The sequence below is a fragment of the Arvicanthis niloticus genome, chromosome 26 (genome assembly GCF_011762505.2).
Source record: "Arvicanthis niloticus isolate mArvNil1 chromosome 26, mArvNil1.pat.X, whole genome shotgun sequence".
Taxonomy (NCBI): domain Eukaryota; kingdom Metazoa; phylum Chordata; class Mammalia; order Rodentia; family Muridae; genus Arvicanthis; species Arvicanthis niloticus.
The window spans coordinates 33110901-33218279 of record NC_133434.1 but is presented as its reverse complement, the minus strand read 5'-3'; the positions used below and the strand labels follow the sequence as shown (position 1 = coordinate 33218279).

Below are 107379 nucleotides of genomic sequence, written 5' to 3'. Positions count from 1 at the left end.
ATTTCGTCTTTGTCCAAACCTTCCATCCGGGCTCTATTATAAACGTCAGTGTTTTCCCAACTCCTGGAGTGAGAACAGCCTGAGATGACATATGTCCAAGGCCTGCCCAGAACAGAGCAAGACAGAACTGGCTCCATCTACCTCTTACCTGCTGTCAGAGACAATAGTAAGCGAAAGAGCAAAGTCTCTATGTCCAGTTCTTCCCGCCTTGGTTCTGGCCAGAGCAGAGCCCGGGGCCACCTGGTTAAAGATTGGCCAAGGTGCGTGAGAAGCTCAGGCCAACTTCAGTCCACTTGTGGTCAGGTTGGACAGTGACCATTAGATGTCAATCAACAGACCTGTCCTGAAACTTTCCAGGAAGCTGAGCCCTGTAGAACTTGGATCGCAGAACAGAGATGTCTGCCTGGTGACTCTTAAGGGTTTCCATGTGCCAGGATCTGTCAGGGGTCTCCAGAGGAATAGCAGGGCCAGAATGAACATGCATTACAAAGTACAGTTAGTTGGCTTGTACAATACAGGCTCAGTAGACACTCACCAGCAAGAAGTAAAGGTGGATCTGGGTGTGGTGGTGGCCTTTAATCCTAGCACTTGGGAGGTAGAGGCAGGAGGATCTCTGTGAGACGGAGGCCAGTTTGGTTCACAGAGTGAGACCATGCCTGAAAACAAACAAATGAATCTCACAAAACCAAAAACAACCAAACAAAAGGAGTGCAGTGGAGCAGGAAAAGCAGTGACTTCTCTTACCTGCCATGTTTTTCTCTCTATTCTCATGCATTCCTTTTCTTAAAAACAACAACAACACCTACTTTTATTTTTATTCTGTGGTGGGTGTTTTGCCTGTATGCACATCTGTGTACCGCAAGTTTGCCTAGTGCTCTAAGAGGCCGGAGGATTCCCCTTGGAGCTGGACAGTTGTGAGCTACCATGTGGGTGCTGGGAATCAAGCCTGGGCCTTCTAGAAGACCAGTCAATGACCTTAACCACTGAGCCATCTCTCCAGGCCCCCGAGACCTCTTTGTGTCTGGGCTGCTGTTGGGGAGTGCTACCTGTCTACTCTGAGGGCCAGCCTTCTCTCTTCAGTTAATCCTTTCTGCAAACACCCCCACAGATCTATCCAGAAACGTGTTTCTTAGTCGATTGAAGATCGAATCTTGTTAATAATCAAAATTAACCATCAATATGTGCCCACTTGCGTAATATTGGCATGACCGTGAAGGTCCGACCATTTTCTGATTGAATTAGAGGTGTGCTGTCAATAGCTCACAGCTGGGGAGCTCATAGGCCCTAATGGGATGGCTACCCCTTTTGCTGAAAGGGGTGTGGTTAAACTGCCTTCTAAATTTGGTTTTGTTTGTGACCACTGTTAGTGCTCCTCTCAGCTTTGATGAGAGAAGGCTCTTTTTGAGCGGTAACAGTCAATGCAGACTCATGACCGCTTGGATGCCGAGAACAAGCGGCTGTTGAATGCTCAGCCCTAAGTGGAACAGCTGTCTCGACCCTTTGAAGGCTTACAGAGGAGAAGGTGGGAAGCCTGTGAGAGCTGAGGATGGGGTGGGTGCTGTAAAATGCTCTTTTCCAGGTACGACATGCCTGTTGTCCCCACGAACTCACATCGGCTGTGATTCACTGATAAGACGAGGCCAGGCAATGCTCAGTCATGAGTAGGAGGGGCGATCACGGGGTGGAGGGGCGGGGCATTCTTTTCCAATATTGACAGCTAATGGTTCCTGGAAGGGGGGGGGGTGCACATTTTCTTCAGTGGCGTAACCACTGTAAGTTTCCCTTTCTCCTGTAAATAATCCCTCACGTGTGCTCATGTAAGAAACCCTAGTTAAACTCGTTGGGGTGTGGATCACCCCCATACACATCCACGGACTCAGAAGGAAGACGGGCAGGAATAGGAAGGGCGTTAGTGGGAGTGAAGGCTGACAAGAGAGAGTAGTAGTGATGTACATACTCAAATACATAAACACACCTCTGACAAGGTCATAGCTGAAACCTGTTATCGTGTATAACTAATATATATTACTACAAGATTACCTATCATGCCCAGGAAGCCTTCCACCAGGCTCGAGGTTCTGGAGGGAGGTCCGTGCCCCCTCAGACTGGAGCCATGTCTCTCTACAAGGAATCCTAGAGCAAAGTTACTGCCCACTCCAGGACTGAACTCCTTAAATGGGCTGTTTCTGAGTACGGGGATTCTCTACTCTGTCTCCGTATCCCAGTTTGAGATGTTCTGGCCTGATCAGTCATGAAATCCTGGGGCCTCACAGTCTCATTCTGAGGTTGCCTGGGACCAAGGTGTGCTCTAAGAGATGAGCTGAGTCTTATTCTAGTCAGAATCACTTGAGGCGTTTGCCTTGGGCTTGAAGACAGGCATGCCATAGACTAGTAGAGCTCCAGAAAGGGACTCCCTTCCTGCATGGATTTTTATCATAGGTTAGACCTGCTTTTATTTCCTAAACATTATCATTATTGCTTTCTTTTCAAAAGGATTTACATTATTTTAAAACTGTGTGTAATTGTGCGTGTGTATCTGCATTTGTGTGCATGTGTGTACTCACAGAGGTCAAAAGCACCTGGCCCCCTGGAGACAGAGTTACAAGCAGTTGTGAGCCTCCTGAAGTAGATAGTGGGAGATGAAACTCCAGGGGAGCAGCATCTGCTCTAACCACTGGGCTATCTCTCTGGAGCTTAGAGTGAAGCTGACCAGAAGCTAAGCAGCATACTACCTGGAGAGGGGTGGTTGTGAGTCACAGCACCCACCCCTTCCTCAGCTCTCACAGGCTTCCCACCTCCTCTTCCTAGGCCTTCAAAGGGTTGAGACAGATGTTCCACTTAGGGCTAAGCGTTCAATAGCCGCTTGTTCTCAGCACTTTGACCAGTTATTAGGAGCTCCAATATTATTTTTAAATATTTTTCAAAGCCACAGACTACCATGATTATGACTGTCTAGACTGTTGGGTGATACCGTTGGAATATCCTCCTTGGAAATAAGTCTGGCTCCTTCTTATTTCAGCTTAGAGAGTCATAACTTGTGGGGCATATTTGTTTTGAACTTTATGAGTCATAGAGAAAGCGAAAATTCACCTAGGGAGCAAGAGTGCAAGTGGAGCCTGACGTGGTGGTGCACACCTTCAATCCCAGGTCTCAGGAGGCAGAGGCAGGTTAATCTCTGTGAGTTTGGTGCCAACCTGGTCTACATAGTGAGCTCCAGGCCAGTAAAGGGCTACATAGTAAGACTCTGTCTCAAGCCAAAACTCAAAGACAGTGCAAACATCCTTGGGCCTTGTGCATGCTGCACCAAGCATCCTTTCCTTCCTCCAGCCTCGTCTTGAGCACTCCACCAACATTTGCCTTCCTTGTTCTCCAACACTTGGAGCCCAGAGAACCCTTAACCCCATCATAGCCAGCTGGCCCCTCTATGCATGAAGCCATGTCATTAGAATTACAACAGTGATGAAAGAGTCTAGAGAGGTCTCAGGTTAGTTTAGCTGCGTTGGCTCAGAGCTAGAAGTGTCTGACCCCGAACCTCTGTACACTTCACAGTCCTGTCTCTGATTTCCACAGGAAACTGGCTTTGCTCTCACAGAGGAAATACCACAGACATCTTCACGTCTTGTTATTTTTCTTTCATTGTTATTTATTATTTTAGATTTCTAGTTTCATCTTATTTTAAGTTGTGTGTATCTGTGTGGGAGTGTTTGTAGGTGTGTGTAAGCACTTACGGAGATCAGGGACATTGGATCCCCCAGAGCTGGAGTTACAGACGGTTGGGAGCTGCCCAACATGGGTGCTGAGAACCAAAGTTGGTCCTCTGCCAGGGCTATACATGTTCTTAACCAGCTTTATTTATTACTTTTATTTTTTAAGATGAGTTTTCTCTAGATATTCCGAGTTGGCTTGAAACTTGCCGTGTAGATCATGGTGGCTTTGATATCTCATCTCTTTTCATCACACAATATTTTATTGTGTCATTTGCCATTTTATTAAGATTGTGGTAAAACGCATGATAATTTACCATTTAAGTATTCAGTTCACTGGGGATAAGTACATCCATAATATGGTACAGTGGTCAGCCACCCACTTTCTAGAATTCTTTCACAATCCTAGACATAAACTGTATTCCTTAAATACCAAGTCTTAAATAAACAAAACAAAACAAAACAAAAACCAAGATGCCAACAGCTCCTCATTCTTACCTCCTCTGAACATGTGGAAACCTCTCATTTTTGTTCTGCGAAGTGACCTAGTTAGTGCTGAATAGTTCTTTCTATGACCTTAACACTTGTATGAGTTGCCTTTCTCGGGGCTATGACCGAATGCCTCATGGGAAACAACGTAAGGGAGGAAGGCTTTATTTTGGGTTACAGTTTGAGGAGATGCACTCTATTCTGACTGGGAAGGCATGGAGGAGAAGTGGAGTGGTCAGATCATATGCCACACACTGAACCGTTTACACAGTTGCTGAGCCACTGTATATTTTTACCAGTAATGTATGAAGGTTATTATACTTTTTCCACATACTCCCCCAATACTTGTTGTGTTCCACTTCAAAAATTATTGACATCCTATTTATAATGGTTGGTTTTTGTCAACTTAATACAAACTAGAGTCACTTGGAAATAAGGAACTTCAACTGAAGAATTATCTCCATTAGATTAGCCAATGGGCATGTCTGTGGGACATTTTCTTGCTTAATGATTGATGTGGGAGGCCCAGTCCACTGTGGGCAGTGCCACTCCCAGCCAAGTGGTTCTGGGTTGTATAAGAAAGCAAGCCATGGGGAGCAAGCCAGTAAGCAGTGTTCCTCCATGGCCTCTGCTTCAGTTTCTGCCTCCAGGTTCTTGTACCTTGAATTCTTGCCTTGGCTTCCCTTCCTGACTACAACTGTACATTGCAGAGTGTGCCATGGTTTCTCATTGTGACCTTTTAAAGTATTTACTTATTAGGCAGAGTCTTTCTATGTAGCTGTAGCTGGCCTAAAACTTTAAAAAAAAAAAAAAAAATCCTTCCGCCTCAACCTTCCAAGTGCTGGGATTAAAGGCATGTGCCACCACATCTAGCTAAAATTGATTGTGTGGGAAGAGGGTTTTGCTATGTTGCCCAAGGTTATGTTGAACTCTTTCCTGGGCTCAAGTGACCCTTCTGTCAGTCTCCTGAGTGACTGGGTTCACAGGTGTGTGCCACCACACTCCCCTTATTGTGGTTTTCATCTACATTTCCATAGTGATTTGTATTATTGAGTGTCTTTTCCTATGCTTATTGGCTAGTTATATAAATTTTAAAGATTTGTTTATTTTTATATGTATGGGTGTTTAGCCATACATATATAAAAATACAGGCTTGATTTCTTCCTCTCTGTCCCTTTCAAGTGTCATGTATATCTGTGTGTCATATACCTGCCTGGTACCTCTGGAGGTCAGAAGAGGACATCACATCCCTTGGAACCAGAGTTATAGACAGTTGTGAGCCACCATGTGGTTGCTAGGAATTGAACCTGGGGCCCGTGGAAGACCAGTCAGTGCTCTTAACCACGGAGTCATCTCTCCAGCCCCAACTGTATATCTTTTTTTAAGAGAACTGTTGACTCTAGTTCCTTGTCTACCACACAACTTTGAATTATTGAAAGTCTTTCCACACCCTTGACATTAACCTCTCATTAGACATATGGTTTGCAATTATCTTCCATTCTATGAAGTGTATTTCTACCTTCTCCCCATGTGTGTGTGTGTGTGTGTTGTGTGTGTGTGTTTGGTGTGTTATGTGTATGTGCACATGTATGTAGAGGTGTGCGTGCTCAAATAATGCACATGTATTCCGAGCCCAGGGGAGCGTGTGAGGTTTCTTCCTCTATCACTCTCTGCCTTGTTCCTCTAAGACAGGGTTTCTCACTGAACCTGGAGCTGGCTGTTTGGCTAGGCTAGCCAGTAAGCTCCCAGACTTGTCTCTGTCCCATAACTTTGGGTTTACAGGCAGGTATAGCCATGTCCCTGTTTTACATGGGTGCCTTAGGTCATCATGCTTGTACAGTAATTGCTTTTACCTACAGAGTCATTCCCTCAGGTCCCTCACTCTCCAGTGAACTCAAATACAACTGAAGATGCTATTCTCCCCTGACCATGAGGACAGGATATAGGAGCGACCAATCCACCACAGGCTTGATTCCTTCCTCTCTGTCCCTTTCAAGTGTCCAAAGATTTAACTCCTAGAAGAACAGCATAAGGAGAAAGCACTAAACTAAGTGTCTACTGTGACTATGAGGAAACAGAATGAGGCCTGTTTTTGAGTCCCAGGATTTAACACGACAACATAAATGAACCTGGAAAGAACTGTGTTAAGTGAAAAGAGCCAGTCACAGACCATAACTCATTGGATTTATATGAAACAGCCAGAGTAGGAAAATCTATTGAGTCAAAAACTAGATTAACATGTGGTGCAGCAAGCAAGACAGGACAGGAAGAATCTTAAATCATAAATCCTAATGGGTATGGGTTTAGGAAGAACATGAGAGACAATATTGTAAAATTGATTGGAGATGAATTAAATGAGGAAAGAATTGTATCTCAAAAAAGCTGTAATTTAAAAAGAAAGGAAAAGAAACAAGGGTGATGGCCCCACTGATGCCTCGGCCATCTTCACTTGGAAAAGCGTGGCCATGCCTGGATGTGTTCACAGGTCCTGGGCTTCATGGTCAACCCATAGTTGGGTGTCAGGTCCACCTTTATGCCCGGTGGCACACTGAACTCCAGCTGCTGCAGGAGGATGGCTAGGAAGAGGAAGACTTCCCACTTGGCCGGGATCTCCCCGATACACCGGCGCTTTCCCAAGCCGAAGAGCATCACCTTCTCACTCTGGGTCTTGTCGATGGCCGAGTTGTTATTGGTAAGAAACCGCTCTGGGCGGAACACAAAGGGGTCTTTCCACTGCTTCCTGTGGGAGGAACAGATGGGACCTGAGCTGTGTGGACTGCGTGGGGAAGGGACCAATTTCGCCATTTATTTCCTTTTGTTATTGTTCCTTTTGTGTTGGTTTTGAGACTGGATCGCTTGCATCGAAAGTTGGTCTTAAACACCATCCATAACACCAGGGTCACCCTTCAGGGAGTACAAGACACAAGACATGCTACCACAGCCGGTGCTTGGGGTAGAACCCAGGCCTTTGTGCATGGTAGGTGAATACACTCTACTAAAGAGATGCACCTCCAGTCATATTAACGATTTTTTTTTTTGTTGTTGTTTTTTGTTTTTTTGTTTTTCGAAACAGGGTTTCTCTGTCTGTAGCACCACTGCCTGGCCACGATTTTTTTTTTTTTTTTTTTTTTTTTTTTTTTTTTTTTTTTTTTTTTGGTTTCTCTGTGTATCCCTGGCTGTCCTGGAACTCACTTTGTAGACCAGGCTGGCCTCGAACTCAGAAATCCGCCTGCCTCTGCCTCCCAAGTGCTGGAATTAAAGGCATGCGCCACCACTGCCCGGCTACGATTTTTTAAAAGATAAAATTCTCTCTAAAATAATCAACTTTAAAGATAGTGGGTTTGGGGTAAATCTAAGGGAGAGAGGAGGTGGGAAGAAAGACTGAGGGAAGGAGAGGGAGGGGAAACTACAGTGGGGATATAATATATAAGAGAAGAATAAAAGGATAGTGGATTGTGATTATTTTTTATTTTTAAATTTTTATCTATTTTCTTGTGTGTGCATGTGGAGGACAAACGACAACTTATAAGGGTTGGTTCTCTCCTTCTTGTATGTGGGGTCTGAGGATTGAGCTTGGGGTGGTAGGTGTGGCAGCACACGCCTTTACCTAATGAACCATTTCCATGGTCCAAGATAGTGGTTTTAATATTTGTTAAGTTCCTTTTTTTTTTCTTTTGGTGTCGTTCTGGAAATTGGACCTAGGGCCTTCTGCATCACATATACTATCAGCGAGCTATTGAAAGAAGGAAGACATGTTTCTCTCCCTCCCTTTCCTAACAGGCCAGTAGCACGGAAACTCAGCACTCAGACTGTGCTCATTCTTCTGACTAAAAGTTGACAATACAAATACAGATGGCGTTCTCACATTCAACGTGCCCTGGCTTAGATGGATCTCCTACCTACAATTTAGAGTGGACTTTTCCAAGGAAGTCATTAGACAATTCCCATAAATCATTTCCAGTCTCATCAGACTGGAACCTTGGGGCATGAGGAAACTTCCTAGTTAATTTCCCCTTCCTTCCTTTCTTCTATCTTTCCTTCTCCCTCTACCTTTCTCCCTCTCTTTCTTTCTTCCTTCCTTCCATTCCCTCCCTCCCTCTCCTTCCTTTCTTTCTTTCTTTCTTTCTTTCTTTCTTTCTTTCTTTCTTTCTTTCTTTCTTAATTTCTTTCAACAGATATGGAACCTACATTAGCCTAAAACTCACCAAGAAGCCCACACTAGCCTTGAACTCATTGTAATTCTCCTGCCTCAGCTTCTTCAATTGGATGGATTACAGGCATTTGCCACTCACACCACATACCTAGTTAAGTTCTCTGTATATCGAAGTTTGTGAAACGGTCTAAATTTTGTCACTTAGAGTAGGCTATCTAGCAATGAGGCATTCCTTTTATAAACACTTCCTGAAGGGACAGACAGCCTTCCTCTTACAGAGCCTGCCACTTCCCCCATGAGGGCTATGTACTCACTCATCATGGTTGACCTGCCACTGGTTTATGTAGATACAGCACTCCTTGGGAATGTGGAAGCCATTCAGTGAGGTGTCCCTCGTTGTGCTGAGGAAAGAGGAGAGTTCTGTCCAGCTCAGGGCTTGGAAAAGTTCCTTCCTCCACTTCATCCCAGTGTCTGACTACCACAGTCTCCAAACCCAGTCCCGGGAGATCATGTGAGGGTCAGGGGATATGGGGCAATTATCTTTCCTTTTGTTTACTAGACTCGCTTTGTGCTCAGATGTGCACTGGGGCAATCTGAAGCTAAGAAACCACCCATCGGGGCTTGCCCTGAGGAATCTGCAGCCTTTTGTACCAGAAATATCTAGGCTCGGGTGTGAGCCGAGCTAAATGTTCGCTCTTACAATCAGGGAACATGGGCTGAAAGATCTATGAATCATCGGGAGATTAGTGAGCCAAAATGGAGGAGTGCACAAGTCAGGATTGGCGTTGGGCAAGAGTAGAATTTTGGAGTCAGATACGTTGGGTAGAAGTCTTTCCAGGGAGATGGTCAAGCTTAAGCAAAATTGGCAGGTGGCTGGATCACCCTTGTGAGGGACAATGAGGAGGGCCTGGCTGGAGATGTCCATAGGGAGTGAATACAAGTGGAAGTGAGTGACAGCTAGGGCCACAGGGGACTGGACTGGGTGGGGTAGACCAGAGGCTGAGGTCAGGAGCTGAGGACACAATCCAGGAATCAGATGGATCCTGAGTTGGGGCCAGAGCTGGGAAGTTGGGTAGAGAAAAGTATGAAAACCTGGGGGCCACAGAATGGGGGCAATACCTGTGGGGGATAGTTAAGGGGACAAAGGATGTGTATCGGTATATCTCCAGGATGAAGGCCTCCAGATATGGCAGCTGGGGTCTGTCAGAAAGCCGTGGTTGTCGATCCCTGCCAATCACTGTGTCTGTAAAACACAAGCAGACTTGGTGGGATGTTCTGTCTGCTCCACGCACTTGGGTCTCTGTTGTGCTAGTATCACTCTGTCTATGTTAGACTATGTTTACTTATGTTTCTGAGACCCCCACAATCCCACCAACCAACAACATATCTGGACAAGTGGGGGATACCATATGCCTAGGACTTACACATAGTGGACACATACACATGTATTTGTAGGTCAAGTGACCCAGAGCCTCAAGGCTTCTCTGACTTTAGGGTTGGGAACAATACATACCCAGCTCTTCATGTATCTTCCTCTGCACCTTGGGCTCTGTCACAAGTATCAAAAGGCTCCAGGTGATGGCTGTGGTAACTGTGTCAAATCCTGGGTGCAGGGAGTATTGTGAAGAACAAAAGACAATGGACAGAAGGAAATGTTTTCTGTTGTTGTTTTTCCAAGCATTAGCATAAATGGAGCGCTCTCTCTCTCTCTCTCTCTCTCTCTCTCTCTCTCTCTCTCTCTCTCTCTCTCTGGCTCCCATCCTGTGTACCCTGAGGGAAGGACTGAGTCCTCAACAGAATCTTAGAAACTGAGCTTGGTAGCTTATATAATCCCAACACTACGGAGTTAGAGGCAGGGGAATTGCCATAAGTTTGGGGCCAACCTGGGATACAGAGGTAAGATATAGTTTCAAACATAACAAGTCAAAACCAACCGAATTTGAAACCAAAACAAATAAAACCCCTGTAGACACTTGTTTCTTAGTCAGCAGCTGGGATTATAAGCCTGTGGGTAAACCCAGACTTCCAAAGGAGAGGGACTTAGTGGAGTTACTCCTAAGAGTTGGTGGGTATCGTGAGGTCACACCTTGATCCTAGAGCGGGTGTCTGTCCTGTGTCACCTGACATGGTGATGAGTGAGCTGATAGGTTGGGTATGGATGAATAGCAGTTGGTGGATGGAGGGGCAGGGATGTGGCTCCTACCAGCTCCAAAGATGTCATTAACAATGTTGACAATCTTCTCCTCAGGAATGAGACCGCCGTTGTCTTTGCTGTTCTCGCTGTGCTTGAACAGGGCACTTGTGATATCCTGGATACTGTCCTAGGAGGACACAAGTTTAGGGGAACTTTAGCACTTCCAGGGCCAAATGCCCAACCTTGCCCATCCCATTCGATATGTCCCAGGGGCCTGGGAACTGCTTTGGCCTCCAGGCCCTGGGCTGGAGCTCAGATTTTTGAATTTACATCAGCCCTGAATAGAGCATAGTCATTTCATGTGCCCCTGACCCTTCTTTCCCATAACCCCAGGGCTCAGAGGAGCCCTCAGGTTTCAGAGGAGGAAGAGGTAGGGTGAACACAGGGAAGAACAGCGACATGAAGCCGGAGCTTACTTAACCTTTGTTGAAGCTCGTTTTCCTGCAGAACAATAAATAGCCTTTAAATTAGTGACCCTCCCACCCCCATATTGCAAAGCTCTGCCAAGGCTCCATTCACACGCCTTTGCTTTCTGGGGCTTGGAACAGTCCCCAGACACAAGCTGTGAGGAAGAAGGAAAGGCTTCAGGTCATAGAGTTGCTAAGTAGCCCAGAGCTTTCCGAGGTCTTGGCAGCACATGGCAGTCTGAGTATCTGGGAGTAGGATTGGGGGTGGGGGGCATTCTCTGACGGTGGTACTGAGGTACAGCCCGCCTCCCAGGCTCACCTTGTTGAAGTCTTGATAGTGCTGCTGCACGGTTTTCTGCAGAAACAGCACAAAGTTATCATTGAAGTTCTTAAACCTCTTGAGGGCCGGGTTGGGCAGGTAGCGCAGGATCGGGAAGAAGTCCACGGCATTCCCTGAGGTGACATTCTCCACGAAGTCGTTGCTGTTCCTCACGATGTTCAGCATCTCCTCACTCTTCTGGGGGAAGTTCTTCCCAAAGCACATGGCCCCGATGACGTTCGCCACCGACTCCACCACTTGGTGGACGGGTTCGAAGCGGCCAACCTCTGCTGTCTGCTTCTGGAGCTTGCTGACTAGATTGTTAGCCTCCCTGCTCACGTGCTCCTCCAAGTAGCAAGAGGATGCTGACGTCGGGTCTGAGGCTATGGAGAAGCTCTTCAGCGCATCCTGGGCCAGGCGCCGACGGGCAGCCCACACTGGTCCAGAGTCTGGGTTGAAAGTCATGCTCTTTCCGTTAGTGATCAGAGTGAAGCTGTAGAGGTCTGGCCGGCCCTTGAAGTCATCTCCCTGCCTTACCAGGGCCTGCTTGATGGTGTTCAGGCCGCTCAGTACCACCACAGGAGTGGAGCCTATGCGGATCTGAAGGACGTCCCCATACTGCTGACTCAGCTTCGTCAGTGCCAGGTGTGGGTTCTTCCCCAGGGTCAGAATGTGCCCAATGAAGGGCAAGCCCCAGGGCCCGGGTGGACTCTTCAGACCTTTGGGAACCTGGGTCCTTGTGGCTCTGACCATCCAGAACACTAAACAGAAGATGACAGTGGCCAGGAGCAACTCTGGGGCTAAGGAGATGTGCTGGAAGAATTCCATCTGTACCACTACAGGGGAAATGGGAAGAGAGAGGGGTTCAGGAGGGATCCTGAGCCTTCCGTTTATTCTTTAGCTCACTCACTCAGTAGGTGCCGACATACATTCTATGCTTGACTTTCAGCCACACATGAGAAAAGTGAAGATACCTGTCATGTGTCTCATTCTTGCAGGGATTCCTCTTTACCCCATCACAAAAGCCAAGGGCTGGAAAGGAGCCTCGCATTGACAACTTTAGTGTCTGGATTTCCCTCCCGAGCTGTTCTGTCTACCTCTCTCATTTCCAATTCCGAGACTGGCGTGGATGCAAGTGATCACGCCAAAACAATCACGCTAAAGGCAGCTCCTCAACAGTCCCAATAACAGAGTGTTTGCTGCACTTTCTGCCAGAGGGTCCAACACATTGCTGGTACCTGCTACACACTCAAAGAACAGAAAATGCCTCCTTGCTCAAGCGATAGAAGGCCACTGTCCCTGGGATGATATACATGACCTGTGATATCCTCCTTTCCCAGTAACACTCTATAAATACACAGCAGAGGTACCTCCTCCAAAACCGAGTCTTCATTTACCTCCATGCTTAGACTGAAGTAGGCTGCAGCCAGGTCCGGGGCTGCCCAATGCCAGGTGGGTATTCTCTCCCTACCTCTTCACTCCAGGCAACTGTCCTTAGAAAAAGCCTGGCTGAAACTGGTTAATTAAAGTTAGTGGGCTAGTGAGGTGGCTCAGTGGTTAAAGCACTTGCTGGCAAGTTTGATGACCTAATTTTGATCCCTGGAATCCATGTGGTGGAAAGAAAGAACTGACTCCTGAAAGTTGTCTCTGAGCTCTACACATAAGCTGTGGTGTTCTAACAGACAGACAGACAGACAGACATATACATATAAACACACACGCACACACACGAGTGGGAGGCTTTTTTAAAAGAGAAGCTAAGGTGGGTCCCCGTTTCTTCATTTCTAATAGCATTTAGGAAATAGAAACAGATCTCATCATCTGAAAAGACACACAGATAGACCTACCTAAAGGGCAGGGGCTGGAGACTGGCAGAGTTGTGGGAGTCAGTCTAAGACTGGGTTCCAAAGAGGGGCCTTTTATAACACCAACTCCTCTGGACTGGCCTAGCTGTGTGCCCTGGTCACTTGATATCAAAGCTGGATACTGTACAAAGCTAAAAGGATCAATTCTTGGCTTCAATCCATTAACCCTCAGCTCCACCTTCCACTTGGGGCTCAGGAATAGCTCTTTGGGTCAGAAGTGGTTCTGGGTCCATGAAGATAAATATCCATGGAGATAAAAAAAAATATGACATTTGGAGGCCAGGGTATATTTCCTTGAAAGCCTACACTTCTTTCAAAGACAGGGCAGAGTTCGGGGTGTAAAACTTAGGTCGATGGACAAAAATGAGAAAGGGACATGTTCAGCACCCAGGCCAACCAGGGGCAGCTCATGCTCCCCACAGAGGCAGATAGGGAGGTACATAACACTAGTGTTTTGTCTTGATGTAACAATCTACCTGATAAAAGCAAGATGAGGTAGGAAGGAGTAAAGGGTCATTTTGGTTCACACTTTTGGAGTATAGTCCATCGTGGCAGAGGAGTTGCAACAGCAGGAATGTGAGGTGGCTGGTCACTTGGCACCTGCAGTTAGGAAGGAGAGAGGATGGGAGGGAAGACTGCTGGCACTAGAGTCTTTGTTGTTGTTGTTGTTAACCAGGGACTGCAGCCTAGGGATGGTATAGCCCACACTTCGGAAGGGCTTTCCCTCCTCAGTTAACCTTTCAGGAAAGTATGCTCCAAGGACCATCTTCTAGGTGATTGTAAATCCCATCAAGATGATACTGGTGATTAACCATCACATGTATGGTCTAGCTACCTCGTCACACTCCACAACTGTGTGTGTGTGTGTGTGTGTGTGTGTGTGTGTGTGTGTGTGTAATTGAACCTACATCCACAAACATATTGATGAGGACTCTGCCACTGAACTATTTAGTCTTAACTCCTCTCCCAACTTTTATTTTCTTTAGGATTTTGTATTCTAAAGGGAGGCTCTCTCGACAGCCTCCCTCCTGTGGAAGATGGTAAGGAATTAAAAGCCAATAGAGACAATTCATGGGGACTGGAGAGAGAGGTTAAGAGTACTGGCTGCTCTTCCAGAGGCTTCAATTCCCAGCACCCACATGCCAGCTCACAACTGTAATTCCCATTCCAGGGGATCTGACACCCTCACACAGACATATGTGCAGTCAAAATACCAATGTACATAAAATAAAAGAAATAATTTAAAATTTTTATAGCATGGATTCCTCCTTATGACAACTGGCTTGGACTCTTCTGATCAACACTATTGAAGGGAAAAAATCCAAATAAACCAGACGAGTTCCAGAACCAAGAAACTAAAGAATTAAAAGTAAATGCAGGGCTGGGTATGATGGCACACATTTCTAATCCCAGCATTTGGGAAGCAAAGGCAGCTGGATTTCTGAGTTCAAGACCAGCATAGTCTACATAGTAAATTCCAGGCCAGCCAGGACTACATTGTAAGACCCTCAAAAAAAAAAAAAAAAAACCAACCAAACAACAACAACAACAACAACAAAACAAATGCAATATGTGAACTTGATTGGATTCTATTTTTAACAAAAAGAAAAATTCAAACCTATAGAAGGCATTTTGGGAGGCTCAAGGACATGGCCTGGATGCGGACATGGAGATTAAATGACATTCTCAAATGAACACCAATTTTCTCAGATCTAACATACAGTCATACTTACATGATATCTTAGTTACTGTTCTAGTTCTGTAAAGAGACACAATGACCAAGGCAAGTTGTGAGTTTGCTTACAGTTTTAGAGAGTTAGTTCATTATCCGTCATAGCAGAGAGCAGACAGGGATTGAGAAGTATCTGACAGCTTCACATCCTGATCTCCTCCAACAAGGCCACACCTCCTAATTCTTCCCAAGAAGTTCCACTAACAGGACAAGACATTCAAATGAATGAGCTATGGGGGCCCATTCTCATTTAAACCACATGTAGGAAGATATTCTTGTTCTTAGGAGGTCAATGCTGTATGCCTTAGGGGTGAAGTTTCATGATGCCTGCAACCTTCTTTCAAATGGTTCTGTTAAAAAAAAAAAAAACCTTACATTTTGGGACTGTTGAGAAGGCTCAGTGAGTAAAGGTGCTTGTCACCAAGCCTGATGACCTAAGTTGGATCCCCAGGACCCACGTGGTGGAGTTGTCCTCTGATCTCCACATGTGTGTCTTGGCACATTTACATCTTAACAAATGTGTACTTTCTTGACCCATCTCTCTCTCTTTCTGTCCCTGTCTTTCTCACACACAATAGATAAATACAATTTTAAAGCATATATATATATGTGTGTGTGTATATGTTTGTATATATATATATATATATATATATATATATATATATATATATATATATATATATATGCCAGGTGGTGTCAGTGATTGTGGTGGTGGCAGCAGGCAGGTGGTGGGAACTCAGTTACTCAGTTCAGGAGGCAGAAGTGGATCTCTGTGAGTTCAAGGCCAGCCTGGTCTACAGATCAAGTTCTAGGATTACAGAGAGAAACTTTATATACACAGACACACGCATACACACAGGCATACACACACACACACACACACACACACATACACACACACACACTAAGCTTCAGGATTAACTTCTGCAAGTGTTAAGGATGAAGAGTCCAACAGAGAGTTACAAAGCTGTTTTGAAGTCAGCTGAGAAGGAAGGAACACAGTAGTTTCCTATCTGAGTCTTTACTGGGTTCAGCTCACTCAATTAAAAAGGGTCAACCTGAAAATTAGGCTAAGTTTTATACAAACTCATTTTCTTCTTATTGACTAAAGTTTATGGCTTATTCTATTTAGATGCCTCTCCTCCATTTTTTTTTATGAGACAAAAATCTGTCTATATATTCTTGGCTGTTCTGAATTCACTATGTAGACCAGGCTGGCCTCCAATTTATAGAGATCTGCTGTCTCTGCCTTGAGAGTGCTGGGATTAGATGTATGTGTGTCACTATGTATTCCTACAGCTACAGATGTGCTTAAACAAACATTTAAAAGGTATGTGTCACTTCATACACCCAGGTGTGCTTTGAAAAAAAAAAAAGGATAACAAACCAAACAACCCACCTGGTGTCACAGGACCAGGCCAGAGCATGAGCCCAAGATGACTACCAGTCTGGTGCCTTGACAGCCCAGGCAGCTGACCACACCCAAGACAATCTCCATCTGGTGGTACTCGGCCTGGGCAGGGTATAGCACTCCTGAGACAATTCCTGAGGCACCCAGATACCCAGAGGCCCCAGGACACCACTAAGAGGAGCAAGTGAGAGATGGGGAGATGGAAGAGAAAGAGAAGCAGAAGGACATGGGCACAATGAAGAGAGGCAGAACTAGAGACTTAAGGGTAGTGAGGAGCAGCCGGATGTGATGCCACCAAAGCCATGGTGACATCCTGGCCTATGTTACCACAGAGGGCTGTGTCTGGGTCAGTGGCCCTGCAGCAGCAAGGTCTGTTACCTTCCGAGGCCAGGCGGATGTCCCTGGTCTGGGCTGCCAGCAGGGGCCATGTTGATGCCTGAGGGCTGTGCAGAACTGGCCCCATCCCTTGCCTAGGTATTGTGGGAGAGCTGGCCTGGAGGGTGTGAGCAGGAGAGGTGTCCGTGCCCCTCACCAGATGCAATATTCGGAAGAGCAGCCTCTGGACCCAGGAAGCACAGTAGAGCTGCCCCTCGTTTGGGGAGTTGTGGGTGAGCCAGCTCCCCAGTGTGTGAATAAAGGAGATCTAGCCCCGTGATTCATGGGTCATGCAGTGGTCATGCATGGATGAGGGAGAGATGCCTTCCTTTGCCTCTTGTTCCTCACCACCGATGGCAGGTGGGAGGGAGAGCTGGCTCTGCCTCTTGCTGGCTGCAGCACCGGATGAATTAGCCAGGGCAGTGTTGGAGAGCTCGCTCCAGTGGTGTGGGTACAGGAGAGCTGCCGGACTGACACCCGGGATACCTTCCAGGCCCACATCCAGTGGGTCTCCGAGTTGGCCCACTCCACCATCTACCCCATCTATGAACTGCTGGAGCACGCGAAGGAGCTGCTCCTACACATCCAGAACTAGAACCACCCCAATGACTCACTACAACTTCCACCACAAGATTTTGTTTTTCTTTTGGGAGGAAAGGTGGAAGGGCATACGGTGGGTACAAGGGAACAGGGAGATGAGTAGGATTGGGGTGTATGAGGTGAAATTCATAAAGAATCAATACAAAGTTAAGCAAACAAAAATTATTTTTAGTTTATTATAGGCATGTGTGAGTGTTTTGCCTTCATTTTGTTTGTGGATCACATGGGTACAGCACCCATGGGGGCCAGAAGGGGGCATCAAATTCCCTTGGGACTGGAATTATAGATGACAATGAACCACCATGTGAGTGGAGGTGGGGAACGAGGGTCCTCTGGAAGCACAGCCAGTGCTCTTAACCACTGAGCCATCTATCTGTCCAGCTCCTAGATGCCATTCATTTTTATTTAATGTTCTTATTTGTTTCAGGATCTCTTTTGGGATAACAGGTGATATTTAGACGTCTAAACTCTTGGCTGTAACCGGGGTTCTCAGGTTTTGACGGTTTTGATAATTCTCAGGAGTCTGGGCCAAGAGTTTGCAGTATATCTCTCTGCCAGACTTGGTTGTGGGTGGGTTTTCTTTTGGCAAGCCTGAGGTTGGGGGTTGTTGGTAAAAGGATCTCAAAGGTGAAACCATTCTAATGTGACTAAGCATTGTCTTCGTGACTTTGGTTGGTTGACTGAACAGAACCTGGCAAATCTCTCCAGAATGAACAGTGTTAGACTGAGAAGTGATTCCAGCCATTTTAAGTCAGCTCTCCTGTCTTTCCATTCGGTATCCTTTGAAAGAAGTCACTGAGCACAGGCTACACCCAGGAAGTGGGGAGCAGCTACATACATATTTGGACACTTATCTATGACAGATAGCTTTTGTTTTTAAAAGTAAACTACAGGCCGGGCAGGGATCTAGCTCAGTTAGTAGAAGACTTACCCACCATGCACTGGGACCTGGTTTGATCCTTACTTAACATTTTGTCAATGGATGCATGAGGGTAAGCCCAGCACTTGGGAGGGGCAGCCAGGAAGATTAGAAGTTCAAGATCATTCCCGGATACATAGGGAATTTGAGGCCAGCCTGGGCTACATGAGAGTGTATCTCAAAAATAAAATCCTACAATAAAGAAAAGTGCACGTATCATAACTAGCTCAGTAACTTGTCTTGTTTCGCTTTGAGACAGTCTCACTATAGGTAGTGCAGTATCTATGCATAACTCCAGGATTTTGAATATGACTGGGGAAGCAAAGGAATGAAGAAAAGGCAGACAGACAATACACACACAGAGAGACACATGCACACAGAGGGAGGGAGAGAGGGAGGGAGGGGGGAGAGAAAGAAAGAAACAGATGGGGGAAGGGAGGGGGAGAGAGAGAGAGAACAAGAGAGCAAGCACAAGAGAGCTGGGCTCTCAAATGGAGAAACTGGAACACCCTATAAGTTCAGTGTGTTTATTATATAGAGTTGAATGGAGAGGTAGGAATTTTGCAATAGCTGAACAAGGAGGAGGGGTTATCAAGAACAGATAAACAAGGAAGTGAAGTTATCAATGGTACACAGCTGGATCAAGGAGACAGGTTTAGCTAATCTCAGTAGTAGTCATTTCTACTTGGGAGGAGTCTTCATATTGTAGATATCTAGAGGGAGAAAGCTATGGCGAACCTTTTCTGCACACATCAACATTGCACACAGAGCAGAAGAAAAGGCTTTGCCTCTGAGGCTCAGGGGAGAAGGCTTTTCCGTGTTCTCCATGGGTCTGAGGCTCTGGGGTGCTCGGCATGGCTGCACCACGCCAATAGCCCGTATTCAGTCAGGACTTCATTCACTCAGGGCTTAGTTTGCTCCCTATAATCTAGTCCAGGCTAGCCTAGAATTCAAGAGCCTCCTACCTGGGGTCCATGAACACTGGGGTTATAGGCACATAGCTCTAATGCCTGGCTTCAGTGCATCTTTTGGTCTGGTAACTTCTAGGTCAGAAGGTAGAATGAAACCAGACCCCAGAATCCCCTGCACGTCCCGCCCCCCTCCCCAAAGTAGCTATAATGCTGACTTCTAATTCTATGGTTTAACTTGGTCCGGCTTTTGAAAAATATATTCCTTCATTATTTATCTTATGCTATATGCACTTGCTGGCACAAGTGTGTGTACACCACACTACATTCAGGAGCTCCCAGAGACCGTATCTTCTGGAACTGGAGTTGTAGATCCCTGATGTTCATGTGGGCCCTGGGAACTGAACTCGGGTCCTCTGCAAGAGCAGTAAACACTTGTCTTCAGACACGCCAGAAGAGGAGGGCATTGCATCCCTTTACAGATGATTGTGAGCCACCATGTGGCTGCTGGGAATTGAACTCAGGACTTCTGGAAGAGGAGTCAGTGCTCTTAACTGATGAGCCATCTCTCCAGCCCTTAGCTCCAACTTTTACATATGAATTTTATTTTGTTTTTGAGGCAGAGTCTCGCTGCATAGCTCTGGCTGGCCCAGAAGTTGCTATATAGACCAGGTTGGCCTTAATGAACAGACCTGTCTGCTTCTTTCTCCTAAGTGCGGGGATTAAAGATATATACCACTATGCCTGGCACCACCTTGTTGAGACAGGGTCTCTCTACATAGTCCTGGGTATCCTGAACTCACTATGTAGTCTAGGCTAGCCTGGGATTCACAGAGATTCAACTACCTCTATTTCTCAAGTGCTGAGGTTAAAGATGTGATCCATCACATCCAGCCACCTTTATGATTAAAAAAAACAATTATTCAAATATTTAAAATTTGTATTTTATGTGTGTCTTAATCAGGGTTTAATTGCTGTGATGAAACACCATGACTGAAAATCAAGTTTGATAGGAAAGGGTTTATTCGGCTTACACTCCCAGATTACAATCCATCATTGGAGGAAGTCAGAACAGGAACTCAAGCAGGGCTGGAACCTGGAGGCAGGAGCTGATGCAGAGGCCATGGAGGGGTGCTGCTGACTGGTTTGCTCCCTTGGCTTGATCAGCCTGCTTTCTTATAGAACCCAGGACCACCAGCCCAAGGATGGCACCGCCTACACTGGGCTGTGTCCTCCCCCATTGATCATCTTGAGAATATTTCCTACAGCTGGATCTCATGGAGGCATTTCCTTAGTTGAGGCTCCTTTCTCTTTAATGACTCTAGTTTGTGTCAAGTTGACACACAAACCCAGCCAGTACCGTGTGTATGAATATTTTGCCTGCATATGTCTGGAGACCAGAAAGGTTGTTAGAGCCTCTAAGACCGGAATTACTGGTGATTTAGAGCCTTCAGGTAGGTGCTGGGTATTGAACCTGGGTCCTCTGGAAGAATAACCAGTACTCTTAGCCACTGAGCAAACCTTCAGATCTTTAAATTTTATGTTATGTGTATGGATGTTTTGTTTGCATGTATGTATGTATGTGTACCACATATTTACCTGGTGTGCATGGCTGCCCGCAGAGCCATCAAAGCCACTGGAACTGGAGCTAAAGATGGGTGTGGGCTGCTGTGTGGGCGCTGGGAATTAACGCTGAGTTTTCCAGCCACGGAATAGTTGTTTCTTGGGGTTTGTTTGGTTTTTGTTATTGTTATTGTTGTTGTTTTTTGGAGAAAGAGTCTCACCACAGTGACTGCATACAGTCCTGGCTGTTATCCAAGCCACGGAGATCTGCCTGTCTCCACCTTCTGAGCGCTGGGACTAAAGGTGTGCACCTGGCCCTACCTTTATTTTCTGAGGGAGTCTCTTAGTGAACCTGAACCTTAGTGGTTTGGCTAGACTAGGTGGCAGTGAACTTCAGGGATCCATCTGTCTCCTCCCCCTCAGTGTTTGAGTTACAGGTACATATGCCTCTGTTCCCAGCCTTTAAAATGTGTTTCTAGACTTTATTTAAAAGTGTCTCTGTGGGGCTGGAGAGATGGCTCAGTGGTTAAGAGCACTGATTGCTCTTCCAAAGGTCCTGAGTTCAATTCCCAGCAACCACATGGTGGCTCACAACCATCTGTAATGGGGTCTGGTGCCTCTTCTGGTGTGTCTGAAGAGAGCAATGGTGGTGTAGTTATATGCATTAAACAAATAAATAAATCTTAAAAAAAAAGTGTCTCTGTGGCTAGGCAACGGTGGTGCACACCTTTAATCCCAGCACTTGGGAGGCAGAGGCAGGTGGATTTCTGAGTTCGAGGCCAGCCTGGTCTACAGAGTGAGTTCCAGGACAGCCAGACTTACACAGAGAAACCCTGTCTTGAAACCCACCCCCCCACAAAAGAGTGTCTGTGTGTATGGTGTGAGTATTCATGTGTATGAACATGGGCATGCTTTTGTCATAGGTCAAAGTCCAACTCAGGTTTCAGTTCTCAGTCTCCATCTTTTATGAGACAGGGTCTGTTATTATTCACCACTGCTCATGAGTGGACTTCTGACCCTTGAGGTTCCAGGATTTTTCTGACTCTAATACTCTTCTTGTAGTAGAGCTTGGGAATTAGACACCTGCTGCAGAGTCTAGCTTTATGTGGGTTTCTGGGATCTGACCCTGGGTCTCTATGCCTGTGTGGCAGTCACTTTACCCACTGAGCCATCTTCTCCCCAGTCCGCACATGGCTCTTTGCATTGGTTCAAGGGATCTGAATTTAGAATTAAGGGGCTGCATCCAACACTACGCTGAGCACCACAAAGCAAGAGACAGGGAATACTTCCACAGTCTTTCTCTGTATGTTCAACTCCACCTGCCTTTCTGACCCAACTCCTGCTCCTTGTTTTATACCCTGCTCAGCTATCACCAAACTAGCCAGGACCCTCTGAATTCTTAGTCCGCTCATCACCTGCCTTCCTTCAGGACTGTGAGTAACTTGGAGTTTGCTGTGATTTGAGATATCTGAGTGTCCTCCAAAGACCCATATGTTTGAGGTTTGATTCCCTGATCGATGCTATTGGGAAGGGGTGAAATCTTTGAAGTGTGCCCTTCTTGGAGGCTTGGGACCACCAAAGGGACCACCTTTGAAGGGGATTGTAAGACCTTAGATTTTCAATTCTTTTTTTTTTTTTCTTTTTACCTCCTAGTTTTAGAATGAGCAATTCTGCTCTGCCATGGTCTCCCCTCCACAGGTCCAAAACAACAGGGCCTGCTGATTGTGGATTTAAATTTCTAAAGTCTTTCCCTCTCCAAGCTGATAAACTCAAGTATTTGTTGTAAGAATGGGAAGTCGGCTAACAAAGAAGTTGACACAGCCTCAACTTTTCTCTATACCTATAGTCTCCAATACAGGGACCAGGATACAGCACACACTCAGAAAAAGGTTAGATAAATTAATTATTACTCACAAGCAAGTATATATGAACCTGCACAAGAGCTTGCTGAAGGCTCTTCTTAGGGAATGTCCTGCTTTGGTCTTACAGATGAATAAGAATAGTTAATGTTCAGCTGGAGAGATGGCTCAGTGGTTAAGAGCACCCACTGCTCTTCCAGAGGTCCTGAGTTCAACTCCCAGCAACTACATAGTGGCTCACAACCATCTGTAATGGGATCTGATGCCCTCTTCTGGGGTATGTCTGAAGACAGCTACAATGTATTCATATAAATGAAATAAAAAAGGATTAAAAAAAATAGTTAATGTTCTCTGAGCATCTTCTATGCCCAGGATCTCCTACCAGTTAACACAGGACATCTCTGCTTCAACTGCTATCACTACCTGAGCCTCGTTTCTCACTTGACTCATTGGAGACCTGGAGATGGTAAGTGGTTTACCCTTAGCCAGATACAGGGCATGGGCAGAGGAGAGGGCAAATCAGAAAGTTACTGTGAGTGAAGAGCTAGGGGAAGTCACTCTCCAAAGAAGGTGGGTAAGGTAGGGTTGAGGCTGTGGAGTGGAAAGGTAGTACTGGTTAGATCACTCAAGATTTGTATTTAGGGCTGTGGCTATAGCTCACTGGGTAGACAGTTTGCCTGGCAGGCATGGAGGTTCTGTCTCCTGCACTGCATAAAACCAGACATAAGCCTGTTCCCTCAACACTTGGGAGATGGAGGAAGGAGAATCCACAGATCAAGGCCATCTTTGTTTACACAGGGGATCTCAGACCATCCTAAGCTGCATGATGTCTTGGGAATTAAACTCAGATTGTCAGGCTATCCTTCCTGCCCCCCAAAAGAGTTTTCTATTTCTGCTGTCTGTTTGATACAGCTGTAAAATGCACTAGCAGAGCTGGTATGTTGAGTATTTTATTCTCCTGAATTTCAAGCGTGCTTGAGATTCACGGCTCGAGTGCTCCATACTACCACCGAAGTGAACTTGCTAGATTCCCCTCGGAGCTGCTCATTAACTTCATAAGGCATTTAAAACAAGTCTCCTCAGCTCAGCCTGTGATCCTGTCTGTCTTCCCACACCATCTTCCACTTAGTGTAAGTTTCCCACCAGCCAGAGGAGACATCAGAGGATTCCTTCAGCTGCTGCCTCTGCATTCTCATGTGTGGTGCCCACTACTCAGAATACACGACCCCTCCTCTCCCAACCCCTACTCCACCCTCAAGAAAATGCATTGTTCTCCATTAAAGATGCTTGTTTATATCTCTCCATTATGAAGCACTGGGGACAAGGTACCTCTATTCCTCCAGTCAACCAGCTCTTCCAACATGTAACTCCAAGCCACCTCCTTTGGATATGTTTTCTCCTCCTCTCCCTCCTCCTCCTCCCCTCCTCCTCTTCTTCCCTTCCTCCTCTACTCCTCTTCTTCTTTCTCCCCTTTTACTCCTCTTCCTCTTCCCCCTCCTCCTCCTCCCCTTTTTCTCCTTCCATTCTTCTTCCTCCCTTTCATGAAACTAAAATCATAGTGTCTTAGTGATTTGGCTTCTTCTCTTCTCCCTCTTTTTCTTTCTTTCTTTCTTTTTCTTTTTTTTTTTTTTTTTGTTTGTTTGTTTGTTTTTGTTTTTTTCGAGACAGAGTTTCTCTGTGTAGCCCTGGCTGTCCTGGAACTCACTCTGTAGACCAGGCTGGCCTCGAACTCAGAAATCCGCCTGCCTCTGCCTCCCAAGTGCTGGGATTAAAGGTGTGTGCCACCACTGGCCCCCCTTTTTAAGATTTATTTATTTTATGTATATGAGCACACTGTAGCTGTCTTCAGAGACACCAGAAGAGAGCATCCATTATAGATGGTTGTGAGCCACCATGTGGTTGCTGGGAATTGAACTCAGGACCTCTGGAAGAGCAGTTGGTGCTCTTAACCACTGAGCCATCTATCCAGTCCCCTTCTCCCTCTTTAAAATACAGTGTCACCCACCATGTCATCAATATCTTTCCCAAGTTTCCCACTATTCTAAGCTCTCCAGAGTCCCTACATCATCTGTTTTAGCTTCCTCAGGATTCTGTAACATCTCTGGGCTTGCCTCTGGCTTTCTTTGGGGTATGGTTCCTGTCTTCCCTATGGTGAAAGACATTTTTTTGTAGGGTATTGCTTGTTTCCTGGCTTCCACTACCTAGCCCTCAGCAGTGCTGACCCAAAGCCCGGGGCTGTTGAGTCTGCCAGGTTGACAAGCAAACTCTCTGCCTCTCTCCAGCCCAGAGCCCTCTTCCCTCCCAGTGTGCTCCTGGTATCAGTTACTAGGGAAGCCAAAGAGCTTCTCACGCATAGGCTTATAAACTTTGGCCTCAGTTGGGTGTTTAGCCCTGTGCCAAGGTCTCCAAACTTTCTGCCTGTCAATTATCGAGGGATTAGTGAGGCCCATTCCTTCCATTGTGACCCTTAGCCCAGACAAGTCTTGGTGATAGTGAGTCCATAATCCCGGTGCACAGGGGCTGGGGGCTGGGGGCCCTTGCTTAGAGCCTACGCTTATTGACTAGGGCTTCCCTTAGCAGGGAGAGTCATTGCCTGGAAACAAGAGGTCAGGATCTTAGGCTCAGATTCCAACTGCCAGAGGTCATAGGGCATTTTCTTTCTGGGATCAATCTCTCCAGCAGAGAAGAAAGAGAGGAACTGATTTTATTAGCTAATAAAGTTTTTGGTAAAGAACATGAGCAAAACAGAAGGGCTTCCTGCATTCCTGGCTGCAAGCCTCAGAGCTGGGCCTTCCGTGATTAACAGATTTTCTTGACTTTCTGGAGCTAAGGCATTGGTAGGGACCATGGAACTAGGAGGAAGAGTGGCTCTAGGGCAGGCTGAGGGACCTGCAAGTGTCTTGCTTCCACTGCCTGGCCAGGGGTTATTTCTATTCAAGCTCTTTCAATTCTCTGGTTCTTGCTCCAATGTAGGTACCATGAAGCTTCTCAAGCTGAGTCCCCGAGATGCAGTGAATGGAATGGAGGACTGTAAAGATTCAGATTCAGAGAAGGCTCACCTCACCTCCTATGTGGCCTGCTTGTTCTGGTGCTCAGTTTATTTCCCTCCTCCTCCTCTTCTTCCTCTTCTTCCTTCTCTTTCTCCTCCTCCTCCTCCTCCTCCTCCTCCTCCTCTTCCTCCTCCTCTTCCTCCTCCTCCTCTTCTTCTTCTTCTTCTTCTTCTTCTTCTTCTTCTTCTTCTTCTCTCTCTTTCTCCCTCCTCTTCCTCCTCCTCCTCCTTTTTCTTCTTCTGCTTTTGCTATATCTGCTGTGCGATCCTGGCTAGTCTACTGTTAACTATGTAGCCTAGGCTGACCTTGAGCTCATGAAAATCCTCTTGCTTCAGCTTCCCAAGTATTAGAGTTATAGGTATGTATCACCATGCCTAGCACCTCTCACCTAATTTTTATCGTTACATACTTGGAGCTCAATAAATACTACTGCTGCCACATACCCCACCTATAATGCGGTTTGACAATCATTTCTACCTCACAGGGACCTTATGTCTGATTATCTTTCACATGTATATTTTCTGTGTTGGGAAATAGAGGAAGAAGAGGCAGATTGTAAAGGCCAGGTGTCCTGAGAATGACTGCAAAGATGCCAAGAAGGCCCACCTCACCTCCTGTGCTCTCCACTCTCTGGAGCTAAGGCAGTGGTAGGGACAAAGGGCGTCAGAGGAAGAGTGACACCAAGTGAAATCTAATGTGCTGTGGAGAGGATCCAGGAAAGAATACAAGGGGGCGGCATGTTTTATTTAGACTCAGAATTGAGACTACTAGAACCCTAGATGGACACACCTGGTAGATTCTGCAAGAGGCTCTGGTTCCTATCTTCAGGTACTTAAGGGATTTCAGCCAACATGATGACAGAAAGGATTTCACATTCTGAGAGGCACAGTGGGGAGGAAGAAGTTGAAAGGGTCAAAAAGCAAAGGGAATCGATAGGGGTCTGGATGAGAGTGTGGACGTGGGGCTTCACGGACGTCAAAACAGATAGAAGTGTTTTGCTCTCCAGTCTGCCTCCAGCACATAAGCCTGACTGAGCTTGACGTCCACACTACTGACGCTCATCTTCCTTCCTGGGATACTTCTTGAATAGGTACACATGTCAGGAGAATGCCACCCCCTTCCCACAACCTCTCCACATAACTAGAACATCTGGAAACACTGTGCCTATGAGGTGGTTCCTCTAATCAGGAGATACCTGGCAGGTTTGATTGGACACTTTTGCCTCTGCTCAGTGCTATCTCAGAGAGCACTCCCCTGGCCAACGCATTTGCAGTTGTAAACTGTCCCCTACTTATCATTTGTCTTTCTATTGCCCTTTTTGCACTATGCCTGTCTCTGTGTTTTGTTACTTATCACCTGTCTTCCCCCAGAAGAGGGTAAGCTCTGTCAAAGGAGTGGGAGGTGAGGGGGTGGATGAGTTCCCCCTCCCCCTACCGGCCTTGGTCACAGAGCAGATGGAAATGTTCTTTCTGGGCTCATGAGAGCTCATGGGGAGGGTAGGTGAAGGTGTTAGTTAGGAACAGGTTGAGTTAGACACGCAAGTTCAGGTGTTCTCCTTATTCTAATCTCACTCTGGGAGCAGCCTGCAGGGCCAGAGAGTGCCTGCAAAACAGCCAGCTGGGCATGCAGGGTGGTGCTGCGTGTCCTGCCACTAAAAGTGTGGACACACGCTGTCAGGCCTTTGCTCTCAGGCAGAAGCCGAGCATCGCACGCAAACCCGGCCCTTTGCACCGCTGGCGCTGTCTAGTCGCGCCCTTGCAAAGTTTAAGACTATTTCTATCTCTCAAACCCCACCCCAACGCCCCGGGAAAGCTGGCCCTTTAAGAGCCTCACCCACGGTTCCCCTCCCCCAGCTAGCGTGACAGCACTGGGACCCGCGCCCAGTGAGCTGGGTAGCTGGGTGGTTGCGCGGGCCTCCAGGCTCTTCTCACGCAACTCCCGGGCACCTTGTCCCCAGCCAAGTGGGGCGGGGACAGGCAGCCCGACCTCTGCCCCCAGAGGATAGAGCAGGCTCACGCACGCTAGCCCCAGGAACTCGTGTGCGTGCCAAGCATCCCCCTTTGTGGCCTCAGACCCCCTCCTGCTGTCCCACGTGGATACTCCTCCACCCTTCTCTCTCCCATACGTAGATAACTCTGCACCCGCCGCCCGATTTCTCGATTTCTCCGCGTCGCCTGCTTCAGTATGCAAAACACTAGCAAGCCCTGGGAGCCTATTAGGAGCTTGCAAGAGGAGTCTCCCAGGCTTGCAGCCTGCCTAAGGTGACCCTTAGAGGTGCCATCTGCAAGCCTGCCATCCATCCCCACCCCTAGATGAAGCAGCGCGAACTTCGGACGATACCCAATTTGTGGGGGACAGAGGCAGTCCAATGGCGCCACTGGCCTTCCTGTTCTGTGACCTCTGGGCTGGGGTCGTTGCACTTCTCACGCGAGCCTGGACTCAGTAATCCAGGGAAGCAAAGTTACCACCCAGCTGCTCTCCCTCTACCAGCCTTTCCTGGCACCCATTAGCTTGCAGTGGACAAGAGGATCTTCCACACCCAATGTTTTAGGGACGCAAAAAATAGTGGAAAGGAATCTCTATGATACGGGATGGAGACCCCAATACGTTTTAGGCTACCCCAGAGTTTTTCCTCAAACCCTTCCCTCAGTGGGATTCTGTGCTGTTCATGGAGAGCCCTGAAAGTGAGGGTGACCCCAGCCTTTACTCTTTTTGTTGTTGTTGTGCCTGTACCGACATAAGGTGTCCCTGTATGGCTTCTTGCCTATCTCACCCCCCCCCACTTGCCTAGAGCACTCCCTAAGGTTGTCCCTCCCTCAGTCCCACCACTGGGCTCAGATAAGGAGGCGTGGCCAACAGAGTCCTATAAAGGTGGTGGTGCCTTCACCCTAACCCTGAAGGTGGTAGTTCTTGGAGCTTTCCCGATCCTCCCTGGGGTTGTAGAGAACACTCTTCAGTTCAGTCCCTCCTCATAGCCAAAGGTGAGTGCCTGGGGGCTCCTGGATTGCCCCTCCTTCCCAAGAAAAGGACAATTTTAGTGAAGAGTTACTGGGTAGGAGACTTTTTTTTTTTTTCTTTTTGTAATCAAGTAAATTCCTTAAGGGAGAAACTGAGGCCAGAGAAATAAGAGGACTTGCCTTGCCTAAGGTCCAGTACCTAGTATCAGATATTTAGATAGAAATGAGATGCCCTTCCACTTCAGGTCCCCCCCCCCCCCCATTGACCTCCTGGGACTTCTTCCCTGTACATTTAACCCTTTCCTCAGGACTGCCAATGGGGGTGAGGGTTCCTCTCTGGGTGGGTAGGGTGGAGAGTGGAGATGCCCTGAGCTTTCCTAAGCATTCTCTGTCTTATTTAAAAACTATTGCCACAGCCTCTATCCTTCCAAAGGGTAGCTTGTCAGAGCTGTTTCTGACTTGGGCTAGAGAGGCTTCCTATTTCACTGACTGTGTCTTCCATCCTTGCAGGGACACCATCAGCTCCATCCACCGAGAGCTTCAGGGAACTGGAAACACCAGTTACATTTCCCTCAGCTCATCTACCTTACAAAGGCTAGAGGCCCTTAGGGGAGCCCATTATGTTGAAGTGTGTTTTACATTCAGCTCCTCCAGGAAGCCCCTCTCCCATCAAGCTGGCTGTAGTATTTGGGGTAGGAGTTGTACATTTTCCTGTCGTATGTGGTTCAGATCTTCTCTTCCTAGGATATGCACCCTCTGAATTGAGCCTTCTTGTTTGTTTGTTTGTTTGTTTTTGTTTTCTGAGACAGGGTTTCTCTGTGTAGCCTGGCTGTCCTGGAACTCACTCTGTAGACCAGGCTGGCTTCTTTTTTTGTTTTGTTTTGTTTGTTTGTTGGTTGGTTGGTTTTTTGAGACAGGGTCAGGCTGGCTTCAAACTCAGAGTTCCTCCTGCCTCTGTCTCCCGAGTGCAGGGATTAAAGATATGGGCCAGCACCTCCTAGCTGAATTGGGCAATCTTGTCTTACCCTCTTTCCCAGTTATGTAATCGAAGCCTCAAAGTTAAAATGACTCGCCCAAGACTACCTGCACTGTACTTCACAGCAAAGTGACTCTCCTGACTGGGCAGAGACTTAGAGCAGTCTGTAAATTTGCTTACCTTTTCTAGAATACGCCTAAAGAGAAAGTGTTCTCTTAGTGAAAACTAAGTTCAGATCTGTTCCTGGTTTTCCTGACCCCAGTCAGTGGTTTTCTTTCTTTTTTTTTTTTTTAAAGACTTATTTATTTTATAGATGTGAGTGCACTGTCGCTGTCTTCAGACACACCAGAAGAGAGCATTGGATCCCATTACAGATGGTTGTGAGCCACCATGTGGTTGCTGGGAATTGAACTCAGGACCTCTGGAAGAGCAGTCAGTGCTCTTAACCACTGAGCCATCTTCCCAGCCCATGTCAGTGGTTTTCTTATAGCCCTAGCCTGATAGGAGTCTTCCTTTTCATTTCTCATGACCCGCAAAAGAAGGGAAAGACCCGGACTATTCATTCATGAGAACTGAGCACAACAAAAAGCTTGGCCTGGATTACTATTACTTGGAGTCGTATCTAGCTAATCTCCCTCAGCTTTTAAAGTGTGGCTCAGTTTGAACTTAGGGAGCTAGGGCTGAGAGCAAAATGGCTTGGGCATTGGTTTTCCTGTACCCTCTCCCATTCCTGTCCTCTTCTGGGGTTTTGTGGGATTCTTTACATCCTGAGATAAACAGTAAAGAACTGAGAACTCAAATTCTTTGGTTTTCGAAAGGAGGCACCTGTGATAGCGGCTGTACATTCTATGGGACTTCCCCTAGGAGCTGTGAGCCCTGGCTCTGTCACTGTTGCTGGGTGACTTTGGGCATTTGGAAGTTGATTTCCCTGCGACTAGAGTGTGCAATGAAGCTGAAGAAACAAATGATCTCTGATTTCCCGATAGGATGGCTTCCCCAAAGGTGATAGGTAGGACCCAAAGAGACTCAATTGTGCATTTATTGGAATGTGTTACGTGGAAAAACCAAAGCTGTATTTAGACACAGACATTGTCTAGGATAATGCTACTTAGTGGATGCAAAACTGATTTTAGGAAACACAGAGTAAAGCGGGGCTAATGGAAACCACAGAAATCGGAAACCACTGTTTGAAACCACGCAGTTAATAGGGGTTTTCTTACCGGGCGGTGGCGCACGCCTTTAATCCCAGCACTTGGGAGGCAGAGGCAGGCGGATTTCTGAGTTCGAGGCCAGCCTGGTCTACTGAGTGACTTCCAAACCCTGTCTTGAAAAACCAAAAAAATAAAAAATAAAAAATAAAATAAAATAAAATAAAATAGGGGTTTTCTAGAAGTAGGCTACTTGGGTTGAGAGTTTACCCATCATTCCCTAGCTGCTTAACTTTGGAAATGTTACTTACCCTCTGTGAATCTTACTACAGCCTTCCTCATCTGCTTATGACTGAGACTGAAAAAAAAAAACAAGATGTGTGTGTGTGTGTGTGTGTGTGTGTGTATGTGTGTGTGTGTGTGTGTGTGTGAAGAGTATGATTAAAATATATTGTGTGGAAAATAAAACAAAATCACATTGAGCTTCCCAGGTACTGAGACGTCTCCATGAGTGCTTAGTCTACCTGACCTCAGTCTTTCTGTGTGTGGGGTAAGAAAGAGTGGCACACAGTGGCAGCTCAACAATCTCTGTCCTGCTCCGTGCCCAGTAAACGCTCCAGGAGGAAGGCGTCTCTTTTCCTTGACCAGCATGGCGACACTGTAGGATATTCATTCCCTCACCCTCAGCCTGATGCTTTCTTCCTTTTGCTTCACCTCTCAGCAGCCACCTAGATCATGCCTTCTATGTACGGACTCCTAGCCTTCATGTCAGCCACAGAGTTGCTCCTGGCCACTGTCATCTTCTGTTTAGTGTTCTGGATGGTCAGAACCACATGGACCCAGGTTCCCAAAGGTCTGAAGAGTCCACCCGGGCCCTGGGGCTTGCCCTTCATTGGGCACATTCTGACCCTGGGGAAGAACCCACATCTGGCACTGACGAAGCTGAGTCAGCAGTATGGGGACGTCCTTCAGATCCGCATAGGCTCCACTCCTGTGGTGGTGCTGAGTGGCCTGAACACCATCAAGCAGGCCCTGGTAAGGCAGGGAGATGACTTCAAGGGCCGGCCAGACTTCTACAGCTTCACTCTGATCACTAACGGAAAGAGCATGACTTTCAACCCAGACTCTGGACCAGTGTGGGCTGCCCGTCGGCGCCTGGCCCAGAATGCCCTGAAGAGCTTCTCCATAGCCTCAGACCCGACGTCAGCATCCTCTTGCTACTTGGAGGAGCACGTGAGCAGGGAGGCTGAATACCTAATCAGCAAGTTCCAGAAGCTGATGGCAGAGATTGGCCACTTTGACCCTTACAAGTATTTGGTAGTGTCAGTGGCCAATGTCATCTGTGCCATGTGCTTTGGCCAACGTTATGACCATGATAACCAAGAGCTGCTTAGCATAGTCAGTCTAAGCAATGAGTTCGGGGAGGTTACTGGTTCTGGATACCCAGCTGACTTTATTCCTGTCCTCCGTTACCTGCCCAACTCTTCCCTTGATGCCTTCAAGGACTTGAATAAGAAGTTCTACAGCTTCATGAAGAAGTTGATCAACGAGCACCTCCAGACGTTTGAGAAGGTAGAGGCTGGGGAGAAGCAGGCGGTGATGGGAAGCAGTTAGGATCCAGGGCCAGAACATCACAGGCAAGCTTAAAGCTGGTAGCAGAGCGTACGCTGTCCTCAGCAGGCAATAAAACTTTTCTTGGTTGGTCCTTCTGTATATCCACAGGACAGGAGCTACTGATAGGAGGAGCCCTGGGCCAGTTCTTACTGGACAAGAAAGAATCTGTCTCCTGGCTTTATGGTAGAAAAAGTTAAAGAACTCATTAAATAACTATCAGTGTCAGAGTCCCTTGAGTTGGGTCATCAGTTCTTTAATGTAGAAAGAGACTTGGAGAGGCAAGGGGAAACTGAAACAGCTGCCTCAGAATGTCAGCTCTTGAACAAAGATGTTAATGACAGTGAGGGATCAGGCCTAGATGGAGAGGTAGGTCTGGGACATTTCTCACCTTGTGCTCCTTTGTCTCCCAGGGCCACATCCGGGACATCACAGACAGTCTCATTGAGCATTGTCAGGACAGGAGGCTGGATGAGAATGCCAATGTTCAGCTGTCAGATGATAAGGTCATTACGATTGTTTTGGACCTCTTTGGAGCTGGTATGAGTACTTCAGTGTATCATTTCTGTGCTTGGGTGCCCCTAGTTGCCACATACCTAACCACTGCCTCTGTTCCACCCTGTTCAGGATTTGACACAATCACAACTGCTATCTCTTGGGGCCTCATGTACCTGGTAACCAAGCCTATGGTACAGAGGAAGATCCAGGAGGAGCTAGGTAGGTGGTGTCTCCATTCCAAGGACTCTAAGTGGAGGACCCTGATAAAGTCTTGGCAACCCCTTAATCCTTTTGAACTTCTGTATTCTGTAGACACAGTGATTGGCAGGGATCGGCAGCCCCGGCTTTCTGACAGACCTCAGCTGCCATATCTGGAGGCTTTCATCCTGGAGACCTTCCGGCATTCATCCTTCCTCCCTTTCACCATCCCCCACAGGTCAGGCCATAGATTCATTGATATTTGATACTAGGTCTTAGTTTCGTGTACACGGCCCATTAGAATTCATGGGAAGGATATGGCATGGGCCGGAGTGTGAATTTGCCCTGTGGTCCTGATTCTGACTGAGTGTCCTCTTTCCCCAGCACCACAAGAGATACAAATCTGAATGGCTTCTATATCCCCAAGGGGTGCTGTGTCTTTGTCAACCAGTGGCAGGTTAACCATGACCAGTAAGTTGACAGAGGCAGTGGAAACTTCTGGGTGGGATGAATCCATCCTCTCCTGGGCTTAAGACACCCTTGTCCCTTGGGGATTGATCTACTTGATGCTTATAATCTTCTGAACATTGACTTCAGCTGTCTCCCTCTTCGTGCAGGGAACTGTGGGGCGACCCAAACGAGTTCCGACCTGAAAGGTTTCTCACCCCCAGTGGCACTCTGGATAAGCACTTGAGTGAGAAGGTCATTCTCTTTGGTTTGGGCAAACGGAAATGCATTGGGGAGACCATTGGCCGACTGGAGGTCTTTCTCTTCCTGGCCATCTTGCTGCAGCAAGTAGAATTTAATGTGTCACCAGGCGAGAAGGTGGATATGACTCCTACCTATGGGCTGACTCTGAAGCATGCCCGCTGTGAGCACTTCCAAGCACAGATGCGGTCTTCTGGTCCTCAGCGTCTCCAGGCTTAGACTGTCCTGGATGCTCACCAGACCAGGTGGATGTTCCTGGGGTTCAGCTTCAGCCAGAAACACAGATCCTGGGACATTGTACCTGCCTCCTACTTTGGACTTGTTTCTCTATATGCTGATCACAGACATTGGGCATATGAGAGGCCCACAGGAACCTCAGATCCTTCTCAATTTCAACATCAACTAGAAGGCTTGAAAAGGTTAGGAGATACCTGGGCCTCAGAAAACTCCTGAAGAGCTCTCTGGGTGCTCCAGTAGCTGGCTGGTTTGAAAAATACTTACAGCAGGTCATGCCAGGATCTGTCTGGTTACTTTGACAACTGGGGGCTGCCCAGAATGGAGAGAGAAGACAGCTCAAAATACTGGCACAGAGGTGCTCTTGCTATCTGCTGAGGCTAAACAGCCTTCCCACATGGGTTTATGACACTGTGTGTCGGGGGTGGGGTGGGTGGCCTTTGTCCACCCTACATAGAAATAAACAGGGTGCCCCTGTTCTTGCAAAGCCCATGTTCCTGTTCAGGAAGGACTGAAACTTGTGTCTAGAAAGACCCAAGAACAGAGGGATAGACTCTCTGGGCAGTAAGACCAGGTTTAGAGTAAAGGAATGACTTTTGAGACAGAGTCTTGTGTAGCCCAGGCTGCCTCTGAGCTTGCTACCAAGGGTGGCCTTGAACTCCTTTTTTTTTTTTTTTCTGTTCTTACTACCCTACCAAGTGCTAGGATACAGTCATGGACCACTACACCAGTTCTTCTTCCTTCTTCTTTACTGTATAAAATGTTTTTCTTAGAAAATGTTTGTACATAAGAGCTTCTTATTGTGGCCTGTATTTTGCTTATGCATTTGTATTTGTCACATCTTAAGAGATTTAGGTAATTTGCTAGCGTAACAGAGAAAACCCTAACTCAAGTATCCAGAAATATATAGGAAAAACCTACCTGAGCTAAATAAAAATATTGCCTTGAAGTACTATGTGCAGAGAAGTTTTGAACCTGAAGCTGAGCCACATTCACACCCTTAAGCTCCACCTTATGCTGTGTTTTCCTGTGGGGAGGAGAGCGCTGGCAATGGGTGAGCTGGAGGGAATGCTCGCAGGTGCGGTATCAGTGGGGCCTCCTTCTCCAATGGGTCACACTTTGATAGACAGAATCTCTGGAACTCTGAACAAAAGACTGCTTTTGGAAGCCCCCAAAGCTGGTGGAAGGGTCTGATACATAAGCAGCCCATCTAATTCACAATAACCAGGGCTTTATTAGCCCTTCATAGGGGATATGAACTCTAGAGCTGAGGATGTGGTTAGGTGGGGAGGGATGTTGGAAGAAGTCTCTAGGTCTTTGGGGGATATTTGAACAGAGCCTTTCTTGAAGAATGAGAACCCCCCTTCTTCTTTGTGAATTTCACATCATGTACCCCAATTTCACTCATCTCTCCATCAGTTTGTATCTGCTCTCCACCCTTGTAACCTCTACCCAAAATGAAATATGTCTGTGTGTTTATATATACATATATACACATATACATACACACACACACACACATATATATATATATATATATATATATATATATATATATATATCAAACAGAATCTCATCATGGTAGCTGCAGTGTGTCACAGTATGTCATATAATATACTCTTTTGTTCATACTTCTTTGCTTGCAAATGTTCATTGCAATGAGTCATTCATTCATTGGTCTGATTCGAGGCCTCTGGCTTCTGCTACACTATCAATACTGGATCCTCACTGGGACTCCTCTCAGATAGCTTGTTGTTGCCCTGGGTCATGGAGATCCTGCAGCTTTGGATCTGCAGGACCAGCCCCTTCACGTGCTCCAGTAGTTTATAGATGGGGTAGACCTGAAGTGGACCAACTCAAAGTCCTAAATCTGGGTCTGGGTGGTAGCTAAGTTGGTCAACCTGTCAGCTCTCCCACAACCACACCACCAGGTTGAGCTCTTGCCAGCACTGCCCCCTGGCTAGCTCACCCAGTGCCTCAGGGAGTGAGGCAGGGTCAGCTCTCCTGGAGAAATAGTCTCTTTAGTGGCTCACACTCTATCACCATCCCTTATGAATGTCAGAACAGCAGTGTCAGGTTAGAGGTGGGCCGGAGCCACAGAGCCAGAAGCTCCTGTAACATGCTAAGAGGACGTGCGTCTTGGGATATGACCCTTCCTAGTATCACCCTGCTCAAGCTCCCTCTTGAACAGCTTGTAGTAGACAGCAGTTTCCATACTTATGCTTTCTGACTAGAGTAGATAGTTTCCATCCACCAAGAGTTTCAGGCCATCATAAAGTGCAAATCCAAATCAGAGGGAACCAGGGTGCCCAGTTACCATGCTCGTGGTTTTGTTAAAACCAAACAAAGCAAAACACAGTTGTCTGGAAATGTAGCTCAGTTGATGGCTGTCTAGCGAACCCAGAGCCATGAGTTCCTGTGGTAGCACACACCTGTAATTCTAGCAAGCAGGAGATAAAGGCAGGATGGTCAAAGGTTAAAAGTCACTCTCAGCTACAGAAAGTTTACAGCCAGCCTGGGATATATGAAATCCTGTCTTTGAAACAGAAAACAAATTTGGATTATATGCTATAATATAGAGTAGCCTGTAAAATATCCAGAATAGGAAAATGAAATAGAGCCAAAAATTAAGGAAGACAAGGCAAAGGGAGTTGGGAGGTGCAGGGATTCTTCTAAACATAAGGGAACGTATTTGAAAACCAAGAGTGACGATTGTATAACTTTATGTACACTAAAAACAAAACAAGCAGCAGCAGACCAGGAAGGCCTACAGGCTCAGCAGTCAAGGATTCTTCCTCCTCCTCCAGAGGACCCAAGTTCCATGTCCAGTACCCTTGTGGAGCAGCTCACAATTGTCTGTAACTTCAGTTCCAGAGAAACTGACACCCTCTTCTGGCAACTGTGGGCACTCCCACCCACCCCAACATATGTGTATACCCCCTCAAGTATCCACACACCCACAAAAATTAAATCTTCATTAAAAATACCACAATAACAAACTATGCAGGTTAAATGGTAGGGAAAAATACCATTTTAAAACTATGGAATCTGGACAGCATATATAAAACAATTTATGAGCTGGGCATTCGTAGTACATACTTTTAAACCTAGCACTCAGGAAGCTGAGACAGGCAGATCTCGGAGTTTGAGGCCAGCCTGGTCTACAGAATGAATTCTAGCTCAGTCAGCACTACACAGTGAAAACCTGTTTCACTGTGTACTATCTTGCCTGGCTAATATCCTAAATCTTAGAGGCAATGGCCAATTCACAGAAATGAGCATTCTAACTTCCTAATGCCCAGATTGAGATCCAAGGCTTCTTATGAAAACAATTGGCCACAAATCTGGGACAGAAGATGTGTTAATAAAAGACAAGCCTGGAACACTTGGTCATGACAGATGGTAAAGATACTACAAAAACTCCAGGAATAGATCACTCTGGACAATCTTGAAGAAGTTTTAACTCCTGAAGATAGGACAGTTTGACTATTGATAATAATTTCTACTGAGTACGGTGACATATGCTTTTAATCTCAGAATGCAGGCAGGAGGATTGCTTTGAGTTTGAGCATAGCAACAAACTGACTAAAAATTTTTTCTACATGAATTAAAACCCTTCAAGTGTGTCTGAAGCCATGAGCTCATAAACATTTCTAATTTTATTTTTAGATTTATTTTATGTGTATTGAATGTTTTGCATGCTTGTATATATATGCACCATAAGCTTGCTGGTTCTCTCAGTGGTCAAAAACAAGTGTTAGATCTTCTGGAACTGGAGTTATGGACAGTTGTGGAAAAGCAACAAGCACTTTTAACTTCTGAGCCATTTCTCCAGCTTCTCTTATTTCTCCTTCCTTTCTCTCTCTCTCTCTCTCTCTCTCTCTCTCTCTCTCTCTCTCTCTCTCCTTTCCTCTCCCTTCTCCCTCACCCTCTCTTCTCTCTCTCTTTCTTGGTGTGCTAGCTCTCAGGAAATGCTTCCCAAAAGATTTAACCATGCTCAGTGGTAGTGCATGCCTTTAATCCCAGCACTTGGGAGGCAGAGGCCAGCCTGATTTACAGAGCAGGTTCCAGAGCTACATAGAGAAACCTTGTCTTGAAAAACCAAGAAGAAAAAAAGAAACAGGTTTCATTTCAACAATGTTGTTCTTTTCTTAAGCACCACTAATTTCTCACCTCCAGTCCAACAGTACTGAGCAAAGCAAAAGTTTCACTTTTGTAGTTCTTGTTAATCACAGTGATTTCTTCAGCCCCACCTAACCAGAACCACAGAACCTTAATTCAAAATAACAAATGGTCCCAATAGTCTTTAAATTTTCCTCTGAAACTTCACAGGCCAGGTAATCTGGAATGCTTTCAACATTCTTATCTTCCCATCTCCTACAGAAGAGCTCACTGAGCTCTCATGGACATTCTAGCCCAAAGTTCCAAAGTCCTTCCAAAACATGATCTTAGCTGTGAAAACACCCCACTCCTGGTACCAATTTATCTTAGTTTGGATTTTTATTGCTGTGACAAAACACCATGACCAAAAATCAATTTGGGGAGGAAGAGGTTTATTCAGCTTACACTTCCATATCACTATTCATCATGAAAGGATCTTGACGTCAGAAGCTGGTACAGAGGCCACTGAAGAGTGCTGGTTACTGGCTTGCTCCTCATGCTTGCTCAGCCCTTTTTCTCATTGAACCCAAGACTATCAGGAGAGTCCCATTCACAATAGCCTAGGTCCTCCCACATCAGTCACAAATTAAGAGAAATGCTTTACAGGCTTACACACAGCCAGATCTTATAGAGGCATTTTCTCAATTGAGGTTTTCTCTTTTCAGATAACTCTAGCTTGTGTCAAGTAGACAAACTAGCCAGCATATTTCCTTCCTTTCTTTCTCTCTTCCCTTTCTCTTTCTTACTCCACTCAGATTTCACACACAGAAAACATCTTGCTTAATTTAGCTGCTTTGCTTGCCCATCAACCTCTTAACACCCCAACCTCTCAAATTTCCCGGGAGCCCCGCCCCTTGGCAACGCCCCGTGTCAACGGAAGTGACATCACTTCGGGTTGGCCGAGACGCGGGGGCGTTTCCGGTGGAGGTGGCGGCTGCTTCTGTGTCTGTGGAGGTGGGCGTGAAGCCCCTCGGTGGTGTTTTGGCGAGTGAGGTGGTCTCGGTGTGTTGTGCGGCGCAGGCGGGGACAACCGGCGGGGAGGTGAGCACGAGGGAGGCCGCGTGTTCGCGCGTGCTCGTTGGCTGGCGCTTCCGGGTGGTCAGCTCGGTTTGCTTTTTTAGGCTGCGGGCTTCCAGGCCTTGTAGATCTTTATATTGGCGGGCAGGAACTGCGGTGTGTGCGTGTGTCCGTGTGTGCGCGCAAGAACAGTGTGTGTGCAAGAACTCTTGTGTGCGTTTGTGTGCGTGCGAGTGTGTGCGCGCGCGCCCGTGTAGGAACTAGGGTACTTACTGAGTTAGGTGTAGCCTTAGGATTCGGGTTGGAGGCGATAACGGCTTGGTCTGTCTCAGGCCAGCTTTGGTTGCTCCTGTGACTTCTCAAAAAGCCCCTGCTCTTTCTTTGCCTTCACTTCCTTTGACCAGTGAGGTTAATAGCCACTCAGTCGTGCGAGTGTCACATGGTGGATGTAGCTTGTGACGGACTGGGATGTGGAAATAGATATATTGATGCCCTGCCAAGTGCGCACACTTAACTGCCCTCGATGCGCTGCTGTAGTTATTTTTTTTCCTGTGTTTTGACTGCAGTTATTAGTAATATTTGATCTGTGCTTTAGTGTTGGGAGGACTAGTCCTCATCTACTTAAGTAGTTGCTTTTCTCCCGGTTGCAGAACTGAGAGGAACCTTAATCTTGCCACTATATAAATGACTATCCCTGAGCAGTTTGTATCTCATCTGGAACCCTCAGGTGGAACCCAGTTGTTTTTGTTTTTTGGGGTTTTTTTTTTTTTTTTTTTTTTGTTTTGTTTTGTTTTGTTTTAGAGAGAATGATGTATCCGTTTGGGGGGAGGGGCACACAATTGCCAATTGTTGATTTCTCTGAAGTAAGTAAAAGTAGTTGCAAAGAATGACTTTTTTTTTGGTAACAGGCTCTTAGTATGTTGTTCCAGACATAGTGAGAGCCTGTAGAATTGTCTGTGTAGATCAAACTGGCCTGGAACTCACAACCGTCCTCCTGCCTCTGCCTCCCAGTGCTGGGATTAAAGGCCTTGACTTTTTTTGACTACCAAGGATGATTAGTTTTGGTGTTACTGAGACATTCGCCCACTTGGATCCCCTATTACTCAGTAATACTCTTGCTTTAGTCTCTGGAGTACTGAGATTACAGGCAAACCCCAGAATACCTGACTCTGCTTGGCAGTTTCTAATAAAGTCAAATGCAGTTTCAGCTCTTGATTTTCTGTGTCATATGATCAAGAACATGTGTAAAAGTGTTCTTTAAAATAGAACTCAGAACTTGAAATAATAATTCACCTGTTTATAGTAGACTGGCTAAATTCATCGAGGTGTGCTTAAACAATACACTACGGACATGGTAATTAACTTCTCCCACGTGCTCCAGCTGAATTTCACAGGTGTACTGTTGATTCAGGGAAACCAGACAAGCGAACCTGCATGGTTCCACTTTTGTGAAGTTTGAAAACAGCATAACTTGGTCTTTCATGATGTCAGAAGAGCAGCTTCTTTATGGAGACACAGTGAGCCCCTTGTGATATTTAGGTCGCAGCTGCATTGGGGATTACTGCAAACATTTTTGAGCACAAGATGTCATGGTGTTTTTTGAGATAGGATTTCTCTGTATACCCTGGCTATCCTGGAACTCACTTTGTAAACCAGGCTGGCCTCAAACTCAGAAATCCTCCTGCTTCTGCCTCCCAAGTGCTGGGGTTAAAGGCATGTGTCACTGCTGCCCGGCTGGTATGTACTTGTAATCACTGTACTCAGGAGGCTGAGGCAGGGGGATCTTGAGTTTGAGCTTGTCTGGGCTACATAGGCCATGTCTTGGGTGGTGGTTGTTGTTGTTATTCTTTGTTTTTGTTTTTTAAATGTGGAGTAACACACTTTTATATAGATTATAACTTGATGGAAAAGTACAAAATAAAAGGTCTCAAGATTTGTCCGGTGCTAAAAAAAAGTCAGCCAGGCATAGTGACATTAATCCCAGTAGCTGGGAGACACAGGCAAGTAGATCTCTTTAGTTTGAGGCAGACTGGTCTACAGAATGAGTTCCAGAGTTCCAGGACAGCCAGAGTTGGGGGACAGAAGACTCCCCCAGTCCCCCCAAAATGTCCTTTTGTAGCTCCTGACCATCCTCCTGCTTCACAAGACCCAGCTTTTTTTTTTTTTTTTTTTTAAAAAAACATGGAACCCTTAGACTTGTAATGGATGAAAAATAGTTGGCGTGTGTGTAAAGGAAAAAATTTCTCTTTTTTTTTGGTTGTTTTCAGTGTTGGGGAATAGATCCGGAATTTTGTGCACACATTCTAGGAAAGCATTCTCCCACTGAGCTGTGTCCTAGGAAAGTTTGGTTTGTTTATTTTGCTTTCGTTGAGCCTGGTTTTTCCGTGTAGTTGAGGCTAGGCTAGAACTTGCTTTCTAGGACAGACAGACTGGATTCAGACTTGCTGTAATCCTCCTGCTTCTGCCTTTCAAGTGTTGGGATTGCAGGCATGTATCGCCACACAGAAGTGGGGGTTCATAGGATAACCCATTTGATAAATTTTCAGTATAATTGTCAATATATTTTACAGGGGAATTTTCAATAAAAATGAACAGTTACACATTAATATAGATGCAAGTAAAAAAATGCACTTATCAACTAAAAGCCACATTTTCAAAGTGTTAACATTTCAATTCAGTAGTTAGCACAGTATAAATTTGAATGTAAAATATCAGGGCCTTTGTTTGTTTGTTTGTTTGTTTTTTGTTTTTCGAGACAGGGTTTCTCTGTGTAGCCCTGGCTGTCCTGGCGCTCACTCTGTAGACCAGGCTGGCCTCAGAAATCCGCCTGCCCCTGCCTCCCAAGTGCTGGGATTAAAGGCATGCGCCACCACTGCCCAGCTTATCAGGGCCTTAAAAATACATATTAACTGGAAAAACAAAAGAAGCTGCTCTTCATTTGGTTAAGTTTTAGGTTTTTTGTTTGTTTGTTTGTTTGTTTGCTAGTTTTTTAGTTTTTATAACAGCTTTTGATAATGCTTTATCTAATATCTAAAGCAAGTGCCCAAATAAGATTATGGAGAATAAATGATAGGCAAGAAAATTTATGCTACCCTGACATAAAATAGGGAAAATCTGACAAGGAATGAAATAAACCTATAGTAGGTGTCTTTGTTGTTTGTTTGTTTTTTAGTTTCTTTGTGTAGCCCTGGTGTTCTGGAACTTACTTTGTAGACCAGGCTGGTCTCAAACTCTTGCCTCTGCTTCCTGAGTGGTGGGTGATGGGATTAAAGTCGTGGGACACAACCTCCTGGCCAATAGGTGTTTTTTATACATAGTAATTTGTTTAATTTTATATATAGTGATTTATTTAATTAAAACTTTTATTTAGAGGTTGGAGAGATGGCTCAGTGGTCAAGAGCAGTTAAGAGCACTGATTGCTTCTCCAGAGGTCCTGAATTCAATTCCCAGCCACCACATGGTAATGGGATTTGATGCACTCTTTTAGTGTGTGTCTGAAGACAGCTGCAGTGTACTCATATAAATAAAAAAAACCAAATCTTTGAAAACAATTTTTATTTTTATTTTATTTATTTTTTTCTTTTCTTTTTCTTTTTATATTTTATTTACATTTAAGATGCCATCCACTTTCCCCATTTCCCCTCCCTAGAAAACCCCTGTCCCATGCCCCCCCTTTCCTTTTTGCTTTTATACAATTTTTTTAAAATGTTAATCAAAGGATTTATAAGTTTGGTAATGCTCAATCAGAAGCGTAACCCAATACCCAACCTAGATATAAAAACTATCTTTGACTGGTGGAGACCTGTGAACATCTGCCTCCATGCCCCCTCTCTCTTTCTCTCTCTCATCACCTAGCTTCTCCTCTCCTTCATCTTCTCTCCTTACTCCATCTCTTCCTCTCAATACTCCTTCCCACTTAGCTCCTCCTACATATCACTCTTCCTGTTAAAGTAAAACTTTTCTCTCAAAATACAGTTAGAGCATACTTATTCCTAATTGTACCAGTGAGGTACAAGATAGTCCTAATACCCAGTCCATCATTCTGTTGACTAACCAGAACCTCTGTCATCTCTTCTAACTAAAACACTTACTTTTGATCCTGGCTTTTTTTTTTTTTTTTTTTTTTTTTTTTTTTTTTTTTTTTTTTTGCTTTAGAATGAATGTCAGCTGAAAACTATCTACTCAGATCTTTTCTCTCAAAGTAAATAGCCAGGATTGGCTATGAGACTATGGGTCTTCAACCCCGTCAGAAATCCAGAATGACTGAGTTAACTGAAGTTATGGGACACACTAAACGTAGCTTCTAAAACTTAGCCAATTTATAGAGACCGCTGAACACCTGAAAAGCCCCTATACTACCGAACGTTCGAGCATCAAATCTTCAGCCTTCTGGCCCAGAGTCATCTGACAGACCTTAGTGATGCAGGATTATTAAGGGCTGATTACTCTGTCTAGGCAGATATAATCAGTCAACTATTCTGCATGTGTGTCCTCTTCTGGACAGTAATTTGTCTGTAGATGGAAAGAGGCAATTCTTGCCTAGTGGCTGTCACCACACAACTGGCATAACTCCAAGGATGCTCAATTTCTTCTTAGAATCCACAACAGGAAGCTGTCAGGAGCAGACAGGTCTCTAATCAGAATGGACATTAATATATAAATATTTGTAGCATCAATTCTATGGACTTCTGACGTTTTGAAAACCAACTATCCATGTAAGGTAACCTGGACTGTTGTCTGTTCACTCCTCTCAGCTATTTCTAAATAAAATATGGGAAACCTCCTAACAATAAACTCAAAGCCATAAATTTGCTGTAGTCCCTTAACTCATAGGTTAACCGTCCCAAATCATTTAAAAAAGTTAAAGAAGGACTGGGTCTAGGCCTTGTGTTCCTAAATGTGTTATACAGGTGCAATGCCTATGATAGTAACAATATTCATCTCACTTTTATATTAATAAGAAGCTTGTACCAATGAAAACCTTAAATTTGAAATCAAAGTAAATTTTGTACCATTTAAGAAATTATAACTTCATCTTGATAATAATTATACAGATTTCTACCAATAGGTTATGGCTATGCAATAAGTCCTAGCTAATCCTCCCTGTTCCAACAAAACCACTACTTTTCCCTAGAAAGACAGACCATTATTAACCACATTAGTCCCCAAGCCCAGGGAATAGGGGCACTGACTCTTCTTTAACTTCTTCAAGCTGATTACGGGCATTGAGATATTAAAAGAGGGGTGGGGGGAAGAGTAAGTTGATAAGCCTCTGATGCTGTGTCTTCACTGAGTCCAGATGGAATTCCAGGACATTGGAACAATTTTTATTTGATTATGTGTACAAGTGTTTACCTGAATGTGTTTCTGTGCATCATGTGTGTGCAGTGCCTGAGGAGGCCAGAAGAGGGCATCAGGTTCTCTGGAAATGGAGTCACCAGCATGTGTGTTCTGGGAGTTAACTGGGATCCTATAGAAGAGCAACCAGTGTTTTTAACTGCTGAGCCATCTCTCCAGCCCCTTTTGTTCAGCTTTTTAATTATTTTAAAGTTTTACTAGTGCTAAGAATTAAACCTTGCTTGCTTGGTAAATACCACTCCACTGCTCAAACACTTTTTCTCTCCTTTGAAAGACTTTGCGCTGTTACCTGTAATGCCCATTCTAAACAATTGCATGGTCTCTGGTTTTTGTTGTTGTTTTTTGTTTTTTGTTTTTTTTTTTCTTGGTAGCCCTAGCTGTCCTGGAACTTGCTCTGTAGACCAGGCTGGCCTCAATCTCACAGACATCCACTTGTTCTGTCTCCTGCGTGCTGGGATTAAAGGAGTGTGCCACTACAGCCTGGTATCTACATGATTTTTGCATATGTATATCAATGTTGCTTGTTAATATGCATGTCCCTGCTGAAGGTTTTTGGGTTTTTTAGATGGCGTCTCACTGTAGTATGTGCCACTTAGAACTCTGTGTAGACAGCCTGGCCTCAACTTTGATCAACTTGACTGACCGCCCCTTGCCTACCAACAGTGGGAATAAAGGTGTTTTAAGCTGGGCATGGTGGTATGTACTTTTAACTCCAGCATCAAGAGGCAGAGATCCACAAATCTCTGTAAGTTTGAGGTCTACATAGCAAGTTCTAATTCCGCCAGTTACATGGTAAGGCCTCATCTCAGAAAACTAAAACAAATATAATACAGGTGTGTGCGGGTGGTCACACCTCACTTCTTACCAAAGATTCATTTTTCATGTGTTTGTTTTCATGCTTTATCACCTCAGTGACAGAGCGTTATCAAACAGCACTGAGTACGGAGCCTGACGTGCTTGCTTCCTTCTCTTCACAGCGACTTCACAGTTGAGACACGGCTATGGATTGGCTAGGCAGTATTGTGTCTATCAACTGTGGAGATAGCCTGGGCGTCTACCAGGGAAGAGTATCAGCAGTGGATCAGGTCAGCCAGACCATTTCTCTTACTCGGCCCTTCCACAATGGGGTGAAGTGTCTTGTACCAGAAGTCACCTTCCGGTAAGTGTCCCGACTGACATTCGTCAGAATCCAGCCTAATGGGCTGGGTGCTGGAATCAAGGTGATTGACAGTATTTTCTTGCCTGGGCTGATTGGAGTTGAGTCTTGTCAGGAAGGAGAGTTCATAGTCTTACAGGCATTAAAGTTCTGCAGTTCTTCTCAGTGAAGACTGCTATAATACAGTCTCAAGGTAATGACTTAGGGCTGTGACACTACCTCTGTTAGGCATGCAGTTTTATTTGAATTTAGCATAACTTTTTAAAAAGATTTCTTTATTTAGTGAGTCGACTGTCGCTGTCTTCAGACACACTAGAAGAGGGCATAGGATCCCATTACAGATGGTTGTGAGCCATCATGTGGTTGCTGGGAATTGAACTCAGGACCTCTGGAAGAGGTTAAGACCTCTTAACCACTGAGCTATCCATCTCTCGAGCCCCAGCATAACTTTTATAGTTTCAGGTTTTTTAGTATTGTATTATATATGCTTTCCTTTAGCAGAAGTGTCTGTCTTTGTAGATTTGTGTGATTTATCCTCAGAAGCACACTGGAGCCAGTAACTGACATCCTTGATGATGGGTAGTTCTTTTCTTTTCTTAGTGTTTGCCAGTAGCTCTCACTAACTTGGATCTTCACACTGCTGCCACTGTCACTTTGAGAGTTAGACTCCCATATTTATGAACCAGAAATGACGGTCAGTGAGACCTTAATTTTCTGAGCAGTTCCTTCAGATTTAGCCTGTACAACCTTTTGGTTGAATACCTATTTTTTTTCCTTTTTTTTAAGTGTTAAGTTCTTAGATTATTTTTAATTACATGTATGTTCAGTTGCTCAATGAGGTCAGAAGACTGTTGGATGTCCTGGGGCTGGAGTTGTAGGCCAGTGTGGTTGCTGAGAATCCACCTTGAGTCCTCTGTAAGACCAGCAGGTGTTCTTAAGCATTGCAGCATCGCTGTAGCTCCAGCTGTCCCTGCTAGTAATGGCTTGTTTTTGTGGCCTCTGGAAGTAGCCCTTGTTAACTGGGCTGGCCCCTTCATGTGTGCCTGAGCTGACTGGGCTAGCCCCTTCATGTGTACCTGAGCTGACTGGGCTAGCCCCTTCATGTGTGCCTGAGCTGACTGGGCTGGCCCCTTCATGTGTGCCTGATCTGACTGGGCTAGCCCCTTCATGTGTGCCTGAGCTGACTGGGCTGGCCCCTTCATGTGTACCTGAGTTGCACTGTCTCCCTCCTTACTCCATTTCTTCTGTGTTGTCCTCTTGGTATTCTGCAGAGGGCCACAGTCATGTGACCCTGGCCCATTCCCTTTACATCTATGCTCTCATTCAGATGAAGACACTTTACCTTTACTCAGTTTTGTGGCTCTATTCTCCTAGTTCCTTCTTTATGATATTTGTCATCTGTATTACCTCTTGCCAGGCTTACACAGGACTTAACTGCCAAGATCAGAAGCACCCCCTTCTCTTTTTTTGCCAGGAGGGGGGAATTCAAAAATTAGTTTATTCTGGTTAATCTTTGGATCAGGGCTTTTAAATTTTTTTACTTAAACACCTTTTTTTCTCAGACTCTTGAGACAAGATTTCAGTGTGCAGCCCAGGCCAGCCTGGAGCCCACAGAGCTCTGCTCGCCTCTGCTTCTCTAGATATTTTAGATATTTTAAAGTAATTGTAGCATATAGGCATGGAAAGTAGATATATAAACAAAATATCTACTGCTATTCAACCATATAGAAATTTATTTAAAATAATCTTTGGTATACATAGAATTTTACCACTTATTAAATATGAAGTATATTTGGATACTAATGAGGTGGATGTGCTTACTTATTTTTACGTAAACAATGCAAGCTTGAGCTGGCAGTGGTGGCGCACGCCTTTAATCCCAGCACTCAGGAGCAGAGGCAGGCGGATTTCTATGAGTTCAAGGCCAGTCTGATCTACAGAGAGAGAGTTCCAGGATAGCCAGGGCTAGAGAGAGAAACCCTGTCTCAAAAAACCAAGAACAACTAAGAAAAGAATTCAATCTGAGCTTGGCTGAGTATTTGACACCGTAGTACACAGTATCTTTGTAATACTTTGATTTCGTAGTTGTCAGTGCTAAGAGTGCTAACTTATACATAAAGCATAAAATGGTAGACGTGTATTTGGGGCCATTTCAGAAATTGTTGAAAATTCTGTCCTAATCTTAAACCAAAATTCATTTTATTTTTCTTTGAAATATTTACTTACTTAATTATTTTAATGTGTATAAGTGTGTACCTTCGTGTCTGTGTACACACTGTGTGCATGTAGGTCAGGAAAGACATTGGATCCCCTGGAAGTAGAGTGACAGACAGCTCTGAGCTGCCTTGTAGGTGTTGGAAATAAAACCCAGGTCCTCTGCAGGAGCCATAGGTGCTGTTAACTACTGACCTATCTCTCCAGCCCAACTATGTATTTGGTTTTTCGAGACAGGGTTTCTTTGTGCAATCCAGGCTGCCCTGGAACACAGAGATCCACCTGCCTCTGCCTCCCTAGAGCTGCTACCACCGCTGCCTTTTTTTTTTTTTTTTTTTTTTTTTTTTTTTTTTAATGAAACTTAGTAACTCAAACAGCAGCTTTTAGAGTCAAACTTCTAACACTTTCCAATCTGGAGATTAGCTAGTTATTTACATACTAAGAAATACCAGTAGGAAAATATTGAAAATCTTGTTTTCATAATAAAACTATGTTTGTACAAGACCAAAAACCTTGTATATAGAATAGAAACTACAATTTATAATGTACAGTAGTCTTAAATTTGAGCTGAGGTATTTGAGGCAGTGGTTCTGCATTGGATGGCCTAACAGGATGCACAATACCGACTGAGTGTGCAGAAACACACTGGATTCATTCTGAGTTTTGAACTCACTTTTGGTCATTGTGTGGTCAGAAGTCTTCCACTATCACCAAGTTTTTTCAAAACCCCAAGTTCGAGTGTGTGATTCCATTGGGTGCCTCAGCTCACAGTTGAAGCTCGGTTCTAGGGAATCTTGTGTCTTTTTAAATATATTTTAGTAGGAAATCAGATCTTTGTCCTTTGAAACTCAGTGCCTGAGCTATAGATACTTTGTCTCTTAGTCTTTCCCAGTTGGATACTCTATAAAATACCTAAAATTGAAGACCTACAGCTGAACAGGTTTATTTGCAGGTTTCCTTCCCTGGAGGGCTGGTCAGACACCTCTCACCAAAGATAGAAATTTAAAACTTGGACTGGTGACATGGCTCAGCAAGTCAGCTTGCTAACAAGCCCAGCAGCCTGAGTTCAGTCCCCAGAACCAACTCCAGCACATTGTCACACTGTGCACACTGTGACACTTTGTCCCCTCCATCTCTTCCCTTCCCCCCCATGCAATGAATGAAGAATATCTTTAAAAACTTCTTAATGTGAGTATCTGTCTGCATTACCTAACTGTGTCCACATGTGTGCCTGGTGCCTAGGTAGTCCAGAGGAGGGAATTGGATCTCATGGAACTGGAATTACAGACAGTTAGGTGTCCTCTAGAAGAACACCCAGCCTTCTTAACCTTTGAACCATCTCTCCAGCCCAAGGGAAATTTTCTTTTTAAAAAACAGGGTCTCAAAAGTGTAGTCTTGCCTGGCCTGGAGCTCACTCTGTAGACCAGGCTGGCCTTGGACTCACAGAGATCCGTTAGCATGTGCCACCATGCCCAGGGTCAAAGAAAACAAAATCTTAAAAAGAAAATTTAAGAATCATAATAAAAATTTCCCCCAAATATGATAAACTTGACAGGATTCTTTTATTAGCGTTTAAAAGAAAATCCCCATTAGGAGCTGCCCAGCGCAGAAAAGAGATGGAAGAGAGTCTGTGTTGTCCTGGCCGCCTCGTAACTCTTTATGGAAACCATGCTGGCTTCACAATTGTTGTGATCCTGCTTCTGCCTCTCAGATGTAGGGCTCTAGGTAGGAGCTGCAATGGCCTGTTGTTTCTCCCTCCTTTCTGTTGCTATGGAAAAGTCCATTGTGCTTATGATCTGGCCCCTGGTTATCACCTTACCTTCCCGATGGCCCTCAACAAGCATTTTTCCCTGTGGACATCAAGTTTTCTTAGTTTCTGACTCTCTGGCTGAGATGTCTTTCTCCCTACTGTTCTCTGTACATGTCTTTTCCAGTGCTCAGACTGAGTTACTCATAAGTAAGTACTGTCTTTATATCTTGCTCGTAACCACATAGTAAGGGCATTATATATGCCTGCTGAAGGAGTGGGTGGATGAAGGAATTTTAAAAAGCCACCAGCATTCTGGAAGTCTAAGAAGGCTATAGAGTTGTTATGAACAACTGGTTCTCTAAAGTAATGTATGAGTTGAACATTGGTGGCTGAGCACCGTCTGTAAATGTTCTGCTGCCTTTCTTAGTTTTTACTTCTGTTAACCTAAGTTAACAGAACAGTTAACAGTTTTATAGAGTGCAGGTGATTTCTCTTAATCCTAGTTTCATCCTTACCACTTTCCTATTGCTTTTATAATTTTGAGACTTGGATTTTTGTGTGTTTCAGGGCAGGTGATATTACAGAATTAAAAATTTTGGAGATACCAGGTCCTGGAGACAACCAGCAATTTGGAGACCTTCATCAGACTGAATTAGCCCCTTCTGGTGTTGGGTACCAAATGAGTATCAGTCAGAATGGAGCAGGCAAGGTGGTCAGGAAGCCAGCCTCTTCCAGTAGTGCCCCTCAGAGCATCCCTAAGAGGACAGATGTGAAGAACCAGGATGTCGCCATTTCTCCTCAGCAGCAGCAGTGCTCAAAGAGTTATGTGGACAGGCACATGGAGTCTTTGAGTCAGTCCAAAAGCTTCCGTCGTCGGCACAACTCCTGTAAGTACAGTCAAGTTGCTGTCTCTCCAGTGTTTCAGGCTGTAACCACTTACCTACTGTTGCTCTTTCTGTGAATCCTTAGTTACTCAGATAAAGGCGGTACTGCCAGAGTGTCATGGAGGTACTGTGGTTTCTGTCATTCTAGGGCCAGTCCCTCAAGATACCAAGGAAAAGGAAATGAGTTATCAGGAGCATACCCAGGCTTCTTTCCCACTTTGTCACTTTCCTTCATTCTGGAAAGGTCTCGGATCTGCACCATATTGATCTGATAACTGGTGGTGGTTGTGATGTCTGAATTGACTCTACTTGGGCTGTTCCAGCTAATTCTTGAGTAGACTTCTGTTCTTAGAGAGGAAGGGCCAATGTAGGCCTCACTGTTACCTTTCATTTCTAAAAAGCTGATTATTTTGTTTGTTTTGTTTGTGAGGTACTATAAACTGAACCTAGATCTTTGCATACCTGGCAAGCATTCTGCCACCAAGCTCTGTCCCTATCCTAAATTGAGTATTTTATTTTCCTTTCTTTTAAAGATTTATTTCATGTATGTGAGTACACTGTAGCTGTCTTCAGACACACTAGAAGAGGGCATCGGATTCCATTACAGATGGTTGTGAGCCACCATGTGGTTGCTAGGAATTGAACTCAAGATCTCTGGAAGAGCAGTCAGTGCTCTTAACCACTGAGCCATCTCTCCAGCTCCTTTTATTTCTTTTTTAAAGCACATTTATTTATGTGTATGTGTGCTGGTATGTGCATGTGGAAGTCAGAGCACAAATTGTGGGAGTTGGTTCTCTCCTTCCATTGTGTGGGTCCTGGGATTGACCTGAGGTGGTCAGGATTGGTGGCAAGCACCTTTACTTTCTGAACAGTATCACCAGCTCCCAGACTGATCATTTAAATTTTGTTGTTTGATGTCCCCACTTGAGGCCATTAAGGAAAGCACTTGCTGGTATATATTACTCTCTGGTTTTGCTTGCTAGTAACAGATATAGAACCATAGATGAGTCACTAGAACCTGTAATGTTTTTAAACATGTGTACTAGAGTAATGTAATTTTGAGACATAACAGATTTGTTCACATCTGTTATGTTCCTTAAGTACATAAGAATGTTCTTTTAAAAATTACTTCTAGGGAGGCTGGGTAGTCAGCCTGTTGGTTAAGAGTACTTGTTCTTATAGAAGATCCCATTTTAATTCTCAGCGTGCCAATGACAGTTTACAACTTTCTGTAACTCTAGTCCCAGGGGAATCTGATACTGTGTTCTGATTTCCAAAGGTACCAGGCAAACATGTGGTGCACATATGTATATGTAGGCAAAACACTCTTACATATAAAGTAATAAAATAGATACAAGTTTTAAAATTACTTCTAGGGCTGAAGAGAAAGCTCAGTAATTAAGAGCACTTTGGCTGTTTTTACAGAGGACCAGAGTTCAATTCTCAGTGCCCAAGTCAAGTGGCTCATAATTGTCTGTAACTCCAGCTCCAAAGGTCCTCTTCTGTCTTTTGGATACCTGGATATATGCATAGACACACAGACACATACATATAAATAAAAATAAATATTTAAATGATAAACTATCTCAGTTAGGGTTACAATTGTTGCAGTGTAACACCATAACCAAAGCAACCTGGGAGGAAAGGATTTGTTTAGTGCACTTGTACATTGTAGCTCATTGTTCAGGAAGTCAGGACAGGAACTTGAACAGGGAGGCAGGAGCTGATGCAGAGGCCACAGAGGGGTGCTGCTTATTGGCTTGCTCCTCATGGCCTGCTCAGCCTGTCCTCCCATAGAATCCTGGACCACCAGCCCAGAGATGACACTACCCACAGTGAGGTGATTCCCTCCCTCACCCCAATCAATTACTAACATAAGAAAATGCGCTATAGGCTTGCCCACAGCCTGCTCCCATGGAGGCATTTTCCCAATTGAGGTGCCCTTCTCTCAGGTGACTCCAGCCTGTGTCAGGTTGGCTATCCAGCACACTGTTCTTACTTTTCTTGCATTTTATACCTAAAAGCAAATATATTAGGAGTTTTAAGTGTGTATTCACTAACACATACAAACTCAAACTAGAGTCATACTCAAGCCAAGGCATTCCCTACGAAAAGGCAGAATTTAGAAGGAGCTCTTTCTGGAGCCCACATGGGAGAGCTGATCATGAAAAGTTCCACATGCTGCTTACTGTCCTTTTGGCTCCTCATTATTGGTCCCAGTAGCCCTGTCATAAGGTTTTGGGGTGCTGTTTCAGTTCTGGCTTGTGGTGTGACATTTGTGTCAATCCTAACACTTTAAGTTTTAGAAATGCCTTCTTTGGACTGAAGTGATGGCTCCTCAGTTAAGAGTGCTGACTGGCCGGGTGGTGGTGGCGCACGCCTTTAATCCCAGCACTTGGGAGGCAGAGGCAGGCGGATTTCTGAGTTCGAGGCCAGCCTGGTCTACAGAGTGAGTTCCAGGACAGCCAAGGCTACACAGAGAAACCCTGTCTCGAAAAAGTAAAAAAAAAAAAAAAAGCGCTGACTGGTCTCCAAAGAACCTGCCTTCAATTCCCAGTACCCACATGGCAGTTCTCGTGAATCTCCAGGATCTGATACCCTCACACAGACAGACACGTGCAAATGAGCACCAGCACACATAACGTAAAAATAAATCATTTAAAACAAAAACAAGAAAAAGAAATGCCTACTTTAAATGAAAAAAAAAAGCAATAATAAAAGTATTTCTAGGCAACTTAAATTCCTGTAAAGCAACTGTGTGAATTAGTGATGGCCTAAACCAGAGGACTGAAATTCATGCAGTAGTACTTGCGTATCCTAAGAAACACTGAGAATGCTTAGATAGAGAGTCACTCAAGCCACTTAGGTTTTAGTCTTTTTTGAGTGAAGTACATATTTTATTCAGGTTGTCCATGTTTTACCTTAATGTTTTATCTTAGATGTTATTCAACATCTATTACATTTAGAAATTATTAATCTTTAACTGACCGTGTATTTGTCTGTTTATTTATTTTAGGGTGTGTGTGTGTGTGTGTGTGTGTGTGTGTGTGTGTGTGTGTATACAGGCATCCAAGGAAGTCAGAGAAGGACAAGGACATTGGGTCATTTAGAGCTGGAGTTAGAGTAGGTTGTGATCTGCCAGTGTCTTCTAGAAGAGCAGTTTAGGGGCTGGAGAGATGGCTCAGTGGTTAAGAGCACTGACTACTCTTCCAGAGGTCCTGAGTTCAAGTCCCAGCAACCACATGGTGGCTCACAACCATCTGCAAAGGGATCATATGTCCTCCCTCTTCTGATGTGTCTGAAAACAGCTACAGTGTACTTACAAATATAAAAATGAATAAATCAATCTTTATTAAAAAAAAAAAAAAGAGCAGTTTATACTCTTAACCATGGAGCCATCGCTTGAGTCACAGGCTTTCCTATTTTTGTTGACAGATACTTTTGATAGGTACTGATTAGGGATTTTGTAGAAAGCCCCTCAGTTGATATTTTTCCTGTGATTAGACTAATTTAGTATATTTTGGTAGAAAATATACTAAATTTTGATAGAAAAACACAAAGAGTAAAATACCATTTTATTATACTGTATCAAGGGTCTGTGCAAAGACTGTAATTTATGACTTTGGTCACCTGACTAAAATAGCATGTTGAGTTTCTCCTTTGTAAAATAATTCTGTGTAGCCTAGATCCAAAGAGTGAACAATTACTGTTGGTACAGTGTCTCCGTAAATTATCTGCAAGTATCAGTACCAGAGACCCCTACTGTATGTATTTATTTATGCCTTTCTTCTTTTGAGTCAGGGTCTCACTCTGTAGCCCTTGGCTGTCTAGGAACTCATGTAGACAAGGCTGGATTAGAACTCACAGAGATCTGTGAGTCTCTGCCTTCTGAGTGGTGAGATTAAAGGTGTGTCAACGTACCTGTCTTAGTGACTCATTGATAGTAGTAGAGTTTTGACTCAGGTATTTATTTTGCCCTTGGCTCATTATTTGTGTGTGCCTGTTGTGTGCCCTGTGCATTTGTGTATGCAGATCTGTCTGTGTGTGCACTTGTAGAGACAAGAGGTTGACACTGGGTATTTTCTTCTGTCACACTTTCCACCTTACTTTGTATTTTGAGACAGTTTCTTACTCAAACTGGGATTTCAGTGTGTGTGTGTGTGTCTGTGTGTGTGTCTGTCTGTCTGTCTGTCTGTCGGTGGGTGGGTATATGGCAGGGATCTGAATTATGAAAGTCCTGACACTGAGGTGTCTCCACAGCCCTCCTGTATTATTATCTGTTGGTGTTGGAGATTAAACTCAAGACATTGCAGGGTCAGCAGGTGCTGTGTCATGAGCCGTGTTCCTAGCTACTTGTGTACCACTTGGTGCCATATTATTTCAGCTTAGGCTATAGGAACACTTTTTTCTTTTTTTTTTTTAATCAAGTTCTATATCCCTGTGACATACGACTGACACAGGGAAATAGTTTTTAATTCTCTGCTACTTTCTTTATGACACTAAAGATAACTTGAGGTTCATCTTGTGCATTTTCTGCCTTAGCCTGGAATGAATCAGGCTCCTTGCCTCCTTTTTTGGGGTATTAAAACCCAGTAGGCTTACTCATTGCTAATTACTGTCATCTTTACAGCTGACAGCAGACGTGTCTGTATTTATAAATGTGTATAAATATTTATGTCTGGAACCATGTTTACTATGCTAAATGTGAGTCTAAACTGACATCTCCAACATTATTCCATTATCTCATTGTGTCTATTAGTTTTGTGAACTTGACAAAAACTGTAGTCACGCAGCAAAAAGGAAACTCAGTTAAGGAATTGCCTCCACGTAGACATTCTGTGGGACGTTTTCTTGATTAATGATTGATGTGGGAGGCCCAGCCCACTGTGGGTGACGTCACTCCTTCGCCAGCTGTCCTGGGTTGTATTTCAAAGCAAGCTGAGCAAGTGATGGAGAGAAGCCAGTGAGCAGCACTCCTCCATGGCCCCTGCTTCATTCAGTTCCTGCCTGCAGGTTCACTCTGCTTGAGTTCCTTCCTTGGCTTCCCTCAGTGATGAACTCTGTGATTGGGAAGTATAAGCCAAATAACCCTTTCCTCTCCATGTTATTTTTGGTCATGGTGTTTTTCAGAGCAACAGGAAACACACTAATACATTCATGGATTAGTGTCTTAAAGGTGTATTTATTTTCATTTATGTGTTTGCTTTCGTGAATTTTGTGTACCACATGGCACAGAGGTTCAAAGAGGGTGTCAGATCCTTTGGAAGTAGAGTTACAAGCAGTTGTGAGCCTCCATGTGGGTGCTGGCTCTTTACAGCTGAGAGCCATCTCTCCAAATGATGCATTATGGATCACTTTTACCTTCTTTCACTTACTGTAATCTCTCATGCCAACAATGAGAAACTTGATTCCTACCATTTGTCACCTGTTTATTACTTCCAGAGTATGTGTAGTGATACAGCGTGAACATTGCTAATCTGAAGATCTAATGTTTACAGTGCTCTAAAATCTGACACTTGAATAGTGACATGATGCCACAACTGGAAAATTCCATACCTATTCACATGTCACAGGTTGCCATCAAGATCAGATATACTGAATATTACATAAAATCACCTTCAGACTGGGTGAAGAAGGCATTTATGAATTTTGTGTTCAGTTTTGGGTCTTATTCCTAGGATAGCTTATGTATACGCAGATATTCCTAGAATCCCAAACACTTCTGGACCCAAACATTTCAGATGGAGAATACTCAGTTATATCAGAATTACTAATTTGTACTCCCCAGCCTTGTAGGAGACGGTCACAGAGAATCTAAGTGTATGTGTGATTCCTCTTGCTTTTCATTGTACAGATCACATTTATTTTCTGGGTTATTCAGGTTTTTTGACCCATGTTGTTGACTTGTTTCTTATATTCATAATACAGATGGGTTGCCATTTTTTATTCCATCTTGGGATACCTCAAACCTACTGAATAATTTGAATATTTTTGCTATAATGTTTTATGGGTTTTTGACAAGTGTATGGTCGTATGTTTGTCATTCCATTTTCATATAGCACAGTTTCAGTGTCCTAATCAGTCTTCTGTGCTTTACCTGTGTAGCTGCCCCTCCCGTTCTCCACTTTCTCCTGGTGGTCCTTTAGTTTTCACTTTTCAGAATGTCAGATTAAGTCACACAATATCTTAACTGTTTGATGCGATGAAACACCATGACCAAAAAGCTGGAGAGAAAAGGGTTTATTTGTCTTACACTTCCATATTGCAATTCATTATTGAAGGAAGTCAGGACAGGAACTCAAACAGGGCAGGATCCTGGAAGTGGGAGTTGATGCAGAGGCCAGGGAAGGATCAGCCATCTGGTCCAGGGAGGGAAGTCACTTAAGGTTTATTAAGTGTATAGGTCTCTGTGTGGGTAAAAACCATATTTGTCATGCTGCTGCTGTGACTCAGTCACTAGAGTGCATGCATGCCATGAAAACCTGGACTCGATCTCCAGGGCCACAGAAACTGGACTTTGGCACTATGCCTATAATCTCGGCAATTGAGAGGTGGAAGTAGGAGGACTAGAAGTTCAGGGGCATTGTGTCTTGGGTGCAAATGTGCACAAACATACACTAATAAATTTAAAATTTAAAATTTAAAAAACCTCTTTTTAAAATCCCATGTCAGCTGAAAATAATGACTCTTAGGGACTGATAAAGACACTCTTCTGAAATTACATTATAATCCTGAATGTGGCAGTCATTCCTTGGCTGTGTGCTGTAGAATGGTTAAGGCTCTTGCTCATAGAACGTGAAAGGGCTTTGAGCTCATTTTTACATAAGCAGAGGTTGTCTATCGGATAAGACATTTTGGGGGCTCTTAGTGCCTGTAATTCCAGCTCCAAAGGATCTAATGATTTCTGCTGGCCTCTGAGGCATTTCCCCACCCCCATCCCAGAAACATATATGCACAAAATTAGAAGTAAAATAAAGTCATAGGTACAACGTTACGGTACTTGGTGCCAGGTTCCTCTTTCCTCTATTGAAGATAGGAATTAGAAAATATAATCAACCTTTTGTTGGAAAGCTGTTGGCCGTTAACTTGTTGCAGTGTGGTTGGGCCTTAATGAACTATTAGACTTGAGAGTCATCTGAGGTTGGGGCTTATATTTTCATGCTTCTTCTAGAAGTCCTCTTGACTTTCTGTCTCTTTGGCTGTGCTTCATCTGTTTGCCAGGCTGGAAAGAACAGGGCTGTAATTTGGTAAGTGACCAGAATGTTTCCGATGTTGACAGGCTTTCTGTCATAAATTCTGAGTCTGGAACCAAAATATTTCAGTTTGACTATCAGGCGTCCTTTAGAACCTTAAGTATAGGACAGAGTTCCCTCTTATACTACATGCATGACAGAAACCAGTTAGTAAGTGACACTAGGGTTACACAACTGTGGGCTTGTTACAAAATGTTCTGGCCAAAGGGCCAATGTATCAAAGACTGGCAGAAAAATGGCACAGGAAGGCCAGCTCCCAGTCTTAATGTGTAGTCCTTGTTTGAAAGGTATGCAAGCCTAGGAAGGACTGTTTATCTTTTCCAAGGGAAGTTCCTTGTTCTCCCAGTGGCCAGAGGCCAGCCTGCTTAATGCATTGCCAGACCCATGGGCTCAGTGAGCCAAGTACTGAGCAAGCTTACTCACCAGGGACTGACGAGTGTTTGTACCAAAGTATAAGCAACTGGGAGACTGACAACCGACTGACTGTCTTACCTGCTTTTCATTAAAAAAACAAGTCTACTTATTTCCTAATCTTTTTTTTTCTGCCTTGGGATTTATTAGTATTTTCTTGGAAAACAGTGATGGTAGTATTGGAAAAATAGATAGTCCTAGTTTAGAGTATAGCTCCTGAGTGGACACTCTTGTGGAGAGAGGAGCACGTGCCACAGATACTTGAAATCTAAATAAACAGCTCTGGGTGCCAGTTCAATTTGTAGAGTTCTACAGCTAAGCCAAAAATAGTGTTCAGTGCCCAGAATCTTAGGCCAAACGACATTTTCTCTCATGGACACTGCTGCCTTTGTAGTGGGGCGTTTTGTGAGCGTGCCGAGAAGCTGTGCTGTATAGCCACCTAGGGTTCTTTTCTTTGGCTTTGTACTGGGCATTTCAATCGCACTTCATTGTCGAGTACGATATTAATTGAGTACATACTATATTAATTTTCTTGTTGTTGTTGACTGATACTACTTTATTAAGTTTGTAGCATTCAGATTTATAAATTTATATGATAGTCATAAGAGCTATTGATTGGCTCAACAACTTAATTATTGCCTGTTGATGCAGCAGTCTTTGTGTGTTGCTGCCTTCCATAATACTGCATAACAACCAAACAAAATAACAGCATTGTTCTTAGAATATGTCCTCATCAGTAAACGACTCAGGCACTGTAATTTAAATAAGATTCACCCAAGTGTGTGGCACATGGACTAGCTTTTCCATGGTCCAGCTTTTCCAAGGCAAGACTTGGTCTTTTTATTTAGATTTATTTATGCATATGAGTACACTGTCGCTGTCATCAGATGCACCAGCAGAGGGCATCAGATCCCATTACAGATGGTTGCGAGCCACCATGTGGCTGCTGCTGGAAATTGAACTCAGAACCTCTGAAAGAGCAATCAGTGCTCTTAACCACTGAGCCATCACTCCAGCCCCAAGACTTTGTCTTTTTAAAAAAACAAACAAACAGACAGACAAACAAAAAAACCCTATCCACTTACATGTACAGACTTACTAAATAGAGAACCCTGGGTTTTTCTCCAGATATCTCAGAAATGATAGTGACTTGCTGGCATGAAACCTCATAGGGATGCCAGTGTACATCATCGTAGTAAATTTATGAAGTTGTAATTTCATACAGTTTTTACCTAAAAGTGAGTAATAAAATGTTTTGTGACATCTTCTGCATTTCAGTGGATTGTCCTGTTTGGACCTGGGGATGAGCTCATCCACCAGAGAGGCAGTTGGGTTATACGGGCCTATTTCCTAATAGGGAGTTGATTTAATATTGGGCCAGTGCATTGATTGTTTGAAAGATGGACTTTTTGTCCCGTGCTTTCTTCCCGTTAACTGCAAATATTACTGATGGCATATTATTTTAACTTTGCATTTTCATGCCTGTTCTTAATCCAGCTCTATTTCTCACCCACAGCTCTGTGGCACTTTATAACCTTCTGGGCTGGGGAAGCATCTCAGGGGGTGAAAGCACTTGTGTAGAAGCATGAGGAACTGAGTTCAAATCTCCAGCACCCAAGTGAAATCTGAGCATGGCTGCCTGTGCCTGTAACCTGTGCATGTCAGAGCATGTCAGGAGCATCTCTGGGGCTGCCCGCCTAGTTCCAGGCTCAGAGAGACCCTATCTCGGGAGTAAGCTGGAAAGTGATGTAGCAAGACGCCTGACATCCTCCTCTGGACACACATACACACCTGAAAACCTTTTAAGATTTGAGTCCACACATGTTCACTGTTGGTATACTTTATTTTCTGTAGTCAGTATTGATTGTGCACAGTCTGTTCCTAGCACTTTGGTTATGCCAAGGGAGATATTTGACAAACCGTTGAAAGTGGAATTTAGTCTACTCTCTGAATTTTTCTCCTTTTGTAGGGGTTTATAATCTGAACTGTTAATGGTATCTTGGCTACTCTTTCCCTTTCATTATTTTCATTGTGTTTTGTTTTTTTTCTCAGAGACCAAAATCACAGATTTCCTACTATCAAAACCAGCAAAAATTTTTCCATACCTAGACGTTAGGAAAACATGAGTTATACTTGTATACTATTTACACTTCAGAATAATGTTAAAATAGCTCTGCTAGTGTGAATTAATTTGTCAGCTGTTTATTGACTGCCTAGAAGCTGTGCTGTGAATGCTTTGCCTGGTGGAGATATAAGACTATTGTAACTCTCGGATTTTGTTTTGTATTTTAAAACAAGATCTCATGTGGCCTAGGCCAGTAGGTGAACTTGAGACCTGCCTCCCCTTCTCAGTGTGGGGATTACAGGTGTGCCCACCATTTGTGGTGCCAGGGATTGAAGCTAAGGGTAAGTGCATGCAGGGCAAACACTCTTGCCAGCTGGGCTTCAACCCATCCCCAAATTCTGTAACTCTGTATGTACATTGTGTATGTGTGTGTTTGTGTGGTTTTATATGCATGTGTGTATGCTAGTACACATCCACGTGCACACGCATGGCCAGAGGGTGACACTGGGTTCCCGCTTTCATCCCTTTCCTTAGTCTCTGAGACAGAAGCTCTCTCACTGAACCTAGACTTAATGGATTTGCCTGGGCTGGGTGGCTCACTGATAGCTCTCAGGGTCCTTCAGTTACTGGGCCCTGTAGCCAGCTTTCATATCTATTAGGCATCCAAGCTCAGACTGTCATGTTTGCTCAGCTCATACTTTAATGAGTGCTGTTTTCTCAGCCTCTAGATGATATAACACATTGATAACAAAACTTGATGAAAAACTTGGCCCATTGAAGGATTGTGAAAAAGGGAGCAGTGCAGTTGAGCTGAGATGTGTGTAGGTGTAATTTATAAAGATAATTCTTGGTTCTCCGAGAATGGTTGGTTTGGAGAAATTTATGGGGCTTTCTCTTCGGTGACAAGAGAAGTGTTGATTGACATGTAGCTGCCAAGTAGAGTCTAAGAGACAAGGTGGTTGGGTGCTGCAGTGCTGATGTTTGCTGTGCTCGGCTTGTCTTTGCTAGTTCAGAAAATGCTTATGTAGAGCAGATGCAGTTTTGAGAAAACAAGGATTGAAAGACCTTTCAGACTGTATGGATCTGTTGTCTGGATTCTTGCCTGCTATGGTCTGGCCTGAGGGTAAATTAGGTCAGAAAGAACTTGATGGTTATGCAGAGAATAAGCACTGAACAGCATCTTCCCGTGGACTTCATTCTTGTACCTGGTGGCAGCAGCTGGCCTGGCCTGAGGACATGCTGCTGCCCTTGCTGTTCCAGTTCTTATTTGATAAGCTTCTGTTGCCTTGTATAGTGGTGTACTCCTGTGATCCAAGCTGTTTGGGAGTTCAGGGCCAGCCCAGGATATTTATTGATATCCTCAATAAACAAAACTTCTGTCATCTCTTCCCTTAGGAAAGGAAGCACTGATTAAGGTTTTCAGAACTACTGCCTTTTTCATGTTCAGTTATTTGGGTGGTGTCTTAGATTGATTATTCCATGTGAAATTTGTGTGCTTGTCTTTTTTGCTACTAATGTGGTGTTGAAATACCCTGCGTTTCCCTTTAACTCTACCCTCTCAGGTGACTAACATCTTCCATTGAAGGTGCACATTGGCACACTGATTTTGTTCTTTATTTCTCCCCGCCCCCCAGGGTCATCTAGTAGCAGGCACCCAAACCAGGCAACCCCAAAGAAAAGTGGTTTAAAAAATGGCCAAATGAAGAATAAAGATGATGAGTGCTTTGGAGATGATATTGAGGAGATCCCAGACACAGATTTTGACTTTGAGGGGAACCTGGCCCTTTTTGACAAGGCAGCTGTGTTTGAGGAGATCGACACCTATGAGAGGAGAAGTGGCACCCGTTCTCGGGGTGTACCAAATGAACGTCCCACTAGGTACCGCCATGATGAAAACATCCTGGAATCGGAGCCAATTGTGTACCGTAGGATCACAGTGCCACACAGCGTGGGCAAGGAGTTCTGCACAGGTGAGTCGTTCTGGGTCCAACCGTGGGCTGCTCTTACTCCTGAGTTTGCTTAAAACAGAAAATCCCAGTTGTTTGGAAGTCAGCATCTTGTGTCAGAAATTAGTGACCTAGCTGTTGATGCAGTGTTATTGTTTGTTGGGGACTGTGGCTAACTTAGCACTGAGCTATGTTGGAGGGGTAATTTCAATGCTTGTTCCTTTGTGTCCTAGATCTGGCAGATACAGTGTTCATCTGACCTTTTCTTTGGTCTGGTCCCCCTGGTAACTCTATATTTATTTCATCAGAAATGTAGCTCTGTTTGTAGTTTTTGACTGATGCAAGAGATAGCGGAGATGGGTAAACTCCATGTACTAAAATTGGAGTATTAAGAGGTTACATGTGTCTGTCCTGCTGCCTTGCCTGCCTTGGCCACTGAGAGTGTGGCTGGTTAAGGTTCTCTCCCAACACAGTAGTAGTCCCTTTGTAGTTATAGAAGCCACTGTATTATAGTGTCATTCTCTTGCCTTAGTGATTTTCTTTTAGACTGATTTATTTTTTTAATTTTATGTGTACGAGCATTTTGTCTGTATGTGTGTGCAGTGGTGTGCTTGGAGCCCAGAGGAGGGCACTGCATTCCCCTGGACTGGAGTTACAGTCAGTTTTGAGCAGCCATGTAGGTGCTGGGAATACAGCCCCAGTCTTCTAGAAGAGCAGCACCTACCTCAGTTTGTTTTAAAGGTTTGTTTTGTTTTAGACAGGGTTTCACTATGTAACCCTGGCTGTCCTGAAACACCCCAGAGATCCATCTACCTCTGCCTCCCAAGCACTGGAACTGGAGAAGTCTGCACCACATTCAGCTGTTCTGTTTTTTATTTTAATTTTACTTAATTTTATTTCTTAACGATTTGTTTATTTTATGTATATGGATGCTTTATCTGTACATCTATCTGCATACCAGAAGAGGTCATCTGATTGCCGGAGACCTCAGTTACAGATGGTTGTGAGCTACCATGTAGGTGCTGGGAAGTGAACTCAGGACCCTGAAAGAGCAGTTAGTGTTCTTAACCTTGAAGCCATCTCTCCAGTTAGCATTTAATTGGGAGGTTGCTTACACTTTCAGAGGCTTGGTCTATTATCATCTTGGCAGAGAGCATGGCTGCAGATGGGTGTGGTGCTGGAGAAGTGGGTGAGAGCTATAGCCTGATCCACAAACAAGAGGTTGAGATGGAGGGGAGAGGGGAGAGGGGAGAGAGGAGAGGAGAGGACAGGAGAGAGAAGAGGGGAGAGGGGAGAGAGGAGAGAGGAGAGGAGAGGACAGGAGAGAGAAGAGGGGAGAGGGGAGAGGGAGAGAAAACTGAGCACCTGGTTCTGGTACAGGCTTCTGAAACCTCAAAGCCCATCCTCAGAAGCACACCCACTCCAACAAGGCTACAACTGCTAATCCTTTTAATTCTTTCAAATAGTGCTGCTCCCTGGTGACTAGACATTCAAATATAGGAGCCTGTGGGGACCATTCTCATTCGAATTACCACAAGCTTGTCTTCAAATCTATGGCCTTGACGCACAGGTGAAAGTAGCTGTAGGAGACTCTGCCTCATCAGTATCCTTCCTTCCCCAAACCACATAGTAACCAGATTTGTTAGAATACAGTACACAAATCATTGTTGAGTGATCTTAAGAGCCAAAGGGGAACCATAATTGTTTACTAAATAGAAAAGAAAATGAGTATGTTTTCATTTTAGTTTGAAGAATACAAAGACTTTAATTGAGTGCTCACGGGAAGAAATGTGTAGACACTTCAATTGCCTTTGGAGGAATTTCTGCCGAGACTATTAGCTAACAGCTTGTGCACTCTGTGAAGGAAAGGCAGACTGCCAGGCTAAGATTGCAGTTGTTCCTGGTCTCCACTGTAGACCCTGGTAGGCATGCCTCTTTACAGAGGGAACTTCTTAAGTCTCAGTGTGACTGCTGAACTCCTTAGGGTTTTTAAACTAGTTGTGTAGCCTTGCTCAGATTTCAGGCTCCCCTCCCTCCCTCCCTCCCTCCCTCCCTCCCTCCCTCCCTCCCTCCCTCCCTTCTCTCTTTCTGTTTTTGTTTTTTGGAGACAGGGTTTCTCTTTGTAGTCCTGGCTGTCCTTGAATTCACTATGTAGATCAGGCTGGCCTGAAACTCAGAGATCCACTCACCTCTGCTTCCCAAATGCTGGGATTGCACCACCACTGCCCAGCCTGATTTTCATGCTTTTCACAATTACTTACCTACTAGGCACACTCCCGACCTACCAGCTGCTGTTCTTGCCGTGGTTCTTGGGGTGTCTTCCCTGTGATGCTGCAAAGTGGGGTTGGATTATAAAGTATGGGGTTTCCTGGAATTATGTAGACCACAGGAATGCCTTAGCTTGGGAACATTATGGTCTGCCTTGTAGTTAAGTGACTATGAAGGTAAGAGTCCACAGTGAGGATGAGGAGAACATGTCAGATCCTTAAGAACCCAAGAAGACATTTCCTGAAGAGACCAAACAGGTGCTCATTTTCCCGTCAGACACTGCATCTCTCCAGCTTTGTTCTCATACATGTTTTATTTTAATGATAGGAATAGAAAGTTCAGTCCTCATGAAATTATTTTCCAACAAACCGTATGCCACAGGTGCTGGTTCTTGACCAAGAACTCAGGGATAGCAGCTTGTGGTAGGTGGCATTCTCCTAGTGCATGGCAGTAAGGGCACAGGAAGCCCAGAAGCCTCTTGCCACCTGGGTTGGTTTTTTTTTTTTTTTTTTTTTCCCCTGTTTTCCCTAACGGCAGTTAGTAGAAATTAATTCCCTTTGTCCTGCTAGAAGCAGAGCAACAGTTGTCTCACTGAGCAGTTTCTGCTACAGGTACAATCATCATTGCTTCTCCAGCTCAGCTTCAAAGCACAGTCTTCAAAGCAGGTTTGGACTGAGCGGTATTCAGTTAGCCAAGAGCTAGACACTCTGCAGTTCCAGACGTTAATATCAGAATAAAGCCACCTGTCCAGGATATCCGGAGAAACAGTCTACTGATGCGCCTTTTTCTCTTGTGTATGTGTAAGTTAAGAAGGGAAGACTGTAGTTACAAGACGCGAGATCTGATTAATGGCAAACAGACTGCAGTCTCTAAAAAAGTTCTGTCTCCAAAACGACCAGTCTGACCAGTAATTTACAGGAGTAGCCTGGAGAACTCTCAGGTGTAGCCTTGTAGCATTCATATTTTGAATATTGGATGCTTTCATTTTTGCGGGTGTCTAGAGTAGTGGAAGAAGAGCGACATGCTGATCACCTGTATGGTGGCAACCTGGGTTTAGACTTTGGACAGCTGCTGCTGCCGCCCTGCATGTTCCTGCTAAGTAGTGGCAGTAGCACGTAAGCAGGTGTTTGGTAATGGGACAATTTCTCTGCCAGCAAAGACGGGGGTGGGGTGTGTGTGTGTGTGTGTGTGTGTGTGTGTGTGTGTGTGAGAGAGAGAGAGAAAGAGAAAGAGAGAGAGAGAGCGCACACACAAGCAAGAACACAAGTGTGAGCATGCCTTGAGTGTACATGTGCACGTACTTATTACGTGAGTTTGGCTGCACAGGGCCCACATAAAAAACTGTGGCAATACATGCCTGTAATCCCAGTGTGGTGTACATGGAGACAGGAGGATGGATTCCTAGAGCTTTCTGGCCAGCCAGTGGGTGGTGGTGGTAGTGGTGCATGCCTCTGGCCTTGATATGCACCCATAAAAGCACACAGACACCAGAAGAAACCACTGTGCTTATTATGTGTAACTTGCTCTTAATGTAGCAGGAGCCAGGCCTGGTGGGGCACACCATTAATCCCAGCGCTTGGGAGGTGGAGGCAGGCGGATCCCTGAGTTTGATTCCAGCCTGGTCCACAGAGCAAGTTCCAGGACATCCAGGGAGCCTGTCTTAAAAAACCAAAGGAACAACAACAAACGGATATAGTAGGAAGAACTGGGGGTAGCTCAGCAGCCAAGAGTTTGATTTGCATGCTCAAGGCCCTTGGCTCAGTCCTCTGCATAGGACTAGGAGTGGGAGTCATAGGAGATGGAAAGATACCCTGGATGCCCAGAGCACAAGGAGGGTGTGGATAGTAAGAGTGCTAGGTGTTGAAAGGCAGGTGAGCTTCAGGTGGGGTTGGGAGCTTTACTAAGGAACAGAGCAGAAGCTCTTGGGTAGTATTTTCTGGGCTGAGAAGAGGGTGTTTATTGGTTCTGAGACAGGCACTGATGACTCTAGTGAGCAGAAGGCTTGGGGTGGGGGGAGGTTGGTCACTAGCTGGTTTGGTTTAAGGTGGAGTTCGTGGGGTGACTAGAAGGCAAGAAAAGCAGCCTTGAACCAGAGCACAGAGGGCCTTGTGTGGATTTGCTAGCTTTGTCCTAAACCTGAGGCACAGATGAAGGATGTCACTGTAATTAAAAAAAATTTTTTGTATATGCATGTGTGTGCACAAATCTGTATGTTATGTCGCATACATGCTATAGTGCACATGTGGGGTCGGAGGGCAACTAGGAGATGACAGTTCTTTTCTTCCACTGTGTGAGTCCCTGGTGTATCAGTCTTGGTAGCAAGTGCCTTTACCCTTTACCCTATCTCACTAGCCCAACCAAAGGATTTTAGATCAGAGCATTATATGATCCCAATCTTACTGGGCTTATGGTAGGATTTAGCACGGAATGAGAGGAACAGAAGACACTGAAGCAGGATCAGTTTGACATTCAAGGTAAAACTAACGTATCAGGATTTTGGACCATCAACTGTAAATACAAAGATGAGAAAGATATGACAGGAGAACTTGATACAATTGGATAATTGAACACAGTTGACTAAGCCAGAGGATTGGGAGGGACTGGATGTGGTGAAGGGAGTGGCTATAGGAGCCGAGCTGTACTTAGGTTGCTTGGCTGCAGAGACCTCTATATGGTTTTGTGATTTAAGTCCCCCACCCCTCTTTTCTTCTGTAATGCCTTGCAGTTGAGCCCAGAGGAGGGAAAAGGTAGATGTTTCACTCTGAAAGATGGAGAGCTGAGAGGGTGGTTTCAGTAATAAGGAGTTTGACTTGTAAGGCCAGTAGGAAGCTACTGAGCCTGTGCCCTTCTCTGTAGAGTGGGGTGATCATCGTCAAATAAAATAGACTGAAAGGCAACCTGCACAATTCTGAGTTCCTATTGGTTACTCAGTAAACACTTGAGTTTAAATGTAGTTGCAAAGGCTGCCTCAGTAAGATTATGTGGGTCTCCCTGCCCTCGTGGATCATCGGCCAGTACAGTCCATGAGGCCATGTCAAGTAGGAGGTTCAGAGGCCCTGTGAGTCTGTACAGTAAATAAACCAAACTGACCTGCAGTCAATAGGTAGATCAACTTTATTTAGGGTAATTAAAATTATATAAAGTTTTGGGGCACTAAGGGTAGAGTCATCCAGGATGGGCAAAGGTTATTGGCTGAGGGCTTAGGGTACCTGGAATGCCTTATGAGCATGGGGAAGCCTTTCAGATGGCTGAACAGCTTTCGTCAGGAGAGAGGAAATTGATCCTATAAACTAACTGAGGCCGCATGACACTCCTCAGGTAGAGGTGAGTGTGGGGCCTTAGAATTCCCCAGACAAGGTCGGAGAAGGAGAGCACCCACTAAGGAAGGGAGTCTCCCATATTGCACTGAGCCTAGAGGCTATGGGGTCATGTGGTCTTTGACCTTAATTAGCAGTTTTCCCACAAGATTATTTCAAATCATCAACATTTACAAAATATACCAAGTGCCAGACACTAGGTACTAGATATCCAGGTACGCAGTCACCTCAGGATCTTTAGGGCGCTAGACAGCCAGATATGTAAATATCCAAATATAGAAATGGGTTCAGTGCTTAGCTGTGGCTGAAATGGGTGGTGGCACTTAGTGCAGTAGCACTATAATCAGCAGCTTAACAGGTAATGCACAGTGAGTATTTACTGTATCCAAATCCCATTCCCCATTTGGAATACATTTGCTGTATTCCAAACCCCAAGTACTTAGGTCATAGGATTTTCATGGCATCTCTGAGATTGTACTGTTGAGTTCTTGTCTTTGTCATCACTGTTTTGCTGGTTAGGTGACTTGGTCAAGAATGACTTGTGTGTGTTTGTGTGTATCTGTATGTGAGTATGTACACGTGAGTGCACATGTCCTCAAAGTCCATAAGAGGGAGTTGGATCCCCTGGAGTTAGAGCTGCAGACAGCTGTGAGCTGCCTGACATGCGTCCTGGAGACGGAGCTCCAGTCTGCTGTAAGAGGGGCTCTTACTGCTCTTGACTGCTAAGCCGGCTCTTCACTTTGACGGGGAGACTTTACTAACTCCACATTTATTTTCTGCTATATAGCCCTCTTCTAAAAGGACAGGTGGGGCCATTGGGCACTAGTGGTGCAGGCATTGACTCTCAGCAACTATCCTTTCAGCTTTACTGAAGGATTCTTCTCTACCTCTACTCTGTGTCTGCTGAGATGAAGAAAGCAGCAAAAAACACAGTAATATGTTTATTGTCTTGCAAAGGATCCAGTCTCAAATTTGAGTTAAGCTCTCTGATTTTACCGCAAGTACCATGTTCCGCGCACCTCCCATGTTCTCTTTCGCCCGTGGAAGAGAGACACGAGAGGCAGAATTCGGGTGGTTACTACAACGAGGCTTTACTTCTTGTATAAGCAGAAGCGGAAAGACCCAAAGCCCGGGAAAGGCACTGCTATATGTACCCTAGAGTGGCGTGTTCACTTCTGATTGGCTGTTCACTCATCACCCCATATTACGCCCCGGGATGGGCAGTGACTTTGACGCCTTTCTGCCTTTTGCACCTGCGAAGTCAGTTGTTTACTAGTGGGAGGACAGGATGCCCGCACCATCTTGTAATAGCGAATACTGACACCCTCACTGCGGCTCCCAACAGTACCATACCCTTAGACTCATTTCTCCTGACCTCAAGGCTCTTCTTTGACCTCTGGCCAGAGTTGGTTTGTTTCTACTGCCTTGCGTTTATTCTCACCCTGGCAAGCTGAGTCTTTTGAGGCTTGATGGGACATCTCCTCTTCTCAAGGACAGGTTTAATTCATTGCTTCCATCTGGCAGCTGCCTTCCATAGTTTGGATTTCATTCTGCCTCTGAGCTCTGGGCATTTTCCTCTTGTTACCAAGAGTCTTCCAAGAACCTTCTAGCATTTCTAAGACTAACAGTATATTTATCTCAAGAATATGTAGTTAATCCCAGGACTAGGGAGGCTGAGACAGGAAACCACCTTAGGTTCCAGGCCAGCTTAGGCTTCACAGTGGATCCCAGGCCAGCCTGAGCTACAGCTGTTATGCTCCTGAAGAAGCTGCTTCTCTCCTAGAATTAAGTGTCTGCTTCAGTGGGCACTGTTTTACATTGCACGCCCTCTTAGACCACTGACCCTACCCACTTGGTGAATTCCTAGTCTCCCCATGAGCCTTAAGACTCATCACCTTCCCATCACAGGTTAGGACAGGTGCTAGGGAGCACTTTCCAAGGGACAACCTCGCAGCAGACAACAGAAGTTGAATTCAATGTGTTTCTTTTTTTTTCTTTTTCTTTTTCTTTTTTTTTTTTCCAGAGCTGAGTACCGAACCCAGGGCCTTGCACTTGCTAGGCAAGTGCTCTACCACTGAGCTAAATCCCCAACCCCTCAATGTGTTTTGTACTAGAACACATGCACTGATTACCCTGTGCTCCAGTACCAAGGTTTTCATTCCTCATGAGCAGAGAAGTAAGGAGCCTAGTCTCTGAAGTCAGGCCTCTGCAGGCAGACTGCCTTGATGGCCACTTGATTGATTTGGGGAACCTCAGGTTCTAGCAGATCCTTCATTACCAGACTGCAAACGTTAATAAGCTTGGAAGACCTGTCTTGGTCTGTACAGTAAGGCAGGCGTTGTCACTGGCCTTAAGAGCTTGTCTGTGGCTGCTGTTGGCTCCACTGGAAAGCAACTTTGCTACAATTTTAAGAGTCTGAACTCTAACTAAGGGCTAGAGGGACTGGAACCTACTGTATTTTGGCCCAATAGCCCCAGTTTGATGGGGCTATCAAAGATAGTTTTTCATGACCCTTTAGTTTCTCGTGCTACCTTGTAAACCCCCAGATACCCCTTGGAATCACTCTGTTGGGCCTTTCTGTTCTCACTTTTTTTTCTGCCTTCATCTCTTTGATAAACAGTTTGTCTTTAAAAAGCCTTCTGAAGTGTGGTCCAATTAGTGCTGCCTCTTGTACGCTCTCTGGCCTTCTCTTATGCAGGTAACCACAAAAGCCATGTCATATACAGAAGATGGCATTTCTCAGCATCCTTCCCACTCCTGAGCTCTGACATTCTTTCTGCCTCTTTCCCCAGGATGTGGCCTGAGCCTTGGGGGTTTGATGCACATGTCTCGTTTAGGGCCGGGCACTCAGCAGCCACTTACTGTCAGCACTCTGACCGGCTGTGAGCCTCTGCTTTAACCACTGCCCACTGTGGAGGGTGTTCTGGGCCAGAGCAGAGAGCTGCACTAATATATGGGAATACATGTAAATATATAGAAGGCAGTTTGACTACGTGTCCATTTAGTAGATCATTAGTAGTGGGTTCCCCTAGGGCTTAGGGCCTCCAGAGCCATGAGCTGTAAATCATGTTCACAGTACCAAGCACGGGCATGATTTCCCTTCTGTGGAGCAGGCCTCAGATCCCGGCCTCAGGGTCCAACTCTGGGTTTGACCTAATTTAAACATTACACATCCTTCGTGTTTGTTGAACATTACATGGTACCACATTAAGATATACAACTTTTATGTTCAATGTATTAGTTAAAAGTAAAAATTACTGGTCTGAGCAGGGCAGCCATGGTATAAACTTTAATCCCAGGACTTGGGAGGCAAAGGCAGATCTCTGTGGGTTTGAGGCCAGCCTGGTCTACAGAGCAAGCTTCAAGTCAGCCAGGGCTACACAGAGAAACCCTGTCTCAGAAAAAAAATTACTGGTCTGATGTCTGCCCACCTGAGTTTGATCCCCAGAACTATATAATGGTAAGAAAGAACTAATTCCCACACGTTTTCTTCATACTTCTACCTATATACCATGGCATACCTGCACAAATAAGTAAATAAATAAAATGCTTTAAAGTAAAAGTTGAAGATTCTAGTACCAGAAAAGGGAAGCTAAGAGTTCCTAAAGGAACTGTTGGAATAGCAACTAGAAGCAGGCAAGGTAACTGGGGCCTGATAGAGGTGGTGTCTGAAGTAAAGGTTGTGGGTAGATGCGGCCAGAACAGAAAGCGTCCTGTGTGGGATAATGTCTGTTGTAGTATAAGGCTTCTCTTAACAATTCCCTTTGATGCCACATTGCATTTCTGGTAGCTTTACTATAGATCTGCAGGGCTCCCCATACATTGGTTATCTGAAGGTGCTAATTTGCAAGTGGTTTTGAAACAAAAGGAAGACATGCTCACCCCCAGACTCCCCACTTTGTGACTGCCACAGAATAGACTCAGTTCCTAGATGCAGAGGAATCCCATGCCCATCAGTGGAGCTGTGTCCATTGTTGACGGGCTACAGGGCACGGAACCTTTCCCACTAAAGAGTCACCTTTGCATAAAGATTTCGTTAACACTGAGAGGCACTCAGTTGTCAGAGTCAGTTAGGCAGGAGAAAGGCTAGACCTGAGTGGATGGGAGGGGAAGCTTGGATGTAGCACTGCCAGACTGGAGCGTGGAGAGTATCAGAACATGTGTGTCTGTAAGGAGACAGCCTACAGTGCTGTGGACCAGAAGGCAGAGTACATAAGTGACAGCATGGCTAGGCCACTGGGTCATATGACCCAAGAGGCAGCCCAGCCACAATGTGGATTTGAGCGGTGCAGAGAGGAGCCTTGGTTCCTGCCCGTGCAGTGTGTGATGGAGTTGTTTTCCTTGATACCTGGAGGTTAATAGGAACCTTACAAATGCTATGTTTGCCGTGAACCAGATCTGGTTAGCTCACCTTTTCTTCAGTTCAGCTGTAAAATACATACAATATTCAGAGAAACTGATTTGACTGCCTTGATTCTCAAACAATAAAGATCCACCTTCCAACCCAAACATAATTAGGCTTGGCGCATGCTCAGATCACTAGTGTTATTGTTTGTGGCATACATGCTGTGTTCTTGCTTCCTTGGCGCATGCTTAGATCGCCAGTGTTATTGTTTGTAGCGTACACGCTGTATTCTAGCTTCCTTTTCTTTCCTTTTCTTTGGGGCTTATTTTATTACTCCTGCCTGTTTCTGATAAGCCCGTCTAGCTTCTTGAACTCTATTTATAAATGTTTAAAAGGAACATTTTGTGATTCTTGTGTATTCCTTTTGGAGAAGCAAACAGAGCAGGCTCCAGTAAGGTCCCCAGCATAGGACTGCCGGCAGAGAGGATTCTAGCCCACCTCACTCTAGGCTATCACATTATGCCAGCCCATCATCACAGACCAGGGGAGATGGCAGGAGACTTTGTTCCCAGCTGGAGTAGCACCTAGCCAGGGTGGAGACTGCTTGTTTTCCCTTATCTCCAGAGTTTCATTCATATTCTCTAGGACTGGGAGGGGAGTGCCAGCTCAAAAGGAATCTACTGTTCCCAGAGAGCTTCCTGTCTGAAGAGCGCAAGAGCTGGGCTTGGGAAGCTTGGTTTGTACTGTAGCAAGCCGCCCATATTTTAAACCAGCAGGACTTGTTCAGGTAAACAGGAGGGGTTAGACAGCACAAGCTCTCCTGTGCGTGACTTTGCAGGTCAGGAGGTTTTTTAGTTAGATAGGTGTGTAACTAGTTGGATAGGACAGCTTAGGAGTCTTGGAAATTCAGCCAGCCTTTTCACTACTGTCAGGGTTTCCTAATTAGTCCCGTCTTATGGCCTGTCTAAGGCAGGCCATAAAAAAAAAAAAAAAAAAAAAAAAAAAAAATGGCTGTTTTAATCAGCACTTGACATGTAAGGTCGGGCTGCACCTTCAGCCTTGCACCTGAGACACTAGTGAGAAACAGTTTAGAGAGAGAGACTCTTGTTTTTAATGCTGCTGTTTGTCACCTTTGTCCATAACAAAAATGGGAGGCAGGCAGAAGCACTCAGCTGACATTTATTTTGACAAATGTTAGAGGCATTTTTATTATGTCTTTCTTATTTGAAATTGTATTATTCTGCCTTACTTGAGGAGACACGGGCCTAAATGCCATAGAATTGGGCTTTCCACTTTTTGCTAAAACCCACAGCAAATATCCTCCTTGTGTCTGGTTTGGGCAGTCTACACATCCAAGACTGGGTTCATAATAGAAGGAAAAGAAATTTCTCTAGAAATGGCCACTAGGCAGACAGGTTACAGAATACTGGAGCAGTGGGATGATGATAAACCCACAAGAAAACTAATGTTTTTAGACTAAATCATAAATAGCATGACCAGTTGGTGAGACCATGCCTGTATTAAAGGCAGAGATGCAGCACGCTCACAAGCACAGTGAGTGGCTCGTGGCTACTGATGGAAAAGGGTCACCACCCTACCTGAAGGAGTTCAAGATCTGGTATCCAAAATGCCAAACACAGAGAGTATGTTATCCTCTGATGACTTACTTGCTAGAGCCTGTTTTGTTGTTGTTGGGTTTTTTTTGTTTTTTGTTTTTTTTTTTTTTTTTTAGATTTATTTATTCTACATATGTGAATACACTGTAGTTGTCTTCAGACACACCAGAAGAGGGCATCAGATCCCATTGCAGATGGTTGTGAGCCACCATGTGGTTGCTGGGAATTGAACTCAGGACCGAGCAGTCAGTGCTCTTAACCACTGAGCCATCTCTCCAGCCCGTTGTTTGTGTTTTTAAATGTGTACGGGTGTTTTGCCTGCATGCATGACTGTACTGTGTGTATATGTGCCCACAGAAGCCAGAAAGAGGGTGAGATCCCTTGAACTGCAGTTAGGGAGTTGTGAGCTGCCATGTGGGTGCTGGGAATCCACACTGGATCTTCTGAAAGAGTAGTCAGTGTTCTTAGCCTCTGAGCCTTCTCTCCAGCCCAGTGCCCATGTTGGTTTCCTCAGACAGGGAAGCTAAAAGGGCTTCTTCTGGGCCATTGCATTTGCAAGATGACATTGTTATTTTGGCAGAGCAAGACCTTTGTTATTAAGAAAAGGGCTTCGGATCACAAGTTTTGACTTTGGTGTTGGTCTTTGCTTGGTTCCTGATCTCTAAGATGTTACTGGTCTGCAGATGCTGATGTATGTGAGGTGTACCACATAAACTACAGAACTGCAGATGCTGACATGTGTGAGGTGTACCACATAAACTACAGAACTCTTAGAATGTTGTTTTTGGTAAATGGAAAAAAATGTTCTTTTTCTGTTTTTTTTTTTTTATTATATATTTTTATTGGATATTTTCTTTATTAAAAATGTTCTTTTAAGTAGCTTGACAGTTGTTTCGCTGTAGACTTCTTGATGGCCAGAAGGTTGGTAGTATGCATAGGGAGAAAATGACACGCTACTTGAGAAAACAAGCTGCTGACTGAATTTCTTAAGCTAAGAGGAAGAACTAACTGGAAGTGAGAAATAAGAGGAAGCAGAGAGGGACTTCCTTCCAAGAAATTGATGAGAATAGTGGTGTTTAGAGGGGTCAGAGGACTAATTAGTATCTGTTCCAATTCTTGGAAAAGAGGAGCAGCCTGTCGATGAAGATAACTCTAAAGTCCAAGGTGACTTCTCCCATTTTGGGAAAGTGTGGTGTTTTATTGTGATGGGAATTGCTTATGAGGGAGGACACGCTCCCTGTTTTTAGAGCATTGGCTCTCAGCCTCCTGAGCGCTGCCACGCCTTCATACAGTTCCTCATACCATGGTGACCCCAGCCATAAAATAATTTTCATTCCTACTTCATAACTGTACTTTTGCTACTACTGTGAGTTGTAGTGCGACGGCTGTTTTCTTAGGCCACCTCTGCGCAAGGACATTTGCCACCACCATCCCACTCCCCTCTGCCCCCCTCCTTGCCCTGGGTGGTAACCCACAGGTTGATCTAGAACGAGTAATATAGGTCGTCATGTACGCCAAGCATGCCTTAGCCTCAGGGAGGAGGCTGGAACAGGAGGCATAGTCTCTACACAACCCTGGCTGTCCTGGACTCACTATGCAGACCAGGCTTACCTCAGACTCACAGAGATCAGATTACCCCTGCCTTCAGATGCTGAAATTAAAGGCGTACTCCAAAGTCCCGGAAAGGCTTATTCTTACGAAGTTGGCATTGACTTAGAATGAAGCTCCTTTGATAGAGTTTTTCCCGAGTGTACATAAAGCTCTGGGTTTAGTTCTCAATAGTGAATAAACTGGGCATGTGTGTGCTATTTGTAATTCCTGCACTTAGAAGGTGGAAACAGGAGGATTTAGAGTTCAAGGTCATCTATGGCTACATGAGAAGTCCTGTCTCCAAAAAAAAAAAAAAAAAAAGAAAGTTAGCATTTGCAGAATCTGTGTAGAATGCCCACATTTTTGGACCCAATTTCTTACAATATTTTCCTCTTGCTCCTTGCCTCTTTCACCACAGACTCTGGCCTGGTAGTCCCAAGTGTTTCCTACGAGCTACATAAAAAACTGTTGTCTGTGGCTGAGAAGCATGGGCTGACCTTAGAGCGGAGACTCGAGATGACCGGTGTGTGTGCCAGTCAGATGGCGCTGACTCTCCTCGGAGGACCCAACAGGTGAGTGTCTCTACAGTGCTGAATGTCAGCCCACACACCTCACAAGCACGTAGGAGCTGCTGACAGGCGTCACTGCTGTCCCCTGTGAGCCTCTTAGGCTGCCAACTCTCTGTTCGCCCTTTCTCTTACCCATCTCCGGGAAGTCTTCACTGTTCCTCCTTTCCTGACAGCAGCTGTCTGGTCTTTTGAGATCCATGCTGATTGTCAGGTCTGACTTGGAGAAGGCCTTTTGGAGATCTGGCATGTCACTAGAAAGCACTGTTGAACGCCATCGGTCTTGAACGCCATCACTGAGGACATTAGAGACACCCTGACAGCCTAGTGGAGGAGGTGGTTTCTGCCCAAAGGCCACTGTTAGCCGCACAGCTTGTCTTACCAGAGGGTGTGTCCTAGACCTTCTGTTTGACCTTGGGCACACCAGAGACAACACACCACACTGCTCATGCCTGGGGAAGTCTTCATTCAGGAAGTACAGTGAATTGTCATGATGAAGGAAGCAGAGAAAAGTGTCTAGAAATTCCCTGACTGTGTTTGGCTGCATAGTGTCTCCTGGTTCTAAAGCAGTCTTAATGAATGCAGGTTTGAACCAGGAAGGATAGGCCCCAACTCCTTGCTTTGTAGAGTTAGGAGTATTTGTTCCTCGGTGTGCTTTGCTTGGGCCTGTTGTTTTCTATGCCCCACATTCTTGTGTAGAAAGAGAAGGGGACTCCCTCAGGAGGGATACAGCTTGCTGCACATCTTACTCTCAGAATGAGCCACCTGGATTGTCTTGGAATGAACTCATTGGGGAGAAGGGCTTTTGAAGCCATTAAGTGACTTTCTAGAGACAGTGTGCGGGCGGAGGCTATGCATGTCCTCACCAGTGCATTCTTCACCAGCCGGCTTCTTCTGGCCAGTGGGCCCTTTGCCTTTTTTTTTTTCTCTTTCTTTTTTCTTTTCTTTTTTTAAAGACAGGTCTACTCTGGTCCTGGCTGTCCTAGAATTGTCAATCCTCCTGCCTCAGACTCCAAGGCTTGCAGGCACTTGGCTACAGGTGTTCACCATTGTGCCTGATTGATTTATGATTTTTCTGTGGTTGTTGGGTTTTGAAAAAAAAAAAAAATTGTTTTTTTAAAGACAGAGCTTCTCTGTGTAGCCCTGGCTGTTCTGGTGTAAGGGTCCATGATTCACCAAAGAATGACACCCCAGACTTAAGTAGTATGTAAGTACAAAGAGTGTTTTATTCTGCAGAAGTCCGGCATTGTTGGGGGTCTTCCATTACCAAGAGAGAGAGAACTAAGTGAACGTGGGGGGCCTGATTTAAAGCACATTAGGGGATTCTGGGCTCGGTGACCTTCATCCTATTCCATCTCTAGGGTATGGAGGCTAGCTGGAAACTGCTGATGCATTTTCCTCGTTTCAGGCCAGGTGGTGGGACTGTTTCTGATGGCAGTGCAGTTTCTAACTCGCTGCCTGAAGCCTGGGTTTTTAGGCCTAATCTCCTGGACTGCCAAGTTGAAGCCTGTCATGGAGTCAGCGTCTCATTACTGGAACTTGCCTCACTTTGTAGACCTGACTGGCCCTGAGCTCACAGAGGGTCCTCCTGCTTCTGCCTCCCCGCCTCCCCGCCTCCCCGCCTCTCCGCCTCTCTCTCTCTGCCTCTCTGCCACTCTCTCTCTGCCCCTCTCTCTGCCTCTCTGCCACTCTCTCTCTGCTCCTCTCTCTGCCTCTCTGCCTCCAAAGTGTTAGAATTAAAGTTCTGTGCTACCACCACCAAGCCTTGCTGGTTTTTCTTAGAGCTCTCTGAAGTTACATGTCTGTCCTTTGTAGCAGTTACTAGTCCTTTGGAAGTCAGACACACTGTTTTCTGTCTGTGTTCAATGTGTGTCTCAAGTGCCGTGTTTCACAACCGTTTTCCTCAGAGCTTCACATTGAAGGGAAATATTTAGACCCATGATTTAAGAGGAGCAAACTGTGGCTTGGAGCTTAAAGGACCACCCAGGTAACACTGCTGGTGTAATGGTGCCAGAACTTTGTTCTGCAGAGGTGCTCTGGGTGCTAAGACACCAACCTGCTTTCATGCTGGTGAGGGCTTATGATGGGGTTACGAAGGGCCCGAGAAAGCAGACCCCTGAACCAGATGCCAGGACCCCGAAGCTTGTATGTAAAGGAAGAAGTATTATATTTCCTCTAGAACAGTGGTTTTTCAACCTTCCTAATGGCTGTTTCTGCAGTGGCATTGATGACTTCAGATTCACACTTGAGAAAGAGGAACACAGGGCTTAGTGACAACCTCCACCCCACCCCCAAAATAACCACCTAGTCAGGAAACTGTAAAATTGTGATACACAGGATATTGAAGTGTAGGTCTTCACTGTTGAATGCTTCTGGCGGGGTTACAGGTGGGGAAGGACCTGTTTGTCTTTAAAGGGCTGGCCACTGGGAGTCTGGCCATGCTCCAGTGAGTAAGTATATGGGCAACACACATCAGACTCTCTGGACTTGTGTGTTTTTTTTCCTTCTTTTTTTGGAGGGGGGTTGCAGGGGTGGCAGACAGACTTTGGAGGACTGGGAAGTGTGATTTTGAGGTAAATAATGTGAAATTCCCAAATAATCAATAAAAATACTACAAAAAAAAAAAAAGAAAAAAGAAAAAAGAAAAAGAAAGAAAGAAAAGAAAAGAAAAGTGAAGGGCTGTTTGTCCAGAGGACATAGTGTGAACATGGGAAGGAGTGAGGAGCTTGACCATGCTGGAGCCAGCTAACCTGGGGCTAGGACTCAGAAACGGAGTACATGGAGTTCCATCACATGGGGTTCGGGACTTCTCTGTTCTTCACATGAAGATGTTTTGGGTCAGAACATAGTTCAGACAAACAGGGTTGTGTGTTTGTTGTGGTGAAGTAGTGGGAACACCAAGCAGTGAGCACCAAGCACATCAGGCCTGGTGGCTTGTAGTGTCGGCAGTGGAGAGTAAGGTGTCCACAGAACAACAAGTACTTGTTTCTGGGATAGGGACTCAAGGGATGGGCCCAGCCTGTCCAGTAACTGCTGCTCCACTTTTGTGTTCTAGGTTGAATCCTAAGAATGTCCACCAGAGGCCTACAGTAGCTCTGTTGTGCGGGCCCCATGTGAAGGGGGCTCAGGGTATCAGTTGTGGGAGGCACCTAGCCAACCATGACGTGCAAGTCATCCTCTTCCTGCCCAACTTTGTCAAGATGCTGGAGTCTATTACCAATGAACTGTCTCTCTTCAGCAAGACCCAAGGTCAGCAAGTGTCTAGCCTAAGAGGTGAGCATCAGCATTGGAGTGGAGCTCAAGGGTAGAATACTTACTTTATGTGTAAAGACCTAGGTTCACAAAGAAAGTGGCTCTCAATAAAGGTCACAGCTTCCTGCTTCCTTGGTAGCATGACAATGTGGTGGTGCCACCTGGTGGTGCCAAGTAGAAAGGCATTAATTACATGGGGAGAGTTTGCTTCATTGGCTCAGTATGGTGGTGCCCCACATCTAAAATCTCAGTTCTTAGGAGATAGGGACAGGATATTCATGAGTTTGAGGCCAGTTGGGATTACTGTGGAGGAAATACCTGCATGCATGCGTGTGTGCATGTGTGTGCGTGTGTGCACGCACTTGCGTGCATGTTCTGCTTCCAAGAGCATCTTTAAATTACCTAAAATAAAAACCCAAGGCCCTACCCTTTTCCTGCTACTCAGAGAGCTAGATACCCACTGTCTCATTTCATAAATATTTATGGGACTGGCACTGTTCCCAGTTCTGGGAATAAACATGGAAATGACTTTTTGAATCCATTTTCCCAGCCGGGTGTGGTGGTGTGTGGCTTAATCAGAGTTCTTGGGAGGCAGAAACAGGTTGATCTCCCTGAGTTCAAGGCCATCCTGGTCTATATATCAAGTTCCAGGGCTGTATATATTTGAGACCCTGTCTCAAAGAAATAAAATCATTTCCCCATGATGTGATTCACACTGTGGTTAGAAGAGATGAGCATACAAGTAACCAACCTCAGGTCAGTTAGTACTTAAAGGTCAGTTAACTGTAGCAGGGAGGACGGAGAATGCTGGAGGCTGGGTCGTGAAGGGGTTTGAGCTTTGACTCCAGGTGGGATGTAGTACTTAAAGGTAAGTAAACTGTAGTAGGGAGGACGGAGAATGCTGGAGGCTGGGTCGTGAAGGGGTTTGAGCTTTGACTCCAGGTGGGATGTAGTACTTAAAGGTAAGTAAATTGTAGCAGGGAGGACGGAGAATGCTGGAGGCTGGGTCGTGAAGGGGTTTGAGGTTTGACTCCAGGTGGGATGTAGTACTTAAAGGTAAGTAAACTGTAGCAGGGAGGACGGAGAATGCTGGAGGCTGGGTCGTGAAGGGGTTTGAGCTTTGACTCCAGGTGGGATGTAGTACTTAAAGGTAAGTAAATTGTAGCAGGGAGGACGGAGAATGCTGGAGGCTGGGTCGTGAAGGGGTTTGAGCTTTGACTCCAGGTGGGATGTAGTACTTAAAGGTAAGTAAACTGTAGCAGGGAGGACGGAGAATGCTGGAGGCTGGGTCGTGAAGGGGTTTGAGCTTTGACTCGAGGTGGGATGTAGAGTTGGTGGTGGTAGGACACAGATTATCTACTAGGATAATTCTCTGTAGACAGAATCACGCTGTGTATCCATGGTTGGCTTGGAAGTCGTTCTGTACACCAGTCTAGTTTTAAACCCACAGACTCAAACCTGTTTCTTACCTAGCTCAGCTGCTAGACAAGCACTCCGGGCTTTGAGTGGGAGATCGGGTTACAGAAAGGTTCTGAGAATTAGAGGTAGCAGATAGCTGGGACAGGAGCTATATTAGAGGGGGTGATGGAAAGTGCTTGGCTTCTGAATCATTTGTGAAGCTACAGAGTCAGCTTACCAGAGAGAAGCAAGAGGAGAAATAGGAATGGCTTTAGTGAGCGCCTCAGGAGGCCTAGGCAGAGAGATTCCCAGCTTAGAGGCCATCCTGGGCAACTCAATAACATTTAAAAAACAAAAGACGAAAACGAAAGGCTAGAGAGATGGCTCAGTGGTTGAAAGTAATTACGCTCTACTTGCTGAGGTCCTGGATTCAATTCCCAGCACCTTTGAGGCAGCACAGAACCTTCTGAAGCTCTAGTTCAAGGGGTCTGACATTGTCTTCCGCCTTGAACATGTTGTACACATTCATACGTACACATAAAATGAATAGATCTGAGAGAGGATGAGAAAATGCTCTAAATCTTTCGTCCTCAGTGGGACTTGGTAGAGAAAGAACCTCTCGGGTTAGATGGCTCTTAGGGTTCAGGGGTTGGAACCAGTGCTGCTCAAGTAGGAAATGTGACTGTGGAGCAGAAGGAAGGATCCAGCCTGGAGTTTCAGGTGCTGTGGAGGCAGAGAAGCTGTTAGGAAAGAGGCCGAGGAACTGGGTTCTTTTGTTTCTGAAGCCAAGGAGTGACATGTCAGGGAGGGGGTCAAAGTTAGAGTACAGAGAGAGGTCCCAAGAGGGAAAGCCCTTGCCAGAGGCCACCCGGCAAGTCAGGAGGACTAGTCCAGAACCACAGGCTTCTCCATGCACACAAAGGTTTCTGCTTGAGGGACTGACTCATGGCCCACTGGAACTTTACCTGCATGTGTTTTAAGTAGGGCAGCCTCGAGTTCCTGATTGAGCAATACCGTTAACTGTAGGCTGAGCACTAGACTGAGTGAGTGCTGGAAATGGATTACAATCTCTGATGCAGTGCTGTTGTCTTAGGGTTTCATTGCTGTGAAAAGACACCATGACCAAGGCAAACATTTAATTGGGGGTGGCTTACAGTTTCACGACAGGAAGCATGGCAGTATCCAGGGAGACTTGGTGCTGGAGAAAGAACTGAGAGTTCTGTATCTTGATCCAAAGGCAGCAGAGGGAGACTGTCTTCTGCAGGCAGCCAGGAGGAGCCTCTCTTCACCCTGGGTGAAGCTTAAACATAGCACCTCAAAGCCCACCCCACCCCCCTGTGACTCACTTCCTCCAACAAGGCCACACCTCCTAATAGTGCCACTTCCCATGGGCCAAGCATATTCAAACCACCACTGCCTGTGGTCCAGCCAGTCCTTCCTCAAGCTATCTAAAGACCTTCCTATGGTAGCTGCTTCAGGAAGCTGGCCTGCGGATACTGACCCTGCAGTCTAGTCTCATTGTTGCTCATATCAGGTTAATTCTTAGGCTAATCCTATATTTGCATACATATTGAAACTTCCTGTTCTTACTGCTACAGAGGACTATAGTCTGGTCAGAGCAGAGGAGTCTCTTTTTTTTTTTCTAGAAAGACAAAACCCCCCATTGTTGCTTTACTTAAGTTTGTGTGGGTATGCATGTGTTAACGGCGTGTGTGGAGGTCTGAAGGGTAACTTAAAGAAGCCTGTTCTTTCTCCTACCATGTGTATCTTGGGGATCAAACTTGGGGCCTCTGGCTTGGCAGCAAGTGCCTTTAATGGAAGTATTGAACCATCTCCCTGGCTGTTAGGAAGCCCTTTAGGTTCCAGGAGGACAGAGATGGTTTCCTCCTCTTCCTAAGTCTGGGCTGAGTGGAGGAAAGGACCCATTTGCATGAGGAATTCCCAGAGAAGGGCAGGCTAGCTGCCAGTGGGAGCTAAGTCCAGGCCAGGTTTTGAGTAGAAATGCCTGTTGGCAGCTGGTGTCTCTGCTGGACCCTGAGAGCATCCTGAGAGGGCTGACCGCCTAACATCATGAGGGTTAGTCAGATATAAAACCCTATCTGCAAGGCAGAGGAGGTGAGAGCCTTACGCCCTTGCGAGGGTTGGCCTTTGGAGAGGTATTAGAGTGGTACAATCTAGAAAACGAGGTATTCCTGGGACCTGGTGTGACCTGCTGTCTGTGTGTTCCAGGAATTTTCAGATGTATTTTTCTATCTGCAGATCTCCCTACTAGCCCTGTGGACCTGGTTATCAACTGCCTGGACTGTCCCGAGAATGCCTTCCTTCGAGATCAGCCCTGGTACAAGGCAGCTGTGGCCTGGGCCAACCAGAACCGGGCACCAGTACTCAGCATAGACCCTCCTGTGCATGAAGTAGAGCAGGGCATTGATGCCAAATGGTCCCTGGCACTGGGCCTGCCTCTGCCACTCGGGGAGCACGCAGGCCGAGTCTATTTGTGTGACATTGGCATTCCCCAGCAAGTCTTCCAGGAGGTTGGCATCAACTACCACTCACCCTTCGGCTGCAAGTTTGTCATTCCCCTACACTCTGCCTAGAGGGGCTTTGGGCAGCTGGACCCTGTATTCCCTGCACTCCTGCCGCCAAACCCACTAAGGGACGCCTTAAGATGTGAAGCTTTGTGGACCTTATAGACTATCTCTTGGGTTTGTTTCTTCTATGAGAGAACAAAACATACTTAAACTTGCCTGCCACCTTCCCTTAAGCAGGGAAGGCTTTCCCACTGGCATGTGTCAGGGGTAGAGCAGTGCTCCAGGCATCTTTCTATCCTCCCCTGCCTCCACTTAACTAAGGGGCTTTGTTTACAGACGTAGGCAGCTCTAAGACTGTTTCAGGTTTACATCTACTGGGCATGGGCTGGCACATTGTGGGGTGGGCCGGGGCCTGTCAGGGCCTCCAACCACTCTTAGTTCAGAAGGCTTTATGTCTCCCATGCTTCCTCTGGCCCTGCAAGCAGACAGCCCACTCTTCCTGTTACTACGTGGATTAGGCTGCATAGCAGCTATCCAGAAGACAAACCTGTACTGTGTCTCTGCTTCCCCCCCAAGGCCACCAGTTTGTTTGGAAACTTTGGACCCTTCTCAGATGTTCCAATTTTATGTGGGCACTTTTCCTGAGGAGTGTGTCGAGATGACGGCTATGGTGAGATTTTGGACTGGCTGCTCTGCTGTTTGTCTGTCACCTTTAGCAGTTTTGTGCCTGTCAAGCTACAATGCCCACCGCCTAGTTAGGAACCAGACCCTCAGGATGCAGCTCTTCAGTATTGGGGAGACCCTGGGGGAGCTTGGTGCTGAGCCAGAGGAGGCTCCCTGGTGCTTCAGTCCTACCATCACTTCCTACCTCCTTGTCCATAAACACTGTCTGCCCCTTCTCCCTGTCTCTGGAAATGGCCCTTTACACCTATCCCAGGACAGGTTACATGTCCCCCTCCTGCCATGGCTTCACTCCAGTTTATTCCTTTATAGCTGTCCTCTTCAGATGTGCAGACTTGGAACTAGTGGCCTGTCTCAAACATGCCAAAAATGAGCCCAGTTCTAGGTGACCGTAGTGGTGAGATTCAGCTCTGGGAACGTCACACTGCTCAGATCCTAGGGCATTATCCTCAGGATCTTCCTGGGCTTCGGTCTTTCAGGTTATTAGGATAGAACTATGCCCGGAGCCTTAGCAGAGACCTCTGAGGCTTTTCCCCACAGGCATTCTGCTGTGCCTGTCACTAGTTGAGGGGTATAGGTGAACAGGCAGATGGGCTCGCTAAAATGTTTGGGTCAAGGTTTGGGTAAACCCTGGTACCATGATTTCAGGCTGCTCTCTTGTAGGAACATGGCCAGGAACAGACGGTAATAGCCTTTCCTGTCTATCTTTTCTCTTCAGTTATCTCAAGCTCCAGGAAACAGGCCAGAGGACTGGGAGCCTCAGCTGTACAACAGGACTTTAGCTTTCAAGCTAGGCCTCTTTTCTAAAGGCAGGGTTACGATTGGGACAGCAGGCACCCACAGGTTACTAGACACAGGCTACTAGACACGCAAAAAAAGGAGGTAGAACTCTGGACCTGCAGATGGCTAACATTAGGCAGTTCTCCCTGCTCTTGGCCTGGACCTCCCTAGAGTTCAAAGTGTTACTCCTGCCTGCAGCTCTTTTTGGAAGTTCCTGCTCAATAGCTGGTCTCAGCCAGGTGTCAACTCTGTCACTAATGCATGCAGCTCTTGGTGAACCCAAAGCCAGCACAATAAAGTGACAGAACTCTGTGCTATCTTAACTGCTTTGTAGAACAATGGGAGTGCTGCTTCTCTAGTTCCTAGGTGCCTGCCCTCATCGCTGGGATTGTTGGGGATGGAGATGGAGTGACAAGACAGCTGAGGCATAACCAGATTTTGTTTGGTTAGCTGTAGAGAGCTGTGTCCCTTGAAATGAAGGTGCACGAGCCTTTCTAGGTCTGGCACGTCTCCTGGGGCCAGAACTCTACTTAACCCTAGAGCAGGGCTTCCCAAACTGCCAAAGGCTCTGACCTTTATAACAGCTTACTATTATAGACATCATAATATAAGGATGTTTTCCTATGGTCTTAGGTGACCCCTGGGAAAGGGTTGTTCAGTCCCTAAAGGGGTTGTCACCCACAGGTTGAGAACCACTGCCCTAGAGAGATGTTCCAGCTTCTAGCTTATGCATTGGCTTGCCTTTCTGTGTCTGGCCCAATCCACACTTAGCTTTTTCCACAAGCTGAGCTGCTAAGAAAGACTTTATTAAGTCAGTCAGCATAGGGAGAAGGCAAGGAGCCTGGAGATGGACACACTGGTACCAGGGGGTTACAAACAGTAAGAAACACTTTATTATAACTTTACAACATATAAATAGCTTGGGTCCAATCTGTGCTTTCTGGCAGCTGGGCACCACATCCCCCCATCCCTTGCAGGCTCCTGCCTTCCTTCACATTGCACTGTTCATCGGTGGCTCTGGCTCTGAGGCCAGTGGGAGAGGCTGGAGAAAAGGGGCCAGCAGCCCAGTCCAGCTCCCCAACTCTTCATGTGCTGGCCTGCACCTGTCATCTGCTGGGGTTACGGCTGCTGTGGAAGGACCGCTCCTCAGGGGTCAGGCCAGCAAAGAAGGGGTGCAGCAAGGCTTCTGCCAGTGTGATGCGCTGAGCAGGGTCGAACTCTAACATCCTCCTCATCAGGTCAAACAGCTGCACATGCTCCAGGGAGTCCTGGAGCATGTAACTCTGCTCAAGGACACAAGGTGCCTCAGTTTGACAGCAGGGTTGTGGGAAGCCACCGCAGTCCCCTTGCCTCTGGGATGCCTTGCTGGGATGGGTTGAGGAGGCAATGATGCCTCCTTGGAGGACTACTTCTGCCTTCCAGGACAGAACAGCCGCTCCTTTCCTTTCATGCTCACAACTTAGGCTACCGGGTGGGATCTTGATGGGTTGGTGCCTCTACCCCACATGCAAAGTTCTGATGGGTGGGTAGAAATCACCTCTGCAAAATGCACTTGTCCAGGTACCAAATTACAGTTGACAGGCCTCCTTTGACCACATCTAGGTCTTCCCTCCCCCGTGCCTCAGTCCTGCCTATTTCTTCCCAAAATTCAAAGAGAGAGGGACAGGAAATAGCAGTCTGACAGCTGGGTCTTCTGGCTTTTTTCCCTATTACATTCTCAGCCACCCTGTGTGGACATGGGGCAGGGCTAAGGGCCCCTCAGGGGCAGCTCGCAGAAAGCCTCACTGCCAGGACCCAGTAGTTTCGGGTGCTGCCTCACAGAGAACTGAGACGATCAGGCAGCTGTTGGCTGCCCATCCTGTCTCTGCTGCTTGTTTGCCCAATGCCTGGGGTCTCCTTGGCATGAGCTGATCTGGGGGAGCCAGAAACTGACCTTCAGAGGTTTGCAGTTCTCCTTCACATACCGCCCATCAGAGCTGTTCTCATCCCAAACCAGGCCCCCTTTGTAGAAATATTTCTGCTTCCTGGAAAGTCAAGGGGGAGGAGAAAGGGGAGTCAAGAAGTAGAAGCCCTTAGGGTCTAGGGTTACGTGGGAAGTGGGAAAAGGTGCCTTCTGTCAGTCTTCAGGTAGCAAAAGGGCCAGAAAAGAGGTGTGGACCTGACCTAGTAAGTGCAGGCAATAGCTTTTACCAGACTGGTTTGAGAGAGACAGTAAAGGCTGTGTAGCACCTTGGAGAACCACAGAGTACTTGGCAAGGGCTGCATCTCTGGTACCCTGCTGATCCAGAGCCATGGAGACTAACCTGGTACGGTGGATCATATGTGATGGGATGGGTCCCAGGATCTTCTCCATCATAACCAAGTGCTCTCGATTTTCATGGGTCTGCAGAAGACCAGAGACAGCAAGTAGGAATTAGGCCCAAAACCTCCGCTCACTTTGGGAGAATAAAGCATGAGAAAGGTCAAGAGCTCTCCCTGCTCCAGGAAAGGAAAACCCAACTTGGTGGCAGCCCATAGGCCTGGAACCAGGGCCAAGCCCATGCTCTTCAGCCCCCCAGGTGGACCTGGCTGGCTACTGGCCTACCAGTTGGTTCTTCATGCAAAAAGATGCCTATGATATGCCCCTGCCCAGACAGAATCTTTCTGTACCCAGCCTTGTCCTTGATGAAATCTTCCCTACCTGTTTTAGACTCCAACTGATTCCTTCCCCTGAGCAGCTATAACCCTTTTTAACTAGACTCCTATCATAGGGATGGAAGACATCGATTCCTCAACCACACAGAGCTTCCTACCCATGTACCCTGCAATCCACCAATGCAGTACTGTACCTGGAAGAGAGTAAAGCCACGGTAGTACTCGAAGAGAATGCAGCCGATACTCCAGACATCACAGGGCTGTGCCCAGCCCAGCTCTGTAAGCCAAGATGGTAAGATATGAGACCCAACACCCCAAGTTCCTAGGAAGCTACAAGTCTGGCTGGCAGACTCTTGCCCAAGCCCCACTAACAAGGCTGTTTCTGACTTAAGACCAAGTTTACCTCATCTCAGGTATTATCTAGGCCTGGATGGCAGATTGATGGATACTGTTTACCACCACTTGCCTCATTTTGAAACAGGGTCTTGGGTAGCCCAGGGTTGGCCTTAACTGATCTGTTCTGCCTCTACCTATTAAAGGCTTAGATTATAGGTGTATGCCACCATATCCAGCTATTCACTTTTTTAAAGAGGTATTTATTTATATATACAGTGTTCTGCATCCTGCAGGCCGAAAGGGAGTGCCAGATCTCATTATGCGATCATAAGCCACCATGTGGTGATTGGGGATTGAACTCGGGACCTCTGGAAGAGCAGCTAATGCTCTTAACCCCCAAGCTATCCCTCCAGCCCCAACTATTCATTTTGATAACTGCCCAATGTAAACAATATTGAAGGCTATGAAGCCACTCACCTAGGATCACCTCAGGTGGGCGGTAGTGACGGGTGGCCACAATGGTGGTGTGATGTTCATGGTCAAATGTGGCACTGCCAAAGTCTGCCACTCGGATGCTGGTATTCTTCACTGACTTCTCCTCGCAGCTCTGAAGGCAAGGCATGCCACCTAGGTCAGTCTACTCAGGTAGATGACCTACCTTAGAGCAGGGCCACACTCTTGCCCACCCAGTCAGTGCTGTCTACCTTGTGCTCATTGTAGAGGGTTTCAAACTCAGAATTCACAAACAAGATGTTCTCTGGCTTCAAGTCTGTGTGGGTCAGCTGGTTCTCATGTAGAACTAGGAGAGGGAGAAACACATAGTGAGACCCTAGGCTTGCCCACCAGTTCTAGGCCCTAGCCTTTCCCAGCTTTCAAGAGCTCTGTGAAACATCATAAGCATTCAGAAGGCAGGGATGGAAGGAGTGTTTTCCATTAAAAAAAAAAAAACAAAAAACCCTCTACCACTCTACAGAGGCAAAGCCTTGCCATCTCACTGAAGCTGCAGCACGGGTAAATTCTTTTCCTCGGCACCAGCTATCTCACTAACAGGCCTCACTGCACCAAAGGTATGCACCACATAGGGATCACGTGCCTAGGAAGGAACACCTCCCTCCACTCATTACTTTTCAACCTCAAGGTTCTCACTTGGCCTGTAAGATCCTCACAACACCATGACCCCCCTGAGCTGGAGCACTCTCCAGCATGTTCCTTCTCCACTGGAGTGAGTCAACACACCCCAGACCTTTGCAGAGCTGTGTCCTTTACTGGTTGGCTCTTTTGCCATCACCTATTCAAGCCCTGCACATCTTAGTTCTAAACCTTTTACTTGTCACTTCCCAAGTTGCCTTTCAACGAAGTTCTCCAGTGGTGCCATCAAAGCTGCTCTTCAAGGTTGGGGGACAGATGGGTGATGGAGGTGTCTGAGTAGCAGGACCTGAGAGTCTGTCAGGTCTACCCTCTACCTTTCCCTCCTTTCTATAAAGGTGAAGGCAGTGTTAATAGCCAGAAGGCCACTTCTAGAGTACTTTCCTGTTTTCTTCCTAACCTGGGGAAGAGCCTGGCCCATGAAGTCCCTTTAGGGGACTCAAGTTTTTCCATCCTTTGCACTGTAATTCCTATCTGAAGGCAGAAGGACCTTTTAGCCAGAGACTCTAGGCCTGTGAGACTTTGCAGAATGATCAACAGTATGCTGGAGGACAACAAGACCACCAGGTGACTTTTTTTTTTCTTTAAAAAAAAAAAAAAACAACAACAACAAAAAAAAAAAAAAAAAAAAAAAAAACACTCCATGCACCAACCAACAATGAACACTTACATCTAAGGGCATGACAGAGCTGGTAGGCCATGTGCCGGACATGTGGTAGGGGATAAGGCTGGAAGTTGTTCTCCTTCAGGAATTCAAAGGTGTTCTTGCCCAGGAGCTCAAAAGCGATGCACATATGACCATGGAAGTTGAACCAGTCAGACATCAGGACACAAAGGCTAAAGGAAAAGAACAGCTGGGGTTCAAGATCTGCCTCACCTGAGGCCCCAAAAGGCCACTGTTCTACACAGCAAGGTAAAAGGCAAGTCTCAGAGCCAGCCAGAGCACACGTCTCAATCCACATCACACATATGGGCTCTAAGCAAGAACTGTACTTCCTGTTGTATGGCGAGGCCACATTTGATCCCAGCTCACTCATGGCACCCAGGGTGAGCAGCCCTGACAGTTACTGAGGGACAGATAGAATTGCTCCAGTACAGCGTAGGTCTCCATGTACTGCTCAGCTTCTTGAGGACCTGGGCAGGCACATCACCTTTGCTGACTGTAGCACAGTTAAGTGCTTGTAGAGAAGTTGACTGGTGTCTTCTTTAAGTGTCCCCAACCTGTTAAGTCCCTTAACTTATAACTGCAAGGCTTGGGCTACTTCAGAACACAAAGCCAGGCAGGGTAGGGCCTGAAGTCCAAGGGTTCTTTACAGAAAGAACACCTGTCAAACTTCCTGAGTACTGTACCAAATTTGGGGACACTGAGATGTCCCAGGGAGTCCAAGCAGCTGGAACTAGAGAATGCCACCCCACTGAGTGACTGATGCCTGACCACTCTTTGCAGATACTCACAACTTATTTTCTTTGTCTTTCTCCTTGATTTTCTTGAGAACATTAATTTCTAGACGAGCAGCCTCCCGATACTTGCCCACATTACGGATGATCTTCAGGGCAACCTGTGACTTCCCTCTATAGAGCAGGAAAGAAACAAAGGTTCCCATAAGCCAAGTGCCCAGCTCCCTCCTCTTCCCTGAAACCCAGGAACTCATAACAAACCCCACTACATAAACCACAAGTCCTAAGACTGTGTTCATACTTGAGGTCCAGCCTGTTGAAGCAACACCAGACCTCTGCTCACCATACAACCTTCCCTGGCATCTGTATGGGTAGTCTAGGCTTTCAAGCTGTTATGTGCATTCAGGATCTCAGAAACTTCCAGCATCCCAAGGGAGAATCCACGCAGAGGCGTCGAGGTCGTCCTGACCACTCCTAATCCCTGGCAGCTTACCTGACAACCTACTCTGCAGGCCAAGCTTTTCTGACCTGGGCAGTAGTGAGACTAAACAGTTAGGGCCAGTAGTGTAGTTTTCCCTGGAAGCTTGGGCCACTCCTATACTACACATTAATCTAGGTCCTTTCCCCCAACTATCTAACTGTCTCAGAATTTACCACCAGCTACAGAGGGCTAAGAACTCTTTGTCAGTGACCCAGGGGAGTCCCTGCAGTTGTTGCTCTACCCCCTATACTCCACTCCCACTCCAGGAGGCCATTTGCAGGAATGTGAGCAGACAAGGAACCCTGTCAGGCTAGGTTGCCAAGACTTGCCAAAGAGAGTTAGTACTGAGATACCAGTGGAGACCTGAAATGAGGTGGTCCTGGCCCACCAGGGTGTATCCTCTGATACCTCAAGGGTTGGCCTTGATACTGGGAACAAGTTCATCAGCCTACAAGCAAAGACAGTGTCTTCAGAATGCCCTGCTTTGCTAACCCTCATTTTTTTCCTGGTTTCTTGGGCAGTGCAGGCCTAAAGGAAGAGGTCACTACTACAAACTTCTGAAAGAAGGTCCCTCTCCCACAACAGTCCCATCTTTAAACATATGTGTAACTAATTTCAAAAGAAGCCCCTGCCAGGGCTTCTGGCAGAGCTGGAGTCCACCTTCACTGCCCCTGCACTCCCTTTGCATTTCCCTTAGAAGGCCCAGGACCTTGTCTATCCTCTAGTGACTTCAGACACTCATTCCTACCTCTAGCTACTCAAAGAGGGACAGCCCACAGTATGGCTGTCTTCCTAGGTCAGAGTTCTTGGTCACAGGACAGTGTGGATGTGTCCTTTATACTCATTCTAGGTTCATGATATTGGAATGGGAATGGGAGCAGGAGGACGTCTGTCAGTCACAGTAGCAATTCAGCTCATAGCTGAGGGAAGGAATGGCAGACTTTGGGTCTAATGGTCTTTTCTGAGCAGCTCACTTAATGTGGGAAACCAAGAACAGCAGGCCCAGCTCTGTCATCAGTGGCTGAGGTGTGACTTGGGCAATGCCAGAGCATCTTCCTAGTTCGTCTCTGAAGCAGTGACTAGCATAGCTCAGATGAGGATCCCAGCGCTCCGTCGCTAATGCACTAAAGCAATTAGAGGCCATGAAGGCAGGAACACCACTGGCTCCCCAGAGGGTAGCCTCGCTAACATACAGCTACAGGGAAGGAAGCAAAGGCTCGAGTCTGGCAGACTCAATGATAAGGGGTAAGGGTTATACCGCTAGGACTGGAGAGAATGATTTGGCTTCAGCAGAATGACACAGATACTGCCTTCCCAGTCAGCATAGACTATCCATGACCCTAGCCACACTGGGGTAGATAGTAGCTGTTTGGTAGAAAGGCCAAAGTGTCATTTTCCTCAGCTGGGATCTCTCAGGCAGACATGGGAGGGGCAAAGGCACTATCAGGTCAAGCCAGCAGCATGCTCAACCTTCTGGCTAAGAGGAGAGGCCATTACTTCAGACTTATGAAACAAGGTCCCTCCCCATCTTTAACATAGATGTAACTCATTTCAAAAGAAGCCCCTGGCCCTGCTGGCAGAGCTGAAGTCTACCTCCACTGGCCCTGCATGGACTTCCTTTGAATTCTTCAAAGGTTACCAGGACCTTATATGTACCTTTTTCTCTGCCCAAGAAACCATAAAAATGGATGAGGCCTGGCCAACAATCTCTAAAAGCTCACGGGATGCAGCACTAGGCTACATATCTCATGCCACAGTTCGGAAGTAGGTAACCAGGGAAGAGGACACACTAACCAAAAGTTATAGTAGGGATCTCATGTGCCTGTGAAATCCCAAGAATGTCTCCCTTATTTCATGAGATCAACAAACCCAACACACATCCAGCAATGGCACTACCCTCCAGAAAGAGCTGCACTAGCTCTTTCATGGCTGTTCGCGTCAGCATGCTCACCTGGCATGGTCCAAGCACTCCACCACCTTGCCAAAGGTGCCTTCACCCAGGTTCCCCACGATCTCATCTGCGAGAAAGAAGAAGCTGGGCATCAGAGTCCGAAGGGTGGGAGGGTGGCAGCTCCTGCAAGTTCACAGCATTCAAATCCTCAAAAACAACAAAGGTTCTTGCTCACTGCTACACTGTTTAAAACAGAAGTTGCTAGTGTCTGTGTCATTCAGGCAATTACTGGTGGCCCCACTAAGGCGCCACGCGCACTAGAGGCCCCTCCGCGCAGGAGAGGTCTCATCTAACAAGGGGGGTAGAAAGTAGAGAGGTAAAGTTTTACGAAAGGTGGCTGTACATCGCTCTTGGAGCCAATCGCCGATCCGGCACACCAGGTGGCCCTCCTTGTCATCTTCCACACTCCGGCTGCTGCGCTTACTGCTCTGTTGGCTTCTCTGCATGCACCGCCCCCCGAAACGCCATCCGACCAATCGCATGGTAGGCGGTTCCGATTGACAGATTGAGGTGTCAGTCAAAGGCAGAGGTGGAGACGGTGAGGAGCCGGTGGGTTGGTTGGTTGGATTTTCCAGATCCCAGCATTTCATAAGGCACACAGCATATATAACGATAGGGATATTGCAAGGGACACGTCAAGACACAAACTGACTTCAAAACAGAAAAGCAAAAACAGCTACAGGTATGTAAGAAAACTCGGACATTATCTCTAAGAAGAGTGCCACAAATGCTCAGAAAGATGTCCAGCCTCTGACACAGAGGGGCCAGGCCCCGAGGACAGCCACAGCCCTGACTCCCTCCTCTTCTAAGTCTCCCCCTCCCTGGCCCTCCCATGACTCTGGCCAGAGCTGAAGACAGCACAAAAAAAGGCGGCTGGCCCAACCTGAGTCCAAGCTTCTGGACCGGTTGCAGGCTATCCTGGCTTCGGCAGCAACAGATGCTCAGCCTTTCTTTGCCTGCCTCTGCTGGCCCACACAGCCTTAAACATGTTCAACAGCTGCCACGTAGAACCAAGCTACTACCTGCCCCCATATAACATCCTTGGCCAGACTTAACCAACTACCAGAAACAGACTTATGCCAGCAGCCCTCCTGCCACCAGACTCCAGCAGGAAATGAACCTGGCTGAGATCCTTTAGGCCGGCCGGCCTTTAGGCCTCAAGCCAGCTCCTGACCTGGCCTTAGGACTTCTGCCACTCCTAAGCCAGACCCATCCCACAACAACAGAGGGCACCAAAAATAAGCAGAGCACCAGACTTGCACTGCCATCCAGTGGCAGTGAATGGCACTGTGTGAGGCCACAGGCCATGCTTCATTCACCTACCAAAGTCAACCTTCAACTCACGCCACCCAAGTCACAGCGCTGGGCAGAGAAGATACCTCCACCAAACTCACCACTAAGGCCTCTCGGCCAGCAGGACAACACGGGGAGAACGAACAGAAGAAGAGAAGACAGCACATGACCTCAGAAACACAAGTGACTTTCCTTTCATGGGATTGAGTACAGTGTGGGCTCTTGGTCTATTCAACACACCACCCTAGAATGCTGGCCAACCTCTGTTCTCTAAGTGGCCTGCAACAAGGTGAGGCCTGGGACCTCATCACACAGACAGCTGCCTCTCCTTACCATAAGGAACCCACCTACAAAGGACCACAGTAGAAGAGAGCCTGGCTGCAGCTCTGATGAGAAGCTCCCAATCTGAGCTGACCGACAGGGCAAAGTGACATGCTCTTAGAGACCACCAACTTGAAAAGGTAAACACAGCAATTCAAGACCCATATCAAAAAAGAAAGAGTAGGAAGCCAGGCAGTGGTGCCTAGCACTCAGGAAGTAGAGGGAAAAGGATCATGAGTTTTAGGCTAGCCTGGAATACGTAAGACTTTCAAAAACAAAGAGGAGGTGCAGGGAATGGGGTGTGACACAGCTCAGTGGTAGAGTACCTGCCAAGTATATATGGGCCCTGGGTTGGACTCCCAGCATTTAAAAAAGAAAAAGAAATGGACTGGTAAAGTGTCCCTTTTTTATTGGGTAATGCAGCAGACTCTGGTCCTCTGGGAGAGGAGGGCAGTGGAGATGAGGCTGCAGAGGTGGTCCAGTCCACGCTCATCAAAGCCTTAGCTATGGGCAGGCCTGATGGGGACAAGACCGGATATGAAAAAGACCAGGCCATATAGTCCCAAACCACAAACCAACAATCTTAGTACCAGTCCTGAGAAGTGTGTCCCAATCATGTGTCCCATGTAGCCTGAGTCTGGATCAGTGGGTAGACAGACAGGCTGGAAATCAGCCATCGCCGGAGCCACAGCCCCTAGAGTTGCCACTGGCAAGGGGCCAGAAGATGGAAGGCATAACATCCTTGCTCAGTCCTGTACCAGACAGCACACACACACATGCACACACACACCTCATGTGTGTACCCACAATGGTGTTATATACACAGGGTTGCCAGTACTCACCCAGACCAGCTAGCCTGAGAGAAGGCGAGAAAGAGGTGAGGCCTTTAGGCCCCTATTAGCACACTTTGGCCACCACTCACCGAGGAGGCGCTGCTACAAGACCTGGTACGGCGTTTGTGACAGTGATGGGCATGCTTGCGGGTACGGTACGGCCCCCTCTCTCGTGACCGTCTCCGATGTCGAGAACGTGAAGACCCATAGCAGTCCTCTCCAAAGGATGGGCTCCGCTCTTCACACCGATATGTATCGCTGTCACGGTGTTCCCGGTACCTCCGCTGGTAGGGTATACGATCATGGCTGCCAAGAGGGGTCAGCAACATGAGTCAAGAAGGGGCCTACCAGCCAGGTTCCTGCCAGCATGCAACAGGCCTTTGGCAGGGCCCCTTCAAAGGCTCTCAAGGAAAGCCTGTTAGAGCTGAAGTATCTAGGCTGAGGGGGAGTAAGCAGGAGAGAAGATGGTACAAAGGTACCAAGCTCACGCTCCAGAACCCTTGGGTAGTGACAGCAACCCTCCAGTGTCACAAAGGGAGGAAGCAGAAGATGACAGGGAGCACAGGGAGGCCTCCAGGAGGAGCAGAGTTGACCAGTCTGGTACAACTCTAACTTTGGTCTGGGGACGTAGATAGGACTTGGGACCTATCTAAGGCTAGGATGATGTGCCCACTTCCACTGAGGAAGGCTCAAGGGTAAGGTACTGACCTAGAAAATACAGAGGGAGAAAGAAAGGGTAACAAGGAAAGTAACTTCTATTGAGGCCAGGAAAAGGAAGTAAGGATAGGCAAGGATCCCAAAGAAGTCAGGGCAAGAACCTATGGGCAGCAGGGCAGAACAGCCTCTACAGGAGCCTGAAACCACCAGAGCCTCTCAGCCACTTTGCTCATCTAGCTAAGGAAAGTAGTGTTTCTTCCAACCCAGACCCACTCACCTTCTGGACCGTGATCTCCGTGGGGGAGGCTCCCTTCGGGATGGGTATCGAAGTCGACCTTCATGCTCCCGACTGTAAGACCGCCTCCTCTTCCAGCGGTAGCTCAGGTATGGATCTGGCTCTGGGGAACGGTATCGCTTACAGTGATGCATCTAGGCCACAAGAAAGAGAAAGCCCTGCTCAACACACAGCTCACTGCTTCCAGCCACAGGGCTGCCTGCTGCAGCCAGGTGCTCCTCAAGAAGAGGCCCATTGTTCTGTTTAGGGGCAGCCCCTCCCAGGGGTTTATGAAGTAAAGAAGAACTCTGAGGTCACAGTGACAGAACAGCAGACAATGGATGGATGACTCCCTCCTTTGCCAAGTGAATAAACAAACAGGTGCCTGTCCAGCATGGCCTAGGAGCCTAAACACTTGAACTGTGTAAGTCAGGGCCCAGACACAGAAGTAGATACAGTGGGGTGCTGAGCACTGCCACCAAGATGCCAAGGACAGGAGGAAAGGACAGCTTTTCTGCCTCAATTCCTTCATGCCTATGGGATCCTGTAACCTAAATGTTCTCGAAGCCTGAAGCTAATGAACTGGTGGCGTAGAGCCAATGTACTAAACTGAAACTTGCCTGGCTAAGGCAATGAACTGGACTCAACTCAAAGAAATCCAAAACTCTTCAGTCAGTGGAACCACGATAGAAACGAGAACTCTGACCCTTGAGCAAAGACACAATGTCTCACCAATATTCCCTACCTCTATCAGTTTCCAGCCAAGTGGGCCCAGAGCCCAGAATGCCTGCCCAGCTCTTACCGACCCATCCACACTCTCAGCCCAGGAAGGTGCCACAATCCTCAGGGAATCTAAGCTTCTTGCCTGAGGCACATTTTAGTGGTCCTCAGACCAACCAGAGTCCCATACCAGGTGTTTCCTCTTTCACCAACAGCCATCCCTTCTAGCTCCTCCTACTCCAGCCCTCTCTCTTATGCCTGCCTGCCTGCCTCCCCCCCCCCCCCCCCCCGTCTGTCCATCTGTCTGTCTGTCTCTCTCTCTTTCTGTCTACACTGGGAAGCAGGACTGGTATTCCTTAGCCACTGAGCACTTAGATCTACGTGGGCCCAGTAACCAGTTGCGAGAGATGCCTACATGAGTCTTGCACCGGCTGCACCCATATCCAGACGGCCAGACATGAGAGCACAGCTTGTTTGCCTTCCAAGCCTTCAACTGCTCACACCCAACCTCTAGTAGTGCATATTCGTAGGCTTGCCTGGCCAAGCATCTTTTAAACAAGTCCATCAAGGCTGCTCCATCTCAGCAGCACAGTCCAAAGATGAAAAGGGTACTTATGCCTGAGCGGAATGGGGAGGCAATTTACCTAAACCTCTGGGAGCCTCTGGGAACCTACGAAAGGCACTGCCATCTATCTTCCCACTAGCAACCCACCATCTGAAAAGTCTGGGCTCCCAGAAAGCCTTGGCGATAAACACTGCATAAAATCAGTAGATATGTTGTTTTCCCAATCGTCTGAATGTCCCCCCAACCCCATTATCTTATGGCAGGTGCTCAAGCGATGGCCTGAACGCACTATCTCATGTCTCACTAACTGACCCAAAAGACATCCTACTGGGCCATGGCACACGTCTTCCCAAAAGGCTAGTGGACCTGCCCATCTTCACCAGGCAGAGCACACCCTAAGCATCCGATTATCTGGAGGATGTGGTAATGTGGTCTAATCTACAGCAGGCCAAGACTCTCCTTCTGGGACCTAGATGGATTTCTATGAGCACATATGTCTACTTGAGTGGAAAGTCACAGCTTCAGAGTCGAATGCCAACCTGACCCACAGCACTGCCACTTCACTGTTTGCCTTTGGGCAAGTTGTTAAACCACTCTGAGCTTCAGCCTCCTCTTGAAACAAGGGAACAATAATCTCTTACAGGCTCTGTAAGAATTAAATATGTCTGCCCTATAAAGTCAAAAGCCTAGCACAGGTTTGGGCCACAAGAAGTACTAAAGACAGCCTTTCATTAGCACTGAGTAACACTCAGGGCTATGTTGAATGCCTTAATTTATAATTCCTTGCAAGGGACCAGTAGGAAGTTTTGGCAGGAAACCCTGAACTGAAGTGGAGCCCAGTGCTGCCACTTACTGGTCCTGTGGCCTTATACAAGTCACTCTAGACCTCAGTTGTCATGCCTGAAAAATGAAGATAACACCTCCCAGACTGGCAAAGATAGCCAAGTATTTTGGCCATCAAGTACCACACATAAGTAGTAACGGGGATCATCTCCCTTGCAACACATCCATCCAGGCAGGTGAGAAACGGGAAACACCAGGTGGCCCACGTCACCCTCCCAGGCAGGTCTTTCGAGCCTATTTCTCACAAATTCCCTGATTCCTTGAGACCTCAGCAGAGAAGCTTTATAAAACTTAAGGGCCACAATTATGCTTTGGGAGTCTCTGCTCTGCACAATGAAGAAAAAGGCAATGTGACCAATGAAACCAAGCTAAGGATGCCAGCTTTTCTCTGAGCGCAAGCCTCTCTGGCTTCTCATTTGCTGTTCCTGGCTAGAGAACCGGGCTAACAAGAAGAGCAGCCAGCCAGGTCAGCGGCTGCCCTCCCGGATTCCTGCCACCCAAGCGACCCATGGTTATTTTTGGCTGGCAGTGCCCCACCACTGCAACCTCAAACCTGCCACCTCGCAAGCTGCGGCTGCCACCGGGCAAAACGCTCCTCCTTTTCAAGGGCACGGAAGAGGGAAGCTGGAAGGCCGCCAACTCCGCCTGGATGGGGGCTAGACTCAGGCAATTCCCACCCAAGCATCAGGGCACCCGCACCCGGAACTAAAGCATAGAGGCTCCCGACCGGACCGAGGAGCAGCCTGGACATTTGTACTCCTGGCTTGGTCTGGCCCATTCTCCGGGACGGAGCGGTTCCATCATAACAAAACACAGAGGGGGCCGGCGGCCCGCACTTGAGTCCCTTCCTTCTGCCCGGATCCCAAGGATCTCAGAGTCCCGTTCCCCGTAACCGCCAAGGGAAGACCCGGCGACCAAAGGGATGGCCAGCCTGGGCCAGAATCAAACTCCAGGCGGCGCGCGAAGGAGGTCTGCGGGCTAAGCCTCGAGCTCGGGGCAGGGAAAGCCTTTCCAGGATAGCCTAGGTCAGACGCGACCCCAGCCTGCGGGCCGGCGCAGGGCCCAAAGTGGATCCTCCCAGCCGGCTCCGAGGCCGCTGGAGCTCCGCCTCCAACACCGCGGGAACCAGAAAAGGGGTCTGCAGTGACCGCCCTCCGGGAGAGAAGCGGCGGGTCAGGGGTGAGAGGTCGGGACCGCGGCCTGACGTGGGCCGAAGAGGGGACAGGTACATGCCGAGACCCGACCGGGTGCCAAGATACCCGTACCAGCTTGGCCGTCCCCACCGACTCACCCCAGCTGCCCGGCCGCGGGCCGGGGCCCACACTCACCGTCTCCCAGGCTCCGGCTGCGGCTAGGCCCCACTCCCCACTCCGAGCGCCTCTTCCGCTTCCGGCTCTGGCCTCCGCCCGTGGCAGCACCGCCCCCTCGCGTGACGCAGCCGTCGGCGGCCCGGGCTCGACCCGGCCCAGAGGCCTGACCGCTCTAGCCCCCAACTCGCAGACTCTGGGGGACTGGCCTGCCCCACCAGGGTCCGGTCCGCAGCGGTGGAGGTCTCTTCCGGGAGGTCCCGGGAGCAGCCTCGGGCCGCGGCCTGCACCTCTCCGTGCTGTAGTGCACGTAGGCCCCCGAGGCCGCATCGGTGCGCGGCTGCGACCGCGGTCTGAGGCCGGCTCTGGGCCTAAAGGAGGAACCCACCGGACTGCCAGGCTGGGGCCGCTTCCCCGCCGCGGCCCAGCTGTGCTCACCAGCCTCTTCCTACGCGCGGAGAGGACCGGCATTGTTCTCCCGGGGCCCGGGAGGGCGCTAGAGACGAAGGCGGTCGGTGCGCCTGGGCAGAGGAAGGCGGGCGCGACTCCGCTTGCGCGCAAGAAGCAAACGACACATTCTGCTCTCCGCTTGTGCGGGTTTTTTGAAAGTCTTGGCGCCACGCCCCAGCTCGCTCGAGCTTGACGAGCAGTCTCCGGGAAGATCCCCACGAGCCTCGGTGGTGGGGTCTGATGGCGAGGACGTCCCCTTCCCTTGAACACCTCAGAGCGTCTTGCTGTCAATCAGCAGGGTTGCTGAGCTGGGAAACCTGCGCCACACAAAAGCCCCGCGCCGCGCCGCGCCGCGCTCCCGCTCTGCCACTCGAGTCACTCGGCCAGTCCTTTTGCTGCGGCATCGGACGTGAGGCACCCAGTCTAGACCCCTCCCACCTACTGTCCAACGCTTTGTTGTGGCAGGATCATGAGGTCTTATTTTTTCAGAAGAGTATACAAGTAGCAGTCCTCTGGTAGGGCCTCGCTTTGACAGCGTCCCCGCCCCCGCGCGTCGCGCAGCCAAGCGGGCGGGTGCGGCGCCTAATTGCCCCACGCCACGCGAGGTCCGCGAGGCTGCGGCGGCCAGCCAGGGCGGGGCATAGCTTTAGGATCTTGCTGACTCAGCGGGGACAGCCAGGGTTTCCCCGGTGCCCCCTCCCCATACAGGATACGCGCCCACCAGGTGCTGTCGCTCCCGAGCCCCACTGCAGCGCTGAAACTGTCTTTGGAGACCTTTGGCTTTGGTTCTGACGTAATGGCCCAACATCTTCATCACCACCCAAGTAAACAACAGTGTCTGAGTTTAAAAGCTGGGTCATTATGTTTGCTAACGCAAACTCAAACTGACCCCATAGTCACCTTCCAACCACACAGACATTCAACAGTCATTTCAACTGCTTCTGCCCCTGGGTCCTACCCCCATTGGTTCCCAGCCTAGGAGCCAAAGATTAAAATATCCAGGCGTCAGAAGATGCAGCTCCCACCTGGCCAGGCCCACACTGACAGAACTTGATTCATTCACAGGCTTCGCCTCCCACCAATGCTGCCCACCCATGTTTCCATGGCTACGGGAAAACAGTATCCTCCTGATTTTGATGATGTCCAGTTTAAGACCGACATCCTCAAAAAGTTCCTGTCTCCTGCCCTACCCCAAGCGTCAGAAATGGGATGGTTTAGGCAGTCTTGCTGACTACCCTCCTAAAATGAAAAATCTAGGCGATCTATCCGCAGCCTGCAGCCCCTCTACAGAGAGGACCTCTTGCTGTCGCTAATACAGGAGCTGTCTCCTAGCTCTGTCCTCTCTCTCCAGAGGCTGCAGCTTGGCCTTCCTTCCTCCTTGATGGTCTCCCATTAGACCTTCGTCCTCTTGTCTCTCTTCATAAAGCCTAGCAGAAGGAAAGAATTGGTCCTGAAGTAAAGTTAGGTCGACTAACTTCTCCCTATATACACATCTCATCTCTCTAGTACTCTTGTTGAGGGGAAACTCGGACCAGGTCCTCCACCCCGTACCCATCCCTGCGCTTCCCCAAAAGGAGGCTTGCTGCTCACCTACTGCTCCTAAGCACCCCACTCTTCCCCAGCCTGTGCCCTGTGTCATCAAGGCTGTGTGGCTGGTTTGCAACATGACTCCAGGGCATCCAGGCGATGACCCATTCTGCCTTTACTCAACTCCTACAGCTTCTATTGCGCCTACGTTTCTCTTTCCTCCCAGGTTCGTGGGCCCCAGTGCTCTCTCATCTGTCTGCCCTTGAATTCTCCTCTGCCATATCCAGCTTTGTCCTGCCCGGAGTAGATTGATGTACATTTGAGCCTCGGCTCTAAGGTCACCTCCCTGGAAAGCATCCTGGGAGAGGTCAGGTTCTTGCCTGTGCTGTGATGCCACCCTCTCTTGGCTCTCACCCGGCACTCTGGCTTAGAAGACCATGATCCACTTAAAACAAGCTCAGCACAGCTCTGCTTCTCAAAGAGGGCAAGAAGCATCCTAACTCTGGAAGCCTCGATTCCTCTTGGGCCTAGTTAGGGTGGACCTGTGGGTGCTATGCCAGAGTGTAGGATGAGTCCTCACAGTCTGTTTTAGAGCTAACGTGGGTGGTGCTGATATAGGAAGACAATAAGGAGGGGCTTTGGGAATGGGCCTAGAGTGGAGGGAGTCAACCTGCTTAAAGGGGGAGGGCCCTGCTGAAGGTGATGGCAACCTGAGAGGGACAAAGATCTGGGAATATAAGACATGTCAGAGCCCTGAAGGGTGGGGTAGGAGAGGGGCTCAAATGGAGGCATCTTCTAGGCCCTTCCTAAAGCTGAAACGAGAGACCTGGAGCCTGGGAATAGGAAGGTCACAGAGTCCTCCCATGTCTTGTGAGTGGCTGAAATCCCAGGAGGACTTGGTCCAGCCCTTGTGAAGAGGCCAGTGGTAAGAAAGGTTGGTGTCAACTAAACTGCCAGCCCATGAGTCCCCTCACCAAAGTGGTGGGCATGGAGGTCAGGAGTGAAGCCAGAGAAGTACTAGAGCAGAGAGAGATGAGGGCTTCTGGCTCCCCGCATCATAAAGTAAGTAGCTTGCAAATTTCCACCTGAGCCCTACAGTTTCCGTATTCTGTGCTTGGAGGAAGACCACTGGGCAGAGGCAGAGCTGGGATGGAGTTAGTCAGTACTGGGTACAAACCCCAGGCTTTCCTGGACTGCCAGTATAACCTGAGACACCCAGCATCCTGTTTTCAGGTTCAAGTCCCCTCCCAAACTGCCTCTTGTGAGGATCAAACAAGGTCTTGTTGACTGAGGAAGACTGCCTGCAGTCAGCACCTGTAGCTCAGGGAAGCCTAGAACTGAGCACAAGATGGGCTGGGGTTGATGTCTATATGAAGTCTGAATCAAATCATTGAGGGCCCCTGGAGGGATGCAGGGTGGGATTAGCCCCAGTTCTGTATCTCAACCCTGTACTCAGGAGCTGGGACTGTACCATATCTAAAAACTGCAGGGCTTGTTGTACATTATCTGTAGACACGTACCCAGCCCTGCCAGCTGTCCCTGACACTCCTACCCGTGGCCACTGTTCTGTGTCTACCCCCTAAACCCGACTAAACTGCTAAGTGAGGGAATCAGCTACAGCAGCCTCCTGGAATCCAGGTCACAGCGTGGCTCCTCTCTCCCTGGCAGGTGATCAGACAGACAAACAGAAGTCAAAGGAGCTTCCAGTCTGGTTGGCAGAGAACAGGTGGCAGCACATGAAGCTGGCCAGCCACCTGTGAGCAGTGCCAGAGACCCTGTTGAAGCAAGCCCAAATTCTGCAGAAGTGTGAACACAAGATGAGGTTAAGCCAGGCCTGCTGCAAGTCAGTGATCAAAAAGAAAATGAGTCTCCCATCCTCACCCCCAAATACTTCTGGTCTACCTGCAGCCCCAAAGAAGTCTAAACTGACCAGTTTCCCCTTGCCAGGATGAAAACTCCAAGATGCTCCTGTCCACATCTGGATTCATATTCTAGGAGCCTGAGGGAGAAAGGAGAATGGAGCACGCAGCAGAGAGGCCCTGTTGAACAGCACTCTCTCATGGCTGTCCATGGAGCTATGCTTGTATTTGTGAGCCAAGTCCTGGCTGAGGCGAGAGACACTCACTGGCTGGAGACAGAGGAAGGGTCAGGATAGATATAACCAGATAAAGTGGCTACCACCAGAGATAGGGAGGTGACTTTGTAGGCTGAGGCTTCTTGGTAAGGAAGGATATGCTTTTTGCAAGGATATGGGTAAATCCTTTTTGGTTGCCAAGACTTCTAAGTATTTAATAGCTCAGTGTCTTAGCCCATTGATAACCCTCATGGACCCAACTGCTCTCCACCTGGGCTAAGTAACCCTCAAGACCCAGTTGACAACCCATCTCCTTAGCCTTCCTGTTCTCTGGCATTCTACACCAGAGTCCCTAGAATGGCTGTCCTGAGCTCTGGAGCCCTCTGCAGCTACAGGGGAGAGGTGGCAAGTTTCAGTCCCATCAGCTAGGGTGGAACTTGTACATCTCGAGCTCACTCTGTGGTAATAGATAAGAGCAGAGCAGTCCACTCTTATCTGCCCGCCCTTTCCCTAGCTATGAGCCATACTCCCTTGTGAACAAGCTATGACTCAAGACTCCTGACCTGCCGTCAGCTGAGCCCCTAGCTAGGAACCTGCTTTACCCAAGGCTACAGACTCCATCCTGCTTGGTGAGGTGAAGAGGGCAAGCCAGCACTCCCCAGCTACTCTGCAGGCCTGCTGCCCTCAGGATTAGTCCCAGCAGATGGAATGCTCTCTGGCCCATTTGGAACAGTAGAGGCACCTGCTGTGGGGACCCCAGGGACAACAGGGATGGAAGAGGCCAGTCCGGAAAACAAGTGAGGGTGAGGACTGAGAGGAGACAAGAGTGGTAGGGGGCAAACAGCCCCTTTTGTCTTTCTACTGCAGACAGCGCCAGGAAAGGCTCAGTAGCCTTTGGACCAGATGTGTGGATAGCCCCTTAGCTCACGGCCTAGTCTAGAGACCCCTAAGGTAGAGATGACATCAGAGTTCCCCCTCCCAAGTGGACATATGGCAAATCTCTGCCTCCAGCTCTGTTACAACTTCAACCTTGTTCTATACTTTATTGTCTGGTCTTCCGTCTTGAAGCAGGACCCAAGGAAGGAATGCAATAAGCAGGCTTTTATCCAGGTAGAAGGACATCCTTCTCAGCCTTTCAACATTCAGCCCAGTTTCCCCTGGTCAGATGGAGAAACTGAGACCAGACTGTAGAGAGAGCTTACAAAAGTGCACAATTCAAGTTGTGGGGAGGTCCCAGCTACAATGTGCCCCTTGAATGGGAAAAAGCCCCCGGGATCCTGCACTGTATATTCCTAGCAAATGTTGAGGCCTGGCCTGCCAAGCCAGGAGCAGATGATGTGAGGATAGCAGGGCCCAGATGCCTTGGGGGCCCAGGCAGTCTCCCCGGGAATAGCTGACACATCTGCCCTGGCTCTGGAATGGCCTCTGTGAAGGAGCATCATCTGATGCTTGTTCAGGTGGAATAAGACCCCTGGTAGGAGAAATCTGGGTACAGAGTACAGCACATATATACCTGGGGGCAGAGAAAGAAGAGCCTGGCCCTATTCCTGGAGACGTCTGAGATTAGGCAAGGGCTACTAAGAACAGGTGGGAAAGAGAGTGACCAGGAGAGACCAACTGGAAGGTTCATTTACACAGCAGTTCCCATAGCTGCCCACTCTGCTGGTTGGTAGTCCAATGTTGGTCTAAAGTGGTAGTTGGTCCATGAAAATGTCTCTGCAGCTGGGATGGTGATAACACACTACCTGAAAAGGTTGGTGTGATTTGAATAAGAATGGTCTCCAAACACTCAATATTTGAATGCTTAGTCACCAGGTAATGGCATGGTTTGAAAGGATTAGAAGGATTAGGAAGTGTACCCTTGTTGGAGTAGGTGTGGCCTTGTTTGAGGAAGTGTGTAGCTGGGGGTGGGCTTTGAGGTTTCAAAACTCATGTCTCTCTCTCCCTCCTCTCTCTCTCTCTCTCTCTCTCTCTCTCTCTCTCTCTCTCTCTCTCTCTCTCTTTCTCTCTCTCTCTCTCTCTGGATCAGGATGTAAGCTCTCAGATACTTTTCCAGCACCATGCCTGTCTCCTACCATGCTCTCTGCCACGATGATAATAGACTATGCCTCTGAAACTGTAAGCCTCCAATTAAATGCTTTCTTTCATCAGAGTTGCCTTGGTCACAGTGTCTCTTTCAGCAATAGAACAATGACTAAAATAGTTGGGTTCCCAAGAAAGAGTGGCTCAAGGATTGAGGGAGGAGGGGACTGCATGGGTAAACCGTTCAGGACTAGCCTGGGCCCCACAACCCCAGCAGAGACTGAACCTCTTCTCTGAGTGTGCTGGATTCTTCCTAGTTAAACAAGAGACTCAGAAGAGCTGTGCCAGAGCCACAGACCAAAAAGGGCTTTCTTGGAGCAGCTGCAGCAGCTGCAGGGAAAGTTGACAGTGTTAGAGGACCATGCTCAGGCCCTGCACTGAGTATGCCTATAATCCTAGTACTTAGAAGGTGGAGGCAGAGGGTCAGAAACTCAAGGTTAGCCTCAACTACACAATGATTTTGAGGCCAGCTAGACTACAGGAGACCTTGTATCAAAGAACTGAGGAGAGAAAGTACTCATGGTTGTACCCAGAGGCCAGGGAAGAGGGCTGGGTAATATTGGAGTTAAGTCCCGGTTCTGTGCAGGGTACTATGAAGAAGGCAGTTCAACTCAAGATGTGTGGGAATTGGACTGCCAAAACAGAGGGCTTCTGGGTGTGCAGGTAGACACAAAAGAGACCTTACTGTCCAGCTAACAAAACAATGAGTGCATCTATCTTTGAAAGAATAAAGACCCATTAGGGTCCCAAGTGCCTTATTTATCAGCACACCTCAGTTTTTGGGAGTTACCAGTTTCCCTCAGGAGGGAGCTAAAGGAGGAGTCACCTCCCAGGTTGCATCATGAGAGCTGACTACTGGGGGACATTCTAGTACCAGGTGGCAGTTGCTCTGATATAGATGGATGGATGGATGGATGGATAGATGGATGGATAGATACATAGATAAATACATAGATAGATAATAAGATACATAGATACATACATACATATATACATACATAGATACATAGATATATAATAGATACTTAGATACATAGATAGATAGATACATACATAGATACATAGATATATAGATACTTAGATACATAGATAAATAGATACATAGATAGATACATAGATAGATATATAAATGCATAGATGGCTCTAAAGGCAGAGTGGGGTCTGCCCTTCTCAGGTGGGTGTCCTCTCCACCTCCTCTGCTCGCCATTCTCTTCCTAACTTCAAGCCAAGGAGGTTCTTCCCCCAGCTGTATCCTATGCCTTCTCTCTCTTTGCCTGCCCTTGATTGAGCTCCGATCCATTCAGTATGCCTTTGGTAAGCATCTACTACGCACCCGGGCTTCTGTTGTACAGAACCTATGTCAGAGCAGCCTGCTCCTTGTCCCCAAAAGCACATGACTTGAGGGTATACAGGTCAAGAACAAGTGATTACAATTTAGAGAGCTCAACCAGGGGCTGGACAACAGATAGAAAGAGCCTCTCCAAAGAAGGGCATCTGTACCTCTCACCTGTAGTGACATTCGATAATTCTGGAATTTTGGCTTATTTAAAAAACACAGAAATATTATAAGAATGTGCTTTTGTTTTAATCCCAGGTGTGGGATGTGAGGCTGCTTTGGACTGTCTGCTGCAGCTGGCTATGATTTGCCTCGTGCTCTAGCAGATGCGTGATTTTCTCGGCTGAAGATAGTTTCTGCGATTGTGGGACATTTGGAATTCTGGGAACTTTTCAGAGGGTATATAAATGCTAGAGCCCTGCTAGGCAGGGTTGGTGGTTGTTGATCCTTGGGTGGGGGGTTGTGGTTTGTTAGTAGCCATGGTCAAAGAAGAAGCAAAAGAAAAGAAATTAAATTCAGTGATCTCCCCCTCCCCATCCTTCTTTCTCTCCTATCTAGTGATAGGGGGTGAAGCTGGGGGGATAAAAGGTGTGAAAAGAAGAACCTACAAGCCGGACGGTGGTGGCACATGCCTTTAATCCCAGCACTTGGGAGGCAGAGGCAGGCGGATTTCTGAGTTCGAGGCCAGCCTGGTCTACAGAGTGAGTTCCAGGACAG

General features: G+C 46.7%; 4 protein-coding genes across 14 annotated transcripts; 2 read left to right on the top strand and 2 right to left on the bottom strand.

Annotated features, from left to right (window-relative positions):
* Positions 1 to 6360: 6360 nt before the first annotated feature.
* Cyp1a2 (cytochrome P450 family 1 subfamily A member 2) lies at positions 6361 to 31535 on the bottom strand. The gene is made up of 8 exons (XM_076925578.1): positions 31426 to 31535; positions 13114 to 13137; positions 11267 to 12102; positions 10550 to 10667; positions 9860 to 9949; positions 9466 to 9589; positions 8661 to 8747; positions 6361 to 6933 (listed from the first exon to the last, which is right to left on the bottom strand). Exons 1-8 carry the CDS (start codon positions 31529 to 31531, stop codon positions 6639 to 6641), a joined length of 1680 nt encoding a protein of 559 aa, XP_076781693.1. The 5' UTR covers positions 31532 to 31535; the 3' UTR covers positions 6361 to 6638.
* A 201-nt stretch (positions 31536 to 31736) lies between these two features.
* Positions 31737 to 33863, top strand: Cyp1a1 (cytochrome P450 family 1 subfamily A member 1). The gene is made up of 6 exons (XM_076924464.1): positions 31737 to 32201; positions 32654 to 32780; positions 32868 to 32957; positions 33051 to 33174; positions 33321 to 33407; positions 33554 to 33863. The coding sequence occupies exons 1-6, from the start codon at positions 31737 to 31739 to the stop codon at positions 33861 to 33863; spliced, it is 1203 nt and encodes a 400-aa protein (XP_076780579.1).
* Positions 33864 to 38908: 5045 nt separating this feature from the next.
* Edc3 (enhancer of mRNA decapping 3) lies at positions 38909 to 87643 on the top strand. Of its 6 annotated transcripts, XM_076925587.1 has the most exons (9): positions 38934 to 39080; positions 45392 to 45573; positions 50102 to 50421; positions 61782 to 62117; positions 75648 to 75801; positions 78851 to 79068; positions 82705 to 82976; positions 83550 to 83643; positions 87185 to 87643. In XM_076925587.1, the coding sequence occupies exons 2-8, from the start codon at positions 45416 to 45418 to the stop codon at positions 83616 to 83618; spliced, it is 1527 nt and encodes a 508-aa protein (XP_076781702.1). In that variant the 5' UTR covers positions 38934 to 39080; positions 45392 to 45415; the 3' UTR covers positions 83619 to 83643; positions 87185 to 87643. The 6 variants fall into 6 exon arrangements, 5 of the variants coding, with proteins under 5 accessions (XP_076781703.1, XP_076781705.1, XP_076781702.1 ...); XM_076925588.1 differs by lacking the exon at positions 87185 to 87643 and having other exon boundaries at positions 38909 to 39041; positions 83550 to 84757; XR_013107622.1 differs by having other exon boundaries at positions 82705 to 83643.
* Positions 85305 to 100185, bottom strand: Clk3 (CDC like kinase 3). Of its 6 annotated transcripts, none has more exons than XM_076925579.1 (13): positions 99215 to 100185; positions 95762 to 95913; positions 94917 to 95133; positions 92724 to 92820; positions 92381 to 92447; positions 90006 to 90122; positions 89221 to 89387; positions 88109 to 88203; positions 87882 to 88011; positions 87263 to 87345; positions 86738 to 86817; positions 86368 to 86458; positions 85305 to 85717 (listed from the first exon to the last, which is right to left on the bottom strand). In XM_076925579.1, exons 1-13 carry the CDS (start codon positions 99662 to 99664, stop codon positions 85541 to 85543), a joined length of 1923 nt encoding a protein of 640 aa, XP_076781694.1. In that variant the 5' UTR covers positions 99665 to 100185; the 3' UTR covers positions 85305 to 85540. The 6 variants fall into 6 exon arrangements, with proteins under 6 accessions (XP_076781694.1, XP_076781697.1, XP_076781696.1 ...); XM_076925582.1 differs by having other exon boundaries at positions 99178 to 99238; XM_076925581.1 differs by lacking the exon at positions 99215 to 100185 and adding an exon at positions 98586 to 98989.
* Between the last annotated feature and the right edge of the window lie 7194 nt (positions 100186 to 107379).

What these genes read in the sequence shown, in the direction of transcription:
- Cyp1a2 (XM_076925578.1), bottom strand. Translation starts at nt 31,531, where the DNA reads ATGTGCCCAATGAAGGGCAAGCCCCAGGGCCCGGGTGGACTCTTCAGA. An exon ending in TAATGACATCTTTGGAGCTG is followed by an intron (nt 9,950 to 10,549) that starts GTAGGAGCCACA and finishes CCCTGCACCCAG; the next exon opens with GATTTGACACAGTTACCACA. An exon ending in TGGCAGGTCAACCATGATGA is followed by an intron (nt 6,934 to 8,660) that starts GTGAGTACATAG and finishes TTCCTCCCACAG; the next exon opens with GAAGCAGTGGAAAGACCCCT.
- Cyp1a1 (XM_076924464.1), top strand. Translation starts at nt 31,737, where the DNA reads ATGACTTTCAACCCAGACTCTGGACCAGTGTGGGCTGCCCGTCGGCGC. An exon ending in ACCTCCAGACGTTTGAGAAG is followed by an intron (nt 32,202 to 32,653) that starts GTAGAGGCTGGG and finishes TTTGTCTCCCAG; the next exon opens with GGCCACATCCGGGACATCAC. An exon ending in GAAGATCCAGGAGGAGCTAG is followed by an intron (nt 32,958 to 33,050) that starts GTAGGTGGTGTC and finishes TGTATTCTGTAG; the next exon opens with ACACAGTGATTGGCAGGGAT.
- Edc3 (XM_076925587.1), top strand. Translation starts at nt 45,416, where the DNA reads ATGGATTGGCTAGGCAGTATTGTGTCTATCAACTGTGGAGATAGCCTG. An exon ending in CTCCTCGGAGGACCCAACAG is followed by an intron (nt 75,802 to 78,850) that starts GTGAGTGTCTCT and finishes TTTGTGTTCTAG; the next exon opens with GTTGAATCCTAAGAATGTCC. An exon ending in CCCAGCAAGTCTTCCAGGAG is followed by an intron (nt 82,977 to 83,549) that starts GTTGGCATCAAC and finishes TTCCCCCCCAAG; the next exon opens with GCCACCAGTTTGTTTGGAAA.
- Clk3 (XM_076925579.1), bottom strand. Translation starts at nt 99,664, where the DNA reads ATGCCGGTCCTCTCCGCGCGTAGGAAGAGGCTGGTGAGCACAGCTGGG. An exon ending in GAGTGCTTGGACCATGCCAG is followed by an intron (nt 90,123 to 92,380) that starts GTGAGCATGCTG and finishes CCTGCTCTATAG; the next exon opens with AGGGAAGTCACAGGTTGCCC. An exon ending in CCCACCTGAGGTGATCCTAG is followed by an intron (nt 87,346 to 87,881) that starts GTGAGTGGCTTC and finishes CTTGGCTTACAG; the next exon opens with AGCTGGGCTGGGCACAGCCC.